This window comes from Capricornis sumatraensis, chromosome 1, assembly GCF_032405125.1.
Source record: "Capricornis sumatraensis isolate serow.1 chromosome 1, serow.2, whole genome shotgun sequence".
Taxonomy (NCBI): domain Eukaryota; kingdom Metazoa; phylum Chordata; class Mammalia; order Artiodactyla; family Bovidae; genus Capricornis; species Capricornis sumatraensis.
Window position 1 is genome coordinate 138,533,665 of NC_091069.1, and position 144,179 is coordinate 138,677,843.

Consider the following 144,179-nt stretch of genomic DNA (forward strand, 5'->3'; position numbering starts at 1 on the left):
GACTGCAGCCATGAAATTAAAAGACATTTACTCCTTGAAAGAAAATTTATGACCAAGCTAGACAGCATATTCAAAAGCAGAGATATTACTTTGCCAACAAATATCCGTCTAGTCAGGGCTATAGTTTTTCCTGTGGTCATGTATGGATGTGAGAGTTGGACTGTGAAGAAAGTTTAACACCGAAAAATTGATGCCTTTGAACTGTGTTGTTGGAGAAGACTCTTGAGAGTCCCTTGGACTGCAAGGAGATCCAACCAGTCCATCCTAAAGGAGATCAGCCCTGGGATTTCTTTGGAAGGAATGATGCTAAAGCTGAAATTCCAGTACTTTGGCCACCTCATGGGAAGAGTTGACTCACTGGAAAAGACTCTGATGTTGGGAGGGATTGGGGGCAGGAGGAGAAGTGGACGACAGAGGATGAGATGGCTGGATGGCATCACTGACTCGATGGACATGAGTCTGAGTGAACTCCGGGAGTTGGTGATGGACAGGGAGGCCTGGCATGCTGCGACTCATGGGATCGCAAAGAGTTGGACAAAACTGAGCAACTGAACTGAACTGATGGCTAGTCCCCTGGTATTCTTGGGTCTTAGAATCCGTGCTCCCACTCCAAAGGCTTCGGGCTTCATCTCTGGTCAGGAACAAAGATCCCACAAGTGATTTGTTATGACATTAAGTGAGATTCCTACTAACACTCCTGTTTTCCTACTTAGTTCCTTCATCTTACTGAGTTTTGAGTGGTTCTATATATTCTTTTCCGCTGGGCAGGTATTCCTGTCTGCTCTCAGCTGGTTTTCTGCATGCACTTCTGTGTCTGAAGGTATATTCCTGATGTATCCATGGAGATGAACATACTCCATATTAACCTATTCTTGTGCCATCTGTTCTCTGCAAATGTACCTTTAATTATCAGTAATTACAGACTTTGGCAGCAAGTAGGATTTGATTACAGAACTTAGAACTGGGAAAAAAAAACTCTTTCAGGGCACAAAAAGAAAAACCTTGTGTGCACCAGAACAGAGAAAGGAGCAGTGACCCCAAAATAGACTGAAACAGAGTTGGCTGTGAGTGTCCAGGAGTTTCCAGCAGAGGCGTGGGTTGGCAGTGGCCTTCTTCAGGGTCTGGAGCAATAAGTGCAGCAGCACAGGAACTTATGAAGGAGGTTGCCATTATCTTCATTATCTCCACCATAATTTGTTCTCAGGTAAAACAACAGGGAGGGAACACAGCCCCACCCATCAACAAATAATTGGATTAAAGATTTACTGAGCATGGCCTGCCCATTAGAAAAAGACCCAATTTCCCCATAGTCAGTCTCTCCCATTAGGAAGCTTCCATAAGCCTCTCATCCTTATCCCTCAGAGGGCATAAACAATGAAAATCATAATCACAGAAAACTTATTAAACTGGTCACATGGACCACAGCCTTTCCTAATTCAATGAACTATTAGCCATGCCACGTAGGGCCACCCGAGACAGACAGGTCATGACAGAGAGTTCTGACACAATGTGGTCCACTGGAGAAAGGAATGGGATGCTACTTCAGTATTCTTACCTTCAGAACCCCATGAATGGTATGCAAAGGCAAAATATAGGACACTGAAAGATGAACACAGCAGAGTGGTAGGTGCCCAATATGTTTCTAGAGAAGAGTAGAGAAATAACTCCAGAAAGAATGAAGAGACAGAGACAAAGTGAAAACAATGCCCATTTGCAGATATGATTGGTGATGGAAGTACGATGCTATAAAGAACAATATTACATAGGAATCTGGATTTTAAGTCTAGGAATCAAGGTACATTAGAAGTGGTCAAGCAGCATGTGGTAGTGTGAACATCAACATTTTAGAAATCAGCAAACTAAAATGTACTGGATTCAGCAAATTTAATTCAGATGATCATTATATCTAATAGTATGGGCAAGAATCCATTAAAAGAAATGAAGTAGCCCTCATAGTCAACAAAAGAGTTGAAATGCAGTACTTGGGTAAATCTCAAAAATGACAGAGTAATCTCTGTTTCCAAGGCAAACCATTCCATATCACAGTAATCCAAGTCTATGCCCCAATCAGAAATGTTGAAGAAACTTAAGTTGCACAGTTCTACGAACACCCATAGAACGTTCTAGAACTAATACGCAAAAAACGATATCCTTTTCATCCTAGGAGACTGGAATGCAAATGTAGGAAGTCAAGAGATACCTGGAGTAACAGGCAAATTTGGTCTTGGGGTAAAAAATGAAGCAGAGTAAAGGCTAACAGAGTTTTTCCAAGAGAATTCACCGGTCAGACCAAACATCCTCTTCCAAAAACACAATAGACTCTACACATTGGCATCACCAGATGGCCAATGCTGAAATCAAATTGATTATATTCATTGCAGCCAAAGATGGAGAATTTTTATACAGTCAGCAAAAAAAAAAAAAAAAAAAAAGACTGGAAGCTGACTGCAGCTCAGATCATGAACTCCTTATTGTCAAATTCAGATTTAAACTGAAGAAAGTAGGGAAAACCACTAGACATTCAGGTATGACATAAATGAAATCCTTTACAATTACACAGTGGAAGTGACAAATAGATTCAAGGGATTAGATCTGATAGACAGAGTGCCTGAAGAACTATGAACAGAGGATCATGATATTGTACAAGAGACAGTAATCAAGACCATCTGCAAGATAAAGAAATGAGAAAGGCAAAATGGTTGTCTGAGGAGGCCTTACAAATAGTTCAGAAAAGAGGAGAAACTAAAGGCAAGGGAGAAAAGGAAAGATATACCTATTTGAATGCAGAGTTCTAAACAGTAGCAAGGAGAAATAAAAAAGCCTTCCTCAGTGATCATTGCAAAGAAATAGAGGAAAACAATAGGATGGGAAAGACTAGCGATCTCTTCAAGAAAATAAGAGATACCAAGGGAATATTTCATGCAAAGATGGGCACAATAAAGGACAGAAATAGTATGGACCTAAACAAAGCAGCAGATATTAAGAAGAGGTGGCAAGAATACACAAAAGAACTACACAAAAAAAGATTTTCATTACCCAGATAAAAACAATGGTGTGATCACTCACCTAGAGCCAAACATCCTGGAATGCAAAGTCAAACGAGTATTGGGAAACATCACTATGAAAACAAAGCTAGGGCAGGTGATGAAATTTCAGTTGAGTTATTTCAAATCATAAAAGATTATGCAGTGAAAGTGCTGCAATCAATATGCCAGCAAATCTGAAAAACTCAGCTGTGGCCACAGGACTGGAAAAGGTCAGTTTTCATTCCAATCCCAAAGAAAGGCAATGCCAAAGAATGTTTAAACTGCTGCACAATTGCCTTCATCTCACATGCTATCAAAGTAATGCTCCAAATTCTCCAAGTTAGGCTTCAGCAGTATGTGAACTGTGAATTTCCAGATGTTCAAGCTGGATTTAGAAACGGCAGAGGAACCAGAGATCAAATTGCCAGCATCCGTTGGATTATTGAAAAAGCAAGAGAATTCTAGAAAAACATCTATTTCTGCTTTATTGACTATGCCAAAGCCATTGACTGTATGGATCATGACAAACTGTGAAAAATTCTTAAAGAGATGGGAATACCAGATCACCTTACCTGCCTTCTGAGAAATCTGTGCAGCTCAAGAAGAAACAGAATCGGACATGGAAGAATGGACTGGTTCCAAATTAGGAAAGGAATATGTCAAGGCTGTATATTGTCTCCCTGCTTGTTTAAATTTTATGCAGAGTATCTTATGCAAAATGCCAGACTGGGTGAAGCACAAGCTGGAATGAAGACTGCTTGGAGATATATCAGTAAACTTAGATACACAGATGCTACCACCTTTATGACTTAAAGTGAAGAGGAACTAAAGAGTCTCTGATGAAAGTGAAAGAGGAGTCTTAAAATGCTGGCTTAAAACTCAACATTCAAAAAACTAAGATCATGGCATCCAATCCCATCACTTTATGGCAAATATATGGAGAAACAATGGAAATAGTGACACTTTATTTTCTTGGGCTCCAAATCACTGCAGACGGTATGAAATTTAAAGATGCTTGCTCCTTGGAAGAAAAGCTATGACCAGCAAGGGCAGCATAGTAAAAAGCTGACAAAGGCCCATCTAGTCAAAGCTATGCTTTCTCCATTAGTCATGTATGGATGTGAGAGCTGGACGGTAAAAAAGCTGAGCACCAGTAAATCCATGCTTTTGAACTGTGGTGTTATTGAAGACTCTCCAGAGTTGCTTGGACTGCAAGAATATCCTACCAGTCAATCCTAAAGGAAATCAGTCCTGAATATTTGATGATGCTGAATCTGAAGCTCCAATACTTTGGCCATCTATTGTGAAGAACTGACTCACTGGAAAAGACCCTGTTGCAGGGGAAATTGAAGGCAGGAGGATCTGTGGACTACAGAGGATGAGATGGTTGAATGACAACACTGTCTAGATGAATATGAGTTTAAGCAAACTCTGGAGTTAGTGATGGACAGGGAAGCCTGGCATGCTCTAGTCCATGGGGTTGCAAAGTGTGGAACACCACTGAGCAACTGAACTGAACTGAATCACAGAGTAGATATTTTGCATGTAGAATAGCATTGTACCTGACATTACTAACACCACTAAATCTTTTAAGTCATGATTTCTCCATCAGTTCAGTTCAGTGCAGATAAGTCGCTCAGTCGTGTCAGACTCTTTGTGACCCCATGAATCACAGCAAACCAGGCCTCCCTGTCCATCACCAACTCCTGGAGTTCACACAGACCCACGTCCATCGAGTCCGTGATGCCATCCAGCCATCTCATCCTCTGTCGTCCCCTTCTCCTCCTGCCCCCAATCCCTCCCAGCAACAGAGTCTTTTCCAATGAGTCAGTTCTTCGCATAAGGTGGCCAAAGTACTGGAATTTCACCTTTAGCATCATTCCCTTCAAAGAACACCCAGGGCTGATCTCCTTCAGAATGGATTGGTTGGATCTCCTTGCAGTCCAAGGGACTCTCAAGAGTTTTCTCCAACACCACAGTTCAAAAGCATCAATTCTTCGGTGCTCAGCTTTCTTCACAGTCCAAATCTCGCAACCATACATGGAAAAACCATAGCTTTAACTAGACGGACCTTTTTTGGCAAAGTAATATCTCTGCTTTTCAATATACTATCTAGGTTGGTCATAATTTTTCTTCCAAGGAGTAACTGTCTTTTAATTTCATGGCTGCAATCACATCTACAGTGAGTATGGAGCCCAAAAAAATAAAATCTGACACTGTTTCCACTGTTTCCCATCTGTTTCCCATGAAGTGCAGGGACCAGATGCCATGATCTTCATTTTCTGAATGTTGAGTTTTAAGCCATCTTTTTACTCTCCTCTTTCACTTTCATCAAGAGGCTTTTTAGTTCCTCTTCACTTTCTGTCATAAGGGCGGTGTCATCTGCATATGTGAGGTTATTGATATTTCTCCTGGCAATCTTGATACCACCTTGTGCTTCTTCCAGCCCAGCGTTTCTCATGATGTACTCTGCATATAAGTTAAATAAGTAGGGTGACAATATACAGCCTTGACATACTTCTTTTCCTATTTGGAACCAGTCTATTGTTCCATGTCTGGTTCTATATGTTGCTTCCTGACCTGCATATAGGTTTCTCAAGAGGCAGGTCAGGTGGTCTGGTATTCCCACCTCTGTCAGAATTTTCCACAATTTATTTTGATCCACACAGTCAAAGCCTTTGGCATAGTCAATAAAGCAGAAATTGATGTTTTTCTGGAACTCTTTTGCTTTTTCCATGACCCAGCAGATGCTGTCAATTTCAACACTGGTTCCTCTGCCTTTTCTAAAACCAGCTTGAACATCAGGAAGTTCACGGTTCACTTATTGCTGAAGCTTAACTTGGAGAATTTTGAGCATTACTTTACTAGCATGTGAGATGAGTGCAATTGTGCGGTAGTTTGAGCATTCTTTGGCATTGCCTTTCTTTGGGATTAGAATGAAAAGTGACCTTTTCCAGTCCTGTGACCACTGCTGAGTTTTCCAAATTTGCTGGCATATGGAGTGCAGCACTTAACAGCATCGTCTTTCATGATCTGAAATAGCTCAACTGGAATTCCATCACCTCCACTAGCTTTGTTCGTAGTGATGCTTTCTAAGGCCCACTTAACTTCACATTCCAGGATGTCTGGCTCTAGTGAGTGATCACACCATCGTGATTATGTTGGTTGTGAATAATTTTTGTATAATTCTTCTGTGTATTCTTACCACCTCTTCTTAATATTCTCTGCTTCTGTTAGGTCCATACCATTTCTGTCCTTTATCGAGCCCATCTTTGCATGAAATGTTCCCTTGGTGTCTCTAATTTTCTTAAAGAGATCTCTAGTTTTTGCCATTCTGTTGTTTTCCTCTATTTCTTTGCATTGATTACTGAGGAAGGCTTTCTTATCTCTTCTTGGTATTCGTTGGAACTCTGCATTCAGATGCTTATATCTTTCCTTTTCTCCCTTGCTTTTAGCTTCTCTTCATATCACAGCTATTTGTAAAGCCTCCTCAGACAGCCATTTTGCTTTTTTGCATTTCTTTTCCATGGGGATGGTCTTGATCCCTGTGTCCTGTACAATTTTACAAACCTCCGTCCATAGTTCATCAGGCATTCTATCTCAGATCTAGTCCCGTAAATCTATTTCTCACTTCCACTGTGTAATCATAAGGGATTTGATTTAGCCTATACCTGAGTGGTCTAGTGGTTTTCCCTACTGTCTTCAATTTATGTCTGAATTTGTCAATAAGGAGTTCATGATCTGAGCCACAGTCAGCTCCTGGTTTTGTTTTTGTTGACTGTATAGAGCTTCTCCATCATTGGGTGCAAAGAATATAATCAATCTCATTTCGGTGTTGACAATCTGGTGATGTACATGTGTAGAGTCTTCTCTTGTGTTGTTGGAAGATGATGTTTGCTGTGACCAGTGCATTTTCTTGGCAAAGCTCTGTTATTCTTCGCCCTGCTTCATTCCTTTTCCTGGTCTTTTCACAATTTTCTCCAAGTAAAATTGAAACTTTAATGTTTACTTGAATAGCTGTTTAAGAAACCTATATGTAGGTCAGGAAGCAACAGTTAGAACTGGACATGGAACAACAGACTGGTTCCAAATAGGAAAAGGAGTACATCAAGGCTGTACACTGTCACCCTGCTTATTTAACTTATATGTAGAGTACATCATGAGAAACGTTAGGCTGGAAAAAGCACAAGCTGGAATCAAGATTGCCAGGAGAAATATCAATAACCACAGATATTCAGATGACACCACCCTTATGGCAGAAAATGAAGAGGAACTAAAAAGTCTCTTGATGAAAGTGAAAGAGGAGAGTGAAAAAGTTGGCTTAAAGCTCAACATTCAGAAAACGAAGATCATGGCATCTGGTCCCATCACTTTATGGGAAATCGATGGGGAAACAGTGGAAACAGTGTCAGACTATTTTTTTGGCCTCCAAAATCACTGTAGATGTGACTGCAGCCATGAAATTAAAAGACATTTACTTCTTGGAAGAAAAATTATGACTAACCTAGATAGCATATTGAAAAGCAGAGACATTACTTTGCCAACAAAGTTCCATCTAGTCAAGGCTATGGTTTTTCCAGTAGTCATGTATGGATGCGAGAGTTGGACTGTGAAGAAAGCTGAGTGCCAAAGTATTGATGCTTTTGAACTGTGGTGTTGGAGAAGACTCTTGAGAGTCCCTGGATGTTCTTTGGAAGGAATGATGCTAAAGCTGAAACTCCAGTACTTTGGACACCTCATGCAAAGAATTGACTCATTGGAAAAGACTCTGATGCTGGGAGGGGTTGGGGGCAGGAGGAGAAGGGGACGACAGAGGATGAGATGGCTGGATGGCATCACTGACTCGATGGACGTGAATTTAAGTGAACTCCGGGAGATGGTGATGGACAGGGAGGTCTGGCATGCTGCGATTAATGGGGTCGCTAAGAGTCGGACACGACTGAGCAATTGAACTGAACTGAAATGAACTGAACCGATGAGCTGTTTTGCAGTTCTTTCTTGTTCTTCTCTCTCTTCATCTTCCCCTCCTCCCCACCTCTTCTTCTTCTTCTTCTTTTTTTTTTTAATTGAGATAAAGTTATTGTCTTTTCCAAATGGCTGTTAAGTATTTTTCTAATTATCACCTCATTTATCATGTGTATAACTAATGAAACTGGAAACGTTGACAGTTTCCTCAAAAGGAAATTATCCTACTCATTTTCTGACAACAATTCAAAACATATAATTATGACAAGATTAAAGATTCTAAATCTCAGATATAAAAAAATTCTGTTAATTTTTGAGTCAGAGAAGAATTTTTGGATGGAACAACTGAATGAGTGGTGGTTTCAATTAAGGATATGGGGAAAGATCAGGTAGTGGGTAATAAAAGAAAACTGGTTTCTGTTTTGAGCAGTTCAGATTTAAAATTTCTTACAGAAATCACATAGACTATTCTAAATATAGTTCTATATCCTAGTGTGAAATATAGGAGAGAGATTTGGCTGGAGGATAGTTTTGTAGTCATCTCTGTAAAGGCAGTATATAAAATATGCCCATGGATGAGAATATTAAGGGACTGAGCACAGAGAAAGTGTGAACTGATACTGAACCCTGGACAATTCAAAACTCAGTATTTTGTGAATGAGAAAAGCTAGCAAAAGAGGAGGAGAAAGAGAAGGAAGAAAACCAGGAGAGTATGATATGATTTCTAATTTAATGTTATACTTCTGGAGCTTTCCTTGATGGACATAATAAAATCAAGTATTTAATATCTTTCTTTCTCTTTCTCCGTATGTGTCTATGTACATGAGTGCGTCTATGTGTGCTGAAATAGTAATATAAATGTTAATATGTCACAGTAAAAACTGTTTTATAATTACTCTATAGTGCTTATTTCCTAAATCTTATGTCCCCCCCGCCCCCATCAACATGGAAACTTTTATGTCTCTAATGAACTAAACACATTATTTTTTAAAAAATTATTTTATGCTCAGTTTTCTGCTTCCTAGTTCAGTTCAGTCGCTCAGTCATGTCCGACTCTTTGCAACCCCATGAACCACAGCATGCCAGGTCTCCCTGCCCATCACCAACTCCTGGAGTCCATGCAAACCCATGTCCATTGAGTCAGTGATACCATCCAACCATCTCATTCTGTCGTCCCCTTCTCCTCCTGCCCTAGATCTTCAAGTAAATGAATACAGCTGGATAATTTTGATGCACCATGTCTCTTAATTTTCATTTAATAAATGGTCACAAACCTATAAAAAGATTCGTTTTTTGTTTGTGTCATTCTTCCTTTGTTTGTGCCAGAGGCCAATGTACTTCAAGATACACTTTTCTTTTTCCTTTTGTGTACCATGGAGTAAACATCAAATGATATGTATATATTCTTTCTACTTTGTGTCTAAATGGATAACATTTTCCAGAAAAGACAATTTAAGTGTAAAAGTAATTTTAATGTTTTTATACAAAATACATTCTAATATGTCTTTCAATGAAAGAAGCTACACACACACACACACACACACACACACACACACACACACACACACACACACACACATATATAAGGCTCTTCTGTCCATGAAATTTTCCAGGCTATAATACTGGAGTGGGCTGCCATTTCCTTCTTCAAGGAATCTTTCTGATCCAGTGATTGAACCCATGTCCCCTACGTCTCCTTCATTGGCAGGTGGATTCTGTACCATTGAGCCACTTGGAAACCCCTATATCAGATATATTTATAAAATATCACACACTTTTCCTCAAAATTGATTATTGAGACATAATTTATAATATAAAAATACTCAAAATCATTTAAAAGTAATATGAGAATTTTAGGAGATAATGCCACAGTCATAAACATGCTAACTAATATTCTTATATTATCAGTATTTCTCAAAGGACATCATAAAATTCATTGTAGGGAAAATCAATAGCAGAAAAGGTATGTCTCAAGGAAAGAAAGTATTTTAAAACAGTTTCTTTTCAGCAGTTTACAGGTATCAATATTACTCCAAGTAAAATATGACATATTATCTTACAAATTTTATATGAGTAATCTATGAGTATATTATTTATAATTAAGGTTGAAGTTAAATTTTATCTGAATATTTTCTATTTTGCACATAAATTTGTTTATCATAGTGATTTTTCTAACTATGGGTATCCCTTTTATACATTTAACATTAAAATATTTCATATAGATGACAGTTAAGTATCAAATTGAAATAAGATCAGAAATCATCAGTTCCTAATTTCTTTTGCATATATGTAGGCATAAAGTTAGAACTATCTATATTATTATACATATAATATATATAATACATATTCTACTATATATATTATACATATTCTTCTACAAAATTCCAGATAATGTTTTTTTATAGTGAGGCAGGAATATGAATTAGTGACATTGTAAACATATGGCTATTTTATTATTTTTAAAATAAAATTGTTATTCAATAGATTATTGCATATATGTTATGTGTAAGCCACAGTATATTTTGCTGGGAATCATGTATGAGTAAAATACGGTCCCTGATCCCAATGACAGCAACAAATGGGGAACAATAAATTTATGTAACTAACTATATTCATAATTGCTAGGGCTGTTCCAATGATTTGGACAAAATATTATGGGCATATGGAGGGCAAACACAATTAGTTCTTTCTTTGACATTGGAAATACCTTTCAAGAAAAAGCAGATCATGAAAAATGAGTATCATTTCACTAGTGTGAGAGAGACAGAAAAAAATTTGTGAAAGATTAAGAGTCAAACAGATAGGCAATAAATAGGGACTGTGCCTTACTAATTATATTTGCATCATCATAGGCTGGCATACATTGGGGCAAAACACAAATATTAAATAAAAACTCAGGATATTAAAGTTGTGGATTCACTGAAATAGACATAGAGTAAAGATGCTGGGTGCAGAAGTGGTAGACTGAGTGTTGAAGTGACTGACAGAAAGCCTAAGAAAGTAAATTAGGGTGAAGATTTTTTTGTCTATATTCCACTATTAAGGAATATAGACTTTTTCCTGTTGGCAATGTGAAGTTATAGAAAGTTCTTACACTGTCTCTAAAATGTTTAAATCTATGAAATATTTAGGAACAAAAGGTGGCAACATGGCTTATGTGCTACAAAAGAAAGAGCTTGAGGTATGAACAAATCTATTATCTTTATTTCCAGTATAAGAGTAAGACGTGGACAAGAGGAAGATGAGGAAAGTAAACATTTTGAAAGAAAAGCAATATCTTTTGGTTTAAAACATTGAATTCATTTATTTAACAAATATTTTGTCTTATAAATAATATGCTATAAATTATAGTATACAATGGACATACAAGATTCAAACACTATCCTCTGAGAACTAACAATCTGTTACAATTTATAAATCAGTAAGCTTAAATTATCTTAGAGAAGGGAATGGCAACTCACTCCAGTTTTCTTGCCTAAGAAGCCCATGGACAGAGGATCCTGGAGGGCTAGAGTCCACGCAGTCGCAAACAGTCAGAAATGACAGAGCAACTGACACACAACCACAAATTATATCCTAAATTGACTTCAATCAAAGTGCAAAGAACTGACTCATTTGAAGAAACCCTGATGCTGGGAAAGATTGAAGGTGGAAGAGAAGGGGACGACTGAGATTGATATGGTTGAATGGCATCACCAACTCAATGGACATGAGTTTGAGTAAGCTCCAAAGTTGATGATGAACAGGGAAGCTTGGCATGCTGTAGTCCATGGGATCAGAAAGAGTCAAACATGATCAAGCGACTGAACTGAACTGAACTGAATCAGTGAATTTAGCAAAGTATTGTGATACAAAATCAATACACAGAAATAATTTTCATTTCTATATACTAACAACAAAGATCAGAAACAGAAATTAAGGAATCAATCCCATTCACCACTGCAACAAAAATAATTAAATATCTAGGAAGAAATTGACCTAAGGTGACAAAAGAACTGTACACAAAAAAATTATAAGACACTGATGAAAGTAATCAAAGAAGACACAAATAGATGGAGAGATATTCCATGTTCCTGGGTAAGAAGAATCAATATTATGAAAATGACTCTACTACCAAACACGATCTACAGATTCAGTGGGATCCCTATCAAATTACCAATGACAATTTTCATAGAACTAGAGAAAAAAAAATAACAAATCATATGGAAACACAAAAGAAAGGGAACAGCCAAAGTAATCTTAAGAATGGAGCTGGAGAAATCAACATTCCTGACTTCAGATTATGCTACAAAGCTACAGTCATCTGTAGTATGGTTCTGGTACACACTATGGTACTGGCACAGAAACAGAAATATAGACCAATGGAACAAGATATAAAGTCAGAAAGAAACCCATTCACCTATGGATACTTTAGTTTTTACAAAGGAGGCAAGAATATACAATGGTGCAAAGACAGCCTCTTCAATAAATGGTGCTGGTAAAACTGAACAGCTACATGTAAAATAGTGAAATTAAAACACTTCCTAACACCATACACAAAAATAAACTCAAAATGGATTGAAGACCTAAACGGAAGAACAGAAGCTATAAAACTCTTTGAAGAAAACATAGGCAGAACACTCAATGACATAAATCAAAGCAAGATCCTCTGTGACCCACCTCCTAGAGCAATGGAAATAAAAACAAAGGTAAACTAGTCGGACCTGATTAAACTTAAAAGCTTTTGCATAGCAAAGGAGACTATAAGCAAGGTGAAAAGACAACCCTCAGAATGGAAGAAAATAATAGCAAATGAAACAACTGACAAAGGATTAACTTCCAAAATATAGAATACTCATAGTACTCAATGCTAGAAGCAAACAACCCAATCAAAAAGTGGGGAAAAGACCTATATAGATATTTCTCTAAAGAAGATATACAGATGGCTAACAAACACATGAAAAGATGCTCATCATCATTCATTATTAGAGAAATGTAAATCAAAACCACAATGAGATATCACCTCACACTGGTCAGAATGGCCATCATCAAAAAGTCTAAAAACAGTAAATGCTGGAGAGGGTGTGGAGAAAAGGGAATGCTCCTGTACTGTTGGTGGGAATGTAAATTGATACAGCCACTATGGAAGACAGTATTGAGATTCTTTAAAAAACTAGGAATAAAACCAACATATGACTCAGCAATCCCACTCTTAGGCATGAACCCTGATGAAGCCAAAATTGAAAAAGACACATGTATCCCATTGTTCTTTGAAGCACAGTTTATAATAGCGAGAATATAGAAGCAACCTAGATGTTCATTGACAGATGAATGGATAAAGAAGTTGTGGTGCATATACACAATGAAATATTATTCAGCCACAACAAGGAATGCCTTCGAGTCAGTTCTAATGAGGTGAATAAAACTAGAACCTATTATATTGAATGAAGTAAATCAGAAAGAGAGAGATAAATATTGTATTCTAATGCACATATATAGACTCTAGAAAAATGGTACTGAAGAATTTACTTACAGGGCAGCAATGGAGAAACAGACATAGAGAATAGACTTATGGACATGGGGAGAGGGATGGAGAGGGTGAGATGTATGGAAAGAGTAAAATGGAAACTTCTATTACCAAAGGCAAAATAGATAACCAACAGGAATTTGGTGTATGGCTCAGGAAACTCAAACAGGGCCTCTGTATCAATCCAGAGAGGTGGGAAGGGGAGGGATATGGGAGGGAGGTTCAAAAGAGAAGGGGTATATGTATACCTATGACTGACTCATGTTGAGATTTGACAAAAAACAACAAAATTCTGTAAATCAATTATCATTCAATTGACTTTTTAAATGTAATTTGAAATCACCAATGAGTTCAGTTCAGTTCAGTCACTCAGTTGTGTCCGACTCTTTGTGACCCCATGAATCACAGCAGGCCAGGCCTCCCTGTCCATCACCAACTCCCAGAGTTTACTCAAACTCACGTCCATGGAGTCAGTGATGCCATCCAGCCATCTCATCCTCTGTCATCCCCTTCTCCTCCTGCCCCCAATCCCTCCCAGCATCAGAGTCTTCCAGTGAGTCAGCTCTTCCCATAAGGTGGCCAAAGTACTGGAGTTTCAGCTTTAGCATCATTCCTTCCAAAGAACACCCAGGGCTGATCACCTTTAGAATGGACTGGTTGGACCTCCTTGCAGTCCAAGGGACTCTCAAGAGTATTCTCCAACGCCACAGTTCAAAAGCATCAATTCTTTGGTGCTCAGCTTTCTTCACAGTCCAACTCTCACATCCATACATGACAACTGGAAAAACAATAGCCTTGACCAAATGGACCTTTGTTGGCAAAGTAATGTCTCTTCTTTTGAATATGCTATCTAGATTAGTCATAACTCTTTTTTCAAGGAGTAATCATCTTTTAATCTCATGGCTGCAGTCACCATCTGCAGTGATTTTGGAGCTCCCCAAAAATAAAGTCTGACACTGTTTCCACTGTTTCCCCATCTATTTCCCATGAAGTAATGGGACCAGATGCCATGACTATATGTAATTTTAGTTTCCTGTTTGACATTAGAATCCTACTCTGTGTAAGATGCAAGTCACCATTCACATAATTTCAACACGAAATAGCATTTTACTTGTTTATTTTTTTCTATATATAAGACTGTTTCAGGCCCAGAAGACAGTGAAATAAAGATAGGCAATGTCAGATCCATCAAGGATCTTAGTTCTATTTGGAATATATAAGAAATAGAAAAATTCATAAAACAAAAATCATTTAAGTTTGTAAATATGTTGTACAGCAAATAGAAATACATAATAGTTGGTAATGAAGCATTAGATGAACTAATTTGGGAAAAACTTTTCTGTGGAAATTACATTTGAACAGAAAGTTTAAAATTGGAATGTGCTGGCCAATTGAAACATCTCAGTGATTGTTTTTCAGGTAAGGAACCAGCAGAGAGAAAGTAATGGGCAAAAGTGTTACTACAGTGGAGGAGTGGAGAAGGAAATGGCAACGCACCTCAATGTTCTTGCCCAGTAAATCCCATGGACACAGGAACCTGGTGGGCTAGAGTCCATGTGGATGCAAAGAGTTGGACACAACTGAGCACATACACACACACACACAGACTCACAGTGAGGAGTAGGAAGAAAGCCATTGTTGCTGTGGAATAGTTCTATAAAATGACACCATGTTTATAGGCAGCAACCCCATTCTGGCAGGCTACAGTTCATGGGATCACAAAGAGTTGGACAAGACAGTCATTAACATACACCCCATTATGTAAGACTTGGAAGGCGACATCACAGTTTACATTTTATTTGAAGTTCAATGAGAATATGTTGGAGGATTTGAATACAGAAAAGTGTTAGTTGCTTATTTGTGTTCGACTCCTTGTGACACCATGGATTCTAGCCCACTAGGCTCCTCTGTGCATGGAATTCTCCAGGAAAGAATACTGGAATGGGTAGACATTCCCTTCTCCAGGGGATCTCCCCAACACAGGGATTGAACCAGGATCTCCCACACTGAAGGTAGATTCTTAACCATCTGAGCCACCAGGAAAGCCCCCAAAACGGGAAAAACAAGACCAAATTTACCTTGTAAAAATTAACTCTGACATACTCTCTGAAGAATAATTCTATGAAGAAGTGACAAATGCAGTATTCCTGGCCAGATATAATGTTCACTTATGGTACATTTGTCCCATGGATAAAGGACTGGATAGATTTGAAATATATGTTGAAAGCAGAACCAGTTTTACTTAATAATGGATTTGATGGAGGATGACTTGATTGAAGGGAGAAAATATAAGGAATTTGGATTTTGTTTCAAGAAAATAAATAAATATAAAACATTTTGATGGAACATGAATTAGGAATAAATTAGTATGACTGTAAAGAGTGAAATCAAGAGCATTATTTTGTGTAATTTCATAATTTATTGTGAAGGTTAAGAGATTTAAGGTATGTAAACCTCAATGGCCATCTCCTGGCACAGCCAAGTAGTTATTCCATGTATTGTTACTATCCTTATTATAATGAAATCAATTTCATCTGTTAATCATACATTATTTACATTAAAAAAAATTTCCATGAAATTGGATATTTTCTAATTTTCTTATTGTTCTTGAGTTTCTGGTTAGTAACATTGTGGTCAGTAATGATTCTCTAAATACTTTTAGTGTTTTACCGGAGAAGTCTAAACTGCAGGTATGATATACAGATTTAATTAAATTTTAGATAAATGATTTAATGTAGATGGAAATTTAATATCTGAAAACAAAACTATACCAAAGTCCAAGGGTAAATGTAAAAGCTGTGAATCTGCATAAAAAAAATTGAAAGGTCGATAGAATTGCTGGGAATTCACATTGAAAGTGTAAAGTATTGTGCCCTAAGAAATGCATCCTACTAAATTCAGCACTTTCAATGAACATACTAAAAGCATATATTCTAGAGGACGGAATGTGGATTGGAAAATATAAGTGCTGAAAGGGAAAGGACTAATATTAGGTAAAGGGCTTCAACTATCCAAACCACAAGTTCCATAGTGAAAACTAGGTCTCAATAAGGTAGAGAGAAAAGCCATATTCTCTAGCTATCATGATTGAAGAAATTGGAAAGTAGCAGCATCAAGTTTGTTGAGTCTTGACAATATCATGCCCCCTCAAGAAAAATGATTGAACATAGTCAATTTGAAAATAGTGTCTTGCACTCACAGTGAAAGTGAAAGTTGCTCAGTCATATCTGACTCTTTGTGACCCATGGCCTATACAATCCATGGTATTCTCCAGGCCAGAATACTGAAGTGGAACCTTTCCCTTCTCCAGGGCATCGTCCCAACACAGGGATGAAACCCAGGCCTCCCACATTGCAGGCAGTTTCTTTACCAGCTGAACCACAAGGGAAGCCCAAGAATACTGGAGTGGGTAGCCTATCCCTTCTCCAGTGGATTTTCCCAACCCAGGAATCAATCCAGGAATCAAATCAGGGTCTCCTGCACTACAGGCAGATTCTTTACCAATTGAGCTATTAGGGAAGCCCTCACAGTGTAAACTGAGATTAATGCATCATGACTAACCCCATGTTCACCATGAACCCTGTCTGAATAAGAACCAATTTGGAATATGGCAGGGTTTAACCTATGTAATAAAATAATCTTTTTAGAAATTATTGGTAATACATATTAGGGTTGGCACATTCCTCCATACTTGGTAGACCTGGGCATAAACTTCCTGCTTCTCACATCAGTTCTAGATCAGGTCATGCTGGATCTCAGACTGTATGGAGGACCTTAGGTTGTTTGAGATATACTTTAGAGACAGAAGTGTGCTATTTTGAAATGCATTTGGTGGGAGTTAATGGTAATAGTTTCCTTTTAAGGAAGATTTCTGTGAAAGAGAGGAAATGAGACAAACAACAAATAGTATACAAATAATCATACCATGTGTGTTACAGATAATTGTATTTTTATAAATAATTTGGTATTGAAAGTGAGTGAAAGTGTTAATTTGATGTATAATAGATGAGTTCTGGCCTAAGATTTAAACAACTTAGTTTATTCTTCTTGTACAAATCATTTAATCATGTTGACTCACTAGTAATATGAAGAAAAGAAAATTCCCCTTGCCTTTGTCCCACAGTTATTATGGCGCCAAATTAAGATGGTGATTATAAAGGCTCCTGTAAAACAAAAGTTCTAATAAAAAATCACTAGTTGTAAATGTTAATGAGTTCTCATAAATGTCTAAAGTTAATATTTAATTTTAAATACTAGCATTTTTTTTCTTTTCAGTTCCCCTTTACTTTGTATTTTTAAAATATTTCTAAATGAACATATAGGATAATTTTCCTTTGTTGCATGTATAAATTTAACACATACATGAACACAACACAGTTTTCTCTAACATATGAGTGAATTTTCCCTAACTATAGCCTTTCCAACATAATTATTCATCTTTGAGGTTCTTGTTTTTTCTTCTTCATGGCCTCCTGAGTAACCAGGTATTATAGAGCTGGTAACTATAACATTGGAAAAGACTCTGATGCTGGGAGGGATTGAGGGCAGGAGGAGAAGGGAACAACAGAGGATGAGATAGCTGGATGGCATCACTGACTCGATGGAAGTGACTCTGAGTGAACTCTGGGAGTTGGTGATCAACAGGGAGGCCTGGCATGCTGCGATTCATGGGGTTGCAAAAAGTCAGACATGACTGAGCTACTGAACTGAACTGAACTGAACTGTAACACAAGCAGATTTAATAGACTGTACTTAAAATACAAGTAGAGCACAGACAGAAAGATATCAAAACTTTTAAAATTCAATAAATCTGCTTGGTGCATTAACTTTCATTGTGTTAAACAAGTCTTTCATTATGGTCATTAATCAAGGAGAATGATGTATTGTTACACTGTCACTACTCTGACATATGAAAAATTCCATATCCAATTAGCTGCAGAAGGTTATGTTAGATCAGGTCTAGGTTTCTGTCCATCTTCAGTTGCTAACAAACTCTGTGACTTTGGGATAGGCTTTAACACTTTGAAACTGTTTTCTTTCACATCAGTTCAGTTCAGTCACTCAGTCGTGTCTGACTCTTTGCGACTCCAATGAATCGCAGCACGCCAGGCCTCCCTGTCCATCACTAACTCCCGGAGTTCACTCAGACTCACATCCATCGAGTCAGTGATGCCATCCAGCCATCTCATCCTCTGTTGTCCCCTTCTCCTCCTGCCCCCAATCCCTCCCAGCATCAAGTCTTTTCCAATGAGTCAACTCTTCACATGATGTGGCCAAAGTACTGGAGCTTCAGCTTTAGCATCATTTCTTCCGAAGAAATCCCAGGGCTGATCTCCTTCAGAATGGACTGGTTGGATCTCCTTGCAGTCCAAGGGACTCTCAAGAGTCTTATCCAACACCACAGTTCAAAAGCATCAATTCTTCAGTGCTCAGCCTTCTTCACAGTCCAACTCTCACATCCATACATGACTACTGGAAAAATCATAGCCTTGACTAGACAGACCTTAGTCAGCAAAGTAATGTCTCTGCTTTTGCATATGCTATCTAGGTTGGTCATAACTTTTCTTCCAAGGAGTAAGCGTCTTTTAATTTCATGGCTGCAGTCACCATCTGCAGTATTTTTGGAGCCCCCAAAAATAAACTCTGACACTGGGAATAAGAATAGGATTATTTTTCATATACCTTCTAGCTTTAGTATTTTATGATGTTATGAAACATTAACAATTTTGAATTCGAATCTTCACCTTAGACCTGGAGTCTCTAAGGAACACAGGGACAGTCTGAAACACATCTTAAAGGATCATATAATTTTAGTTTCCTCAACACTTACACGGTGACAGAACTCATCACCATATCCTCAAGAGAGGAGAAATGCAAAGATAAAAACAAAACTTGAGAACTAGATCCTTTGGTTCTCTAACCAAGGGAGAAAAATACAGCTTAGGAAAGGGGCAATGACAGTTTAAGTAAAAAATGTGAAGGCATCCATCCATTTCATAAAACTCTGTGCCAACTACTATTGTCACACATTTCAAATTGATTGTCCACTAAAAAAGTTATAGAAATCAATGTTGAACCTAAGAAAATTACAGATAAGAAGATTGATTGCACCTAAAGACTTATAAGGGCTTCCCTGGTGGCTCAGACGGTAAAACGTCTGCCTGCAATGCGGGAGACCTGGGTTCGATTCCTGGGTCAGGAAGATCCCCTGGAGAAGGAAATGGCAATCCACTCCAGCACTCTTGCCTGGAAAATCCCATGGACGGAGGAGCCTGATAGGCTACAGTCTATGGGGTCGCAAAGAATCGGACATGACTGAGCGACTTCACTTCACTTCAAAGACTTATAAGGTGATTTCTGGTGGTATGTTAAAATTTAATATAGTGTGACTTTTATTCACTTACTAGAATTCTTTTCCTCAATCTAGAACCTATGAAAAGTTATTTTATCCATACAAGCATACAAAGGATGAAAAATGTGTGATTATATTTATAAAAGTGTATGATGCCTCTCCTACCTATGTAGGAGAGTGGTGGCAGTGGAGGTGTGCTGGTGGGTGTGAGCATGTATTGGTGATTTTTTGTGAGAAACAGTGGCATAATTATCTTAAAAATATCCAGTGGGCAATTAAGCAGCATCTTTTAGGTGTGCACATAGTATAGGGCTTCAGAGTAGTTTCCTGAATAGATGGTGTCATTAAAATGTCCTAAGCTATGATTTTTAATCTAAACCTAATCAGGTAAATAAAAAGGAGTCATCAAGATAGAAAGGTTAGAGAATCAGATAGACAGAAAAATATTTTTAATCAATATAGAAAGGTAGTACAAAAACTCTCTGACTGCAGAACAAGGAAGTGAGATGTTTTTCATCTTGGTCCTTTGGACGCTTGTAAGTGGTCTGAGAACTCAAGACTAGAACCTTGGAGAAACTAAGAATAATTTGATTTGGAAAAAAAATTAAAATAATATATTTGATTTGGGGAGGGTGATTTTTGTTAAACAATTAATGTAAAAATGTAATTTTGTCTTCAAAGGCTTCTTAAAAAGTTCATGCCATTGAAAAAATTTTTTAAATATCATTATAAAATAGCAAGGAAACTAAATACATATCTCCCCAAGGAAACTAAGGTATATGTTTTCAGATTTAGTACATGATTTGGCACAGAACAAGAAAACCAAAAGAAACAAAAAGCCAAAAAATGTATCATACCTCTTGCAAAGTGGTTATAAAATGTTGTAGTTTTACTATTCAAAATCATTGTTTCAAACCAGTTTCAAACATGAATTTGTATTAGTTTATTATTTTTATTTTGCAAACTCATTATAAACCAACATGAAAAAACTTGCATTTCAAAAAACAGGAATAATGTTAAATTAGATCTTATGAATTCTGCATGAGATCAAATTTAATGCAATTATTTTTAGAATTACTAGTTAGTAAATACATTTTTTAGATAGGATTTTCTAAGATTTTAATAAACAAAACTACAACTCTGCATGTTTCTTCTTAATCAAAGATTTTCATATGACTGCAGTATTTAAAAATGAATTTTATATTTTGTTTTACTAACAAACTTAAGCTATTATGGAGTCATCTCTCAAGAAATGCAATGATATAATTAACAATTTGCTTTTCCTTCAAGACTTGATTCAAATGATAAAGAACTATGAATACACATGAATATGAATGTACATATTCATATCACAAAACAGAATTAATTTGAGATACTTATCTATAATTTCAATATAGAATAGAAAAAAAAGATCTAAAAATCCATTTATCTTTGTTTTTATTCATGAAATCCTAATACTTAAGGAAAATATCCAATTATTTTTCCATTCTGTAAAAAGTGTGTGAAATTGTTATTAAAATCTTTTCTGCAATCTCTTTCTTTCTCTTTCTCTCACTGTATATATAAACAAGAAAATATGTGCCCTGAAAGGAATAATAAATTGCTATATTTTTTACTTTAAAATATCCTGCTATTTGTGGTCAGACAAGCTTTGATAATTTTTAATGCACAATGAGAAAATGTACAAAACTCATACTAGGGGACTCAGATTCTCAAAAAGCAAATGTCATATCCTTTACCTTTCTAAAATCAATTTTTAAAATTTGAGTTATTTTGTAAAAATGAATGATTTTAGGATATAAACTGCAAAGTATGTTCTAGAACTGAAGATATTAATAATCCATGGGAGAAAGAATATACATTTTAGTATGAAAATATAAGAATATATTATTCCTTTTTCTGGACCAAATATTTTCTTGTTGCTATATATTTTTTATATATTTCCTTTTAACAATTTTTAATTGAGATACAGTTGTTGTACAGTATTGGGTTATGGGTTAAAGTTTATACTCCATTTATATTTTTATAAAATACTGACTATATTCTCTGTGTTGTACAATATATCTTCATACCTATACATAATAATTTGTACCTCTTAATCTCCTACTATTATCTTGCCCCTCCTTCCCCTCATCATCCACCCCTCCCCATAACCACTAGTTTGTTTTCTATATCTGTGAGTCCATTTCCATTTTTGTTACATTCATTAATTGTACATTTTTATATTCCTCATGTAAGAATGATATTATACAGTATTTGTCTTTCTCTGTCTGACATTTCACTTAGCATAGATTTGTTTTTATATTTTTCTAACTTTATTGGAATATAGTTGATTTACAATAGTTTTAATTTCTGCTGTACAGAAATGTAAAACAGTTATACATATACATATATCCACTCTTTTTTTATATTCTTTTCCCATGTATGTCATTACCAATAGTGAGAAGAGTTCCCTGTCTTATATGGTAGGTCTTTATTAGTTATATATTTTATATATAATTGTGTGTACATAGACTTCCCATGTGGCACAATGCTAAAGAATCCACATGCCAGTGCAGGAGATACAGGAGACATGGGTTAGATCCCTGGGTCAGGAAGATCTCATGGAGGAGGAAATAGCAACCCACTTCAGTATGCTTGCCTGGAAAATTCCATGGACAAAGGAGCCTGACGGGCTACAGTCCATGAGGTCACAAAGAGTTGTACATGACTGAGCATGAGCACACCAATGTGTATATGTCAATTCTAGTCCTCCAATTTATCCCTCTCCTCACCCCTGTTTTCCTCACTGGTAACTATACATTTGTTTTCTACACCTGTGAGTCTATTTCTGTTTTGAGAATAAGTACATTGTTGATGGGCCTGTAAATTGATACAGTCACTATGGGGAACAGTATGGAGATCCCTTAAAAAAGTAAAAATAGAGATGTCAAATTAGCCAGCAGTTTCACTCCAGGATATACATCTGCAGAAAATCAGAATTCAAAAACATACATGCATCCCAATGTTCATTGTAACAATAGTCAGGACATGGAAACAACCTAAAGGTCAATCACTGAATGAATGGATGAAAATAATGTCGGACATATATACAATGGAATATTATTCAACCATAAAAAATAATGCAATAATGCCTTTTGCCGTAACATGGATGGATCTAGAGATTGTCATTCTGAGTGCAGTCTGATAAAAACAAATATATGCTTATATTGGAATATTGCTTATATGTGGAATCTAAACAAAGGGTAAAAATGAATTTATACACAAAGCAAAAATAGAATTACAATGTATAAAACAAACTTATGATTACCAGAACATAAAGGGAGGGAAGGGATAAATTGGGAGATTGGGACTGACCTATGCACACTACTATATATAGAACAGATAACTAATAAGGACTTACCGTATAGCACAGGGAAATCAACTCAATTTTCTAGATATATTTCTATATATTTTCTAATAATTATCTTATAGACTTGAATAATTTCAACTTCCTATTTCCCTGCAAATAATTCTGCTTCCTGGTTCAAGTGTGAATTCTTCCTTTGTCTCTCAGATACAGATGTTTCTCCTTTCTCTGAAATTCTGTAGCATTTTATCTATCGATGAGCTTTGTTTAAGATACTTTTATTTCCCCTTTTGTATTTAGGTTTATATTATTTAATATACTTATTTAGGTTTATATCCTATTTAACTCAGTTATAATCTCTATTCTAGACATGTATAGTTGATTGAGTTTTTTAATCCTAATAGTAGCCAAAAATTATGTTGTATATAATGTGTACAAAACATGTATTGATAAATAAATATATGAATATGTAAATATTTCATGTTCATTAATACCTTAATGCACAGAGGCAAAACAAAATCAGTTTCTAATACTCTTTCATAAATTTTTGTTAGAAAGGAAATAATTCAAACTTTTCAAAATTAAAGAATTAAAATATCATTCGTGCCTCAATTTCATGGTCATTTCCAATGAACTTTGTTTAAATTTAAATGTTATAGAACATTACTTCCTATCTTTGTCTTTCTTTTTTTTTTTCTTTTGTAACAAGAGGACAAATTTTAGCAACAAAAATAACAAGCTCATAGAAGTGACACATTATGTACTTACCAGTATTTACATCTGGTTTCTTTTCTTTTTAAAATTAATTTATCTATTTTAATTGGAGGCTAATTACTTTACAATATTGTAGTGGTTTTTGCCAAACATCAACATGAATTAGCCACAGGTGCACATGTGTTCCCCATCCAGAACCTCCCTTCCACCTCCCTCTGCATCCATCCCCAGGGTCTTCCCAGTGCACCAGCCCTGAGCACCCTGTCTCATGCATCGAACCTGGACTGGCAATCCACTTCACAGATACTAATATACACTTCAACGCTACCCTCTCAAATCATCCCACACTCTCCTTCTCCCACAGAGTCCAAAAGACTGTTCTTTCTTTCTCTGTCTCTTTTGCTGTCTTGCATATAGGGTCATCATTACCATCTTTCTAAATTCCATATATATGCATTAGTATACTGCATTGGTATTTTCTTTCTCACTTACTTCACTCTGTGTAATAGGCCCGAGTTTCATCCACCTCATTAAAACTGATTAAAATGCATTCTTTTAATGGCTGAGCAATATTCCATTGTGTATATGTACCACTGCTTTCTTATCCATTCATCTGCTGATGGACATCTAGGTTGCTTCCATGTCCTGGCTATTATAAACAGTACTGTGATGAACATTGGGGTACCTGTGTCTCTTTCAATTCTGGTTTCCTGGGTATGTATGCCCAGCAGTGGGATTGCTGGATCATATGTCAGTTCTATTTCATTTTTAAGGAATCTTCACACTGTTCTCCATAGTGGCTGTACTAGATTGCATTCCCACCAACAGTGTAAGAGGGTTCCTTTTTCTCCACACCCTCTCCAGCATTTATTGTTTGTAGACTTTTTGATAGCAGCCATTCTGACTGGCATGAGATGGTACCTCATTGTGGTTTTGACTTGCATTTCTCTGATAATGAGTGATGTTGAGTATCTTTTTATGTGTTTGTTAGCCATCTGTATGTTTTCTTTGGAGAAATGTCTGTTTACTTCCTTGGCCCATTTTTTTTTTTTAATTGGGTCATTTATTTTTCTGGAATTGAGCTGGAGGAGTTGCTTGTATATTTTTGAGATTGAATCTTTGTCAGTTGCTTAGTTTGCTTTTATTTTCTCCCATTCTGAAGGCTGTCTTTTCACCTTGCTTATAGTTTCCTTTGTTGTGCAAAAGCTCTTAAGTTTATTTAGGTCTCATTTGTTTATTTTTGCGTTTATTTTCATTAATCTTGGAGGTGGGTCATGGAAGATCCTGCCATGATTTATGTCAGAGAGTGTTTTGCCTATGTTTTCTTCTAGGAGTTTTATAGTTTCTGGTCTTATGTTTAGATCTTTAATCCATTTTGAATTTATTTTTGTGTATGGTGTTAGAAAGTGTTTTAGTTTCATTCTTTTACAAGTGGTTGACCAGTTTTCCCAGCACCACTCCTTAAAGAGATTGTCTTTAATCCATTGTATATTTTTGCCTCCTTTGTCAAAGATAAGGTGTACATAAGTGCGTGGATTTATCCCTGGGCTTTCTATTTTGTTCCATTGACTATATTTCTGCCTTTGTGCCAGTACCATACTGTCTTGATGACTGTGGCTTTGTAGTAGAGCCTGAAGTCAAGCAGGTTGATTCATCCAGTTCCATTTTTCTTTTGCTAGATTGCTTTGGCTATTCGAGGTTTATTGTATTTCCATAAAAATTGTGAAATAATTTCTTCTAGATCTCTGAAAATTACCATTGGTAACTTGATAGTGATTGTATTGAATCTATAGATTGCTTTGGGTTGTATACTCATTTTCACTATATTGAATCTTCCAATCCATGAACATGTATGTCTCCATCTATTTGTGTCCTCTTTGATTTTTTTCATCAGTGTGTTATACTTTTCTATATATAGGTCTTTTTTTTTTTTCTTTTGGTGGATTTATTCCTAAGTATTTTGTTATTTTTGTTGCAATGGTGAATGGAATTGTTTCCTTAATTTCTCTTTTTGTTTTCTCATTTTTAGTGTATAGGAATGTAAGGGATTTCTGTGTGTTAATTTTATATCCTGCAACTTTACTATATTCATTGATTAGCTCTAGTAATTTTCTGGTAGAGTCTTTAGGGTTTTCTATGTAGAGGATCATGTCATCTGCAAACAGTGAGAGTTTTATTTCTTGTTTTCCAATCTGGATTCCTTTATTTCTTTTTCTTCTCTAATTGGTATGTCTAAAACTTCCAAAACTATGTTGAACAGTATGGTGAGAGTGGCCACCCTTGTCTTGTTCCTAACTTGAGGGGAAATGCTTTCAATTATTCACCATTGAGGATAATGTTTGCTGTGGGTTTATCATATATGGCTTTAATTATGTTGAGGTATGTTCCTTCTACTCCTGCTTTCTGGAGTGTTTTTATCATAAATGGATGTTGAATTTTGCAAAGGCTTTCTCTGCATCTATTGAGATAATCATATGGTTTTTATCTTTCAATTTGTTAATGTGGTGTGTCACATTAACAGATTTGTGGATATTAAAGAATCCTTGCATCACTGGGATAAAGCCCACTTGGTCATGATGTGTGATCTTTTTAATATATTGTTGGATTCTGTTTGCTAGAATTTTGCTAAGGATTTTTCCGTCTATGTTCATCAGTGAAATTGCCTGTAGCTTCTTTTTTGGTGGCATCTTTGTCAGGTTTTTAAGGGCTTCCCTGGTGGCTCAGAGGATAAAGCATTTGCCCGCAATGCAGGAAACCCGGGTTCAATCCCTGGGTTGGGAAGACCTCCTGGAGAAGGAAATGGCAACCCATTCTAATATTCTTGCCTGGAGAATCCCATGGACAGAGGAGCCTGGCTGGCTATAGTGCACAGGGTCGCAAAGAGTCAGTCATGACTGACAGACTTCACTTTCACTTTTGTCAGGTTTTGGTGTTAGGGTGATGGTGGCCTCATAGAATGAGTTTGGAACTTTACCTTCCTCTGCAATTTTGTGAAAGAGTTTGAGTAGAATAGATGTTAGTTCTTCTTTAAATTTTTGGTAGAAATCAGCTGTGAAGCCATGTGGTCCTGGGCTTTTGTTTGTTGGAAGATTTCTGATTACAGTTTCGATTTCCATGCTTGTAATAGGTCTGTTAAGATTTTCTGTTTCTTCTGGTTCAATTTTGGAAAGTTATACTTTTCTAGAATTTGTCCATTTCTTCCAAGTTGTCCATTTTATTGGCATATAGTTGCTGATAGTAGTCTCTTATGATTTTTTTGTATTTCTGTGTTGTCTGTTGTGATTCATCCATTTTCATTTCTAATTTTGTTGAATTGATTCTTCTCCCTTTTTTTCTTGATGAGTGTGGCTAATGGTTTGTCAATTTTATTTATTTTCTCAAAGAACAAATTTTAGCTTTGTTGATTTTTGCTATGGTTTCCTTTGTTTCCTTTTCATTTATTTCTGCCCTAATTTTTATGATTTTGTTCCTTCTACTAACCCTGGGGTTCATCATTTCTTGTTTTTCCACTTGCTTTCAGTACAGTGTTGGGTTATTTATTTGACTTTTCTCTTGTTTCTTGAGGTATGCCTGTTTTGCTGTGAACCTTCCACTTAGCACTGGGCTTACTGAGTCCAATAGGTTTTGGGTTGTTTTGTTTTCATTTTCATTCATTTCTATGCATATTTTGATTTATTTTGTGGTTTGTTGGTTATTCAGAGGCGTGTTGTATAGACTCCATATTTTTGTATTTTTAATAGCTTTTTTTTCCTGTTCAGTTCAGTTCAATCTCTCAATCATGTCCGATTCTTTGCGACCACATGAACCACAGCACACCACAGCACCCTGTCCATCACCAACTCCCAGAGTCCATTGTGTCCATGATGCCATCCAATCATCTCATCCTCTGTCATCCCCTTCTCATGTCTTCAATCTTTTCCAGCATCAGGGTCTTTTCAAATGAGTCAGCTCTCTGCATCAGGTGGCCAAAGTATTGGAGTTTCAGCTTCAACATCAGTCCCTCCAATGAACGCCCAGGACTAATCTCCTTTAGGATGGACTTGTTGGATCTCCTTGCAGTTTAAGAGACTTGCAAGAGTCTTTTCCAACACCACAGTTCAAAAGCACCAATTCTTCAGTGCTCATCTTTCTTTATATTCCAACTCTCACATCCATACATGACTACTGGAAAAACCATAGCCTTGACTACATGGACTTTTGTTGACAAAGTAATGCCTCTGCTTTTTAATATGCTGTCTAGGTTGGTCATAACTTTCCTTCCAAGGAGCCAGTGTCTTTTAATTTCATGGCTGAAATCACCATCTGCAGTGATTTTGGAGCCCAGAAAAATAGTCAGCCACTGTTTCCACTGTTTCCCCATCTACTTGCCATGAAGTGATGGGACCAGATGCCATGTTCTTAGTTTTCTGTATGTTGAACTTTAAGCCAACTTTTTCACTCTCTTCTTTCATTTTCATCAAGAGGCTCTTAAGTTCTTCTAATCTGACCACATTGTGATCAGAGAAGATGCTTGGAATGATTTCAATTTTTTTTTTTTTTTTTTAATTTACCAAGGCTAGATTTATGCCCCGGGATGTGATCTATCCTAGAGAATGTTCCATGTGCCCTTGAGAAAAAGGTGAATTTCATTTTTGGGGGGTGAAATGTCCTAGAGATATCAATCAGTTCTAACTGGTCCATTGTATCTTTTAAAGTTTGTGTTTCCTATCTAATTTTCTGTTTGCTTGATCTATCCATAGGTTTGAGTGGGGTATTAAAGTCTCCCACTATTATCGTGTTACTCTTAATTTCCCCTTTCATGCTTGTTAGCATTGGCCTTATATATTGTGGTGATCCTATATTGGGTACATATGTATTTATAATTGTTATATCTTCTTCTTGGATTGACACTTTGATCATTATGTCATGTGCTTCTTTGTCTCTTTTCACAGCCTTTATTTCAAAGTCTATTTTATCTGATATGAGTATTGCTACTCCTGCTTTCTATTGGTCTCCATTTGCATGGAATTTCTTCTTCCAGCCCTTCACTTTCACTCTGTATGTATCCCTTGTTTTGAGGTGGTTCTTTTGTAGACAGCATGTATAGAGGTCTTGTTTTTGTATCCATTCAGCCAGTCTTTGTCTTGTGGTAGGGGCATTCAAAACATTTGCATTTAAGGTAGTTATTGATAAGTATGATACTGTGGCATGACCACTGGATGTGAGAGTTGGACTGTGAAGAAAGTTGAGCACCAAAGAATTGATGCTTTTGAGCTGTGGTGTTGAGAAGACTCTTGAGAGTCCCTCGGACTGCAAGGAGATCCAACCAGTACATCTTAAACGAGATCAGTCCTGGGTGTTAATTGGAAGGGCTGATGCTAAAGCTGAAACTCCAATACTTTGGCTACCTCATGCAAAGAGCTGACTCATTGAAAAAGACCCTGATGCTGGGATCGGGGGAAGGAGGAGAAGGGGATGACAGAAGATGAGATGGCTGGATGGCATCACCGACTTGATGGACATGAGTTTGAGTAAACTCCGGGAGTTGGTGATGGACAAGGAGGGCTGGTGTGCTGCGATTCATGGAGTCGCAAAGAGTTGGACACGATTGAGTGACTGAACTGAACTGAACTTATGGTCCCATTGCCATTTACTTTGTTGTTTGGGGTTTGAATTTATACACCTTTTCTGTGTTTCCTGTCTAGAGAAGATCCTTTAGCATTTGTTGAAGAGCTGGTTTGGTGGTGCTGAATTCTCTCAGCTTTTGCTTGTCTATAAAGCTTTTGATTTGTCCTTCATATTTGAATGAGATCCATGCTGGGTATAATAATCTGGGTTGCAGGTTTTTCTCTTTCATCACTTTAAGTATTCCCTGCCATTCCCTTCTGGCCTGAAGAGTTTCTATTGAAAGATCAGCTGTTATCCTTATGGGAATCCCCTTGTGTGTTGTTGTTTTTCCTTTGCTTCTTTTAATATTTGTTCTGTGTGTTTGATCTTTGTTAATTTGATTAATATGTGTCTTGGTGTGATTCATCCTGGTTTTATCCTGTGTGTAACTCTCTGGATTTCTTGGACTTGGATTGCTATTTCCTTCCCCATTTTAGGGAATTTTTCAACTACTCTTCTCAAGTATTTTCTCATGGCTTTTTTTTTTTTTTTTTGTCTTCTTCTTCTGGGACTCCTATGATATGAAGAATGTGGTGTTTGACAGTGTCCCGGAGGTCTCTGAGGTTGTCCTTGTTTCTTTACATTCTTTTTCCCTCTCTGCTTCATTTATTTCCACCATTCTATATTCCACCTCACTTATCCTACCTTCTGACTCAGTTTTTCTACTGTTGGTTCCCTCCAGAGTGTTTTTGGTCTCAGATATTGCATTATTCATTATTGACTGACTCTTTTTTATTGCTTCTAGGTCCTTGTTAAATATTTCTTGCATCTTCTCAATCTTTGTCTCCAGATTATTTATCTGTAACTCCATTTTGTTTCAGAATTTTGGATCATTTTTTTACTATCATTATTCTGAATTCTTTTCCAGGTAGACTCTCTATCACCTCCTCTTTTGTTTGGTTTGATGAGCATTTATCATGTTCCTTTACCTGCTGAATATTTCATAAGCCCATGCATCAGAACTAGAGAGTAGCCTCTGCTCTCTGTAACTAGGAAACTGCATGCAGGAGAAGTCAAAAATTAAAAATAGATTTCAAAAAGTGATTGCACAATGCAAACAGATATAAACATTAGTCTTCATAATCTTAAGCAAATTTTGTTTCCCAATGTGATTATCTGTATACTACTTTATACCTTTTTAATAAACAGGTTTTCTAGAAACTGCAACATGTAGGAACACATCTCATGGGCTGTCAATAAAATCAGAACCTCTTTTATTTACTGCCCAATTCTTGGAAAAGGTTATTGCATTTATCTGCATAAAATATGACCAGCAGTCGTCAAACATGTCAAAGATTCAATTTGGGTCTCTAAATTAAACATTGAGTAATTTACTACCAAGGTCATGCACCAAATTTCCTTTTACCAGTTTGGTTAAGGTATTTTGTTTAAGTTTACTCTCAGCGTAATTATCTACAAGCTCAATAAAAGATACATTTAACAGTGAAAATTAATGTTACAGTCATATTCATATATGTAGCTAACAGATATATAACTTTATCTCTAAGTACCTACCAATAAATATGTTAATAATATAATAAATCCCTAAGGCCATTGCTTAAAGAACTTGAGATTTCATACATGCAGCTCTTCAAATGTGAGAAAATTTTATAGTTATGAATTAAACTGCAAGGTATTAATAGCAAGCTTAGATTTTTAATAACTGATGATTTATGAATGTTAATGAAAAGAATGGGCCTCTACTACTGAAATAAGCCTCTGAGGTCTCATTTGGAGATACATCAAAAAAGAAGTTTTATTAAAATTTTTTGTAATTTCAGCTTTCTTTTAAAAATACTGTATTCAAATCTATTTTAATTGATTCACTTATTCAGTGAAGTTTCTATTTTGATATGACAAATCTGATAAGAATTAAACACCAATTTTCCTTAAGTTTATAACATAGACTTTGTTTTCATAAATTTAAAAATTTTCCTCAAATGAAATGTCTTCTAAAGAAGCAATATTTTATTTCATTATATTAAAGGAAACTGTAAATATCTCATATTCTTTAGATGATTCTAATTATATACTTCTTATTTATGTATGTTGCTGCTTCATTGAATGATGGATAGACCACATAGGAATTCCATGTGCCTTTTTGGATTTTTGGCCATTTTGTAGTTTTTTTCATTCAGTACATATTAAAAAAGAAGTTTGTTTTTTATGTGCCTAAGTTTGACTGAAGGGCAATAAAATAACAGATGAATGGCACTTTAAAATTCCTATTATTTTAGCTGACAAAGAGTAACAAAAAGAAAAAAAAAACTACACAGGTGAAGTGAAACATGAGGGAAAGAATTTCAAAGGGAGTTTATTCTGACACTAGATAGGAAGATTTCTTGAACTATAAGGAGATTTGTTAAAATGTAGTTCAGTTCAGTTCAGTTCAGTCGCTCAGTAGTGTCTGACTCTTTGTGACCCCATGAATCACAGCATGCCAGGCCTCCCTGTCCATCACCAACTCCTGGAGTTTACGCAAACTCATGTCCACCAAGTTGGTGATGCAATCCAGCCATCTCATCCTCTGTCATCCCCTTCTCTTGCCCCCAACCCCTCCCAGCATCAGAGTCTTTTCCAATGAGTCAACTCTTTGCATGAGTTGTTCAAAGAATTGGAGTTTCAGCTTTAACATCAGTCCTTCCAATGAACATCCAGGACTGATTTCCTTTAGGATGGACTGGTTGGATCTCCTTGTAGAGATCAGTCCAAATTCAGATAAGTTGAGAAAAATTTAGCAATTTTAATAATCTTGGACACAATGTGGTAAACTAGATATTTTTAATGGCAAGATAATAAGTAATTTGGGCCTAGAATACTTAAATTCTAAAGGTAAATTGCATAATGGCTATGTGGGATTGGACACTAGTAAGTCATGGATATTCTTTCCATGCTTGTTTTGTTATTAAATGTTATGCAGTTGGATAGCACAATGCTAAACTGACTTAGAAATAATTATGGTATAGGACTGAATTGGCAAAGTTAAACATTCTGTAAAATATATGTGTATTTAATATGATTTGAATAACTTTTCTGACACAATATTTTAATTCTAAGGTGTATCATTGGGTTCCACTATCAATTACTCAGACATACATTTGATAATTTCTAAATAAGACTCAATAATCTATGGAGCACCTTGTCCTTACACATAACTATTGATTACTTCATTAATTAATGTATTATTGTGGAAAAAAGTCTGCTTATTTTCTATTCTATATGTCAATGTAAGCAATTTTCAAAGGCAAATAATTTTTAATTCTAACTAATGTTTAGTATATCAACTAATGCATTATGTTAGAATTTAAAAATTCATTCTTATTTTCCTATTATATATACTAGTACAAGTGACTTTTAGCAGCACAAGTTATCAGTGTTACAAGCAATTACAATATGAAAAATGTTAGAAAACTTTAGATAACATGAAAAGTGTGGTATGTGGGCCCATGAGTATTCATACTGGGATGCTCTCACAGTATGTAGTGAAAGTGATCTTTAAAAAATTATTTTCATAATAAGACTACAGATGATTTAAATAAAAACCAAGCAGAGAAGAGAGAGAGAACACACATGATTTGTTTAAATGACCCTAAGTCAGTAGGATACTATTGTCAAGTCACTTTAAAAAAAAAAGGATCAAAAGAATAAAAACAAGTAACTTTTTGACAGACACCATAACTTTCTGGGAGGAAGAGGTAGAGCTACAAGAAAAATAAAATAATAAAATAAAGAAAACTGATCCTTCAATAATGTCATATTCTACAAAGATATAAAGGAATTGCAGCACAAAGGTGTTTGCTGAATAATAACTTTGATTATCCAAATATATTTATTTTATTTAAGTTTTATTTGTTTACTTTATAGAGAGTACCCTTATTTTCCTTATATTTATTTGATTTACTTCATCCTGAGCATGAAAAATCTGTTTTCCTACTTACCAGGATACAGAAAGTCATCCTTGATTTGTGGGTCAAAAAGGGGGAGGTTTATTATTATCACTTGCTCAAGCACCTTCACCTCCCTTGGCACTCGATTCATTAAATACTTGTATGGCCTTGTAAATTACTTTTGAACTTTTCAAAGTTAATTGAGCTTTGTCCAAAGCATCCGTACTTTTCTCCTTTACTGAAATAAAACATAAATCAGTGAACCAAACACTCTCCTATATTGGTGAAAGCTTTAAAATTTGCTATACAAGTGCCATGTTATATATTAAGATATATTTATACTTTTATTGATGGAAAAACCATTTTTCTTCAACCAGTGTGAAATGTCTTAAACTACTTTTTCTCTCCTCTATATTATAGCATTTATTTTTGAATTAGGTTTCATACCCTTACCAAGACAAGCAAACAACTAGCTATATTAAATACAAGAAACTTATGTAAATAGAAAGAGGAATTTAAGACAATTATGAAAGTGATGAAACTATTTTTAAAACCCACAAGCACAAATCAAAAATCTGGAAAAAATGTTATTTTTTCTTAGACGGACTCACTCTATTTGTCCCTCTGTAAAAATAAAACATTCAGATCTACTCTTCTAGTCATACACACACACACACACACACACACACACACACACACAGAGCAGGTTTCTCAGGTGGCACAGTGGTAAAGAATCCACCTGCCAATGCAGGAGATACCAGAGATGTGAGTTTGATGCCCGTGTTGAGAAGATCCCCTGGAGTATAAAATGGCAACAAATTCCAGTATTCATGCCTTGATAATGCCTGGTTAAGAGGAGCCTGGTAGGCTACCGTCCATGTGGCCACAAAGAGTTGGACATAACTGAGTGACTGAGCAGGTAACAGAAATATTCCATACCAGTATATTTGACTACTTCAATGAAACAACCACATTTGTTGGAAAGATACTGAAATTCCTTTGAGAATAACAAGAATGGCTCTGTATTTACTAAGACAATTAATTTTTGTTTAAACATTTTCCCACAAAACAGAAACTCTGGGCTCAGAAGTCTTTCCTGGTGAATTCAAACATAAGTTTAAGGCAGAATAGCATTGCAATTTTATGTGAAAATAAAGGAGGAGTAAAAATGTCTTCTTCCAAAGAAATAGATGAAAACAATAGAATGGGAAAGACTAGACATTTCTTCAAGAAAATTAGAGATACCAAGGGAACATTTCATGAAAAGATGAGCTCAATAAAGGGCAAAAAATGTATGGACCTAAAAGAAGCAGAAGATATTAAGAAGAATTGGCAAGAATACACAGAAGAACTATACAAAAAAGATCTTCATGATCAAGATGATCACGATGGTGTGACCACTCACCTAGAGCCAGACATCCTGGAATGTGAAGTCAGGTGGGCCTTAGGAAACATCACTACAAACAAAGCTAGTCGAGGTGATAGAATTCCAGTTAAGCCATTTCAAAACCTCAAAGATGTTGCAGTTAAAGTGCTGCACTCAATATGGCAGCAAATTTGGAAAATTCAGCAGTGGCCACAGGACTGGAAAAGGTCAGTTTTCATTCCAATCCCAAAGAAAGGCAAGGCCAAAGAGTGCTCAAACTACCACACAATTGCACTCATCTCACATGCTAGTAAAGTGATGCTCAAAATCCTCCAAGCCAGGCTTCAACAGTACATGAACTTTGAACTTCCAAATGTTCAAGCTGGTTTTAGGAAGGCAGAGGCAAAATTGGCAACATCCCCTAGATCACTGGAAAAGCAAGAGAATTTCAGAAAAACATCTATTTCTGGTTTATTGACTATGCCAAAGCCTTTGTCTGTGTGGATTACAATAAACTGTGGAAAATTCTGAAAGAGATGAGAATATCAGACCACCTGACCTGCCTTTTTAGAAACCTATATGCAGGTCAGGAAGCAACAGTTAGAGCTGGACATGGAACAACAGACTGGTTCCAAATAGGAAAAGGAGTACGTCAAGGCTGTATATTGTCACTCTGCTTATTAAACTTCTATGCAGAGTACATCATGAGAAACGCTGGGCTGGATGAGGCACAAGCTGGAATCAAGATTGTCAGGAGAAATATCAATAGCCTCAGATGTTCAGATGACACAACACTTATGGCAGAAAGCAAAGAAGAACTAAAGAGCCTCTTGATGAAAGTGAAAGAGGAGAGTGAAAATGTTGGCTTAAAGCTCAACATTCAGAAAACAAAGATCTTGGCATCTGGTCCCATCGCTTCATGGGAAATAGATGGGGAAATAGTGGAAACAGGGTCAAACTTTATTGTTTTGGGCTCCAAAATCACTGCAGATGGTGACTGTAGCCATGAAATTAAAAGATGCTTACTCCTTGGAAGGAAAACTATGACAAACCTAGACAGCATATTAAAAAGCAGAGACATTGTCAACAAAGGTCCATCTAGTCAAGGCTATGGTTTTTCCAGTTTTCTTGTATGATATGAGAATTGGACTATAAAGAAAGCTGAATATCGAAGAATTCATGCTTTTGAACTGTAGTGTTGGAGAAGATTCTTGAGAATCCCTTGGACAAAAAGGAGATTCAACCAGTCCATCCTAAAGGAGATCAGTCCTGAATATTCATTGGAAGTACTGATGTTGAAGCTGAAACAACAATACTTTGGCCACCTGATCTGAAATACTAACTCATTTGAAAAGACCCAGGTGCTGGGAGAGATTCAAAGTGGGAGGAGAAGGGGACGACAGAGGATTAGGTGGTTGGATGACATCACCAACTTAATTAACCTGAGTTTGAACAAACTATGGGAGTTGGTGATGGACAGGGAGGCCTGGCGTGCTGCAGTCCATGCCATTGCAAAGAGTCAGACATGACTGAGTGGCTGAACTGAACTGAAATGACTGAAAAGTTTCTCACTTCATACTGTGAGATTAACATTACTCTGACACCATGGTCAGACCTAGATATTACAAATAATGCTATACACATGTATTCTTTATGAATATACGATACATACATTTTCAACACAATTTTAATTAATAAATACAATAAAAATAAATAATACATTTAAAACTCAATATGTATTAAATGTTTAAATGTAAGACCAGAAACTATACAACTTCTAGAGGAGGATATAGGCAAAACACTCTCTGACATAAATCACAGAAGGTTGACCCACCTCCCAAAATATTGGAAACAAAAGCAAAAATACGCAAATAGGATCTAATTAAAATTAAAAGTTTCTGGCTAACAAGCACATGAAAAAATGCTTAACATCACTCATTATTAGAGAAATGCAAATCAAAACCACAATGAGGTACCACTTCACACCAGTCAGAATGTCTGCGATCCAAAAATCTGCAAGCAATAAATGCTGGAGAGGGTGTGGAGAAAAGGGAACCCTCCTACACTGTTGGTGGGAATGCAAAGTAGTACAGCCACTATGGAGAACAGTGTGGAGATTCCTTAAAAAATTGCAAAAAGAACTGCCTTATGACACAGCAATCCCACTGCTGGGCATACACACCGAGGAATCCAGAATAGAGACACGTGTACCCTAATGTTCATCGCAGCACTGTTTATAATAGCCAGGACATGGAAACAACCTAGATGTCCATCAGCAGATGAATGGATAAGAAAGCCTTGGTACATATACACAATGGAGTATTACTCAGCCGTTAAAAAGAATACATTTGAATCAGTTCTGATGAGATGGATGAAACTGGAGCCAATTATACAGAGTGAAGTAAGCCAGAAAGAAAAACACCAATACAGTATACTAACACATATATATGGAATTTAGAAAGATGGCAATGATGACCCTGTATGCAAGACAGCAAAAAAGACACAGATGTGTAGAGCGGAGTTTTGGACTCAGAGGGAGAGGGTGGGATGATTTGGGAGAATGGCATTGAAACATGTATACTATCATGTAAGAATCGAATCGCCAGTCTATGTCCAATGCAGGATACAGCATGCTTGGGGTTGGTGCATGGGGATGACCCAGAGAGATGTTATGGGGAGGGAGGAGGGAGGGGGGTTCATGTTTGGGTATGCATGTACACCCGTGGTGGATTCATGTTAATGTATGGCAAAACCAATACAGTATTGTAAAGTAACATAAAGTAAAAATAAAAATTAAAAAAAAAAAAAAACACAAAAAAGAGAGACGAGATTATAGCAAAAAAAAACAAAAGAAAAAAGTTCCTGCACAACAAAGGAAACTATAAGCAAGGTGAAAAGACAGCCTTCAGAATGGAAGAAAATAATAGCAAATGAAGCAACTGACAAATAACTAATCTCAAAAATATACAAGCAACTCCTCTAGCTCAATTCCAGAAAAATAAATGACCCAATCAAAAAATGGGCCAAAGAACTAAACAGACATTTCTCCAAAGAAGACATACAGATGGCTAACAAACACATAAAAAGATGATACTCAACATCACTCATTATCAGAGAAATGCAAATCAAAACCACAATGAGGTACCATTTCACGCCAGTCAGAATGGCTGCTATCAAAAAGTCTACAAGCAATAAATGCTGGAGAGGGTGTGGAGAAAAGCGAACCCTCTTACATTGTTGGTGGGAATGCAAACTAGTACAGCCACTATGGAGAACAGTGTGGAGATTCCTTAAAAAACTGGAAATAGAACTGCCATATGAACCAGCAATTCCACTGCTGGGCATACACACTGAAGACACCAGAATTGAAAGAGGCACAAGTACCCCAATGTTCATCACAGCACTGTTTATAATAGCCAGGACATGGAAACAACCTAGATGTCCATCAGCAGATGAATGGATAAGAAAGCTATGGTACATATACACAATGGAGTATTACTCAGCCATTAAAAATAATACATTTGAATCAGTTCTAATTAGGTAGATGAAACTGGAGCCAATTATACAGAGTGAAGTAAGACAGAAAGAAAACCACCAATGCAGTATAATAATGCATATATATGGAATTTAGAAAGATGGTAACAATAACCCTGTATGTGAGACAGCAAAAGAGACACAGATGTATATTATAGTCTTTTGGACTCTGTGGGAGAGGGCGAGGATGGGATGATTTTGGAGAATGGCATTGAAACATGTATAATATCATAGGTGAAATGAATCACCAGACCATGTTCAATCCATCACACAGGATGCTCGGGGTTGATGCACTGGGATGACCCAGAGGGATGGTATGGGGAGGGAGGTGGGAGGGAGGTTCAGGATGAGGAACACGTGTTACACCCGTGGTGGATTCATGTTGATGCATGGCAAAACCAATACAATATTGTAAAGTAATTAGCTTCCAGTTAAAATAAATAAATTTATATTAAAATAATAATAATACATTTAATGATGCATGACCAAATGTGTTTTATTCCAGAAATGCAATTTGATTCAATAATGGAAAATCTACTGATGTATTTGCTTAAAAACAATAAATATATATGGTTATATCAAAAGATGCAGAACTATTAGATACAATTCAATATATATTCATTTAAAAAGTGAACTTTAGTTAAACCAAGAAGGAATTAAATCACCATTTCAACTGAAAGAGGACATTAATGAAATTAATGGATTCAGCTAAGATATTTAATAGTAAGTACATGAATATTTTACCACTTGAGATTGGTGATCAGGCCTGGAGATATACACTCTTATCCCTTCCATTCAGCCTTGTATTGTACTCAAGATTCTAAATAGTGCAATAATTCAATAAATGATAATAAAAGGCACATATAGTAGAATGTCATCAATATATTTATAAAAAATAAAACAGAAGGACAAAATTCCATCTTTTTCTAAGAAAAGTTATGGATATTCATTCTACCAAGGTAGAATTCAGTAGTATGCTATTTCAACCACATTCTTATAATCCATAAGTTAAAGGGAAGTGATAAGTTTTAATGTTTCTGTAAAAATGTGATCAATATAAATATCATTGAAACACTGCTCTGTGTTCCCAAGGCTTCTCAGAAAATGTGCATACATTTATAGGTGATGATAAATAAGAATAATCTAGATAGTTACACTACAATAATTTATAGTTCATACTAGTTATTCAAAGCAAATCATTTCCTTCCTTAACACTATGAAAATAGTATTTCATCCATAAAATGTAAAAATGTTAAAGCATTTAAGCAAAAATTACAAGTGGACTACATCAAACTATAAAGCTTCTGCATAGCAAAGGAAATAACAAAAGGGGCACCTACCAAATGCAAGAAAATATTTTCAAATTATATATCTTATTAGTGATTAATATTCAAAATATATCAAAAACACTTGGGCAACTCAGTAGCAAAAAAAAAAAAAAAAAAAAAAACAATTTGATTAGAAAATGCAGGGGATCTGAATAAGTATTTTTCCATAGAAGATATAAAGAGGTATACGAGAAAGTGCTCAATGTTATTGATCATATCGGAAAGGTAAATCAAAACCACAATCACATACTACCTCACACCTGTGAGAATGATTATTATGAAAAAGGCAAGAAGTAACTGAGAAGGAGGACTTGGAGAAAAGGGAAACCTTCTACACTGTTATTGGGAATATAAATTGGTGCAACAACTAGGAAAAACCATATGGTGGTTTCTCAGTAAATTAAAAATAGAACTACCATATCTGGAGGTCATTATTCTAAGTGAAATAAGTCAAGCAGAGAGAGACAAATACTGTATGATCTCACTTATATGTTAAATTTTACAAAAAAATAAAACTGAGAAAATAAAATAAGTTCACAGATAGAGCAGACTTCTGGTTGCCAGAAGCTGGGGATACATGAAATGAGTGAAGGGAGTCAAAAGGTACAAACGTCCAGCTATAAAAATGAGTATGTTATGGTGATGTAATGTACAGTATGATGATGACAGTTAATAATGCTGCATCATACATTTGAAAGTTTCAAAAAGAATAATTCTTAGAAGTTTTCATCATAGGGACAAAAGTTTGTAGCTATGTATAGTGATGGATGTCAACTAGACTTATTTTGGTGAACATTTCACAATATATACAAATATTGAATTATTATGTTACATATCTGAAACTAATATAATGTATGTTAATTATATCTAAACAATTTTTAAAAATTTTTGATAAATCATTGAGTTGGAGTGGGTTTCACAAAATAGACACTCCTCAATATTGCTGGAGAAACTGGAAACTACATATTGCTATAGAATGGTTTGAAATGTTGATTCAGATTAAAAATGCTTCAAAAATAGCTCAGCAATTTCATTACTGGAAGTGTATCCTCCAGTTAAAAACACATATGTGACATTTGAATAGAAACATATTGGGAGCCAATCCTCCAAAAGTCTTTCACATTTCCACATGTCTTGTGAGCTGTCACTGATAGTCTAAACTATCTCTTTAAGGAAGTTAGTGTACTGAATAGGTTTGGAAAATACAGATAATGTTCTGTTCAGTGCAAACATCAGTTTTGTTTATTGCCCAGTATAATAAAGATGATGTCTCCCTCTGGGACAAAGTTTGGGTGAAGGGCTTACTTCCCTGGGTTTTCTAAATTCAGAGTTCCTCTTTTCACAGTATGTACTCAGTGTGCACGTGTCACCTGGATCTTGCCACAGCAGTCAGTGGAAACTGGGGCACCAGGAATCAGAGCAAATACTATACTTTGCCTTTGAATAATGTATTTTTCTTTATAAGGACAAAATATGAAGCGTCTCATATCTTTTGGGGGCATCCACAAAACTGTGGCATGATAAATTTCCAATTTGAAAGTAGAGTAAACTTTCAAACTGTTCTCAGTGTTGATGGAATAGTCAATGCATTGTTGTTTGCAATATCAAAATTACACTGAAACCTATATGTCCATCATAATGTACAAGTCAAATGAAATATATATATATTAAATGTATATATAATATATATCTATATATAACCAAACTTAATATTAAGTTACAGAAAATAAAGCTAGCCCTACTTATACTGATATGGAACAATTCACAAGATTGATATTTTAAGGAATAAGACAAAAACATTTTGTAACATTTGATACTCTATGTGTAAACAAAATAAGAAAGTGAAATACATAAACATGCATGCTTCCATTTTGCAAACTGTGTCTTAAAAGGAAATTTAAAAAGTTAGAAACAATATATTCTTTTAAGGGAAAAAAAAAACAATTAGCAGTTTGTTCCTTCTGAATTATATATCATGTTCACTTGCACCAATATAGAGGTACAAATAAAACATGTTAACAGCAAATCATCTTTGTATTCATGTATCAGAATAGTAAAAATCAGTTTCATTTCCTTCATTCTTGATCTAAATTTTCTTTAATTGCATAAAAACTACTTGTATGACAAGTTGACATTTATTTATGTAAAAAACTCAATTTTGCTTATTTTTCTTCCTTATTATATTTAGCAGAATGTGACAACAATATTTTAATCTTAAATAAATTATATATATATATATATATATATTACAAAATATAAGCTTAAGCTTGTTAATTAGGAGACCACTATTTTTTCAGTTTCCCAAACATGAATTAAACTGTGCTTGTGTTAGGTATGGCTCATCTATTCAGATGAAAATTTGGCATTTAGACAGGAGTTTTGGGAAAGCAATATTTTTATTATAATATCTAATGTTGTTGAGCTGTCATAATATATTTATATTTAAATATAATACTATATTATAAATATATATATATATGAAACTAGAAAATGCCTAGAAATAATTTGAGTAGAGTGTAAAGACAGGAAGAGTTGAATCATGTATGGGGATTTGAGACTAGTTCAGTTTCCATGCAAAAATATTTCATGTTTAGCTGTGGTGGTAAGATGATGAATGACTTATAAGAGAAAGAGAGTGGATATAAGAAGAACAGTGAGGAAGACACTATCCTAATATTTTATGAGCAAGGTAATGATGGCCTAACTTGTTCCAGTGAATAAACTTCAATGGGGAATTTTTAGAAGTAGCAACCAAAAGACAAAGAACATTATTCAGGCCTTGAATATTGAGAATTTGCATTAGGAAATATTAGAGGAAACACTAGCAGTTGGATGACTGTTGAATGAAATATCAAGCATTTGTTTTTGTCAAATTCTTGATACATTCATGAAACTATGTCTGACAACAGACTATAAATATAAGATTGAGCATCAGAAAAAAAAGGGTGTCCATAAATTATTACAGACTATGCTAAGAGTTAAAAATGGAGCAAAATATATAGTAAATCAGGAGATAAAATGTAGCATGATTTCAGGAAATAGACAAAACAATTATTTTTTGAGTACCTGTATTTAAATATTGAGCACAGGAAAACTAAGAATGTAAAAGATTATTTTGAAGAAAATATTTTTTAAAACAGTAGATTTCAGCACTACAGAAATAAGAAAAATGAATATTTCACATAGGACTATTCATTTTTATACAATGAACAATGCATTTAAAATATCTGACTTACAGAATTTAGAAAGATGGTAATGATGACCCTGTATGCAAGACAGCAAAAGAGACACAGATGTATAGAACAGACTCTTGGACTCTGAGGGAGAGGGAGAGGGTTGGATGATTTGGGAGAATGGCATTGAAACATGTATAGTATCATGTAAGAAAGGAAGTGCCAGTCTATGTTCGATACAGGATACAGGGTGCTTGGGGCTGGTGCACGGGGATGATCCAGAGAGATGATATGGGGTGGGAGGTGGGAGGGGGAATCAGGATTGGGAGCTTGTATACACCCGTGGTGGATTCATGTCAGTGTATGGCAAAGTAAAATAAAGTAAAAATAAATAAATAAAAAAAAATAAAATATCTGACTTAAAAGAAGCTGCTACTGCTAAGTCACTTCAGTTGTGTCCGACTCTGTGCGACCCCAGAGACGCCAGCCCACCAGGCTCCCCCGTCCCTGGGATTCTCCAGGCAAGATCACTGGAGTGGGTTGCCATTTCCTTCTCCAGTGCATGAAAGTGAAAAGTGAAAGTGAAGTCGCTCAGTCGTGTCCAACTCCTAGCGACCCCAAGGACTGCAGCCTACCAGGGTCCTCCGTCCATGGGATTTTCCAGGCAAGAGTATTGGAGTGGGTTGTCATTGCCTTCTCTGTTAAAAGAAGCTACTTAATATTAAAGAATCATGATGAGACCAAATCCATGATGTATATCCATTTTCCTAGCTCTCACATGCTAATCACATTTATAGATCCAGAAAATGGTATAAGAAACAATGAAAGGAAAGCTATAAAATGTTAAGGAGAAAGTAAACTGGTTGCAGATCCAAAGACAGCTAGATACAACATCTCGCCTCTCCTCATCCAAGAGAAGCCCACCCAAACTCAGTGTTTGCCAGTTTCTGTCCTAGCAAGAGAAGGTATCCTATGAAGACTTATTCTTTCCCTGGATTGAAATGTCTCTCTAGCAATATTGCATGAGGCCAGCACCACAAGCTAGATGGAATTGGATGCTACACCAAAAATAAATGCCCAGGTGAAATAATACCCTCCCCTACCAAACATGGAATGGTCATGTTCTGTCAAGAGATGCTGAGGTCTTCTGCGGCAGAATAATAAGACAAACAGAGGTATGGCAGGAGGCACACTCCAGGAAAATTCTAGACTCTATGAACCAAAACTCATTCATAGGCACCTTGGGTTAGGCAGGCAGAAAAGAAGAGATCAAATTTTAGTCAGTGACCCAGGACAGGAAGTCTATTTGTCCTTGTGGGTCCATGACTTTTCTCACTTACCCAGAAATTGGTGTCTGCAAGCTGCTACAAATAATACATGTGCCAAAGGCATTATTCAGGGTTTAATGAAATAAAGGATACCAGTTGTTTGCAAGTCTACAGGGCTTTCACCTCTCCAGTCCTTAACACTGACAACTATTAGAACTCTTAAATAAACAGTATATTTTTTTCTTGAGGCAAAGACAATACAATTAGCTATGAAAAAATTATCTTGCCATTTAGATGAGGGAAATAATATTCAAGACTCTCAAATTTCATTGCTTCTATTTTAATACCATGTGTGTTCATGCATGCCAAGTCTCTTCAGTCATGTCTGACCATTTTTGACTCCATGGACTATATAGTTCTCCAGGCTCCTCTATCCATGGGATTCTCCAGGCAAGAATACTGGAGTGGGTAATCATTCACCTCTCCAGGGGATCTTCCCAACCCAGGGATCAAATCTGCATCTCCTACTTCTCCTGCATTGATAGGCAGTTCTTTATCACTAGCACCACCTGAGAAGCCCCTTTTAATACCATAATAGAAACTAAAGCCATAGATTAAGAAATGAGGTGATTGAAATTGCTTGGCAGTCCAGTGGCTAGGATTCCAGGTTTCCACTGCAGGGGTACAGATTTGATTTCTGGTCTGGGAACTGAGACCCAGTCAGAGAAAAAAAAAAAAAAAAAGAAGAAAGAAAGAAAGAAAGAAATGAGGTATTTATGTTCAGCACTTCAAAAAGTATGGTTGATTGCCTAAATTTGGTCTATATAGAGAGAATATAATTACATGGAAAAATTAAATTTGGGAGGGAGATATGGTGGAATATAAGTGTATAAAAAGTCAGGAAATATGGGAATATTGTAACTGATTAATTCAAGTGTTTGAGAAACCAAGTATGACACAATTCTGGATGATAGCAGTGCTCACAAGGTATATATTTTGATGCAAAACTGAAATAATAAGGAAGTAAAATACATTGGTTTAAAGCTATTAACTGAACAGGGAAAAGATTTGTGAGTTTACAATATTAAAGAATTACAAATTCTTAGGATTCATTTCCCAGATACCAAGTCAGATAATCTCATGAAATATCCTTTATATATCTTTCATGATGCATGAGTTTAACACACTTTATAATAAAATGAACAAAGGGGTGGGGGGAAAGAATAGTCTGTTAATTATAGCTTGGAGGGGGAAAAAGTGGCAGTGGTTAATTCGTTTCTGGTAGTGTAGGCACAGCCTCAACTCTGAAGGAATTGAATAACTTACTCAGGTTCTGGCTGACTGCCCCTGGCTCTTGATTGCCACGCTCTCAGGCACTTGATAGCAAGATCTTTTCTTTACAGATTCTGCCGTGCCCATTATCTCCTTTTAGGAGATTCTCTCCAAAGACATGCCCATAACAGTTTCAAACTCTCTAGGGTCATTTGCGCACTATCTCTCTTTCACCTCTCTCTTATCATTTCCCAGGCTTCAGGAATTCAATTCCCTTTTCTGCAAGTTGTTAAAACTCTGAGAATGCAGTTCTCAGTACTTACCACACTAGGAAAGTTTATATAGCATGAAAGAATCTATCCATTACTTTGTAAATTTCCTCATACAATAAAGGCGTTCAACAGAATATTCATGATTTAAACAGGAAGGATAAAAGGTTTCTTATGCGACCCTTCTGAGGAGGCATTTAGCCCAAGACTAATCACAGCTGCATAGTTATTTTACCTATTAAAATTTATAACATCCTAAGAATTGTACTTTTTTTTCTTTCATATAAGATCCAAGCTAAAAATTCAGATAATTTTACTTTTCATACAGAATGTTTTAGTTATTTCCTCCTCCTGTTATCATGGATGCCTACTTTTTTTCAACTATAATTTTCATAAAGTACATTTTGTCCAGGCAGAGAAATCTGCATAATAACATAGCAGTTTCCTTTTTTCCCATAAGAGTAAAGTGTAACCTATGTGTAAAACTTATTCTAATGAAAACAGAACCTAATCTGTTGTTAATATTGTCATTTCTCAATAATTACTATCAGGTGTTAATATTATTTTATATAAACTATTTTCATTGCTATAAATATTAAAAAATGTCAAAGATTAAATTTTATAAGGTAAAAAGGGTAGTGCTCTGGTGAGTAGTTATTTAGAGCATTGTATTATACATTAAATAACTAGAAAGAAATCAATGATAAAACTGTTAGGTAGTTAGAACAGAGAAAAGGAGTCCAAAAGGGCAGTGGCTAAAAGACAAGGAAGGGAAAAGCCTGTGAAAATAAAACAAAGGAATGTCAAAGAAAGGTCTGAGGACCAGAGTGAGGACTTCAGGTAGAAAAGCACTCCTAGCTGAGCCCAATTTGCATAGGACAGGCCCAGGGGGTAGAGAAAACACACACACATACACACACACACACACACACACACACACACACACATAAAAAGAGGAGCCAAAGGGCTCTCTCTCTCTAGCTCGTTCTTCTGTCTCTCTCCCTCTCTCTCCCTCTCTCTCCTGCACACTGGTGCGCTCTTCTCTTTGCATCTTTGGATCCATGTGCTTTCACACCTCTAAGATGGATTTTCCTGCTATCTTCTAAGTAAAATAGAGCTGTAACATTGATTTGTCTAAGAGCTATAACATGGCCCATTCCAGACCTGAAAGCTATATATAACACGGTCTGTCCAAGACCCAAGAGCTGTGACACGCCAAGGGGGCTTTAATGTCCATCACTCCAAATCTTTGTTGTGATGAGACAAAGAACCAAGGAGCATACACTCGCCTGACAAAACTAAGTTAAATCTAGTATAATTGTTTTTGAGTTATATTTCCATGTCATTCCAACACAGACTCTTTAACTGTATCAGTTAGATTCTTGTCAACAAATAAAAATGGCTTTCCCAAACTGTAATTTGTAATATTAATAAACTGACTACCATACGAATGTAGTCAGGGTTTAAGGAAACCAGCAAGAAACATTATGTACCCTGAAGCTAGCTAGCAATATGAAGGGGGCAATTTCCAACTCAAGGCCTGAAGATACAAAAGCTCAATTTGCAAAACAAAAAGATGGTAAAGTGTGAGGATTCTATGAATGGAACTATGACTTTTATAGAGGAAGAGAGTCAACCCATTGCAAAGCAGCAAGCAGAAAGCTTAGAAAATAAATATCCTGATCTCACTTTCTTACTTTGATCTTTTACTGCTAAAATAATGGATACTTTGTCAAATATTTTGCAATTTCATTTACATATTTTGAAAGCACTGATATTTTGGTAGGTCTATTCTGCTGCTGCTGCTAAAGTCACTTCAGTCGTGTCTGACTCTGTGTGACCCCATGGACAGCAGCCCACCAGGCTCCCCTGTTCACAGGGTTCTCCAGGCAAGAATACTGGAGTGGGTTGCCGTTTCTTTCTCCTTGGTAGATCTATGAAATGGACTATAAAAAAAGCTGAGCACTGAAGAATGGATGCTTTTGAGTCCCTTGGACTGCAAGGAGATCCACCCATTCCATCGAGATCAGTCCTGGGTGCTCATTGGAGGGACTGATGTTGAAGCTGAAACTGCAATACTTTGGCCACCTGATGTGGAGAGCTGACTCATTTGAAAAGACCCTGATGCTGGGAAAGATTGAGGGCAGGAGGAGAAGGGGACGACAGAGGATGAAATGGTTGGATGGCATCACCGACAAAATGGACATGGGTTTGGGTGGACTCCGGGAGCTGATGATGTACAGGGAGGCCTGGCATGCAGTGATTTCATGGGGTCACAGAGACTCAGACACGACTGAGTGACTGAACTGAACTGAACTGATCCGAAATAAAAAAACAGAATCATGTTATATTTTTAAGTTATCATTTTTAATGTTTTTAATGCTACTTGTTTTGGATTCATTTTGTTGACATAGGTGTTTTATTTTTTAACTAATGTTAATAACAAAGTGAAAGTGTTAGTCTCTCAGTTGTGTCCAATTCTTTGAGACACATGGAATTCTCCAGTCAAGAATACTGGAGTGGATAGCCATCCCTTATCCAGGGGATCTTCCTGAACCAGGGATATAATACAGTTTATCTGCATTGTATGTAGATTTTATACTGTCTGTGCAACAAAGGAAGCCCAATATTGATATATCTCATATTAAAACTATATTACATGCTGTTAATTAACTTTTAATATCAACTCATATTCTATCAATATTCTGTTAGAAATCTGTATCTATCTATATGCAGAGAGAGAAAGACATAAAAGTTGACAAGTAAGAAAAATAAAAGTTAGAAGATTCTATCCTGCCAGGCTTACTTGCAATTTACTTTTTAAGTTTCTTTATATATTGGAGTGATCTTCCTTTTACATGTCTTCTTTTTCACCTGGAGTTGACTTTCCTAAGTATTCTGCTCCATCTTTCTTAGTGTCTTTGTTGAGCTCCTTTTCTGTTGAATTGGTCCTTTTATCATTACAGACAGGGCTTTTATAATATTTATGTCCTAAATTCTGTCTGGTACTAATACTGTAATACAAGCTCTCTTTGTTTAGTATTTGTTCTATTTTTTTTATATATCCCTATTTTTACCTTTCATTTATATGTGTTGTTTCATTGTTTCACTGTTTGTGATTTCCTTGAAGAAATAATGTGTTTTTGATATTTTTTTCAAGTCACTGAAATGATCAATAGAAAATACGAACATTTTGGAAATCATCAATTGGTGGAAGTCCATGGTTTAATTTTCTCTTATCAAAAGTCAGCATTGATCTCTGCCTTTTACAGTTTTTCCTAGCAATGCTGAACAGTTCTCACATTTACAAAGTGATTTTTAACTTGGTCCAAAATGTCATCACTTATCTTTCTTGAGAGGTGAAAACAAGTGTCATGTTTCTTCTCACTTACTCATATTTTATAAATTATTGCCATATCAGAGGTTTTCATCTTTAATATCTGGTTTTACAAGAGTTTTGTCCAGGAATTAAGATGGAAATATTGCAGATTCGGAGCACAGCATATAAAAATACATAGTGATTGAGAAGAAAAGACAGATCCACTTCATGAGTATGTGACATTCATGGAAGTGAAATAAGCAGAGCTATTATACTTAATCTGTGCTTGGTGTAACTCAACAATACATAAGTAATATAACCATAGACATTAAAAAAAATCCATTTGAAGTTCCAATTTTCTAGTCTATGCAATGGAAATAATGATATAATGGGAATGATGATACATTTGTCTGGTAAAGGTGTTATGTACACACTTACATTGGTACTTCAAGATTTAAGATTTAGAGTTTAACTTCTATGCATTCAAATTTTTGAGCTCTCATTCATTAAATGTACAGAAGTTAATGAAAAACTAAAACACTATTATTCTGTACAATAGTATATTTTACCACTTTGATTACAGAAATAATGATAATCAATTTAAAATCCAATACATTGAAATTTAAAAAATTAAAATTGATACTGAAATTTAAAACTCATTTAAACTTCTTTTTAACAATTTTTAATTACAAAATTTCTTCATAGCATTAATTATATCCAAACAAGTTTTTCAGTATACAGCTTTTCTTTTTCACATTTCAATTCTTGCTTGCTTAGTCCAAAGAAAAGCATTCAAAATTATGTCACAAATTACAAAGATTAATTTTTGCATGACAAAATCAAAAACCTATTGTGTTTAAGGTAGATTGAATTCATGCAGATTTCACTTTCCTTTTGAAGTTATAAAATGTGGTAAATGTAATACTGAAGTGATATTTAAGTGCAAATATTATAATGCAATATATGCATTATAAATATGTAAAACAGGAAAAGAAAGAGCACATTTAAATTGAAAAGCTAATTAAAAAGTAAGACATCATTTTGCTGACGAAGGTCCATATAATGAAAGCTATGATTTTTCCAGTAGTCATGTACAGATATGAGAGATGGACCATAAAGAGAGCTGAGTGCTGAAGAATTGATGCTTTTGAACTGTGGTATTGGAGGAGACTCTTGGGAGTCCCTTGGACTGCAAAGAGATCCAACCAGTCAGTCCTGAAAGAAATTGATCCTGAATAGTCATTTGAAAGACTGATGCTGAGCTGAAGCTCCAATACTTTGGCCACCTGAGGTGAAGAGCTGACTCATTTGAAAAGACCCTGATGCTGGGAAAGATTGAAGGCAAGAGGAAAGGGGTTGACAAAGGATGAGTTGTTTGGATTGCCTCACGGACTCAATGGTCATGAGTTTGAACAAGGTCCAGGATATGGTGAAGGACAGGGAAGCCTGGCATGCTACAGTCCATTTAGTCACAGAGAGTTTGACAGGACTGAATGACTGAACAACAGCAATATACACATATAGACATCTGATTTACCATGTGTTTGTATGTGTGACATTTGTTCAAAAATGCAGATACATTTGGGGAAAATATTTATAGACGAAGTTACCCTAAACACTTCAGCATGCATATCATAAAGGGCTTCCAAGATGGTGCTAGTGGTAAAAAAAAAAATCATCTGCTAATGCAGGAGACCAAGGAGACACAGATTCCATCCCTGGTTCAAGAAGATTTGCTGGGAGTAGGAAATGTCAATTCTCCATTAATCTCACCTGGAAGCTTACATGGACAGATAAGCATGGTGAGTTAGAGACCATAGGGCTGCAAGGAGATCAAACCAGTCAATCCTAAAGGCAATCAACCCTGAATATTAATTGGAAGGACTGATGCTGAGGCTGAAACTCGAATAATTTGGCCACGAGATGAGAAGAGCCAACTCACTGGAAAAGACGCCTATGCTGAGAAAGACTGAAGTCAGGAGTAGAAGAGAGTGAGCTAGGATGAGATAATGGCATGGTGTTACTTACTCAATAGACATGAGTTTGGGCAAATTCCAGGAAATGTGAAGGACTGGGAAACCTGGCATGCTGCAGTCCATGAGATTGCAAAAAGTTGTACATGACTGAGCAACTGAACAGCAGCAACAACAATTTAATGTTGACATTGAAAAAAAAACTGAATATAATATAGATCAATTAATAGAAATGTGCTTAATATTAAATTGTTGTAATAATAAATAACTTATAAATATACTGTATTTAGGTTGACCTATGGCTTAGCTGGTTAAAGTGCCTGTCTAGCAAGTATACTATATTTAAGAATTCTATAGAATTTAAAATTATTTGGGGAATCTTTGAAAAAGAGAGAAACTCATTTTCCAAAAGAGTTCATAAGTTCAGTACTAATATCATCTACATTTTACAGATGAGGAAATTGAGGCATAAAAATCATAATGAATTTTCTAGGGTCATCAGTTCAGTTCAGTTGCTCAGTCATGTCCGAATCTTTGTGACCCCATGGACTGCAGCACACCAGGCTTCCCTGTCCATCACCAACTCCTGGAGCTTACTCAAACTCTTGTCTATTGAGACGGTGATACCATCCAACCACCTCATCCTGGGTCATCCCCTTCACCTCCCACTTTCAATATTTCCCAGCATCAGGGTGTTTTCAAATAGGTCAGCTTTTCCCAATAGGTGGAAAGTATTGGAGTTTCAGCTTCAACATCAGTCCCTCCAATGAACACTCAGGACTGATCTCTTTAGGACTGTCAAAGGTCTTCTCCAACACCACAGTTCAAAAGCATCAATTCTTCTGCACTCAGCTTTCTTTATAGTTCAACTCTCACATCCATACATGATCACTGGAAAAACCATAGCCTTGACAAGATGGACCTTTGTTGGCAAAGTAACATCTTTGCTTTTCAATATGCTGTCTAGGTTGGCCATAACTTTCCTTCCAAGGAGCAAATGTCTTTAATTTCATGGCTCCAATCACCATTTGCAGTGATTTTGGAGCCCCCCAAAATAAAGTCTAACACTGTTTCCATTGTTTCCCCATCTATTTCCCATGAAGTGATGGGACCAGATGCCATATTCTTAGTTTTCTGAATGTTGAGCTTTAAGCCAACTTTTCCACTCTCCTCTCTCACTTTCATCAAGAGGCTCTTTAATTCTTCCTCACTTTCTGCCATAAGGGTGGTGTCACGGGCATATCTGAGGTTATTGATATTTCTCCTGGCAATCTTGATTCCAGCTTGTGCTTCATTCAGCCCAGTGTTTCTCATGATGTATTATGCTTATAAGTTAAATAAGCATGGTGACAATATACAGCCTTGACATACTCCTTTTTCTGATTGGAACCAGTCTGTTGTTACATATCCAGTTCTAACTGTTGCTTCCTAACCTGCATATAGGTTTTTCAAGAGGCAGGCTCAAGAGGTGGTCTGTTATTCTCATCTCTTTCAGAATTTTCCAGAGTTTATTGTGATCCACACAGTTAAAGGCATTGGTGTAGTCAATAAGACAGAAATAGATCTTTTTTTGAAGCTCTTTTGCTTTTTCAATAATACAGTGGAAGTTGGCAATTTGATCTCTGGTTCCTGTGCCTTTTCTAAAACCAGCTTGGAAATCTGGAAGTTCACATTTCACGTATTGTTGAAGCCCTTCTTGGAGAATGTTGCTCATTACTTTATTAGTGTGTGAGATGAGCACAATTGTGTGGCAGTTTGAGCCTTCTTTGGCATTGCCTTTCTTTGGGATTGGAATGAAAACTGACCTTTTCCAGTCCTGTGGCCACTGCTGAGTTTTCCAAACTTGTTGCCATATTGAGTGCAATACTTTCTCAGCATCATCTTTTAAGGTTTGAAATAGTTCAACTGGAATTTTATCACCTCCACTAGCTTTGTTCATAGTAATGTTTCCTAAGGCCCAGTTGACTTCACATTCCAGGATGTCTGGCTCTAGGTGAGTGATCACACCATCATAATTATCTGGTCATGAAGATCTTTTTTGTACAGTTCTTCTGTGTATTCTTGCCACCTCTTCTTAATATCTTCTGCTTCTGTTAGGTCCATACCACTTCTGTACTTTATTGAGCCCATCTTTGCATATGCAGTGACCATGCAGCCTAATTGTTTTTATTCTGTTTACATTTAGAATTTTAATTTTTAAAGTCATATTTTTTATTTTCTTAATTTGAAAGTTTATATTTTGTCATAGTTATTCAGTTTTATATTTCAGAAAAAGACTTTTTAATATCCTCAATTTGGTTTAGTATCTGGAAAATAACATTGGAGCGAGTGACTTTTAATTGTACTTTGGAATAAAAATGCATGGATTTATATTATTTTCAAAATAAATTAAAGCAATTTAAGTGCAAATGATGTAGTAGTCTTTTCTTTAGAGAAAAATAAAGATTTATTAATATATTCAGTTACAATGCACTTCTAAATAAAAGTCATCATTTATAATATTGGGGTTCATTCTTTCCTTTTGAAGAAAGCTACACAATTGTTATAATCCATGAATATATCATGTCCTAGTTTTTTACACGTGCTTCTCACTCTATAGGTTCTTGAATAAAAAGGATAATTTTTGAAAATGTAGGACAGAAAGAATCATCAATATAAAGAGTAGAGTTATTAGATGATTCCATCAACCAAAGGTTATTAATTATGTGACTTAAAATGGCTTAATTTCCTTAAAAAAATTGACTTTGTTAAAATAAAAAGATTCATGTTGATGTATGGAAAAACCAATACAATATTGTAATTAACCTTCAATTAAAATAAATAAATGTATATTAAAAAATATAATAAATTTTCTCTCATGCATAGTTTGGTATAGAAAGAATGTGAAAATAAAACAATATTGTAAAGTGAAAAAAATAATAAATATATGATAAATGGTTAAAAAATAAAATAAAATCCTTTAAGCATTTGATTAAAAAAATTATAAAAAATTAAACCTCAAAAAAAAAAAAATGAAACAAATGGAAACCTTTGCACTACAGAACCTCCAATATTATCTAAAGTAACCCCTCACTTTTATATGTTTTCTGTTTAGAATATAGATATGTTCCATCATTCTGTCATTTAGAATCCAGCAATATCTCCCATCTCTCCCTTCTCTTTTACCTGATCCTTCCTTTTCATTCTTATCTACTCCCTTCATAGCCACGTTTTTTACTAAACCTCAATGTAAATTCTCCTTCCATGACTCCAGTGGAAATGCTTTGCCAAAACCACCAAAACTTTTCAACTTGTCTAATACTATGATCTACTTTTTGTCTTAATCTTTTTCAATATTTTATGAGAATTTGACCCACGTCTTGCTTCTGGAAACTCTCCTTGCCGCTTTCATTTCTAAGGTATAATGCTACTTGTTCTCTTCTTTTCCTGACCATCAACCAAAAGAATGACTGGTGAGCTGTCTTCTGACTTTGACCTATGCGTGCTTTTGAATAACTTCATTTTCCCCCAAGACTCTAGCAAATAAACACAATAAATCTCCAGCCCTGAAATTTTCTTGCCATTCACTATTGTGTACTAATTATTGCCCTATGGGTATTTAAAACTGATGAGTGCTGATTGAGAACTCCCTATCTTTTCCCTCAAACTTTCTTTTTATCCATTTCATCTCCCTAGTTTTTTTCATCTCCTTAAGTTTTCCAGCTTGTGTTTCTTCCAGTCCAGTGTTACTCATGATGGTCTCTGCATATAAGTTAAATAAGCAGGGTGACAACATACAGCCTTGACGTACTCCTTTTCCTATTTGGAACCAGTCTGTTGTTCCATGTCCAGTTCTAACTGTTGCTTCCTGGCCTGCATACAGATTTCTCAAGATGCAGCTCAGGTGGTTTGATATTCCCATCTCTTTCAGAATTGTCCACAGTTTATTGTGATCCACACAGTCAAAGGCTTTGGCATAGTCAATAAAGCAGAAATAGATGTTTTTCTGGAACTCTCTTGCTTTTTCCATGATCCAGCAGATGTTGGTAATTTGATCTCTGGTTCCTCTGCCTTTTCTAAAACCAGCTTGAACATCAGGAAGTTCACGGCTCACATATTGCTGAAGCCTAACTTGGAGAATTTTGAGCATTACTTTACTAGTGTGTGAGATGAGTGCAATTGTGCGGTAGTTGGAGCATTCTTTGGCATTGCCTTTCTTTGGGATTGCAATGAGAACTGACCTTTTCCAGTCCTGTGGACACTGCTGAGTTTTCCGAATTTGTTGGCATATTGAGTGCAGCACTTTCACAGCATCATCTGTCCCTTGGACTGCAAGGAGATCCAATCAGTCCATTCTGAAGGAGATCAACCCTGGGATTTCTTTGGAAGGAATGATGCTAAAGCTGAAACTCTAGTACTTTGGCCACCTCATGTGAAGAGTCGACTCATTGGAAAAGACTCTGATGCTGGGAGGGATTGGGAGCAGGAGGAGAAGGGGACGACCGAGGATGAGATGGCTGGATGGCATCACTGACTCAATGGACGCGAGTCTGAGTGAACTCTGGGAGTTGGTGATGGACAGGGAGGCCTGGTGTGCTGCGATTCATGGGGTCGCAAAGAGTCAGACATGACTGCGTGACTGAACTGAACTGAACTGAACTAAGTTTTCCAAGATTAAAACCTGAGAGACAGCCTATCTGCTCCTCTTTTTGCCTCACATTCAGATGAAATTCTGGTTTATACTATCTATAGTAACTTGAGCTGTAATATTAAAAGTCTCGTTTCCATCACTGTTTTTCTTCCATCAATTCTTTTAATTTTCATTATCATCATAAAATATCATATGATCATATCACTCGACTTCCAAAAATTATTTTATTTTTATTTTCTTATATATTTTCCTCTTGTGCTTTACTCTTCTCAAATGACACATCCAAACTAAAGCTACTACTTTTTACTCCTTACTTTTTCTTTGCCAAATATTGAATATTTATTTACTAGCACCACTTCATGCAGTTGCCCCAAACCCGGTTACAGTTTAATATTATCTCTCTCTTTAAACAACTGAGCAAATAGGAGTATCCACAATTTTTTGGTAAATTTATAACCTAATCCCTTTTACCTTAATCAAGACTCCCATCCTTCTTTTCTGGATTACTACAATAGTCCTCAGTTCCTATTCTTATTAAGAGCATCTACTCACATTACCGGAAAGTGTTTTTTCTGGTGCCCAGATAAGAGGACAATTATCTTTCTAGTTCATGCCTTCTCATTTCCCTGGAAATGAAGCCCAGATTCATAATGTAAAAAGATATTCCAAGATCTGGTTTCACAGTGCTTCACTTCAACTGGCCTGTTTCACATTTTCTCTCTCTCTCTTTTTTTTTTTCTAGCCATACTAAATAACCTTGTAGTTTTTTGAAAGTTCCACACTTTCCTTGCTTTTGTTACTTTACCCTTTTTTTACTTTTGACTTTTGGGATGTCTCTTTTCTTTAGCCCACCTATGTCTTTGCTGACTAACCTGATTTGCAAGATTAAATAGGATTTCACAGGTGGCGCTAGTGGTAAAGAACTCCCCTGCCAATGCAGGAGATAGAAGAGATGTGGATTCGATCCCTGGGTCGGAAAGATCCCCTGGAAGAGGGCATGGCAACCCACTCTAGTATTTTTGCCTGGAGAATTCCATGGACAGAGGAGCCTGGCGGGCTATAGTCCCTAGGGTTGCAAAGAGACAGAAATGACTGAAGTGATTGAGCATGCACACATGATTAAATAAAACATTTTATTTGCATAAATGTTTTCCTCTTATCTAAAGTGAAAGTGAAGTCTCTCAGTCGTGTTGGACTCTTTGCGACCCCATGGACTGTAGCCCACCAGGCTTCTCCATCCAGGGGATTTTCCAGGCAAGAGTACTGGCATGGGTTGCCATTTCCTTCTCCACCTCATACCTAAAGACTCATTTAATTATTACTCTAATTGCATTCTCCTGAGTACCTGTCTTTCCAATATAAGGGAACAAAAAAACATATTGTTAATTGTGTATCCAACATTAACTGTAGAACCTAACACATAGTATAAGTAATCTGTAAATATTTTTATAAGCAGTGAATTTTCTCAAATAGTTGGACAATTCATGGTATCTTTCTTTCATCTAATTTCAGCTTCTCAAAGTTGCTATGCTATTACACATTGTATTTTCAAACAGATTTTTTTGTTGTTGTTGTTTCAGCACTTATCTTCACCACGTTTCTACACTTTGATTAATTTTAGATTCATTTATCGGCTTCCCTGGTGGCTCAACTGGTAAAGAATTCGCCTGCTACGTGGGAGACCTGGGTTCAGCCCCTGAGTTGGGAAGATCCCCTGGAGAAGGGAAAAGCTACCTACCTCAGTATTCTGCCCTGGAGAATTCCGTGGACTGTATAGTGTTGCAAAGAATAGGACACAACTGTGCAACTTTCAGATTAATTTATACATTGATGGTGCCCTCGCTTTTGGAAAACTGCATATTATAAACTCAAAGTGGTTAAATAACTTTTCTAAAACTCTTATGTGTCCATCTTTAATAGGACTTTAGAACTCTGTTGTCTTGGGTTGTCATAGATGATTGTGTGTGTGCATGTGTGTGCTAATTTGCTTCAGCTTTGTCCAACTCTTTGCGACACTACTGCAGCTCGCCAGGCTCCTCTGTTTATGTAATTCTCCAGGTAAGAATACTAGAGTGAGCTGCTATTTCCTACTCCAGGGGATCTTCCCAACCCAGGGATCGAACCGTATCTCATTATGTCTGCTGCATTGGCAGGCTTTTTTTTTTTTTTTTTTACTGCTTGCACCACCATATTCCCCAATTGATTTTGAGCTTTGAAAGAAAGGTATCTTAAATTTGTAATTCCTGTTTCCCATTTTCAGACAACTAATAGGTACTCAATAAATAATTTGTAAATGAATAAGTTATGAACTATCAGTACTGAATATATTTAATCCTGTTCCTTTTCTACAGAATATGAATTTCTACATCAATATCTGATGAATACTCACACATTCTCAAGAATTTAGCACAAATGTCCTTCCCCAGTTAAACACTACCTTAGACATCCTTTTCTCCCACAAACAAGGGCCTGTTGAGTTTTCCCATTGGTGGTGCATTCAGCATGCATGATTTATATTGTTGTATATTCCTGTATTATGGTTTGACTGTAATGTTCTTAGAATCTGGCTCTATTCATCTTCATATCCTCAGCACATAACAGATTGCCTTGCACATGGTTTGCCTATAATACTTTTTGCTAAATTGAAAGTAATCATTCTTTTTCTTACAAGGCATAATACAACAATTTTTAGGGAAATAGATCCTTCTTTAAGACATTAGGGAAATTTGGACATGAGATTAATGAAACCAGAGTAACAGACTATATTTGTTATGAGTAAGAGACAGAATATCTTTAGTTCTAGTTGCAAGTAGTTGTAATATGACTCTGGATCACATCATCACTGATATTAATAGAAGAAAAAAAAACATAATATGGATTACTTGATTCTAATTATCAGAATGAATATGTGCTATGAGAATTAGACTTTGTGATTTTAATGTTCTGGGTGGTCTTTTTTACTGGAAAGGGAGGTTGCTCTTTGTAAGCAACCATATTTGACTCTGAGATTAAGCAATCACTCATTAATTATAATACAATAAATCAAAGCTCTTAAATCTATTAAAATTTTTACAAAGACTAAATAAAAAGGTTTTAAATATTATTATGACCAGGAAGAACTGAAAAGTTTTGCAGAAACATAGATAAAATTTTGAATATTTCCTTGATTGCTAAAATTTCCACTTTTCTTTACAATAGTTCATCACTACGGTATTCACATACAAAATGAAAAAAAAAAAAAAAAGGAAATAATTCTTCAGCTCCTGAAATTCTCTCCTGTACTTATCGCAAAGAGCATCCCATTTAAAGGTGTTAGTACAAGCAGTCAGTAAGGTGAGGTGGCCTTTTACCCAACAGCATTTCAGTCCACGTAGCAGACCAAACGAAAATTTACCCTTAGAGAGTAATTTCAGAGTCAACTTTTGTACAGCTACTCCCTAGAGGTTAAGTTAAGAAATAAACTGAACATAAACACATCTGTGCAGAAAATTGCTTGGGTTGGCTCATTCTCCACTAAGACTGTATTTGCTTTACGTCTGTTTTTATGGGAAGATGTTTTAAAATGTGTTAGGCTTTAATGGATATATTTTAGAGATTAAGAAGAAAGTACAGAAAGTACAACTACTACTGGATATAATTGCTTCCAAATACAGGTTGTTTAAAGGAAATGTTTAACTATCAGGACAGTTGCTCTTCCTTATGTAATTTATTGCTTGCATTTTTTTCATTGTTGAGTCAGCTAGCAAGTATAAATCAGCATCTCTATTATAGATACTTAGTAACAGAATATAAAACACCTCATGCAGCAAGTAACTAATATTAGAAAACATATCTTGTTTAGTTTTATAAGCTTACAGTTTTCTATGTTCCTGGAATATGCTGTTGCATAAAAATTATCAACTTTATGTTTTTCTTGGATAAAACAAACTCATTCCAACATTTTGTGGTAACTGCTGTATGTATACATTATTAAATAAATAGTGTGACATGCAAAAAAAAATAGGTTTCTCTTGGATAATTGTGTTTTCAAAAAAAACTTTTCCCTGCAATTATCCCCACTACCCTGGATAATGATTCTTAGAAAATGTTACTTACTATGAATTTCTAAATATAACAAAAATCTGAGAATTCATAGTTTTAAGTACACATGGCATAGGCAGGATTATGCCTCTATAGGGAATACTCTGATTTTATATAATTAGGAATGAAGGTAGAGCAAAAAAGAACAAAAGGTGTGTAGAATGACAAAGACAGAAAATTTTGAAAAGGCAAAAGTCAATTGAATTTTTTACACCAAAATAATTGTATGAAATATCATACAATTTTAGGGATAGCAAAGAGTTAGACATGATTGTTCAACTGAACAACAACTGTATGAAATATCATACCTACAATGAAATGCTATGTTTTTATGTCAATTTGTTATCATTATGCATATGAATTATTATAATATTTACCATATATAATATTTGTTTTTACAGATATAAATATTGTGTTTTATTTTGTATTATTATATATTTATTATATACATAATGTGTATAATTACTTTCTTGTTAATTTTCAATCTTATACAATATTCCAGTGGTTTTCACAACAATTATATTTCTGCAACAGTTACTTATAGATGAATGAGTTGGCTCCTTTTTATAGTACCTTAAAATCATGAAATTATTTGAATAAATATAGCTTTGCTCATTTATCTTGACAGTGTTTCAATTTGTAACTGAATTTTAGCATTTGGGTGCAATAATATCTATCCTTAAGGGAAGAACTACCATTTATCATTTTGTTATGGGAAATATATATTTATATATATATTGTATATAATATTTATTTCATTAATATATATTTATTAAGTAAAATAAAACAAAATGAAAGTTCTTTGAAATTTTATAAAATTGAATTGAAATAAAAAATGCACCCTATGAAAGAAAGAAAACAAAGAGAAAGACAAAGAAGGCCAGAAAGAAGGAAAGAGGTAAGAAGTGTGGTACACATGAAAGAAGGGAGGGCAAAATGAAGGAAGAAAGAATGAGAGAGAGAAAGGGGGATAAACATGATCCCATATATGTGATCTTAGTAATAACGATCACTACCTCAAACATTGACAAACTTCCCAAATTCAGGTCTTATAATTTATTTGATAATCAAGTCTCTTTTTTACTTTATTTGCCTTATATATTTTATTCTTTCTTACAATTCTAACAATTGTTTCTATAGGATTTTCTTTTGCATGGATATATATGTAACAGATGAATTTCCATTAGAGGGGAATTGATTTATGAGTGTGATGTATTGATTTGTGAATAAGTAGTGGCAGAACTACAGCACAATTGCACTCATCTCACATAAATTTGATACCTTGTTTTAGGCTACTGACATTTTGGGCCCCAAGTACAGAATGATATAAAAATCTACTGCTATATATATGGTATATATATGGTGAGTTTGGGAAAACTTCGGGAGTTAGTGAGGGAGAGGGAGCCCTGGCGTGCTGCGATTCATGGGGTAACAAAGAGTTGGACACGACTGAGCGACTGAACTGAACTCAACTGATGCTGCTTTGCCTAAAATTATGATGTTTTTTTCAAGAGGAAAAAAGAAAATAGGTTCACTATTGTCTATCAAGCAGAAATCCAAGTAATTGGAGTTATATTAATTCAAAGACTACTCTATTTTCATATCAAATTTAGGTAACATAAATGAATTAGAAATGAAGAAAGATTTGGGATGAAAACTGAACTAATATTTACTTAAGAGAAAATGATTAGATATCTTCTATTTCTTGCCCTTTTTTTTTTTTTTTTTACACCTTCTTTTTCCTCCTTGCTCTGTGACTTTGAGGTTAAACATTATGGGCAGCATAAAATGACTCCTTCTCCTCTGGATTCTGGTTGGGTTTGTATCATTGCAACCTGGCAGAGATCAAGGGTTGGAAGTACAAGGAAAGGACGGTATTTATGCCCAGTGATGCTACCAAGCATATAGCCTCAGGCTGACTATGTACCACTCCTGTCAGCAGTGCTCTCCATTCAGGCACCCTCTATAATTCTGGTAGTGCCACATTTTTGTTTTTTTCTAGAGCAATCACCTTAGCTCCTATGGCATTGCACTATCCCTTAGACTCTGTCCAAATATTTTAAAATAGCCTTTACTAAATTGCTGACAGTTTGAATGTATTTGTTTTTCTTATTGGAGAGCTGACAAACACAGCACAACTATCAAGTTTGCTTCTTTTTTTTACTTTTTTTGCTATGTTTTACTCAAAATATGACTGTATCTACTCACAAACAGAAATGTCATGAAATAGTTCTTCAAAACTAACAACAAATAACAGCATTTATGTGAGTTTTTATGTATAAATCTGTGGGTTCCTGAATAGAATAGATTCTTGATTATTAGACAATGACATTCAAACACAAGGCATGGAATTCAGGAGAAATCTAATATTATTTGAACATATATATTGGAATTATAAACAATATAAGTTTAAAAGAACATATGAGTTAAAATTTAATATATTGAATTTTAATAAAAACACTAAAATTTTGATGTCCCAAACAGTTTAAAAAAAGCTAAAAACACACTATATTTTTTTCCTGAAGCAATTTATTTTTTATAGTTAAAACTATCCCATCATAATAGATGTTTTAAATACACAGGCCTGTTTAATATAAAGTAATAAGTTAAGTCAATTTTACAAGATTTTTATGCTTTAGTATTAAATTGATAAGAAATGAATTATGTTAAGCTTAAAATTTTATGATCGATCATGAAACTGTGAAAGATAATTGCAAAACTGATCTGAAAGTGATATTTAAATGTTTGTAGTTTGTGAAATATAATATTATTTCAAGTAAACTGAATCAACCAATGTGATTCGATGAATATAATTTACACTATCTGTCAAGGACATCTAGAGAAGGGAAAGGCAACCCACTCTAGGATTCTAACATGGAGAATCCAAAGAACAGAGGAGCCTGGTAGGCTGCAGTCCATGGCATTACAAAGAGTTGGACATGACTGAATGAAAGTTCCATTCAATATGCCAGCAAACTTGTAAAACTCAGCAGTGGCCACAGAACTGCAAAAGGTCAGTTTTCATTCCACTCCCAAAGAAAGGCAATGCCAGAGAATGCTCCAACTACCGCACAATTGCACTCATCTCACACGCTAGTAAAGTAATGTTCAAAATTCTCCAAGCCAAGCTTCAGCAATACGTGAACTGTGAACTTCCCGATGTTCAAGCTGGTTTTAGAAAAGGCAAAGGAACCAGAGAACAAGTTGCAAACATCCGCTGGATCATCAAAAAGTAAGAGAGTTCCAGAAAAATATCTATTGCTTTATCGACTATGCCAAAGCCTTTGACTGTGTGGATCACAATAAACTGGAAAATTCTGAAAGAGATGGGAACACCAGACAACCTGACTTGCCTGTTGAGAAACCTGTGTGCAGGTCAGGAAGCAACAGTTAGAAGTGGACATGGAACAACAGACTGGTTCCAAATAGGAAAAGAAGTATATCAAGTCTGAATATTGTCACTGTGCTTATTTAACTTATATGTAGAATACATCATGAGAAACACCGGGCTAGAAGAAGCACAAGCTGGAATAAAGATTGCCGGGAGAAATATCAATAACCTCAGATATGTAGATGACACCACCCTTGTGGCAGAAAGCGAAGAAGAACTAAAGAGCCTCTTGATGAAAGTGAAAAGGAGAGTGGAAAAGTTGGCTTAAAGCTCAACATTCAGAAAATGAAGATCATGGCATCTGGTCCTATCACTTCATGGGAAATCGATAGGGAAACAGTGGAAACAGTGTCAGACTTTATTTTGGGGGGCTCCAAAATCACTGCAGATGGTGACTGCAGCCATGAAATTAAAAGACGCTTACTCCTTGGACGAAAAATTATGACCAACCTAGATAGCATATTGAAAAGCAGAGACATTGCTTTGCCAACAAAGGTCCATCTAGTTAAGGCTACGGTTTTTCCAGTAGTCATGTATGGATGTGAGAGTTGAATCTAAAGAAAGCTGAGTGCAGAAGAATTGATGCTTTTGAACTGTGGTGTTGCAGAAGACTCTTGAGGGTCCCTTAGACTGGAACGAGATCCAAACAGTCCATCCTAAAGGAGATCAGTCCTGGGTGTTCATTGGAGGGACTGATGTTGAAGCTGAAACTGCAATACTTTGGCCACCTGATGCGGAGATCTGACTCACTTGGAAAGACCCTGATGCTGGGAAAGATTGAGGGCAGGAGGAGAAGGAGACAACAGAGGATAAGATGGTTGGATGGCATCACCAACTCAATGGACATGAGTTTGGGTGGACTCCAGGTGTTGTTGATGGACTGAGATGCCTGGCGTGCTGTGGTCATGGGGTCACAAAGAGTCAGACATGACTGAGCGGCTGAACTGAACTGAACTGAGTGACTAATACGTATGTGCATCAAGGGCAGACTTTGCTAAGTATGTCAATAATCAAATGAAATGAATAATAATCAAATGAAATGAGAAAGAAATAATGGGTATTCATTGAGGCATGCCTCTCAATCCTTATCTATATATTTATTTTTATAAATAAGAATCTCTTACTTTACCCTTTTGAAGAAGAGATATTTAGAAGACACATTAAATATAATCTCTTAATTATAAGAGGTATGAGGAACTTTAAGGCCTTATGAAATGGAATTTCTAAATGTAACAGTCACTTTTTCAGATGTTTTCGGACACTATTTTCTTTACTTAAAAAAGGTATCATTTCATAATTTAAATGAAATACATAGACCTTAGCTTTCATTGTGATGCCTTGACAAATGTATTTACCCACATAACCCATACCGAAGTCAAGATTATTAATAGAACAACTCCATCACATCAGAGAGTTTCCGTGTGCCCCTTTGAATGTTCCACACACAAATGCATCCACAGCTGTGATTTTGAGAAGTATACATTAGTTTTATTTCTGCCTCAACTTCAGGAAAAAAAGAATTATATAATATGTGTCCTTTAATATCAAACTCAAAATAGCATCTCTATTGGTAGATCAAAGTAACATTTGAAAAATTCATCCATTCTGTTTAGTATTTATCTTTTTTATTGTTAAGTAGTACTCTATTGTACGGATATACTACAATTCCTATATCTACTGTCAGGTGAATAGTTATTTGGGTTCTTTCTACTTTTTATTTTTATTAATAATGTTACCTAAAATATTTTACACAAGATATTTTATTAATACATATTTTTATTTATCTTCAGTAAGTTGTAGAGAGAAGGGCTGCACCAGAAGAGTACATTTAGCATTAGAAAATAATGCCAAACTATTTTTTTCTAAAGTTGGGTTTTACTTTTTTATTCCAAGTTTATATTTATATTCCAAACTATTAAAAAAAAATATTTGCCAACACTGGATACTTGATCATGAGAAGCCTGGAAAAAATATGAAATATCCTCTATTTGCAGACATTTAAAAAATGTCCTTTATAGATTTCATTTGATTATTTTTATTTAGGCAATATTTGTATAGCCTAAAATGAACCATTTGAGAGAACACAATTAAGTAGTCTTTTAGTACCTTCATAATATTTTGCTATCACCATCTCTGTCAAGTTTCATAACATTTTTACCACCCCACAACAAAATCTTGTGCTCATTAAGCAGACACTACCCATTACCAGGTTTTCCCAGGAGGCTCAGTGGTAAAGAATCTGCCTGCTAATGCAGGAGACACAGAAGACATGGATTTGATCCCTGTGTCAGGAAGATCTCCTGGAGTGGGAAATGGCAACCCACTTGAGTATTTTTGCCTGAGAAATTCCTTGGACAGAGGAGCCTGGGGTTACAGTCCGTAGTGTTACATAGAGTCAGACATGACTGAGGGCTGAGTTGCACACATGCACATATCCATTCCCAACTCACCTCAGTTACTGATAATCACCTGTTTTCTATTTCTATGGGTTTCTTACCTCTGGATATTTCATGTAGTAGAATCATACAAAATGTGACTTTCTGTGACTTTTACTTAGCACAAAACAGTTCCACAGAACCATGCTGTGGCATATATATACTTCACCATTTTTATGGTTGAATAGTATTCCATTGTGTAGATATCCCACTGGGCTTCCCTGGTTGCTCAATAGTAAAGAATCTGCCTACCAGTTCAGGAGACTTGGGTTTGATCCCTGAGTCAGGAAAATCAACTGGAGAAGGAAATGGCTGCCTGCTCCAGTACTCTTGCCTGAGAAATCTCATGGACAGAGGAGCCTGGAGAGCTACAGTTCATGGGATCAGAAAAGAGGTGGAGATGACTTAGCAACTAAACAAAAACAAGATATACAACCATTTGTTTATCTATTTATTTCTGGATATTTCCTTCTATCTTTTGGCTACTGTGCATGGTGGAACTATAAGTATTTCTGTATAATATTTGTTTGGGCACCAGTTTTTAATGCTTTATTAACTTAAAAATTGCTGGGTCACAGAGCAGGGAGGCACTTTACATTGCTCACCAGCATTTATCTATTTTTTTTATGTTTCTTTCCAACTGAATTTCATTTTTTGATTATTCAACCTTTGCTTATGAAATTTATGGAACTCAAAAGAAACTGACCATTTTTCCTTGTCCAACAGTGAGTCCTAATTAGCCTTGGCCAGCTAGGATAATCAGGCTTTTCCTGCAGGTTACTTGTTCAAAACACTCAGTTTAAATCAACAGTAAACCCATCAACAAATGAAATAACCCCTGGGGATTATTTTAACTAGTAAGTGGCCATGTGGTCTAAAGTTAACCAAGCCAGAGAAAGAATGAGCTTTAATCCAAACCTCGTTGAGAAGGCTCTCACTCTTGTTCTGGATGTGAAAGGAGATAGGTGTTATCATGAAGGAGGCCACAATGCCATCATAGAGGTGGGGGGGGGGAGGGGAAATGGAAAAAAAAATGAACAAAGCCTTGATAATACTATAAGGATAACACTACAAACACTACAGATGACCCTCAAGGTGAACTTCCAGTCATGTGAAACAAATTGCATTAGTTAGGTTATTTGAGTTAGGTTTTTACAACTTGCCTTTTCATACTGTTCATGGGGTTCTCAAGGCAAGAATACTGAAGTGGCTTGCCGTTCCCTTCTTCAGATTTTTTCCAGTAGTAATGTATTGATGTGAGAGTTTGACTATATAGGAACCCAAGTACCAAAGAACTGATGCTTTTGAACTGTGGTGTTGGAGACGACTCTTGAGAGTCCCTGGTTTGACTGCAAGGAGATAAAACCAGTCAATCCTAAAGGAAATCAGTTCTGAATATTTATTGGAAGAACTGATGCTGAAGCTGAAACTCCAATACTTGGGCTGCTTGATACAAAGAATTGACTCATTTGAAAAGACCCTGATGCTGGGAAAGATTGAAGGCAGGAGGAGAAGGGGATGACAGAGGATGAGATGATTGGATAGCATCACTGACTTGATGCACATGAGTTTGAGAAAACTCTGGGAGTTGGTGATGGACAGGGAAGCCTGGCGTGCTCCAGTCCATGGGGTTGCAAAGAGTCAGACATGACTGAATGACTGAACTGAACTGAAGTTTACAACTTGCAGTGGGAAGTATCTATTTAGCAGCTCCATTTAATTGGAGCATATAATCTCCCACTTAGAAGAGAGTCATTTGCATTGGTCATCCTGGATTCATTTATATTTACCCTTTTATATTTTCTGTGTGGCTTCTGAAGGAATTTGAATTAGCAAACCCTGATCCAGAGATTTTGAAAGACATTGTTTTTCAATTAATCCTCCCAAGTGAGATTGCATGTGCATGAGGGGGTAGACTGCTTTTGATTACATACCCTCTGATATACATACCTAGAAAGAAGACAAATGATGGTTTGAGTTAAGGAAATAAATACATTGCAATGATTTTGTAGTTTAGTGTGTGTACATCATTGATTAAAAATTATCCTCTTTCTTGGACTTCCCTTGTGGTCCAGTAGTTAAGAATCTGCATGCCAATGCAGGGGACACAAGTTCGATTCTGGAAGATTTCGCATGCCACAGGGCAACTAAGCCTGTGTGCAACAACTACAGAGCCCACAAGCCTAGAGCCTTTTCTTCACAATAAGAGAAACCACTGCAATGAGAAGCCCATGCAGCACAACTAGAGAAAGCCTATACACATCAATGAAGACCAGGCACAGTCAAAAATCAATCAATAAAAAAGTGTCCTTCTCCTTATACATCTTACAGCACCATGGATTTCTTCAAAAATATATTTGAAAACTATGTGAAATATGAACAAATTATTTCAGGCCAAGTATATATTTGGCCTATTATAATATTTAAATTATATTACAACATACTAAAATTTTGTTTTGAACTATCTGTTCAGTTCAGTTCAGTTGCTCAGTCGTGTCCGACTCTCTGCGACCCCATGAATCGCAGCACGCCAAGCATCCCTGTCCATCACCATCTCCCGGAGTTCACTCAGACTTCATCCATTGAGTCAATGATGCCATCCAGCCATCTCATCCTCGGTCGTCCCCTTCTCCTCCTGTCCCCAATCCCTCCCAACATCAAAGTCTTCTACAATGAGTCAACTCTTCAGATGAGGTGGCCAAAGTACTGGAGTTTCAGCTTTAGCATCATCCTTCCAAAGAAATCCAAGGGTTGATCTCCTTTAGAATGGACTGGTTGGATCTCCTTGTAATCCAAGGGACTCTCAAGAGTCTTCTCCAACACCACAGTTCAAAAGCATCAATTCTTTGGCGCTCAGCCTTCTTCACGGTCCAACTCTTGCATCCATACATGACTACTGGAAAAACCATAGCCTTGACTAGACGGACCTTAGTCAGCAAAGTAATCTCTCTGCTTTTGAATATGCTATCTAGATTGGTCATAATTTTTCTTCCAAGGAGTAAGCGTCTTTTAATTTCATGGCTGCAATCATCATCTGCAGTGATTTTGGAGCCCCAAAAAATAAAGTCTGACATTGTTTCCACTGTTTCCCCATCTATTTCCCACGGAGTGATGGGACCGGATGCCATGATCTTCATTTTCTGAATATTGAGCTTTAAGCCAACTTTTTCACTCTCCTCTTTTACTTTCATCAAGAGGCTTTTTAGTTCCTCTTCACTTTCTGCAGAAAGCTTACTTTTAAGTAATTAAGATAAAATGGCCAAGAAATTTCCTCTGCATAAGTGAAAAGAATGGCATTTATTGTAACACCATGAAGTCTAGGGCTTTGCTGGTGGCTCAGATGGGAAAAAGCCTGCCCACAATGTGAGAAACCTGGGTTCTATCCCTGAATTGGGAAGATCCCCTGTAGAAGGAAATGGCAACCCATTTCAGTATTCTTGCCTGGAAAATCCCATGGATAGAGGAGCCTGGTGAGCTATACCCTACAAGGTTGCAAAGAGTCAGATATAACTGAGTACATACACACACTGATGATAAACCTGAAACTTCACGGCAAATAGATGGGGAAAAATTGGAAACAGTGACAGATTTTATTTTCTTGGTCTTCAAAATCACTGAGAACTGTGACTGCAGCCATGAAATTCAAAGGCATTTGCACCTTGGAAGAAAAGCTCTGGCAAACCTAGACAGTGTACTAAAAGCAGAGATATCACTTTGCTGACAAAGGTCTGTCTAGTCAAAGCTATGGTTTTTCCAGTAGTCACGTACTGAGTGCCGAAGAATAGATGCTTTTGTATTGGTTTTGCCATACATCAACATGAACTGTGATGCTGGAAAAGACTCTTGAGAGGCCCTTGGGCTGCAAGGAGATCAAACAAGTCAATCCTCAAGAAAATCAACTCTGAAATTTCACTGAAAGGACTGATGCTTAAGCTCCAACATTTTGGCCACCTGATACAAAGAGCTAACTTATTGCAAAAGGCCCTGATGCTGGGAAAGATTGAAGTCAGGGAGGAGAAGGGGGTGGCAGAGGGTGAGATGGTTGGATTGGCATCACTGACTCAATGGACATGAGTTTAAGCAAACTCCAGGAGATGGTGAATTACAGGGAAGCATGGAGTACTGCAGTACATGGTGTTGCAAACTGCCAGGCATGACTTAGTGACTCAACAACAATTATAAACAGAAAGGAAGTGCCAGAAATGCTTTAGTTGGTTTGTCTTCTTATTTTCCATGCTACTTTGACATTTATATGTGTACCATTTCATTTGAGTCTGACCAACAAATCTCTGTGTCAATGCCAAGTGGAGTATAAAGACTGTTGTCTCTGAATTTATTCTTTTAGTGACTTAGGTCTGGTTTGAGTTCCTGTTTTCTTAGAAGCTTCATTGGAAACAACAGGCAAGCAGAAATATAAAAAGAGATAAAGAGACATGAAATAAGGAAAGATAGAATGTTACAGAGTCATCTCTATCACCCCTTTTTTTCTTCATTTTTATAAATGAAGCTTAAAAGTATATTTCATTTCTCAGAAAAATAAATTGAGTATAAATAAGAAAAAATGAGTTAACTATAATAGTGAGTTAGGAGCTATAAACACTAGGTTGATTTTGAGGAATAAGAAAATAAAAGGATTTAGGTATTTTGTTTTGGACATAAACAGAAAATATTTTGTTTAAGAAGTAAAAAAAAAAGTAAAATGTTTAGGGGAGAGGAAATGGGTAATAGCAAGTTAAAATACTTACAATGATTCTACTTTTATAGTATTCTTTTTTCCTTTTAGAATATGAATTTTTATGTAGATTTCAAAGTTTATTTGGATTGGTCTAGTTTCCTGGTGCACAAACTATGATCTATGAGTCAAAATTGACCCACACCTACTCATACAAACAGTTTCATTATAAAAACTGTTTCTTTGTCCATGTGTAGTTGTCCGTATGTGTGTGAGTAAAATCTCTGACTATGATCATGTTAAATGGCACACCTGGGTAGTTATTTCAGAATCTGAATGACCTAGAGATGCTAAAATATTATCATCTGGAACTTTACATAAAAAAAAGTTTGCCAACTCTTGTAGCTCTAAATTATTCACTTATGAATGCCACTATGCCAGTTCTTTTTAAACTATTTTACACCACAAAATGTTATACATGTCTATGGTTTGAGTTGATGAGACTAGTTGAAATAGTAATAGGTGATGCTGTATCATCTAAAAATAGTTAAAAATATTTTCAAATGATATTTGAAAGTTTATGAGTTATATTTGTTGCTGTTGAAAGAAAGTATAATTTGAATCCCAAAACCAATATCACATTTTTGAATGTGTTTTTTTATACAGACTGATTACAGATTCAAAATATTTTGCCTTAGAATAATGTTGATAGATGCTTTAAAAACAAGGACAAGAAAAATGCTATCAGGTGTTTTTTTAATAAATTCCAGCAGGATGTCAGCAAGATCTACATAAATTACAGTTACTAAAAATAGTATATAAGCAAAATTTATTAATATTAAATATCTGTAACTATTTAAATGAGAGACTTTTTCAGTTTCATTTTAAATTCATTTAAAATATTATAATATTTAATATCAATAATCTATTAAAATTTTGTATATATAGATTTATCAAAAATGTTTTTCACTTGTAAACAGCCTATTCAAATTATTTGAAAGTTTTCCTTTTCATATATAAGATGTTGCTTTAATTTCCCTAAATTAGTTCCATATGCAATATGTTTCTTTTTCAAAAGATGCTATAGGAAATCTGTCTTTTCTTTCCTGTTATTTGTATTTGGAAAAATTCTTTATATTCATATTATTTAAACTAAAATATAAATCACAATTTAACAAAGTCTAATGATATCATGTTTTTTACTACCATAAATGATTTAGAACTAACACATATTTAGGATCATCTTAAATTTACCTTAAATTAAGGAAAAAAAAAACAAAAAACTTTGCTTAATCATAATGGTGAACCATATAATATTAATATAAATGTCATAAATTTATATGTCATAAATAATATATGTCATATATATAGTAATGTTTTACTACTGTGCCACCAGAGAAGCTTCTACTTTCTTAGCAAATTTTAATTATACAATGCAGTATTATCAGCTATAGTCACCATATTATACATTAAATCCTCAGAATTTATCACATCATTTATATGTGAAATTTTTAAAAAAAGAAAAAAATTGAACCTGTAGAAACAGAGTAAAAATGTGACTGCTGGGACTAAGGGCTGGGAGAAATAGGGAGATGTTGATAAAGGGTACAGGCTCTGTTATTTGAGTTATTTTTTAAATATGATAATTATAATATGGTATCTGAAAAGCACATGAATTAAGGTAATTTTTTAATACTACCTTTTGGGCTGTCCTGGGAAAAATTATTATAACAGGAAAAGAATGTATTCAAATATGAATATAAAACAAACAGTTAAGTCTATTAGATGGCAATGGGAAATTAACAGTATGATAACAATGTACAGGAACTGATACTTTTTATTCTGAAAGATATTAAGAAGTAAATGTCATAACACACTTAAACCAACAGCTCTTAAGAGCAAGCAAAACTCAATTGTTTGAATTATCAAAAATGTAAGGTGAAAATAATAAAAATGAAAATAGTAAAAAGTCATAATGGCATATTTTGTACTTTAAGGATAAAATATTTTTCTTTTAAAAATATAATATCTTGGTTACTGCAAAATTTACTACTATAATAATAAAAATTATGCTTAAAAGAACAGTTTCATGCTTATGCTTTTCCAAGCAGTACTGGAGAGAGAGCTAATAAACACAGTTTTATTTTTGTTATGTTCAGAAATACAACTTCGGGTCTAAAGCCTGAAAGGTTTAGTACCTTTATCAGAAAAAAACAGGTAACTAAAAGGTAGGAATCTGGTTCCATCATTTCATGGAAAGTAGATGGGGAAACAAGGGAAACAGTGACAGACTTTCTTTTCTTGGACTCCGAAATCAGTACAGATGGTGATTGCAGCCATGAAATTAAAAGACGCTTGCTCCTTGAAAGAAAAGCTATGACCAACCTAGACACCATGTTAAAAGGCAGAAACATTCCTTTGCCGACAGAGGTCCATCTAGTCAAGCTATGGTTTTTCCAGTAGTCATGTACAGATGTGAGAATTGGACTATAAAGAAAGATGAGTGCTGAAGAATTGATACTTTTGAAGTGCAGTATTGGAGAAGACTCTTGAGAGTCCCTGGTTTGACTGCAGGGAGATCCAACCAGTCCATCCTAAAGGAAATCAGTGCTGAATATTCATTGGAAGGACAGATGCTGAAGCTGAAACTCCAATACTTTGGCCACCTGGTGCAAAGAGCCGACTCATTTGAAAAGACTGTGATGCTGGGAGAGACTGAGGGCAGGAGGAGAAGGGGGCAACAGAGGATGAGATGGTTGGATGGCATCGTTGACTCAATGGACATGGCTGTGGGTCGAATCCGGGAGTTGGTGATGGATAGGGAGGCCTGGAATGCTGTGTTTCATGGGGTCACAAAGAGTCAGACACGACTGAGAAACTGAACTGAACTGAACTATTCCATTGTATATTTTGTTATCATCTCAAAAATTTAGTTATAGTATCAGATAGTTTCCATTAAATGAGCACAATGATAAAATACTGCAATCTTCATGTCAAAGGTTCTAATCAGGACAACTCTTGCGTATGACATTCAATCACTAACATTTATATCATGCAAACTGATGCCAAATCCATTACCTCTTGCAGAGGAATAGCCAAATTTGTCCAATTATTTAGGACACTTTTTCTGAGGTTCTTTCCTATATTATACTGCCTAATATTCCTAAGAGATTGAAAATCCTTTGAGAATAAAATCGAATGATTCCCTATTTCTAAAATGTCAAAAAAACTCATAACAGAAATCTGAGAGCCTACCTTTTGCATCTTTTTCCTTTTAGTAATTCAAAGTGATGTAATGGGGGGAAATGTCTGTTATTTTTCAGTTAATTCAAATTTGAAAGAGCTAAATAAAATTTAGAGTAACAAAGCAACAAGAATATATTTATGGAAAATATAATAATTTTGAAATCAGTATTGAAATATAAAACAATGATGTAAAAATTGATTGTCATACAATATAACAGTACATGAAAGAAATCAACAGTTGGATATGAATTCCTCAAAATGTAATTGAATCAGAATATCATCTGCAGAATCAGTTATACAAAAGGGCCTCACAGAGCAGTTTAATGGCATTATCTCAGATTTATCTAAATTGTTTTTATAACTCTAGACTACAAACCGTAATTGATATAAAATTTAGAGAAGTATAGGACAGTCATGTGAAAAAAAGAACTGAGGGAAATATTTTCACAGAAAATTAACTTTAGCATCTTGATAAAATATTCATTTATAGGATATAATTTAATAGTTATGCATAGCACTATTTTCATCACCAACATTGATAAGGAATGAGAAAAAATGAATAGAGAAATGAAAATCATATTTAGAACAACTGCTCAGGCCCAAGTGAAAGAAGCAAAGACAGAAATTCAGAGTATAACTTAAAGAAAAGTATTGTATTTTAAGAATTAAACAATACAAATATATAGATCTGCAATTTTATTTAAAATGAAGTATTGCTGAATGTAATATTTACATATGTGTTTCAATAACTGGCCAACCATGTGCACACACACAAAATCATAAGGAGATATAAATTACTTTTCATTTTCTCTGTTTTGCTACATCAACATTATCATCTCTTTTGTTTTTTTTGGTATAACATTTTTTTTCATTCAATCAGATATTTATTCCCCATCCCTCAAAATTCACATATATATATATTTAATAAATTTCCTTAAATGTATTTCCTTGAAAAATATCTGTGCTATTATCATTTTAAATTCACATTCATCTTTTTATACTCTAACATTATTCAGTTTTTGCATTTTTTTTTAAAACGGCACCAAATTTAAGAATTTCTCTGGCTCCAAATTAGTATGATTATTTTAATCAGTACACTCTGAACTGTTTAAGAGCATTTAATTCTATTTCTACCGGAAAGATTAATATAACACGAGTAGAGAGTAAAAAGTAATGAATGATATGTGAAGTAAATATACTGTCTATGTCCAAATAACAAGCAAGCTTCTGATGATTCCCAACAAAGGTTTTGGTCCTCACCCAATTTCCATTCAGTGGAGTAGCACTTCAGAATCCTTATCTTAAAATGAACATGCAGTTTAGGATCACTAGTTTTTGTGAAAATATACTCCATTAACAAAAAATGTTCAAAACCCATATGGGAAAAACTGTGACATATTACCAAATAAATTAAAATAGTCTCTAAAAAGGGGAAAATATAGCATTTATGGAAAAGCAAATTTCAATATTAAATATGACAAGCCTCTCATAAGTTAACTTAAAAACCTAAGGTGATTTCAATGAATACACTGATTTTAACATATTTCTTAACACTATTGCTACTGCTACTGCTACTGCTAAGTTGCTTCAGTCTTGTTCGACTCTGTGCTACCCCATAGACAGCAGCCCACCAGGCTCCTCCGTCCCTGGGATTCTCCAGGCAAGAATACTGGAGTGGGTTGCCATTTCCGTCTCCAGTGCAGGAAAGTGAAAAGTGAAAGTGAAGTGAAGTGTAGTGAAAGTGAAGTCATGTCCGACTCTTCACGACCCCATGGACTGCAGCCTACCAATGGGATTTTCCAGGCAAGAGTACTGGAGTGGTGGGGTGCCATTGACTTCTCCATTCTTAACACTAGATAAGTTAATACTTTAAGTTACAGGGAAAATAATTTTAGAACCAGTATTAAGAAAAGCAAAGCAAAAGGAAAAAAATAAGGGGTGGTCAAATCAGATATTAAAATATATTAGAAATTTTCATTTATTAATGGAAAACCCTACTAAATGTGAAATAAACAGCTAATAAAACAAAAATAATAGATCATAGAAAGATATAAATACATATAGGAATTTTGCATATGATAAGATACGTTGACACTTCACCTCAGTGAGACAAAAGGAAATGCTTCTAGGTTTCCATTCAGTTCCTTCTTTTCTTTTCAATGTGAGAGTCCAAACAGTGTTAGACTCCTTGATGTTGTCCAACAGAATTCTGATATTTTGGGTTTTTAAAAAATTTATTTCACCATTTTTTCCCTCTCTCCTTACTTTAATTTGGATAATTTCTATTACTTGTCCTTATTTTCATGAATTCTTTTCTCAGGTCTTTGGTAAGTTAATCAAAAATAGTCATTACTAACATTAAAAAAAAATTCTATCATCTGCTTTATTCACTTTTTCATAGTTTTCTTACCTCCACTAACATTTCCATCTGTCCATAAACATTTCAGTAGCTCTCTGCTTGCATGACAGCAAGCTTTTTATTCATGCACTCTGAGGTAGGAAAACACTTTGTGAGTCTTTTCGTGGAGGGATATATCACCCTTTCTAATTAATTTCACCTGATTGCCTTGAGAACTCTGTATGAAAATGGGTCCATGAACTACATTTTATAGATTTTAAGAATTTATTTCATGGTTTGGATTTGATGTGATATTCTTTTTTCTTTTATTCTATTTAACTCCAAACTGAAAGAATAAGTATTGAAATTTAAAAAAAAGTGAATCACTTAAGTACTGCTACTGCTGCTGCTAAGTCGCTTCAGTTGTGTCTGACTCTGTGCAACTGCATAGACGGCAGCCCACCAGGCTCCCCCGTCCCTGGGATTCTCCAGGCAAGAACACTGGAGTGGGTTGCCATTTCCTTCTCCAATGCATGAAAGTGAAAAGTGAAAGTAAACCCGCTCAGTTGTGTCTGACTCTTAGCGACCCTATGGACTGCAGCCCACTAGGCTCCTCTGTCCATGGGGTTTTCCAGGCAAGAGTACTGGAGTGGGATGCCGTTGCCTTCTCCACACTAAAGCACTAGAAGAAAATATAAGCAAACTGTCTTATGATGTGATAAAGTCTGAAAATATTTGATATCTGTGCTGTGCTTAGTCACTCAGTTGTGTCCAACTGTTTGCAACCCCATGAACTGAAACCTGCCAAGCTCCTCTGTCCATGTGGATTTTCAAGGCAAGAATACTGGAGTGGGTTGCCATGCCCTACTCAAAGAGATCTTCCAAATGCAGGGATTGATTGAACCCAGATCTCCTACATTTAGGCATAGTCTTACTGTCTGTGTCACCAGGGAAGACCAATTGATATCTAGATGTCTAAAATGTAATACAAAAGTTATTATTTGTTGACCAATAGATAGCAAGCATACAGAACAATGGTACATAATCACATAAATAAATAAAAAAAGGACACTTCAAGACAATATACACATCTTTATTGCCTAAAAAGGAACAAAATTCAAAGCTGTTAGCAGAATCTGTGGGTCTGTTGAGCTCTGAGGGAGTGTGTTAGTTGCTCAATTGTATCTGACTCTTTGTGACCCCATGGATTGGGGCCCACTAGGCTCCTCCTCCATAGGATTTCCCAGGAATTTTGGAGTGGGTTGCCATGCTCTAGGTGCTAATAAAAACAGTAGCACAATGGCACAAAATACTCAAAAAATACTCAGATCATCACCCTGAAGTGCTTAATGTGAGAGGAGAGCCTGAAGTCAGTTTCAGACTTTAAAATCACCTGGTCAGGTGAGGTTTCTCTATCTTAAAATCCTGCTAAAAAGTAAAAGCTTTTCACTCTAAGCCTGATGTGATAGCTTTAGAGTAAGATGCAAGCCTCTGAATGGTAGAGGATGAGAAACTTTGCAAGCAGAAGCTGATCCAGTTCACCCACTGGACACCTGGATGAATTTCTAGCCCAAATGCCACTACAAAGCAGTAGCAACAGCCTGTGTATACCACATCTGGCTCAGGACAGAGGCTTAGGACCAGGCAGAGGCAACACAAAGCTGCGAAAATGTGAAATATATGTATACATAGAAAAACAAAATAGCAAAAACAAAAACAAAAAGTTTCTTCCAACCTTCTTAAAAAGTGGCACAAAGCCAAATTCCCAACATATAAAAAACTAATATCTATAATGTTAAAAAAGACACGCTTCCTCACAAAAGATCAGAACATGACTTTAGCCAAAATTAAATATTTTCAATGTTTAAATTGAAAATATTAACATTCAATGTAAAAGGTAAGGCCAGCTACATTCTAATCACCTAGATGACATATATTCCATAATTATCAATATTTGCCATCCTAGTTTATGTTGTATATATATGCATATATAATATGCACATATACATATGTATAATACATATGTGCCTGTGTTAAGTCGCTTCAGTCGTGTCCAACTCTTTGCAACTCCATGGACCATAGGCCGTCAGGTTCCTTTGTCCATGAGATTTTCCAGACAAGAATACTGGAGTGTGTTGTCATGACCTTCTCCAAGGGATCTTCCCAACCCAGGGATCAAACCTCCTTCTCCTAGGTCTCCTGCATTGTCAGGTGAGTTCTTAACCACTAGAACCAAGTGAGAAGCTCTTCATACACACACACACACACACACACACACACACACACACACACACATACACACACATTAAAGATACCAAGAGAACATTTCACACAAAGACGGGGACAATAAAGGACAGAAACGGTATGGACCTAATGGAAGCAGATGATATTAAGAAGAAGTAGAAAGGATACACAGAAGAACTATATAAAAAGAATATTAAAGAGCCAGATAACCATGATGGTGTGATCACTACCTAGTGCCAAATATACTGCAGTGTAAAGTCAAGTGGGCCTTAGGAAACATGATTATGAAGAAAGCAGGTGGAGGTAATGGAATTCTAGCCAAGCTATTTCAAATCTTAAAAAAATGATGCTGTGAAAATGTTGTGCTCAATATGCCAGCTAATATGGAAAACTCTGCAGTGGCCACAAGATTGGAAAAGGTCAGTTTTCATTCCAGTCTCAAAGATGAAAATGCCAAAGAAGGCTTAAACTACCACACAGTTGCACTCATTTCACATGGTAGCAACTTAATGCTTAAAATTCTCCAAGCTAGGCTTCAACATGTACCGAGAACTTCCAGATGTTCAAGATGGATTTAGAAAAGGCAGAGGAACCAGAGATCAAATTGCCAATAGCCATTGGAACATAGAAAAAGCAAGAGAATTCCAGAAAAAACATCTACTTCTGCTTCCTTGACTATGCTTAAGCCTTTTACTGTGTGGATCATGACAAACTATGGAAAATTCTGAAAGAGATGGGAATACCAGACCAATTACCTGCCTCTTTAGAAACCAGTACGCAGGTCAAGAAGCAACAGTTAGAACTGAACATGGAACTACAGAGTGATTCAAAATTGGGAAAAGAGTATGTCAAGGCTGTATATTTCCATTCTGTTTATTTAACTTATATGCAGAATACTTCATGTAAAATGCTGGGCTGGATGAAGCACAAGCTAGGATTAAGATTGCTGGTAGTAATATCAATAACTTCAGATATACAGATGACACCACCCTTATGACAGAAAGCAAAGAGGAACTAAAGAGCCTCTTGATGAAGTTGAAAGTGGAGAGTGAAAAAGCTGGCTTAAAACTCAACATTCAGAAAATAAAGATCATGGCATCCAGTCCCTTCACTTCATGGCAAATAGATAGGGAAACAATGGAAGCAGTGACAGATTTTATTTTCTTGGGCTCCAAAATCACTGCAGATGATGACTACAGCCATGAAATTAAAAGACACTTGCTCCTTGGAAGAAAAGCTATGGCAAAGCTGACTGCATATTAAAAAGCAGAGACATTAGTTTGATGACAACAGTTCATCTAGTCAAAGGTATGATTTTTCCCATAGTTTTGCATGGGTGTGAGAGTTTGACCATGAAGAAGACTGAGCACTGAAGAATTAATGCTTTGGGACTGAGCTTAGGAGAAGAGTCTAGAGAGTCACTTGGACTACAAAGAGATCAAACCAGTCAATCTTAAAGGAAATCTATTCTGAATATTCATTGAAGGATTGATGCTGAAACTGATGCTCCAATATTTGGCCACCTGAATGGAAGAGCTGATTCATTAAAAAAGATCCTGATGCTGGGAAAGATTGAAGGCAAGAGGAGAGGGGACGACAGAGGATGAGCTGTTTGGATGGCATCACAGACTCAATGGTAATGAGTTTGAGCAAGGTCCAGAATGTGGTGAAGGGCAGGGAAGCCTGGATGCTACAGCCCACGTCGTTGCACAGAGTCTGACAGGACTGAATGAGTGAACAATAGCAATATACACATATAGACAAGTGTGATTTAACATGTATTTGTATGTGTGGCACTTGTGCAAAAATGCAGATATATTTGGGGAAAATATTTATAGGCAAAATGACCCGAAATACTTTAACATGCATATCATAAAGTGCTTCCAATGTAGTGCTAGTGGTAAAAAATTCACCTGCTAATGCAGGAGACCAAGGAGACACAGGTTCAGTTCCTGGGTAGAGAAGATTCCCTGGATTAGAAAATGGCAATTCTCCATTATTCTCACCTGGAAACTCGTATGGACAGAGGAGCCTGGTGGGCTACAGTCAATGGGGCTGCAGAGAGTTGGCCATGACTCAGTGACAGCACTGTAATACAGCATGCATATCATAACCTCAACAAATTTCTCATATAAAATCAATAGCTTTATGAAATCTAAATGCCCACTATTCAATCATATTAAAATTCCTCAAATTGATGTTTTAAATAAAAAATACAATCAAGCTTCCCACTTTGCTATAGATATTTGTCAATCTAATTCCTTTTAATGAAAGCATGGGTCCCTCCCCACATTTTCAATATGACATTAACTTTTTGAGAAAACCAGACAAATTTCTTGCAAAAAGTCCCATCTTCTAAATGTTATATAGACTGAAATTCATGTTTAAATACTTAACTGTTGTTATTCAGTGGCTAAGTCAAGTCCAAATCTTTGAGGCCTCATTGACTGCAGCATGCCAGGCTTCTGTGTCCTTCACTATCTCTCAGAGTTTACTCAAACTCATGTCCATTGAGTCAGTGATGCCAATCCTATTATCTTAACCTCTGTTGTCCCCTTCTCCTCCTGCTCTCACTCTTTCCCAGCATCAGGATCTTTTCTAATGAATAGACTTTTAGCCATCTGATGGCCAAAATATTGGAGCTTAAGCTTCAGCATCAGTCCTTCCAATTAATATTCAGGGTTTATTTCTTTTAGGATTGGCTGGTTTGATCTCTTTGTTTTCCAAGGGACTCTCACGAGTCTTCTCCAACACTACAGTTTACAAGCATCAATTCTTCAGAGTTTAGAGTTCTTTATGGTTCAAATTTCACATCTGTACAAGACTACTGGAAAAACCACAGTTTTGCCTATGTGAACATTTGCCAGCAAACTGGTGTCTCTGCTTTTAAATAGGCTGCCTTGAATTGTCACAATTTTTCTACCATGAAGCAAGCAACTTTTAATTTCATGGCTTCAGTCATTGTCCATAGTGATTTTAAAACCCGAGAAGGTAAAATCTGTCGCCATTTCCATTTTTTTCCCATCTGTTTGCTGTGAAGTGATGGGGCCAGATGTCATGATCTTAGTTTTTTGTATGTTGAGCTTTAAACTGGCATTTTCACCATTCTCTTTCACCATCATCGAAAGGCTCTTCAGTTCCTCTTCACCTTCTATTATTACAGTGGTCATTAGATTATCTGCACATCTGAAGTTATTGATATTTCTCCTGGCAATCTTGATTCTAGCTTGTGATTCATCCAGCCCAACATTTTCATGATGTACCCTGCATAGCAGTTAAATAAGGAATGTGAGAATATACAACCTTGATGTACTCCTTTCCCAATTTGGACCCGGTCCATTGTTCCATGTCAGATTCTAACGGTTGCCTCTTGACCTGCGTATAGGTTAATTAAATTAATTAAATTTTAATTAAACTTAGGTAAAATGTATTATGTTTTTCAGTAATACTAAGTGATGCTATGTATTTTATGTTGAATCACATTAGAAGGCATATAAGTATGATTTTCTCATAATTATTGACACTGTTTGATCTTGTATGCAATTTACATCTCATCTATAAGATGATGAAGTGACATTATGGGAATAGCCTATTTCCCATCATATTATACATAATTTTTAGCACTCATTGGTTCTCCTTGTACACATATACCACTAGAGAATATTATAAATATACTATCTGTTAATTTTATATCCCCTTCTACATTCAATATTTGGGATTCCTCTATAAAATAGAGGTTTCCTCATCAATTGTGGTGATAATTATTTTTTCATAAAATGGAAACACTGTATGTTAAATACTTTTTCTCTTATAATTGTCTTTATTTTTTTCAATGGAAGGCCATGGATTGCCTTAATTTTCTGGTCCTCTAATAACTGTACATTTACTTTTTTGAAAGCATTACCTACCTTCTAGTACCAAAAATTATTATTTTTCTGTAATATAGGAAACTATACAACTTTAATGATGAAAAAGAGCACCATATTTGCTATGGGTAGTCCTGCATTTCCCATGTTTCTTTTTTTTTTTATTTTTTTTTTTAAATTTTAAAATCTTTAATTCTTACATGTGTTCCCAAACATGAAACCCCCTCCCACCTCCCTCCCCATAACATCTCTGTGGGTCATCCCCATGCACCAGCCCCAAGCATGCTGTATCCTGCGTCAGACATGGACTGGCGATTCAATTCTTACATGATAGTATACATGATAGAATGCCATTCTCCCAAATCATCCCACCCTCTCCCTCTCTCTCTGAGTCCAAAAGTCCGTTATACACCGCTGTGTCTTTTTTCCTGTCTTGCATACAGGGTCGTCATTGCCATCTTTCTAAATTCCATATATATGTGTTAGTATACTGTATTGGTGTTTTTCTTTCTGGCTTACTTCACTCTGTATAATCGGCTCCAGTTTCTTAAGTAACTGTCTTGTTTGATAGCACACAAAGAGCAAGTATGAAAAATATACATTTACATAATTCTAAAGACTTATTGAGAATTTTCTGTTGGATTTGGATAACAAATTGTAGACACAGCTGCAGTAGCAGGATATGCATATGCCTGTTGTTTCATAACATTGTGCATATTTGGAATGTTGCTTCTATATTATTGAGTAGGATTATAATCATTCTGGAAAGTGCCCATTGGACCAGAAAATTGGACCTATTTTCAGAGGAAAAATTTGTTATATAGTCATCTAAAATGGAAACATATAAAATTGTAAACTCTTACTTGATTAGCACAATGGATGCATAAACTTTTATTTATTCAATCTTTAAAATCAATTAAAATCTTTGTTTGTACACATATACCACTGAGAATATTATAAATATACTATCAGCTAATTTTATATCCCCTTCTACATTCAATATTTGGGATTCCTCTATAAAATAGAGGTTTCCTCATCAATTGTGGTGATATTTTTTTTTTTTTTTCATAAAATGGAAACACTGTATGTTAAATGCTTTTTCATGTTCAAATTTTCTGGGATTTTATGACTGGGAGCCTATGTCCATTTGTTTCACTTTTATTTATCTTTGAACACTTCTTTGCTTTTTGGCACAAGATGCTAAAAACTGGCTTATACATCCATTGCCTCAGACTTAGATTAGACATTTCTTTAAGAAGCCTTGGCTTTTTTCTTCTTCTTTCTTTTTTCTTTTTTTTTTTTAGTTGGAGAATGATATTTTAAAAATCAAGATATGGGCAGTAGGAGTGTCCATTTTAACTAGAGTATCACTGCTCATATCAGTGAATAGAGTTAGTTGATATATTTTACAAAAGCAAAAATTAATATTAACCTTTTGTGTTTACAGCTAAAATAATTGTTTTCTGAAGTTATATGGCTATGTTTGCATTTCTTTTAAATTAAATAGAAAATTTTCATTTTCTATTTACCCCACCCCCAGGGTAAAGCAATTGGAGATGCATTCCCTATTGACCAAAACTTCAAGATGAGGACAGCAGGACATTAAGAAGGTAGCCTGGGCCCTGCTCAGACCACATATTTCTCATTTCCAAAGTCAGAAGATCTACCCAAACACACAAAAACAGAAAAGGCTCCTTGGAGGCCAAATGGGGAGCAATGACAAGGGATGCTCTACCCAGATGCTTCTTTAGTAGAATCCATCTTGTCCAAGAGATGCATGTGCACATATGAGAAGATACTTAGATATATCAAATATGCATTGGGAACTAGGCAAATCAAAATGACTGGCCAAAAGAAAACCAGGAGAAATGCCCCATAATAATGATTTAAAAAAAAAAAAAAAAACTGCCATGAGTGCATGACTCAGCAACTTAGGCACTCTCCTTCTGAGTCTGCCTATGTGCCTACACACATGTACAATACTCTTTCTCCTCTTCATAAATACTTTACTTGCTTTACTACTTTCCATCTTTGTCCATTTGTCCAGGCTTGTGTCCCTGACCACTGGTCTAGTAGCTTAGTAGATAGAATCTGGTACTCTCACTGCTGTGACCCAGTCCAGTCTCTGGCTGGGAACCCATGCCCTGCTCCAAGCTGCTGCAGGCCACTCAGGAGGCCACCTGAAATGAAAATCATGGTTATAGATGGGAATTTCCCCATATTAATCTATATCAATATCTATCTACTTTTGGGAATGGAAATGCATGTATATATATATATACAAAGTTTGTATCTCCATTGTATGCAATATCATAAAAATCAAAGTGAAGTGAAGTGAAGTGAAGTTGCTGTCATGTCCGACTCTTTGTGACCCCATGGACTGTAGCCTGCCAGGCTCCTCCATCCCTGGGCTTCTCCAGGCAGGAATACTGGAGTGGGCTGCCATTTCCTTCTCCAGGAGATCTTCCCAACCCAGGGATCGAACCTGAGTCTCCCATATTGCAGGCAGACACTTTACCATCTGAGCCACCAGGGAAGTCCCTTTAAAAACTCAGGGACTGAAAGCATGGAGGGCTACAATCCATGTGGTTGCAAAGAGTCGGACACAACTGAGTGACTAAACCTACCTACCTCTGTACCAAATCACATTGTATACCATAAATGGTGTATCTGTTTTCCTTCTCTTAGACATTTGAATTACCGTTTTGATTTTTATCAAAACATTTATGGGAGCTTTTGGTGGGAGCTCAACTATACTATTTCAGCTCATCAGCAGATCAGCACTGCAACTACAAAATGGTGCAGCCTCTAGCGACGGATGGTGCTCTAGAAGACTCTTGAGAGTCCCTTGGACTGCAAGGAGAGCCGACCAGTCCATCCTTAAAGAAATCAGTCCTGAATATTCATTGGAAGGACTGATGTTGAAACTGAAACTCAATACTTTGGCCACATGATGGGAAGAGCTGACTCATTTGAAAAGACACTGATGCTGGGAAAGATTGAAGGTGGGAGGAGAAGGGGATGACAGAGGATGAGATGGTTGGATGGCATTACTGACTCAATGGGCATGAGTTTGAGTAAACTCCAGGAATGAGTGATGTACAGGGAGGCCAGGCATGCTGAAGTTCATGAGGTCACAGAGGCGGACACAACTGAGTGACTGAACTTAACTGAACTGAACTAGCAAAGGAATGTGTGAAAAGATTGCTATCTTGATATCAGTAGTGGATGCAGTGAATTACAAACAGTATAGGTTTCTGTGTCAAAGAGTAAGAGAAAGTTAAACTATAGCTATTTTTTGGCAGTTATATACATGAATTAAGATACCCATTGAAAACATTAACAAAAGTTACCAATAGTGAGGAATGAAAAAAGGGAATTCGAAAAAAAAAAAAAAATGGGAATCAATAAATGGATAAGCAAATACATCAGAGAAAAGGAAAAGGACAGAAGGATTTATGAGACTGATGATAATACTAAACTGTAAGCAGTGAGTCAGACATGACTTACTGACTGAACAACAATAGCAAATGAGCAGTGTGGTAGAACTAACTCATATCCCTGAATCTGAGGGCCAAGGGAAAGAGAGAGAGTCAGAAGGAGACAGGGAAGAGAAGCAAGAAGAGGAAGGAAAAGGCAGAAGAAAGGGATTGGGGAGATAACTGGTAGGAGAAGGAGAATATTCAGTTCAGTCACTAAGTCACTTTTTGCCACCCCATGAATCACAGCACGCCAGACCTCCCTGTCCATCATAAACTCCCGAGTTCACTCAGACTCACGTCCATCGAGTCAGTGATGTCATCCAGCCATTTCCTCTGTTGTCCCATTCTCCACCTGACCCAAATCCCTCCCAGCATCAGAGTCTTTTCCAATGAGTCGACTCTTCCCATAAGGTGGCCAAAGTACTGGAGTTTCAGCTTTAGCATCATTCCTTCCGAAGAAATCCCAGGGCTGATCTCCTTCAGAATGGACTTGTTGGATCTCCTTGCAGTCCAAGGGACTCACAAGAGTCTTCTCCCAACACCACAGTTCAAAAGCATCAATTCTTTGGCACTCAGCCTTCTTCACAGTCCAACTCTCACATCCATACATGACCACGGGAAAAACCATAGCCTTGACTAGACGGACCTTAGTCAGCAAAGTAATCTCTCTGCTTTTGAATATGCTATCTAGGTTGGTCATAACTTTCCTTCTAAGGAGTAAGCATCTTTTAATTTCATGGCTGCAATCATCATCTGCAGTGATTCTGGAGTCCAAAAAAATAAAGTCTGACACTGTTTCCACTGTTTCCCTATCGATTTCCCATGAAGTGATGGGACCAGATGCCATGATCATTTTCTGAATGTTGAGCTTTAAGCCAACTTTTTCACTCTCCTCTTTCACTTTCATCAAGAGGCTTTTTAGTTCCTCTTCACTTTCTACCATAAGGGTGGTGTCATCTGCATATCTGAGGTTATTGATATTTCTCCCAGCAACCGTGATTCCAGCTTGTGTTTCTTCCAGTCCAGCGTTTCTCATGATGTACTCTGCATATAAGTTAAATAAGCAGGGTGACAATATACAGCCTTGAGGTACTCCTTTTCCTATTTGAAACTAGTCTGTTTTTCCATGTCCAGTTCTAACTGTTGCTTCTTGACCTGCATACAGACTTCTCAAGAGGCAGGTTGGGTGGTCTGGTATTCCCATTTCTTTCAGAATTTTCCACAGTTGATTGCGATCCACACAGTCAAAGGCTTTGGCATAGTCAATCAAGAAGAAATAGATGTTTTTCTGGAACTCTCTTGCTTTATCCATGATCCAGTGGATGTTGGCAATTTGATCTCTGGTTCCTCTGCCTTTTCTAAAGCCAGCTTGAACATCAGGAAGTTCACGGTTCATGTATTGCTGAAGCCTGGCTTGGAAAAGTTTGAGCATTAATTTACTAGCATGTGAGATGAGTGCAATTGTGCGGTAGTCTGAGAATTCTTTGGCATTGCCTTTCTTTGGGAGTGGAATGATAACTGACCTTTTCCAGTGCTGTGGCCACTGCTTAGTTTTCCAAATTTGCTTGCACATTGATTGCAGCACTTTCACAGCATCATCCTTCAGGATTTGAAATAGCTTTACTGGAATTCCATCGCCTCCACTAGCCTTGTTCGTAGTGATGCTTTCTAAGGCCCACTTGACTTCACATTCCAGGATGTCTGGCTCTAGATGACTGATCACACAATCGTGATTATCCGGGTCATGAAGTTTTTTTTTGTACAGTTCTTCTGTGTATTCTTGCCACCTCTTCTTAATATCTTCTTCTTTTGTTAGGTCCATAAATTTTCTGTCCTTTATCTAGCCCATCTTTTCATGAAATGTTCCCTTGGTATCTCTAATTTTCTTGAAGAGATCTCTACTACTACTACTACTACTAAGTTGCTTCAGTCATGTCCGACTCTGTGTGACCCCATAGATGGGAGCCCACCAGGTACCACCATCCCTGGGATTCACCAGGCAAGAACACTGGAGTGGGTTGCCATTTCCTTCTCCAATGCATGAAAGTGAAAAGTGAAAGTGAAGTCGATCAGCCATGTCTGACTCTTTGCGACCCCATGGACTGCAGCCTACCAGGCTCCTCTATCCATGGAATTTTCCAGGCAAGAGTCCTGGAGTGTGCTGCCATTGCCTTCTCCGGAAGAGATCTCTAGTCTTTCCCATTCTGTTCTTTTCCTCTATTTCTATGCATTTATTGCTAAAGAAGGCTTTCTTATCTCTTCTTGCTATTTTGGAACTCTGCATTCAGATGCTTATATCTTTCCTTTCCTCTTTTGCTTTTCACTTCTCTTCTTTTCACAGCTATTTGTAAGGCCTCCCCAGACAGCCATTTTGCTTTTTTGCATTTCTTTTCCATGGGGATGGTCTTGATCCCTGTCTCCTGTACAGTGTCACGAACCTCATTCCATAGTTCATCAGGTACTCTATCTATCAGATCTAGGCCCTTAAATCTATTTCTCACTTCCACTGTATAATCCTAAGGGATTTGATTTAGGTCATAGCTGAATGGTCTAGCAGTTTTCCCTACTTTCTTCAATTTAAGTCTGAGTTTGGTAATAAGGAGTTCATGACCTGAGCCACAGTCAGCTCCTGGTCTTTTTTTGTAGACCGTATAGAGCTTCTCCATCTTTGGCTGCAAAAAATATAATCAATCTGATTTCAGTGTTGACCATCTGGTGATGCCCATGTGTAGTCTTCTCTTGTGTTGTTGGAAGAGGGTGTTTGCTATGACCAGTGCATTTTCTTGGCAAAACTCTATTAGTCTTTGCCCTGCTTCATTCCGCATTCCAAGGCCAAATGTGCCTGTTACTCCAGGTGTTTCTTGACTTCCTTCTTTTGCATTCCAGTCCCCTATAATGAAAAAGACATCTTTTTTGGTTGTTATTTCTAAAAGGTCTTGGAGGTCTTCATAGAACCGTTCAACTTCAGCTTCTTCAGCATTACTAGTTAGGGCATAGACTTGCATTACTGTGCTATTGAATGGTTTGCCTTGGAAACAAACAGAGATCATTCTGTCATTTTTGAGATTGCATCCAAGTACTGCATTTCGGACTCTTTTGTTGACCATGATGGCTGCTCCATTTCTTCTGAGGGATTCCTGCCCGCAGTAGTAGATATAATGGTCATCTGAGTTAAATACACCCATTCCAGTCCATTTTAGTTAGCTGATTCCTAGAATGTCAAAGTTCACCATTGCCATCTCTTGTTTGACCACTTCCAATTTGCCTTGATTCATGGACCTGACATTCCAGGTTCCTATGCAATATTGCTCTTTACAGCATCAGAGCTTGCTTCTATTACCAGTCACATCCACACCTGGGTATTGTTTTTCCTTTGGCTCCATCCCTTCATTCTTTCTGGAGTTATTTCTCCACTAATCTCCAGTAGCATGTTGGGCACCTACCGACCTGGGGAGTTCCTCTTTCAGTATCCTATCATTTTGCCTTTTCATACTGTTCATGGGGTTCTCAAGGCAAGAATACTGAAGTGGTTTGCCATTCCCTTCTCCAGTGGACCACATTCTGTCAGACCTCTCCACCATGACCTGCCCATCTTGGGTTGCCCCGCGGGCATGGCTTAGTTTCATTGAGTTAGACAAGGTTGTGGTCCTAGTGTGATTAGTTTGACTAGTTTTCTGTGAGTATGGTTTCAGTGTGTCTGCCCTCTGATGCCCTCTTGCAACACCTACCATCTTACCTGGGTTTCTCTTACTTTGGGCATGGGGTATCTCTTTACGGCTGCTCCAGCAAAGTGCAGCCACTGCTTTTTACCTTGGACAAAGGGTATCTCCTCATCACCACCCTTCCTGACCTTCAATGTGGGATAGCTCCTCTAGAGGAGGAGATAAAGAAGGACATGGGGAAGAAGTGAGAATTGTATTATAAGTAGGGAAAAGAAATAAAAATAATGAAATATTGAATACATATCCTATGCATTATGTCTGCACGGCAATGAGAGGAAAATTCAGAAGACACATGTAAATTTTTTAAGAAGGCAAAACTGGTTAGTTAGACAGTTAAAAAACCTGAAAATAATGTTAAAAATCTGAAATAATCCAGAGATAAACTATAAATATAAATTAAAATGATTTATAAATTAAGAAAATTAATACTATCAAGTTGCATTGTAAAATCAAGCATTTCACATAAAAAAAGATATATAGATTGATTTGTCCTTATATATAAGTACATACCTATATGTGATGGGTATGTATATATATAAATAGATTTGTTCTTATATGTAAGTACAGACATATATGTGGTATGTATGTGTGTGTGTATATATATATATATATATATATATATATATATATAAAATGAAATTTCTTAATCTCTGGAATCTCCTATAGTTCTCCAAACATTTTGGCATCTTATTTAAATCTTTTAAACTAGGTTGTTTTAAAATATTTAAATTGATAAGAAAATTATCATCATATATCAATTTGATATGACAGATAAGATATATGGGATTAATATATTTTGTTATTGATCAAACTCTAATTAAAATGCCTATCCACATTGACTTTAATAATTAATTAGTAATTTAAATAGGTAGATAGACATATGTAAAAAATCTTCACTATTGGTATTTTTGTCTCCTAAGTTTAATTAAAACACAGCCCTGTCTGTATTAGGTTTTACTCCATTCAGAAGATTAAAAAGAGAGATTTTTGAAGTCAGCAGAAAAGCTTAAGGAAACTAATTGTACCTTTGGCTTAAAAAAATCATGCTACAAAGAATTTTGGATTTGTACTGAAATGTTGACACCTAATATGATGCCCAGCTGTATGATAGTATTGTACTGTCAGTGAGTCTTCAGTATCAACTGTCAGAGATGAGAAACTTCTTACACATTCCATCCAGTGACCCTTCAATTGCAAGGGAAAGACTGACACACAACAGTTTTTCTATAATACCTTACAATATGTTCTTACTTTCGTTATATATTTATCAAAACTATATGGTATCCTTCCTAGTTCAAGTCTCGTGTTGCAGGTTATCTAAAATACTATGTTTACAGCTAGGAAAATAATAAATAATTCAATAAGGATTCTTTCATATTTAGTTGATAAAAGTATATGAAGGGAAGCTATTTTAAAATGAGGCACATAAAAATACATATCAAAAGACATTTTTAAAAATTGACTTTATTTTTAGAGCATTTTAATATGCACAGCAGAAATGAGAAGGTGCAGAGATTTCCCTTATACTCTCTACCCTCACACATGCATAGCTTCTCCCACTATTATCTCTCCGCCAGAATCGTTTGTTACAACTAACTCATACTGACATATCATAATCATCCAAAGTCTATAGTTTACATTATGGTTCAGGGCTGGTATTTTATGTTATTTGTTACTGTGTTAGTTGATCAGGCATGTCTGACTCTTTGCAGTCCCATGGATTGTAGCCTGCCAAGTTCCTCTGTCCATGGTATTTTCCAGGCAAGAATACTGGAGTGGGTTGCCATTTCCTTCTCCAGGGGATTGTCCCCACTCAGGGATAGAACCTGGGTCTCTTGATTTGCAGGCAGATTCTTTACCATCTGAGCCATCAAGGAAGCTCCTGTATGTTATTTGAGTTTGTATAAATGTATGTTGACTTGTAGTCATCATTATGATATCATGCAGATTACTTTTACTGCCCTAAAAAATCTCCTGTGCTCCAACTATTATTCATCCCTCATCCTGGAAGCTTTGGATACCACTGATCTGTTTATTGTCTCTGTAGTTTAGCATTTTCCATACAGTTGGAGTTATACAGCATGTCGCCTTTTGAGACTGACTTCTTTCACTCAGTAAGATAGATTTCAGTTTCCTCCATGTCTTTTTGTGGCTTGATAGCTCATTTCTTTTTTAGCACTGAATTCTATTCCATTGTCTGCATCTACTAAAGTTTATTTATACACTCACTTACTGAAGAATATATTTGTTCTTCAAATAAGTAGAGAATTTCATATGGAAATATGGTCAAGAAGGTTTTCTTTCATTTAACTTATGTGGAACCCAAACATCAATGTGATTAACATAACCAAACCAGTGCAAATGATTTTCAGCACTTGATTTGGATATTTTAAGTATGTTGGCTATTTCCAGCATGGTATAATGTGGATTATTCTCAATTGATGCCTCAATCTGATCGCTCTCAACTTCAACTGGTCTACCCAACTGTGAAGCATAGTCAGTGAGAAATTTCTAGTGTGAAACTTTGCAAACCACCTTTAACAAATTTGATCAGTCACATACCTTCTCCCTATTCTGCACACATCTTTTGTACTGTGTTTCAGTTGCATTTTTACCTTTCTTGAAATAATAAATCATAATATGCCAAAATGTTGCTTTTTTCCTTCCATCTTCAACATTAAAGAAGACACACAAAAATTCACTAATTTTGATTTTTTTTTTAAATTCATGCTGATATGACATTGGTCACAATACAATCTAACAACATTGTTTCAAATATAGTTTAGAACAATTAAACGCTACTAGAGTCATCTAACAGGGAAAAAAAAAAAAAAAAAAAAACAACGAACTTTTTGGCCAGCCAATATATCTAAACCCCTTATATCATGCCCTGTAAGTAGTGATGTGAAAGTGAAGTGATAGTCACTTAGTCATTACTAAGTCTTTGTGACCCCATGTACTGTAGCCTTCCAAGTTCCTCTGTCCATGGAATTCTCTAGGCAAGAATACTAGAGTAGGTTGCCATTCCCTTCTCTGGGTGATCTTCCTGATGGAGGGATCGAACCTGTGTCTCTTTCATTGCAGGCAGATTTTTACCCATCTGAGCCACCAGGGAAGATGGCCTGGAAGTAGAAATTTGTGTTTTTACCTATCAGTTTTCATCTCAAGATTCCTCTTCCTCTCTCTCTTTTAAGGTGAGCAAGAGAAGAATGCTATTTATTGGTGAGCTGGCTTGACATTTCAACAACAACAACAAAAAATTAAGTGTAGAATGAGGTAACCAAAACAACTGAGGTTTGTGGTATGGCTAAACCATATGGTTTTCATCCTTGGCCTTGGTAAGCATTGGTTACAAAGACCTAACAAAGCCAGTCATGGGAAATTTATAATATAGGCTGTGGACATAACAGGGCATTACATTTCACAGTAGACTAAAGAAATGGTGAAACCTGAGAGGAAAGAATAATTTAGTTCCAGTGGAGCCTCACCTAGAAATTACAACAGTGCTTTTTGCTTTTACTGTATGTCTCCATCAAGTCTACAGACTGAAGCTTTGAACTCCTAAGTGTATAAGATCTATATGAATCATAGGGCTTGGATTTCAATCAGAGCCAAGAAACATAATTTATATAGGGGCTTTATCTTATATTCATGATGTTCAGCCTCAAATAAAAGTCACTACCATACAGTCACCCTGCTTATTTAACTTATATGCAGAGTACATCATGAGAAACGCTGGGCTGGAAGAAGCACAAGCTGGAATCAAGATTGCCGGGAGAAATATCAATAACCTCAGATATGCGGATGACACCACCGTTATGGCAGAAAGTGAAGAAGAACTAAAGAGCCTCTTGATGAAAGTGAAAGAGGAGAGTGAGAAAGTCGGCTTCCATTCGGTCCCATCACTTCATGGCAAATAGATGGGAATACAATGGAAACAGTGGCTGACTTTATTTTGGAGGACTCCGAAATCACTGCAGATGGTGATTGCAGCCATAAAATTAAAAGACACTTGCTCCTTGGAAGGAAAGTTATAACCAACCTAGACAGCATATTAAAAAGCAGAGACATTACTTTATCAACAACGGTCTGTCTAGTCAAGGCTATGTTTTTTTCAGTAGTCATGTATGGATGTGAGAGTTGGACTATAAAGAAAGCTGAGCACTGAAGAATTGCTGCTTTTGAACTGTGGTGTTGGAGAAGACTCTTGTGACTTCCTTAGACTGCAAGGAGATCCAACCAGTCCATCCTAAAGGAGATCAGTCTTGGGTGTTCATTGGAATGAATGATGTTGAAGCTGAAGCTACAACACCTGATTCGATGAGCTGACTCTTTGGAAAAGACCCTGATGCTGGGAAAGATTGAGGGCAAGAGGAGAAGGGGACGACCGAGGATGAGATGGTTGGATGTTATCACTGACTCAGTGGGCATAAGTTTGGGTGAACTCCAGGAGTTGGTGATGGACAGGGAGGCCTGGCATGCTATGGTTCATGGGATTGCAAAGAGTCAGACATGACTGAGTGACTGAGCTGAACTGACCTGAACCATACAGTCACAAGTTATCTTTGAATTTCATTAGAGAAGCACTAATGAATTCTTCCAATCCAGGAAGCAACAACAACTAGGCTTCACCTGCAAATAGGTATATATTTTATTAATGAACAACTAAAAGTAATGTGGACCCTTATTATAACGCCATCTTCTTGGATTAATGGAGTAAAATGAAACAATTAAACTATGGCAAGTCCAAAGACCAAGGAAACAAGCTTAAATGTCTGTGTCTGGAATGCTCTAAGTAAATTGGCCTTTAGTAAAAATGGAAGAAAGACACCTTCTATTGGATTATTTTTATTTTCAAATAACTCAGTTAAATGTCCCTTTTTAAAGTGGCTACTCCACCCTAAAAAAGAAGGAAATTAGTACACTATAATAGAATTCTTCCATAACAAACAACTGCAGAAGTGGCTTAGTAAAACCAGTAATAGTGGCTGTAGGGTGGATATAGCAGATATACATATGGTGGAAAGTTGAAGATCCTTGCAGTGCTACTGAAAAATTAACTGTCTTTTTATTTGGAAGGAAGATCACAAGCTTGCCAAACTCGCAGATCTAGTCAAAACTGTTGAAACAAGAGTAAAAATATTAGCAAGCATTAGTTGTTGGTTGCTCCTTGTCACTTACAGTAAAATATTATAGTAATGTAAGTATTGTTAAGTATTACAACAACATGGATAAGAACTGGCTGGTTAACAAGGAGAAATACAGATGATACAAAGATTAAGGCCTTCACAAATAAGCTCACTAGATAAAATACAGAACTCTCAGATAAATTTGAATTTCAGATAACCAAAAAAAATATTTAAGTATGATAATGCTCCAATTATTACATTGGATATGACAAATATATTAAATGTTTATCTAAAATTAACTAAACTGAGCATCTTGAATTTGTATTTGCTAAATTTTTGCATCCCTTTTCATAGACTAGAGAAGCCAAACTGCCTCTGAACTGTGAAGTGATGAGATAAAGCTGAACATCACTTTAAGCAATGAGATCTATTAAGAATTTTCACATAAAAATAGCCCTTTAGCAAATATTAGAACATAGGCTATATTTGCTATCATGACATACCCTTCAGCAAAAATAGAAATATGAGTGTTGTCATCCCATCAAATCTTACTATTTCAAGTAGTCTCAAGATAATAACATAAATGAAGGCAAGGAAGTAAAGAAATAAATCTGGCACCATAAGCATGACCAGAAAAGGATTTGGTTATTGTGTAGCTACTGACACATACAGACAACTAGAAGCAAAAGGATCAGAAGCCCTCTAAGTTTTCAAAGAATTTATACTGCAAAGTGACCACAAACTTGCACTGAAAGGGTCTGGGACTGAGCCAACCATAAAGTGAGCCCCAGTTGGGCAAAGTTGTACCAGGAGGAAGGAGACATTTTAAAGCTCTAACTGTCTGCTTAGAACATCAACTGAAACACCCACTTCAGAGTGGCCATCTGAGTATATTGAACAAGAAAGAACTCACAGAGGGCAAATCTGGAGCCATGAAAAATAATGGTGAAGAAAGTTCCTTCCAGAGAGTAGGACTTTGATCTATTCAAGGAACTTTCTTAACTTTCAGATCAAGGTGTCTTGACTATACATGCCCACCAGGCTTTCATCAATAACTGCTGCTATGGAAGAGTAACTGCTGTGATTTTCTAGTCTTCTCTTTTTAATGGCAATTTTTATTGTGTTTAATCTCTCCCTGCTCCACCTCTGTCTATTATGTGCTTGGCAGGAGGGAGCAGCATTATAACTTTCCTTTTATTTCATAAAATCACTGGGCTACAAGGACCTGGTGGACAGAAATGTACATCATCCGGAGGTCCTGGACTTTGAGTTGAATGTAGCAACCAAGCGGACTTTGAATTTACAACATTAAGGAAACATATAAGGTGCTTGTTTTGTAAGACAAAGGCTGCTCTTTATTTCCTGGTCAAAGGAGAAACCATTAAGGCTGCTGTCTGTCCAAATCTATTCTCTTCTTGAACTCATGGCTGCACCACATGTATTAGTCTCTCTCTCACATTGAAGCATGGCCATTTCTCCAGCAGGCAGTGAGCGTAGGAGGTATGTATACTTTCTGACTCAGGAAGCTCTGGGCTTTAGAGTCTTTAAGAAATTTTTCTTGGAAGCCAGTAGCTGAAGCTGGATCAGCCATTTCAGTACAACCCCTTAGCCTAACCATAACAAACATAGTAGTAATTTAGTCACTAAGTCCTGTTGACTCTTGCGACCCCACAGACTTAACCTGCCAGGCTCCTCTATTCAAGGGATTCTCCAGGCAAGAATATTGGAGTGGATTGCCATTTCCTTCTCCAGGGGATCTTCCCAACTCAGGAATAGAACCCACATTCCCTACATTGCAGGCAGATTTTTTACTGACAGAGATACATGGGAAGCCCAAGGAACCTAGAACATCACTACGTAATTTTCATGAATGGTAAGTAATCATCTTTACTCTTTAAGTCACTGAGTTACTGTTGAGTCTACTCTTAATAATATAGGGTACAAGTGTGAAATTTTAGTTGCTCAGTTGTGACCTACTCTTTGTAACACCATGGACTGCAGCTTGCCAGCCTCCTCTGTCCATGGAATCTTCCAGGCAAGAATACTCGAGTAGGTAAGCCATTCCCTTCTCTAGGTGTGGGGAAATTAATAAGATGTCACAAATCAGGTCTCTCGCCCCATGTTCTGTAAACAATGACTTTGCACGGTTGTGTAACAGCAGAGATTGCATATGGCACTGCACATGTGCTTCAGGAGGTACTTGCTTGGCCACACAATACTTTTGTTCTTAAGTATATGTAAGTTTCACCTGGAAAAGTCCTAAGGGGTTTTATGTGTTTATGAGATGTTATATGTGCTGTTACTGCTGCCTTGCCAACCAGGAGAGAATAAGTGTGTCTGCAGTTCCCATGGCTCCTAGCATTTTCTTCCAGCTTACCTGCTCAAGCCTTGACTACCAGGGGTTCAGAGAACAGTGCACACAATGAGACATAGGGAGACCACTAGTACTGTGAACAGGATAGGTGATACACCAGGGGATCTTCCTGACCCAGGAATTGAACCCAGGTGTTCCACATTGCGGACAGATTCTTTATTGTCTAAGCCACCAGGGAAACCTACTTTTCATGTTTCCCTGTGGGGGAAAAAAAAAAAAAAAGATAAAAACCCTGCAAAAGTATACAACTTTTGACCTCTCCTTATTCTTCCCCTTCCCACTACGTCCCAAGCAAGGGATAGTGATTTATCTTAATGGTGAGTTTGGGAAAGAAAACCAGACCTGTTCACCTCAATTCTTCCTCTCATCTTTCTCTTTGTCAACCTGGGTGGGAGATGGGAGGGGACACTCTCACCTTAGCAGGACAGACTATGCTCCATATTGAATTTCTACAAAGATGGGGTAGTATTAACTCAGGTAATGTTAGCAAGTTCTTGTGGCTGTGTATCCAAATCATGATTTTAAAAAAAATAATTTGTTTTGATAACAAAAAATGCATTTTTATCTCCATTTATGTGAGCCTTTTGGCTATATTTCAAATGACACTAAACTTGAGTAAATAGATGTGGTGGTATTTCTTGACACCTCTAAAAACAGTTTGAGGGTAATCAGAACAAAAATTAAAAAAAAAAATCTGTGAATATTTCCTGAAGTAACAAAATAGCTCTCCCAAATAAATTTTCTTTCCTCCTCCCCCAACTTAATCTGTCATTTTTACCACCCATGATCTTTAAGTTGAACTTAACTGACCAGGGATAAAAGCATGGTAGAATCTGCAGACCAGTTCTATTTCTGAAGTGCACTGTGATAAGAACACAGTGCACTTATTTGTCTTCTAAATAAAAATGAAACTGCAACTAGATTACCCCCAGGTGTTTCAGATTCTCATTTCCCTGTCAATGTGAAAAGATATTTGATAAGATGATTCTATTTAACTTTGCAATAACATGGATAGATTGACACAGTAGCTTGTGACATAAATACCATTAAGAAAACGTTAAAAATACAGTGGAATTCATGACAGTCTGAGAGAGGAAGGAAAAGTATTTTTAAGCAATGTAAGATTTCCATTGCTCTTCATACAATGCAGTTATCTCTATGAATTGCATATTAAGACTCATGCAGGTTTTACAGACCTGGGGAATTTTACCTAAATAGATTAAACACAGAAAGGAAAAAGTCAAGGATAATCAATATAAAGTTTTGAATAGACTAATGACTGTCCAAAGCTTCCCTGAAAAACTTCTATGAGACAAATTTTCATAGATAAAATAGAAATTATATTTAAAATCCAAGTGTTTTAGTTATGACCTCTAATTTAACACACAGGAAATTGATATATTTACCTATAAGGGGAAAAAAACAAAAACAAAAACATGAAACCAAATCTCACTCTTGGGAGATCTGATTCTAAGGTCCATAATTGTAATTCTTATGATATACTTAACTTCAGGCTTAAAATATCTAAGATCTTTGTTACTATTTATAAGTAAAGCACATGGTGTTTGGCACAGGTGTGGAATCAAGCAAGTGTCTGGATTTGGACACATAGTCTTCACTTTCTTGCCTTGTTATTCTGTACAAGATAAGCTAGCTAAGACTCCCTGATGTAAAATGGTGACAAGAACAGATCATGCATTAAAGAAAGATTATGCAAATTATATTAGTTTAGTGGTTCTAAGGGCTTCCCTGATGGCTCAGATGGTAAAGAATCCGCCTGTAATGTGGGAGACCTGAGTTCAGTCCTTGGATTGGGAAGATTCCCTGGAGAAGGTAATGACTACCCACTCCAGTGTTCTTGCCTGGAGAATTACATGGACAGGGGAGCCTGGAAGGCTACAATCCATGGTGTCACTTTAGCTTGTGTCAGAATCACTCTGCTTGTCTAGTGAGATTTTGCATTTCTGAAAAGTTTTCAGTCAGATGCTGCTGATCAAGAAACCATATGTTAAGAATTACTATATAAACTAACACATGTAAAGCACTAGCAAATTGTATAAGTGTTTGTTATGTTTTAGCTATTCATTTTCTTGGTGGTTTATTTTTTCATTTTTATAGTTGCAAAAAGAGACAAACATATAATTTGGAAATATTTTTATTTAGGATAAATCTTGCTTGGTTAGGATATACCCTCCAGGGGGGGAAAAATGTATTATATATATAATTTATAAATTAAAAGGTATTTGGTGATGCTACTAACAAAATCATTTAATAAAAGCAAAAGCCTTTATGAAGGGAATTATTCTGTGTTATAATTTTGGAATTTTATATTTGCATTTTATTAAGAAAAATATTCCTTTAATATATTGATATCTTAAAAAGTGATTAAATAAGGAGATTTAATTTTGAATGATAACATGCTCTTAGTGCATGTCCCTATAATGACAATGTTTCCATTGTGATTGCCCTCAATAATACTTTATTTACATTACATATAGGTCTAAGATTTTCCTATATAAAATTATCACAAAAACTGAAGATGCCTGTCTTCACTGTTATGTCCATATCAGATGTAAACAACTATTAAATATGTGATATATGGTTAACATATATGCAGATCAGGAAGCAACAGAACTGGACATGGAACAACAGACTGGTCCAAATAGGAAAAGGAGTATGTCAAGGCTGTATATTGTCACCCTGCTCATTTAACTTATATGTAGAGTACATCATGAGAAACGCTGGGCTGGAAGAAGCACAAGCTGGAATCAAGATTGCCAGAAAAAAAAATCAATAACCTCAAATATGCAGATGATACAACCTTTATGGAAGAAAGTGAAGAAGAACTAAAAAGCCTCTTGTTGCAAGTGAAAGAGGAGAGTGAAAAAGTTGGCTTAAAGCTCAACATTCAGAAAACGAAGATCATGGCATCCGGTCCCATCACTTCATGGCAAATGGGAAACAGTGGAAACAGTAGCTGACTTTATTTTTTTTCAGCTCCAAAATCACTGCAGATGGTGATTGCAGCCATGAAATTAAAAGATGCTTACTCCTTGGAAGGAAAGTTATGACCAACCTAGATAGCATATTCTAAAGCAGAGACATTACTTTGCCAACAAAGATCCGTCTAGTCAAGGCTATGGTTTTTCCTGTGGTCATGTATGGGTGTGAGAGTTAGACTGTGAAGAAGGCTGAGCACCGAAGAATTGGTGCTTTTGAACTGTGGTGTTGGAGAAGGCTCTTGAGAGTCCCTTGGACTGCAAGGAGATCCAACCAGTCCATTCTAAATATCAGTCCTGGGTTTTCACTGGAAGGACTTATATTGAAGCTGAAACTGCAATACTTTGGGCACCTCATGCGAAGAGTTGACTTATTGGAAAAGACTCTAATGCTGGGAGGGATTAGGGGACAGGAGGAGAAGGGGATGACAGAGGATGAGATGGCTGGATGGCATCACCGACTTGATGAACATGAGTTTGAGTAAACTCCGGGAGTTGGTGGTGGACAGGGAGGCCTGGCGTGCTGAGATTCATGGGGTCACAAAGGGTCAGACAAGACGGAGCGACTGAACTGAACTGAACTGATATGGTTAACACATCATATTACTTTGTTGCAAATTATCTTTTGACTTAACAATATGCTTCAATAATGTGTACATAAGAGAAGAAGAGAATTGATTATGTGTGCAAAGAGGAAGAAACTAAAACCATAACCAAGTTATCCAAAATCCAAATAAAAACATAAAGAGTTAAGACAAAGAACTTTTTTTTGATGATGATATGAAATGAATAATTGGTGAAGTGAAAGAAGAGTAACAAAAAATATATTAAAAAACAAAAAGGTCTATTTAGTTTTGTTCCTTTGTTTTGCTCAAAGAGGCTACTGATAAGATAATGATGGCTAAAGGAATGTCAGCAAACATTAGAATTTGAAATGAAGAACAAAACTTAGTCATTACCACTAACGAATTTGCATTATTTATTAAAGTCTATATGTTGAAAATATTTATTTAAGTCATATATTTTTCTCTTTGTGTTTCCTATCCTTAATGGATTCTGTCTCAAAATCTTTTAGCTACTCCTGGCTTCCCCAGTGTCTCAGTGGTAAAGAATCCACCTGCAATGCTGGAGATGTGGAAAATGCAGGTTTGATCACTGGGTCAGGAAGATTCCCTGGAGGAGGAAATGGCAACTCACTTCAATATTCTTGCCTGGAAAATCCCATAGACAGAGGAACCTGGTGGGATGCAGTTCATGGGATCACAAAGAATCCTACATGACTGAGCAACTGAGCACAGCACTCTCCACCCTCCGCCAAAAAAAAAAAAAAAAATTGTCTACTACCAAAAGAAAGGAGCAAAGAAAAGTGTTTAGCATGCAGATTAAGCAATCAATAGTAATAAACTATTGGTGACATCTGCAGTTTTTCACAAGCCAGAACAAAATATTTCAACTTATTTTCATCATTTTTTTCTGCAACAGTATCAAATAAAATGGTGACAGCGTTTGCATTAAGAACCTTTTGAAAATTGAACAAAGACTGATCTGGTAAATACATTGTCTTCTTCAGTGAGATTATTTACTTCCTTGACAGTTTCACTGTTGATGAGGACATGAGAAATTACTTTTACTGCAGGCTGTATGGTATGAGGAATTTTTATCAGATGGTTGTTATTAAACATTGTTAAAATGAAAAGTGACACAGTCTCCTTTAATGGTCTGAATGTTCAAAAGATTAGCAATCACAAAAGCTTCGAGCATGAACTGAATTTTTATGATTTTCTTCTTGGCATACTGCCATATTATGAAAGTTTTAGATGATTTTAAGAGCTACCTGGGGAGGTCCTAATTCCCAACTCCCCTAGGAAGCTCCAAATACTAAGTACTGTCTTTGGCTTCTTCTTGGGAGACTCTCTTTCATTCTTTGCTCTTTATTGATTGATCTTAACCATTTCAGAAAACACAATTAAGACAATAAATACTTTCAAACAATAAAAAATAAATAAATAAATGATAAGAGTAAAAGCAATAACTCTATCCTGATGAAAAATCTAGACTGAAGGAAATGCAGTTTTTCAAGTAAACAATAATATGTATACTTTATTTACTCAGAATATATTTCATTAAGACTTTGAGAAACATTCTATTAAGAAAACAAGAAGTATTCATGGATCATTGTTTAAATTGAAAGAGACTATATAAAGAGTGCATATAGCAAAATATTATTACATATACTTTGCAGTCATGTGCAGATATTCAATAATCAATATCTATTTTAGATGGAGATCAATACTTAAATAAGTATATTTGCAACAAAAACAGATTAGGTATAGGATTTTGTGATAGCAATACAAATATATTTGAAAGAGTGCTGTTCCAAGTAGCTTACAATAAGCCTTTTCAATATCTGGAGCAAAATTTTATGAGAACTAATATTGTTAAGAATCTGTCTAATTCAGATAACTTTCAATTGAACTGATGAAGTGAACATGGTTTTAATTTTTTAGATTTAGAGATATGACAGCTATAGTATTTACTGGTTTATTCTTATTCTCAAGTTAAGTAATAGTAGTCATATTATTAATTGATGATAGTGCTCATTCTGTTGTTCATACAAGTCTACATTTCTTGCACCTAGACACTTCATTAGTAACAAGCAAGTGTCATAAATCCAAATTTTACTTGGCAGCAATTCTTCCTGTTAATTTGACTAGATTTGAAATACCATTTTTTTGTCTTTACTAATATCTCTTTACATTTGCATGGCAAAGCAGATGACACCACCCTTACGGCAGAAAGTAAAGAGGAAATAAAAAGCCTCCTGATGAAAGTGAAAGAGGAGAGTGAAAAAACTGGCTTAAAGCTCAACATTCAGAAAACAAAAATCATGGCATCTGGTCCCATCGCTTCATGGCAATTAGATGGGGAAACAGTGGAAACAGTGTCAGATTTTAGTTTTGGGGGCTCCAAAATCACTGCAGATGATGATTGCAGCCATGAAATTAAAAGACGCTTACTACTTGGAAGGAAAGTTATGACAAACCTAGATAGCATATTCAAAAGCAGAGACACTACTTTGCCAACAAAGGTCCACCTAGTCAAGGCTATGGCTTTTCCAGTGGTCATGTATGGATGTGAGAATTAGATTGTGAAGAAGGCTAAGCACTGAAGAATTGATGCTTTAGTTTGTTTATTTTTTTTTTTTTTAATTTTACTTTACAATACTGTATTGGTTTTGCCATACATTGACATGAATCCACCACAGGTGTACATGCATTCCCAAACATGAACCCCCCTCCCACCTCCCTCCCTATATCATCTCTCTGGGTCATCCCAGTGCAACAGCCCCAAGCATCCTGTATCCTGCATCACACCTAGACTGGCAATTCATTTCTTACATGATAGTATACATGTTTCAATGCCATTCTCCCAAATCATCCGACCCTCTCCCTCTCCCACAGAGTCCAAAAGTCTGTTCTATACATCTGTGTCTCTTTTGCTGTCTCACATACAGGGTTATCATTACCATCTTTCTAAATTCCATATATATGTGTTAGTATACTGCATTCATGTTTTTCTTTCTGGCTTACTTCACTCTGTATAATCAGCTCCAGTTTCATCCACCTAATTAGAACTGATTCAAATGTATTCTTTTTAATGGCTGAGTAATACTCCATTGTGTATATATACCACTGCTTTCTTATCCATTCTTCTGCTGATGGACATCTAGGTTCCTTCTATGTCCTGACTATTATAAACAGTGTTGTGATGAACATTGGGGTACATGTGTCTCTTTCAATTCTGGTTTCCTCGGTGTGTATGCACAGCAGTGGGATTGCTGGGTCATAAGGCAGTTCTATTTCCAGTTTTTTAAAGAGTCTTCACACTGTTCTCCATAGTGGCTTTACTAGTTTGCCTTCCCACCAACAGTGTAAGAGGGTTTCTTTTTCTCCACACCCTCTCCATCATTTATTGCTTGTAGACTTTTGGATCACAACCATTCTGACTGGTGTGAAATGGTACCTCATTGTGGTTTTGATTTGCATTTCTCTGATAATGAGTGATGTTGAGCATCTTTTCATGTGTTTGTTAGCCATCTGTATGTCTTCTTTGGAGAAATGTCTATTTAGTTCTTTGGCCCATTTTTTGATTGGGTCATTTATTTTTCTGGACTTGAGCTGCATAAGTTGCTTGTATATTTTTTGAGATTAGTTGTTTGTCTGTTGCTTCATTTGCTATTATTTTCTCCCATTCTGAAAGCTGTCTTTTCACCTTTCTTATAGTTTCCTTTGTTGTGCAGAAGCTTTTAATTTTAATTAGGTCCCATTTGTTTATTTTTGCTTCTATTTCCAGGATTCTGGGAGGTGGATCATAGATGATCCTGCTGTGATTTATGTCAGAGAGTGTTTCGCCTATGTTCTCCTTTAGGACTTTTATAGTTTCTTACATTTAGATCTTTATCCATTTTGAGTTTATTTTTGTGTATGGTGTTAGAAAGTGATCTAGTTTCATTCTTTTACAAGTTAGTGACCAGTTTTTCCAGCACCACTCCTTAAAGAGATTGTCTTTACTCCATTGCATATTCTTGCCTCCTTTGTCAAAGATAAGGTTTCCATAGATGTGTGGATTTATCTCTGGGCTTTCTATTTTGTTCCATTGATCTATATTTCTGTCTTTGTGCCGGTACCATACTGTCTTGATGACTGTGGCTTTGTAGTAGAGCCTGAAGTCAGGCAGGTTGATTCCTCCAATTCCATTCTTCTTTCTCAAGATTGCTTTGGCTATTCTAGGTTTTTTGTATTTCCATACAAATTGTGAAATTATTTTTTCTAGCTCTGAAAAATACCACTGGTAGCTTGATAGGGATTGCATTGAATCTGTAGATTGCTTTGGGGAGTATACTCATATTCACTACATTGATTCTTCCAATCCATGAACATGGTATATTTCTCCATCTATTAGTGTCCTCTTTGATTTCTTTCACCAGTGTTTCATAGTTTTCTATATATAGGTCTTTAGTTTCTTTAGGTAGATATATTCCTAAGTATTTTATTCTTTTCATTGCAATTGTGAATGGAATTTTTTCCTTGATTTCTTTTTCTACTTTCTCATTATTAGTGTATAGGAATGCAAGGGATTTCTGTGTGTTGATTTTATATCCTGCAACTTTACTATATTCATTGATTAGCTCTAGTAATTCATTTCTAATTTTATTGATTTGATTTTTCTCCCTTGATTTCTTGATGGGTCTGGCTAATGGTCTGTAAATTTTATGTATTCTTTCAAAGAACCAGCTTTTGGCTTTGTTGATTTTTGCTATGGTCTCTTTTGTTTCTTTTGCATTTATTTCTGACCTAATTTTTAAGATTTCTTTCCTTCTACTAATCCTGGGGTTCTCCATTTCTTCCTTTTCTAGTTGCTTTAGGTGTAGAGTTAGGTTATTTATTTGACTTTTTTCTTGTTTCTTGAGGTATGCCTGTATTGCTATGAACTTTCCCGTTAGCACTGCTTTTATAGTGTCCCACAGGTTTTGGGTTGTTGTTTTCATTTTTGTTTGTTTCTATGCATATTTTGATTTCTTTTTTGATTTCTTTGGTGATGCTTTTGAACTGTATTGTTGGAGAAGACTCTTGAGAGTCCCTTGGACTGCAAGGAGATCCAACCAGTCCATTCTGAAGGAGATCAGTTCTGAGTGTTCTTTGGAAGGAATGATGCTAAAGCTGAAACTCCAGTACTTTGGCCACCTCATGCGAAAAGTTGACTCATTGGAAAAGACTCTGATGCTGGAAGGGATTGGGGCAGGCGGAGAAGAGGACGAAAGAGGATAAGATGGCTGGATGGCATCACCGACTTGATGGACATAAGTTTGGGTGATCTCTGGGAGTTGGTGATGGACAGGGAGGCCTGGCATGCTGCAATTCATGTGGTCACAAAGAGTCAGACAAGACTGAGTGACTGAACTGAACTGATAACTACCTATGTATTCATGTATGCTATTTTTTCCTTTTCAGTTTATTTCTAATTGTATTGCCTAAATTATCTTACACAATTCATTGAAGGTTTTCTCATTATTTTTCTACTTATTTCATCCACTACACCGAGGATCAATAACATTTATTGTCCTGACCTAGGAATCAAACCAGGGTCTCCTGCATTGCAGGTAGGCTCTTTACCAACTGAGCTATCAGGGAAGCCCCCCAAATTATATAATTGTTAGTTATTATTACCCAAGTAAATTTGTACAAGAAATATACACATAGCACAAAGTCTTTTGGTAGGGGAATTCTTCACACATTTTTTTAAAAAAGAAAAAGATCATATTTTAAAACTCTTCACTTTTTTTTTATAAACATTGAGCATACTTATTCCTGTCAGCTATTTATCATGGAAGAGCATTTTAAGTATCTGAATCAGCCTGCCTATTAATCTATCAACATGTATTTTGCATATATTTCACACTTAAAGTGGAAAGAATGCATCCTGAATGGAGAATTGGTTGATAGCCCCACCTTTAATTATTTTATTTATCCATTTCTGTTTTCATTCAGCAAGTCTGTATTGAGTATTCTTTGTATGCTAATCACTAAAGTAGGTGTTATGGATAAAGAATAAATGAGAATCAATTATCTTTCTTAAGATTCCTAGGTGGCACAGTGGCAAAGAATCTGCCTGCCAGTGCAGGAGACAGAGGAGATGTGGGTTCCATCCCTGGGTCAGGAAGATCTCCTTGAGGAGGAAATGGCAACCCATTCCAATATTCTTGCCTGGAAAATCCCATGGACATAGGAGCCTGGTGGGCTACAGTTTGTGGGGTTGCAAAGAGTCTGACACCACTGAGCACATACACAAACATGCACACACCTCCCTTAAACAGGCCACTGTCTAGAAAAGCTCTTCAGACAACCCCTGCACTCTCACACATGCCAAAGAATAGCCTTTGTCCATTGAGGTGTCTCAAGTCCAAAGTTAGAGGAAAGTGCCTTATAAAACAGCAACCTCAACACTGGACAGCTGAGGTTCAGTGAAGCAAAAGGAAATTTTGAGTTATTTCTGTATAAACTGTTATTAAATCTTGGCTTGGATTCTAAGATTCCAGGTAATAACCACTTATATGAGATTAAAGATTCCCATGCTTTGGACTTGGGCTGGTCAGTTGCTTAGAACAATTTATTTTGTTTGATTGCTGTGTTTCTTACACTGACCAGGGACAGGGATTATGTTTAGATCCCCATTGAATGGCCACAGAAAAGAAGGGAATACATATATAATAGGAAGATGTTGATCTATTATACTTATGGGGCCAAAAGCAAGAGGACTGATTATATTTAAGGGTTAGAGATACATATAAGACATTGTTTAAAATACTCTTCCCTCTCTGTCATAATAACATTATCAACATTTAGAAAAAATTGTGAAAAGCTATGATATATATATATGATTGAAAATCTGCAAAATATCAGAGACTGCTTTATTCTTCCAGTTTCATTGAGATGTAACTGACATGAAGGATTATATAATGTTAAGGTGTAGAATACAACAATTTGACATCACTGAATGTTTAATGAGCATGTATCTCATACAGATGGCTCAGAGACCATTTAATTAACTATATATGCCCCATATTTGATTGTTTATTTGTTGGGGAAGCAATACTTAGATGAATATTAATTAAATATAATAAAAGTGTTATTATATAATTATCTTATAATATTTATCCTTTCAGTTTTCATAGCAGCAAAATCTCCTTTTTTGGTATGATAATTATTTTCACAAAATTTAAGAATTAAAAATGTACTCAAAAGTACAACTTGTATTTTTTAAAAATTAAAATTAAAGTAAGTGTATAATTCAAACATTGCATTTTAAAAAATAATTATTTTCAAAAAGAAACAGTTATTTACTAAAATTAAAAGAAAAGAATGCTTAAAATTCCAAAGGATAAAAATATTGTTATTAATTTAAATTTTTGAAAAATAAAGTATCATTAAATTTCCATGTAAAATAAAACTCCTCAAAATGCTCACAGTCAATTTTCATTTTGTTACTGATGTAATGAATTGATATGCTATACATGTATTTCATCTAGGCCTATATACACATTTACAGTAATGAGAGATAGTCTAATATTTCAATACGTTCTTCAACTGTTCTGAATAGCATGTAATTCTGGAATGTCTCTTGAACCACAAGTTGAAACAAACGTGAAGAAAGTATAAAAGGTCTCTCAGTGCTACTGGGAAATGATACTTGATTTATGCAGGGATCTATTTCATTCATGCTGAGAGGAAGAATTTGACAAGCTAATTAATTTGTCTTTTCTCTTACCTAAATGCTTCTGCTGCTCAAATCATCTCCACACTCTGTCACATCACATTTTGTAGTGTCGGCAGCAGCACGATCCACAAATATTCTCAATACTCAGACATCCATTATCTAAAGGACACATAAAACTGATGCAAAAGACACTGCTCATGGAACAAACATTTAGGGCTGTGATCACCCTGTGTAAAACCTGTGGATTTGATCCAAAATGACAGAGGTGCCTGGATGTACTTTATATATTAATTAATAATAATAAAATTTATTTTATATGTGTTTATGAACTGTAAGTTTTCTAATGAACTGGCTAAGATCAGAGGCCTCTTTTGCCTCAGTTTAAGAGAGATACAGATTGAAGTATATATGTATGTATGCCTTAAAAGCACATAACAAATTGAATACAGATGTGTTTTAGATGTAGAAAATTTCAGGATTGTTTCTTGGAAGAGGTAAAACTTGAGTTGAATTTTAAAGGGTGAGTAATTAAGTATCTGGGCTTCCCTGGTGGCTCAGATGGTAAAGAATCTGCCTGCAATGCTGGAGACCTGGGTTTGATCCCTGGGTTGGGAAGAGCCCCTGGAGGAGAGCATGGCAACCCACTCCAGTATTCTTGCTTGGAGAATCCCCATGGACAGAGGTGAGCTAGAGTCCATGGGGTCACAAAAAGATGGACATGACTGAGTGACTAAACAGCACACACAGTTAAGTGTCTATAGAACCATACAAGAACCTAGGCATCAGAGCATAGGTGAAATTCTGACTATACAGTTAAATAGGACTTTAAAAAATATACTAATAAACTCAGACTTTGACTTTTAGGGTCAGTAGAAGTTCTTTTATTATTTTTAGTGGTAAAAGAGCAGTTATTTTCGGAAGGATGATTATCAGCATAGCGGATTGGAGCAAAGAAAATCTAGACTCATGAGAAAAGTTAGCTGCCTTTGAAAAAGTTGTGAGGAGAAAGGGAGATGTGAACTAAAGCAATATTAGAAGTGTTGGAGTAGAGGGCAGTGCTTAAAACAATACACATATAGGAAGCAATAAACATTAAGCTTTGACTATCTCTTCCATTGATTATGTTTTCAGAGATGCATCAAACTGTTTACTTAGATATCAATATTATAGTCAACTAAACTTTAAATTTATATAGGAGATTTATAGATGCTTTGAGTTGCATTATATACAACTATATAATTACCAATGTAACTTTCAGAGAATATTATGCCTTAGAATATAGATACTCAAAATCAATTATTTAAAGATAGGAAAACAAAACTTCAGTTCACCTTATGCATTTTAAAAACAATCAATCTGAATTATCAGACAAATGAATAGATTAACCCAAGTTTCTTCAGACAGTTAACACTGGAGTGGTGGCTAAATTCTGTTTACCAGAGCTCTATTCAATTTAAAGTTACATTTTTTTTCTAAATAGCATCAGTGTTAGAACTATTTTTGTAATCATAAAGTATTTAATACATTGCATGTATTAGACATGTAAAATATATACAATATTTACTCATTTTCTACTATATTAACATGCAATATGTAATATGCAATTTATTCTAAAGTACATTAATCTTGGTAAAATATTACAAGGAAAAATAACATGAGCTAAAAGAATCCATCATAAGCTGAAGTAGCTAAAACCAACCAGATAAGCAGTTCCTATCAGGTAACTGAGACAGGCAGTGAATGAAAACCAGAGCAAAAAAATTTGAAGAAACAGAAATATCCTAATACCCAGAGAAAATGCTGTTATAAGGCTGGCAGAGATATGGTTCTTTAAAATGTATGTTTGTGAAAACAAATGCTGCCTTGTAAAGCGGAATATCTATATTTCTCAAGAAAATACAGTCATAATTTTAAAACACTCACAGTTTTCTTTCACAATTTTCCAGGTCAAAAATATAAAAAAAATAATGTAAAACAAAAATAACATCAACTTCTGCTGTTTTTTCACCACAGTTAAACTAAAGCTAAGAAGTTTATCCACACCATGCAAATTTATATAACAGTCATAGAATGTGGATATTTTTCAAAACAGATATTGTATCCACAGTCATTTAAATTGAACCAAACATTAATGAGCAAATCTTTACTGATGAGCAAGGAATATACAACCTTGGTTTTTGTGATTTTGATAATGAGGATAATAACAACTGTTAGTAAAGCTATTCTACAGTGTCCAAGGTTTTATCACTTACTTCAAATACTCTATAGGAGAAGTTAAAATGAATATATCTATATGAGTCAAAAACTGAATAGATAAAACAAAGCCCTGAAAATCAAAGATATGTTTGAAAACTTTGTACTATCAACTATATTTAATATATAATTTCTGGGATTTTTATGAATGGTAGTATTATAACTACTCTACCAGTATACTTTACAAGCACATAATGTTTTAAGAACTACAAGAGTTAGATGATAAGTGATAATCCCTGCCTTGCCTTAAAAACTAGGAAACACTACTGAGCTTTATCATGTTAAAAAGAGATCTTTGTTTTCAAAATTTTAATATAAAATTAATATATAGATATAACAATATAGTTATTTGTTATTTTATGAATGTATACAATATAAAATTAATATTCTGCCTATAAAGGCAGAATAGAGACTCAAAAGGAGATTGTGTGTGCTAAGTCACCTCAGTTGTGCCTGATTCTGTGTAAACCTGTGGACTGTAGCCTACCAGGCTCATCTGTCCATAGGATTCTCCAGGCAAGAATACTGGATTAGGTAGCTATGCCTTTCTCCAGATCTTTCCAATTCAGGGATTGAACCGGTGTCTCTCTTACGTCTCCTGCATTGGCAGGTGGGTTCTTTACCTTGGCAGATGGGTTCTTTACACTACATTGACAGTGTTCTTTACCACTATGTTGGCAGCACCACTAGGGAAGTCCCCTCAAGGGGATTACTAACAAACTAGTTCTTCAGTAGATTTACACTCCTCACTAGTATTGACTTTTTGAATTTACACATGAAAAACTTGTGTCTGTTTATGGCACAAAGACTAATAATAGAAATCATCTTGAAAAAGACAAAAATGCCCACCGAGTTAGCAAGTCTTTTTTTTTTTTTTAATTATGTATGGAATATACTGTGAAAGTTTGTATAATATTACACCATCAGAACAAGAAGGACCTTAGATACCAACTCGCCAATTCTCTCATTAATTTAGGCATCTGTGGGCTTCAGAGAGGGCCAGTGTCTTGCTTGAGGTAACAGTACTGATAATAGTGGCCAGGCTAGAATGGGGGTCTTGTATTCCCAGTGTCAACAGTCCCTTTGCAAATGTTTCTTAATGAATTTTCCTGCCTCCAATCATGCTCACAACCAATCCATTCTCCACACTGCTGCCAGAATGATCCTTCATAAACACAAATCTGACCAGCTTATTCCCCTGCTTAAAAGCTTTTAATTGGCCCTATCACTCACTGGACAAAGTTCAAATTTCTTAGCATCTACTACAAGATTTTGACATCTGCTTGATTTTCTGGGTTCTTCTATCACCATTTCTTAAAATCTAAAGTCTTAGTTATCTGCAAGTAATTCTGCAAAATAAATAATGCTTTCTCAAATTCTGTATCCAGAAATTCTGGAATTTCAAATGGCTGTATCTTTATTGTCTCTTTTTATTATCTCATAACCATCTACATTAGCAGGTTTTTATTTTTTATTTTGTAAAAGAGAAGATGTTTATCTAATCTAGAAGTACACCTGGTCATTGACTTATATAAAATGACAGCTTTAATCATTTATTCCTTAAGGTTTTCACCTAGATAACCATGATCAAAAACAAAAACAAATCCAAGACATAATGACTTATTATTTTAGGAGACAAATTTGACAACATCAGCCTCAGCAATTTAATGAATTTCTGCAGTAGAAATGTAATATTGGAGATTACCAATAATCACATTTTTATCTGATTTTTTTAGGCAATGAAAGTGTATATTATAATTTTTTAAAAGAGCAAGAATAAAATACTAAGATAAAGAACTTCAAGTTTCTTTTAAGGAACTATGCACAAATTTAGGTTCTGTACAAAATTTGATCTCTAAATGAAATCACTGTGTAATCTTTTATTTTTCAATTTTTAAAAATCTAAACAAAATTTTGAAAAGCTTTCCTCAGGATGCTTGAGGCTGGTGCACTGGGACGACCCAGAGGGATGGTATGGGGAGGGAGGAGACAGGGGGGTTCAGGATGGGGAACACCTGTATACCTGTGGCGGATTCATGTTGATGTATGGCAAAACCAATTCAATATTGTAAAGTAATTAACTTCCAATTAAAATAAATAAATTTATATTAAAATAATTAAATTAATATATTAAATAAATGTAATATATATGAAATCTCTTCAGCACACTATCCCTTATTAGTAATATAGTTTCTTTTTTTGCAAGCATTTAGTTATCATAGGAAAAGAAAAGTCATATGTCACCTCAGGGAGGTTATTTTTTTTTAACATAATTTAAAAGATAAGGATAAATTATCATAAGAAGACAATTAATCTGAATGTGTTATGACCAGAGACAGAGTAAGAACACTATGTTTTAAACAGGAATTTTTAGAAAACCAAGTCAATGATATTAATATGAGATGATTTGCATCATTATAAAAATAGACAAAAAAAAATAAAGTAGACAAAATATGCATTAAATATACAAACAGTTATATAAGCCTGATAATCATCTTATATGTTTGTGTGGAAATTTCTTTGTAAACAGTTGTATTTAAGGTTTAGTGATAAAACCTGTGAAAAGTGAAATGAAAAGCACTGATTTTTCCAAAACTTTATAAAGTAAAAAAGTAATATATATGTGATTTTATTAAGAAACATACTAACTGATATATTTGAAATTAAAGTTATGCTACATATTTTTAAATGGATCTGTAAAGAATCAAATAGGTTATTTTGCTGACAAAAATAAATGTTTAAAATGATTTTAGACTTGTAAATAAACCAAGTATTATCACTTACAATATATGAGAAGCCATGTTAAAATCTATTTGATAAATATGTTAGCTGCATAGAACATGAAATATGGTGAATCCATGAAGGACTCACAAAACATAATGTCTGTTTTAGTGTACAATTTTAATTTATTTGTATTTTATTTACTAATAATTGCATAGTACAAATAAATACAAACAAAGTAAAACTGTGGAGATCCAACCAGTCCATTCTGAAGGAGATCAACCCTGGGATTTCTTTGGAAGGAATGATGCTAAGGCTGAAACTCCACCTCATGCAAAGAGTTGACTCATTGGAAAAGACTTTGATGCTGGGAGGGATTGGGGGAAGGGGACGACAGAGGATGAGATGGCTGGATGGCATCACTGACTCAATGGACGTGAGTCTGAGTGAACTCCGGGAGTTGGTGATGGACAGGGAGGCCTGGTGTGCTGCGATTCATGGGGTTGCAAAGAGTCGGACACGACTGAGCGACTGAACTGAACTGAACTGAACTTAATGCAATTATTATAGCAATTAGTATGGTAAGATTCAGTAGATAAAGAATAAATTTATTAAATTCCTAAATAATCAGGATGAGGTAAATGTGTAAGTAAAGATCATATAAACCATTTAATATTGTCATCAAATCAGGGAAATTGTTAATAAAATTACTTCTTCAGTCCCATGATGGAGATTTAACTATTATATAAAAAAGAGTGAAATGAAAAGATGTTTAACATCATAAAGTATTACAGAAATATAAATCAAAACTACAATGAGGTATCACCTCACACTAGTCAGAATGGCCATCATGAAAAATATCTACAAAAATTAAATGCTGGAGAGGGTGTGGAGAAAGAGAAACCCTTCTGCATTGTTGGTAGGAATGTAAACTGGGGCAGCCATTGTGGAGAATAGTATGGAGATTTCCTTAAAAGACTGAATAAATAAAATATTAAATAAATAAAATAAAATAACAACAGCACAAATCTTATTTATAAAGATTAAAAAAAAAAAAAAAGACTGAAAACAGAGCTACCATATGATCTAGTAATCTTGCTCCTGAGCATAAACCCAGAGTAAACCATAATTTAAAAAGATACATGCACCCCAATGTTCATAGCAACATAAGTAAAATAGCCAGGACACAGAAGCAATCTAAATGTCCATCAACAGAGGATAAAGATGTGGTACATGCATACAATGTAATATTACTCAGCCATAAAAGGATTGAAGTAATGTCATTTTTACTAAAATGGATGGACCTAGAGATTGTCCTACTGAGTGAAAGTGAAAAGAAAGTGAAAGTTGCTCAGTCAGGTCCAACTCTTAGCAACCCCAAGAACAACACTGTCCACGGTATTCTCTATGCCAGAATGCTGGAGTGGGTAGCTGTTCTTTTCTCCAAGGGATTTTCTCAACCCAGGGAATGAACCCAGGTCTCCCACACTGCAGATGGACTCTACCAGCTGAGCCATCAGGGAAGCCCAAAGAAGACACAAAGAAAAAGACAAATATCATATGATATTGCTTACATGTGTAATCTAAAAAAAGAGTACAAATGCCCTTACCTACAAACAGAAATAGTTACAGATGTAGAAAACTAACTTATGATGACCAGGGGATAAGTAGAGGAGGGATAAAGTGGAAGAGTGTGGTCGACATATACACACTGCTACATGTAAAACAGATAACCAATAAAGACCTACTGTATAGCACAGGGAACTGGACTCAGTACTCTATAACGGACTATTATGGACAAGGAATCTGAAATAGAATGGATATATATTAATATATATGCATAATATATTTGCTAACAAATGTTGTAAATCAACTGTACTGTAAAAATATTTTTAAAAGAATGATGATTTTTAAAAATATATATATGAAAAATAAACAATATGAACTGAGTCGTTTTAGTAATTTAAATGAAAATAAAAATTTCATCTTTAAAAATCAGTATATATGTCAATATTTTATCAAGAATTTAAAAATAGTTAAAATGGTGTCTTACGATACAACTTTTGCCACATAAGGAAATTTACTGAATAAAATGAACATTTCTCAGTAAAATATTTGGCTTTAAATCATGAAAATTAGATTCACAAATATGGGAGTTTGATATCTGCTTAGTATATAAGCCAACACAAATTGATCTCATATGTTAAGTATAGAAAATATAGTAAGTAGTAAAGTTTTATTTCATCAAGTTTGCTTTATACTATGAACATCTCCTATTCAAAAATTCTGCCTTTCAATATTATATTTCATATTACTTGGATTCTTCATTGTACATTATTTATATTAATAGGAGTAGGCAATGAAATGTAGTTGAAAAAACAGAGTCAGAAATCAAAACATGAGACCCTAATTCTGGTATTTTTAATTTGGAAAATGCTTTGCTTCTTATTCTGTCATTATTACTTTATTGTAATATGAAACACTTAGGGCAAATTGCTACTAAGACCTGTTAGCAATTTCCGTTATTGCTTTAGTCTACAATTATTTATTTACAAAATGATTTTTTCTACAATTCCTTCTGATACAGCAGTTATAAACTGTTGATTTAGAGTTGCTTAACTGCTACCAAAATGATTATGAAGACCCTTGCCTTCAAATGTTTTCAGCAGTCACTTATGATGGCATATTAATATAAATGCAAAGGGAAATATAATTGTTATTAAAAGTTATTAACAGAAAAGCCTTTCAAATTGTAAAAATCAACTTATAATCATATTAACACTTTCAGTATATAAAGCAAAATGTTATTTTTAAAATGCCCATTATTCCTTTAATGAGAAGACAAGCTTTTTCTAATAAAAGTTTAATGTCTTAAATGTTTTAGTATATTTCTATAATGTCACAATTTTATATCATTGAAATGAAATAAAATACACATACATTTGAATAAAATATATATACAATTTGGACATTTATAAATATATTATCTAAACAACTTTTTTAATACCTTACTATAGTAAAAAAATGTGACTTTTAAGGTGATTCAGTCAAGTTTTTACTTGCCAGCTGGTGTACTGATGAACCATATTTACTACAGCATGCTTGCATTACTCTCAGTGCCTCTGTGTTCTTTTCTATAAAAATGAGACAATAAACTCACTTCTGATTTTTTTGTTTACTAAAAATTGCAAGGAAGGAATTATTTGGCCCATTCCCATTCTCATGTCTGTTATTTTGGTGAAAACCCCAGTCATTTGTGTACTATACAGTACCTACTATCTCCAATTCTAATCTCTCTTTCTTTTCTTCTAATTAATTTTGTAGATTAGTACCAAATTATTATCTCACAAAATAAGATGTTTTGATGAAACATTAATGCCTCTCCACCATCAGAAAAAAAATAATAATAGAAATTTTACCCTGTGAGTTTATATCTTCTATAATCTAAATTTATTTCACTGTTAGTTAACTTAGGTCACTATAAGATACAGTAAAAATGAACTGTTTACTGTACCAAAACTCTTCTTCAGTTTATGTTTGCATCTTTTTCTCTTATTCAAACAACTTCTGTCAGCTTTTATGGCATATTCATAAAGACTTGTCTCAAAAAAGGTCCAATTTTGATATAAAGCCTTTCCATTTCAAATAACAAATGAGTAATCCATTACTCATGTATGGATGTGAGAGTTGTACCATAAAGAAGGCTGAACATGAAGAAATGGTGCTTCTGAACTGTGGAGAGTCCCTTGGACTGCAAGGAGATCAAAACAGTCAATCCTAAAGGAAATCAATCCTGAATATTCATTAGAAGGACTTGATACTGAAACTCGAGCTCCAATACTTTGGCTACCTGATTTGAAGCGCTGACTCATTAGTAAAGACCCTGATGCTGGGAAAGATTGAAGGCAGGAGGAGAAGGGGACAACAGAGGATGAGATGGTTGGATGGCATCACTAACTCAATGGACATGAGTTTGAGCAAGCTCTAGGAGATGGTGAAGGACAGGAAAACCTGGCATGCTGCAGTCCATCGATTCACAAAGACTAGGACATGACTGAGTGACTGAAAAACAACAATCCATTACTCTATAATATTTTCTGCACATAAATTGCAAAATAGCACCTTCTCCAATTCTAATCATTTATTAAGAGAACTTAACACTTGTTCTAAATTAGAAGACAAGAGAAAAGTTTAATTTCATATTTTTTTCATGCATGCTCAGTTGCTCGGTCATGTCTGACTCTTTGCAACCCCATGGACTATAGTCCATCAGGCTCCTGTACCTATAAGATTATCCTACCAAGAATACTGGAGTGGGTTGCCATTTTCTCCTCCAAGGGATCTTCCTGACCCAGGGATTGAACCTGTGTCTCCTGCAGCTTCTTCACTGGCAGCTGGATACTTTACCACAGATGCACATGGTATATTGGGTCTTAATCTGAATGGCATTTATTAATATCAAGTGGCTAGAAAATGCATACCATATATGTAACCAAAAAAAAAAAAAAAGGCTTTCCCATGGTAGGAATTTTTTATAGATGCTATTTTAGTTATTTAAATATGAGTCATTTTGCAATATTTATAAACTCCTTTGAACAAATATTGACAGAATGTAATCATATATGTCAAATAATTTCTATTATTCATAATCTTTCTAGCAGATGACACCACCCTTACGGCAGAAAGTGAAGAGGAACGAAAAAGCCTCTTGATGAAAGTGAAAGAGGAGAGTGAATAAGTTGGCTTAAAGCTCAACATTCAGAAAACAAAGATCACGGCATCTCGTCCCATCACTTCATGGAAAATAGATGAGGAAACAGTGGAAAGAGTGGCTGACTTTATTTTGGGGGGCTCCAAAATCACTGCAGATAGTGACTGCAGCCATGAAATTAAAAGACGCTTACTCCTTGGAAGAAAAGTTATGACCACCCTAGATAGCATATTCAAAAGCAGAGACATTACTTTGCCAACAAAGGTCCATCTAGTCAAGGCTATGGTTTTTCCAGTGGTCATTTATGGATGTGAGAGTTGGACTGTGAAGAAAGCTGAGCACCAAACAATTGATGCTTTTGAACTGTGGTGTTGGAGAAGACACTTGAGAGTCCCTTGGACTGCAAGGAGATCCAACCAGTCCATTCTGAAGGAGATCAGCCCTGGGATTTCTTTGGAAGGAATGATGCTAAAGCTGAAACTCCAGTACTTTGGCCACCTCATGCGAAGAGTTGACTCACTGGAAAAGACTCTGATGTTGGGAGGGATTGGGGGCAGGAGGAGAAAGGGACGACAGAGGATGAGATGACTGGATGGCATCACTGACTCGATGGATGTGAGTCTGAGTGAACTCCGGGAGCTGGTGATGGACAGGGAGGCCTGGCGTGCTGTGATTCATGGGGTCACAAAGAGTCGGACACAGCTGAGTGACTGAACTGAACTGAACTGAGTAGAAATCTCAAATATTTAGTTTACATTCTTTTTCAGTTCCCGAGAAAGTTTATAATAAAATTATCAAAAACCTCTAGACAAGACTGTAAAATATGCATAAATAAGATCTGATTCTTCACTCTGTAAACTGTTAACACTGAGTACATTTTCCAAAGTCATTGTTGACTTGATATTCATCAAATTCTTAGTTCTTGGGTACAAAGATAATTGTATATGATGTAGTGTCCTGAAGAATTGTCTGCTCCACTTGCACCCCCTCCCCCAAGTTTCTGTGTCTTAATTTCTTAACTTTGAGTTTTGGAAATACTAGTTCTAACACTCTAAAAAATGATTGTAATTCCTAAGCAGGAATAAGTCTCATTAAATTTAAACACTAAGAATTATAACCTTAATTGATAATGGCCCATTTTATTTATTTATTTATTTATTTTTGCCACAAAGCTTTGTTTTTTTTTATTCCCTCAGTGTCTCCTGTCCACAAAATAATTTATCAGATAAAAATATAGAGATTTACATATCAAAATGGTGAACTAAATCCATGGTAAAACCTATATCTTCTATCATAAATACCTAAAAAAAGTTACGGGAAAAATATATGTAGATAACATTAGAAAACCACGACAGAAAAACCCAATATATTAATTAATAAAAGAAATAAGAGTAAAAAGGAATCTATAATAATAAGAAAAATGAATCTCTAAAGAATGAGGTAGAATTAAAATGGAACTAAAAATGTAGTTGTGTAGGTGAGAGGTTGGAATCTTACCCCTAAACAGAACCAAAGTTCAAAGCAATGTCAACTAAATGAATAAATATTCGGAAAACAGTGCAGTTCAGTTCAGTCGCTCAGCCGTGTCTGACTCTGGACCCATGAATCGCAGCATGCCAGGCCTCCCTGTCCATCATGAACCCCTGGAGTTCAAGCAGACTCACATCCATCGAGTCAGTGATGCCATCCAGCCGTCTCATCCTCTGTCGTCCCCTTCTCCTCCTGCCCCAAATCCCTCCCAGCATCAGAGTCTTTTCCAATGAGTCAACTCTTCACATGAGCTGGCCAAAGTATTGGAGATTCAGCTTTAGCATCAGTCCTTCCAATGTACACCCAGGACTGATCTCCTTTAGAATGGACTGGTTGGATACATCTCCAAAAATGAATGAAACCTCAAATGGCTTTATTATTCAACTCAAGTTTACAGTCAGAGCTGCCTAAGTAATAGGGCTAAGAATTTGAGAAATACCACTCATGATAAAGTGGCTTTTGGTTCTTTGGCAAAAGATATGTGCTAGAAAACAAAGCAACTATGGTTCAATGTGGTAGTCTTATTTTTTTTCTTTTTTTTAATTTATGGGAAGTCATCTCCATTGGTCTTTATGTATTTCTTTTCTTTTCAATGTGATTTCTTCTTCTCTGACTTATATATATAAGTCACAATATAAGAGTGGTGTTGGTGCACTGGGATGACCCAGAGGGATGATAGGGAAGTGGGAGGGGGGTTCAGGATTAGGAACATGTGTACACCCATGGCAGATTCATGTTGATGTATGGCACAACCAATATAATATTGTAAAGTAAATAATAATAAAAATAAAATAAAATAAATCCATGAAGACATTTGAAGTAAAAACAATCACTATATGTGGATGCAAGTCTTAGTCTTTATAAAATAACTAGAACAAAAGAGACAAAGGTAGATATTGAGATATAAATAAAAAGAGAGAGAGGAGAAAATATTCCATTATAACTCAGAATTTGAAAGTGAGATATTATCAACACAGTAAGGTTTGGCGAGGAGGGAAACCAAGGACTGCAAAAGTAAACTTAAGTTTTTCTCCTATTATAGGAGTTAATGGGATTCTGGACAGGCTACCTTAAAATATGACACCTTGACATATTAAGTATTTTAAATGGTAAGAGTTTGTATAAAATTGTAAAAAGAAAAGAAAATTAGTATACAGAAAAAAACAATAAATACATAAGGTAATTTTTTCTGCAATTATCTCTTGATTATTGATAGTTGAATAGATTAAATATTAGCAGCAATGTAGTTGAAATAAAAAACACAAGGAACAAGTTTGCCCTTTATATATAAAAGGATTTTTTCATCCATAATTTAGATAGTATATTCATATGTATAGAGAAATAATATAAAGTTTTCATAAATTATGCCAAAAATAAATTTGAAAATATTTCTGTCAGTGTAATAAATATCATGTTTGAGAATAATAAAGTCAGAAATTAATAACAAGTTAAAAAGCTCTACTTCCTTGAAATGAAGGTACACATATGCTCAAAGACTGATATTGATATATATTTCATGTTTTAGGAGAAATTATAATGAAAAAATTTAAATGACAAACTAAATCATTATAAAAATACAAAGGGAAATATCATGGAAGAAATAGAAATTACAAAAAAACTAATGAATATAAAGAACTGAATTTTATATATCTTACATAAGATATTTTATATTTCACATAAAATACTATATTTTATATTTTAATATTTGGATTTTACTCACTTCCATCTTATGCAAACATATATGAAAGAGCTACATCTTTTGGCAAATAAAAACTTTTAATATTTTACTAATGAACATGCTATAACCTAAAAATTGTAATAAGCCTCACTGAACAGACTCAATAGTAGAGAAGCAATGACAGTATATTAAATCTTTGAACCTGAGGATAGATCAATAGCATTTTCCCAAACTGAAGAGCTAAATGATCACAGACAAACATCTAAGCCTACAGTTTTAAGAAGTTCAGCAACCTCCAAACAGGACAGAACTAAAGAATTCTACCCCAAGACACAGTGTTATTAAATTTCTGAAAGCTAAAAATAAATAAAGCATTTAAAAGACTCACAGAGAAATGAAATATTACTTACAGGGAAAGAACAATTTTAAAGAAAGTGAATTTCTCATCTGAAACTATGGAGGCCAAAAATCAGCGTGGCATTTTCCAGTGCTGAAAGAAAAAATTGCCAATCATGAATTCAGTATCTATATACATACTCTTCATGAATTAAAGCCAAATATAGACATTCTCAGATGAAAGAAAACTAAGGGAATTTGGTGTTACCAAAGTTATTCTTAAAGAATAGCTAAAGGAGTTTCTCTAAAAAGAAAGAAAATGAAAACAGAAGAGGATCAGTAATTTATAAAAGAGAACACTAGAAAAAGTAAAAAGTGGGGGAATGTGATAAACTATGTCACTTCTCATGAGTGTGTGCTGTACTTAGTCACTCAGTCTTGTCCTGGCCTAGGAGAGTCTCCAGGCAAGAATACTGGAGTGGGTTTGCTATGCCCTCCTCCAGGGAATCTTCCCAATCCAGAGGTCCAATCCAAGTCTCCCACATTGTAGGCAGATTCTTTACTGTCTGAGCCACCAGTGGTGAGAACTATAATTGATAGTTGAAACAAATATAATACTACCATGTGAAGTGAAGTACATATAGAGAAAATATATTTAAAAATACATTTTTAAGTGTAAAATGGTATACGATGATATAAATTTGCATCATATAGTCAGTAGTTCCAGCAAATTTATTTAAAAATACATTTTCCCCCCACTACATTGAACTACTGCTTTCCATATATTAGCTTATATACATGAAAATCCAATCAGGTTTCTCTATTGCTTGACTCTGAGCTACACTAAAATTATACTTATGGGATTTGAGTGTGCACTGATATGTGGCAGTATTTCATTATCGCTGCTTTTGTAATTATTTTCTTTGGTATTTGCCCTTTGTTTGAAGTTTAAATTTTACTTTGATAGTGAAGTCACTCAGTCATGTCCGACCCTTCGTGACCCAGTGGATTGTAGCCTGCCAGGCTCCTCTGTCCATAGGATTTTCCAGGCAAGAATACTGGAGTGGATTGCCATTTCCTTCTCCAGGGGATCTTCCCAAACCAGGGAATGAACCAGGGTTTGCCACATTGAGGCAGATGTTTTTTACCATCTAGGCCATCAAGGAAGTCCAAAATTTTACTTCCCCTAGTTAAAAAACAAACAAACAAAAAAATCAGGTTGTGATAGAATTGGCATTAAATGCTCATGTTAGTATAGGGGGAATCAAATATATATTATATTACCTCTTTTCATCTAGAGCATTTTACACATTTCAGTTTACTCTTCAAATGATTTAAAGTAAATGTATCCTGGTTATTGGAGAAGGCAATGGCAACCCACTCCAGTACTCTTGCCTGGAAAATCCCATTGATGGAGGAGGCTGGTAGGCTGCACTCCATGGGGTCGCTAAGAGACTGAGCGACTTCACTTTCACTTTTCACCTTCATGCATTGGAGAAGGAAATGGCAACCCACTTCAGTATTCTTGCCTGGAGAATCCCAGGGACAGAGGTCTAGTGGGCTACCGTGTATGGGGTTGCACAGAGTTGGACACGACTAAAGCGACTTAGCAGCAGCAGCAGCATCCTGGTTATAGGCTCTCTAACCATATTTTGGTAATACAATATTTTGTCAAAATAGAAAATTGTATGAATTGTGGTGTCATTTAATGAACTGAGCAATGTAGAAGAAATAGAAAATTTGTCCCATTATGAGAAATAAAGCAGGTCTGATATAATAGAAATGGTAGATGACATGAGTGGAAATGATGGCTCTGTTTCTAAATGTTTTAAATAATAAAATATCATTTTGGCAAGTTAAATGATTTAACATGAATTAATGTAATCTTTGCATATAAATCAAAGGTTTAATTAATTGGAATGGAGGATATTTTGTTTGACAGCTGTTTGTATAAAATATGAGGACTGCAATTGACCCCTAGCACCTTAAAGAGAGTTAGATTTTCTGTGCTGAAATATGCTTATGGTATATCAGAGCATATTAGTACAGAGTATCCCAATCAAGACAAGGAATGAGCCTATGAAGAGTTGATGCTATTTGAAAATTACTTCCAGTTATTAATCATATTACTTTCAGAAGAGGGTGAAAAGGTTATGGAAGTCTTAGTGTATAGTGTTCAGAAAATAAAGATGTTAATAGGAGAAAGGAATCTACATTGGAGAAGTAGAAGGACATGAAAGCTGATTTTAAGTATCTGAAAAACTATTATAAAAAGATAGACATCCACTTTTCCTGTAGATTTAAACTTTAAAGGGGATATTTAAAGTGAATTTAAAAAAATGCCATGTTTCCAGTCTTGGTGTAGGACTGAATTTGTTTTAAAAAGCTTGCATCAAATAAAATTTAAAGTGGTTCTCCATCATACTGAAAAACATTAAAAGTGATCAAATTCATAATTCTGAGTAACCATTAAAATTCCCTTTCCTATAATTTCTGTTTGTTTACAGCTACCAAGTGTCATGGAGATTACCAGTCTTTACTCTCTCAACACCTTGCTAGACAGTGCTAGCTGATTTTTCCCCTTTTTTCATCTCTTCATTACATAAATGGATTTATTTACTTTTCTCTTAGTTACTCCACAGGAAATAGGACAGCTCAAACGCTGATCAAGCAAACAATTATGTTTCTCCATGTTTGAGTTAGGAGTGGTTTTTAGGCAGGGATATGTTTGGTAATACTCATATATTAATATCATTGCTTATGGTACATGAAAGATACACGCAATGAAATTTCAGAAGAAATAAACCAGCTTTTTTCTATACTCATTTTGGTTCTCTAGCTGGGGTCTTAATAAATTAGACTCACAAAAGATAGATTAACAAGAGAAAAACACTTTTATTATCATGTGCATCATACGTACACATGGGAGTACTCAGAAATGAGTAATTATTCAAAGGTGTGGTTAGAACTTGGGCTTATATAACATCGTAACAATACAATACATTTTTAAAGAAACAAAAAGAACAAAAAAAAAAAAAAAAGAAGAAGAAGAAGAGACTTTGAGCGTCTAGTTGCCAGCAAATTGTTGAAAGGTAAATATAAAGCAAATATATTGGGCATACTTAATAAGCAAATACTAATGGTAGCTAGGGCTAATTTGTTATGTAGATTCCTCTGCTGTGGTCTCTGAGCTGATAAAAGTCCAGAGTTGTTTCTGGTAATTAACTTCTGTCCTTCCTGTTTGAAGGGCTTCCCTGATAGCTCAGGGTAAAGAATCCCCCTGCAAGAGCCCGGTTGGATTCCTGGATCAGGAAGATCCACTGGAGAAGGGATAAGCTACCCACTCCAGTATTCTTGGGCTTCCCTTATAGCTCAGCTGGAAAAGAATCTCCCTTCATTGCAGGAGACCTGGGTTTGATCCCTGTACTGAGAAGATCCCCTGGAGAAAGGAAAGGCTACCCACTCCAGTATTCTGGCCTGGGGAATTCCTGGAATGTATATCCCATGGGGTCACAAAGAATCTCACACGACTGAGCAGCTTTCACTTCTTTCAATCTTTCCTGTTTGAGGAGGGGAGGATAGGCACCATTACATATGTATGTCTTACTTTTAGGCAAATGGTGAAGGCAGAGACTTGTTCTTGTATCTATTTCTTCTCAATTGATTTTAGCTCAAAATAATCCAATGCCACAGTAGCATATTATATGGGGGTGGAATGTTCTACTATCCTTCAAAACTTATAGGCTGTTTATGACATATTGTACTCTATCATATTAAACTTTAGGAAAAACATTTAAAACATTTATTAGCAGCATTGAAGAAAAGGTTATTTCTGAGTACAAAAAATAATAAATATTCTCTAAATGTTTTCCCTAACAAGAAATGGCATTACTGAAAAAAAAAAAAAAATATATATATATATATACACACACACACACCCCTTAAAGATGGGGAATATTATTTCCTGTACACCTGAAAGCAGAGCTAGCAAATAAAGGCATTATGATTTATTTACTTTTTAAAAGAAAGTTAATAAAATCCATCCATATCTTTCTATTTTTTTGTTTATAAATGCCTAGGATTGGATTTTGCATTATTTTTATTCCAACACACCTTGTTTCTTCTAGTATTATACATTGCAAGATGAATATAAGATATAAACCATGGAGGTATTTATTTTATAATTATCATAATCACAGCAAACAAGTTTTTCTTTACTTTTTTAAATTAAAAAAAATTAATTTAATGACCTTAGTAAGGCTAAGTTTTGATACTAAATTTTTCTAATTTAATGGCTTAAAGCCATTTTGTGGAATGAAGGCATTCATCCTATAATTAAAACACTGGTTTGTAGCAACTAAAATGGAACAGTTCATTCAGCTCATTTCAGTTCAGATGCTCAGTCGTGTCTGACTCTTTGTGACCCCATGAACTGCAAACACTCCAGGCCTCCTTGTCCATCACCAACTCCTGGACTTCCCCCAAACTCATGTCCATTGAGTCGGTGATGCCATCCAACAATCTCGTCTTCTGTTGTCCCCTTCTCCTCCTGCCCTCAATCTTTCCCAGCATCAGGGTCTTTTCAAATGAGTCAGCTCTTTGCATCAGGTGGCCAAAGTATTGGTGTTTCAGCTTCAATATCAGTCCTTCTAATGAACACCCAGGACTGATCTCCTTTAGGATGGACTGGTTGGATCTCCTTGCAGTCCAAGGGACTCTCAAGAGTCTTCTCCAACACCACAGTTCAAAAGCATCAATTCTTCTGTGCTCAGCTTTTTTCACAGTTCAACTTTCACATCCCTACATGACTACTGGAAAAACCATAGCCTTGACTAGACGGACCTTTGTTGGCAAAGTAATGTCCCTGCTTTTTAATATGCTGTCTAGCTTGGTCATAACTTTCCTTCCAAGGATAAGTGTCTTTTAATTTCATGGCTGCAATCACCATCTGCAGTGATTTTGGAGCGCCAAAAATAAAGTCAGCTACTGTTTCCACTGTTTCCCCATTTATTTGCCTTGAAGTTATGGGTTCATTGCCAATCTAGTTATTTCCTACATCTTGTCAACTAATCCTGATAGTCGTAACCTTGATTAAATGATGTTGTTTATATATATATATATATATATATATATAGTTATAAGGTTATATGTCATATATATATATGCCATGTCATATATATATATGTCATATATATATATATATATAGAGAGAGAGAGAGAGAGAGTTAACAGTAACTGAAATACACAAGTGCCATGTTGACATTTTAAAATTTAAACATTAGAGACTGTGTTATATAAATGAAGTAAGGAAAATATTGCTAGCAATATATCTGATCCTTTTGCAATAGTCAAGATAATTTCAAATTTTAAAATGTTTTACCTTCATTGCAAAGATTTTTAAACTAAAAAAATAGAAATAGTTATTAACAGTAGCACTTCATTATATTTCAGCCAATGAAGTCACAAACTTAGATATATTTAAATATCACACTTGAAATCACTTTAAAGTAAGCATTTTGCTATGCTCATGCAATAGATTATTTGTTTTTCTTCTAAACTTGAAATTTTATTATTTTTTAAAATTTATACTGTATCTTGTTCCTCAAAGTAATTTAAACTACAAGATCAATTCTTAACACAGAATGTTGCAATAACCAAATATATAAAACCAAACAAATTTTTGAAGTTATGCTATAAATTCTATTTTTAGGTCCATCTTTTTAGCTTAACTTACACTTCTACAAAATGTTCTGGGGGAAGGAAAAAATCAAATAGAAGCTGACATGAGGGAAATATCTCAATATGTCATAAAAATAAAGCATATTTAACATTAGTGGGAGAAGATATACCATAAATAGGTATACCTACAGTTACTTAACAGGGAAAATAGATGATCAGCATTGGCTTATGAACTTTTCCAAAGAGAAAGTACTTTCTTTAGTAATTAAGGTTTTTCTGTCAAATTACTATACCAGTGTAACTCAATCTGCTTTAGAAATGCATTTCCCATTTCTTCTATATTTCTCTAATTTTAAGCAGGTGATTTTCCAACCTTATGGAATAGCAGATAATTTGAGGCATGGCTAACATGCACACACAAACATTTCATAAGAATTGAACATGTAAATAAAAGTGATTTCTTCACAAAGAATTTACAGTTTTAGAGAATAAGTACAGCTGGTGGTTGGGGAAGAGAGGAAATTTGTTTAACAAGAACAATCTAAATTCTAAAATATGCATCACTGCCTTTTCTTATTCAGTTCTCCATAAGGACACTGATATAGCCACAGGCAGGATTCAGCATCTGACTCAAAGGTCAAGAGATATTCAGTGGATATCTTTCCAAAGCTGTTGTTTAAATTAGCCTACCTCATGGGGAAGCAGAATGCTTTAAATGGCATCATCCTGAAATCTAAATTTTGGTACTATAGGCATAAGTTTAATAAAACCAGAGAGAAAACATATTTAAGGTATTGAGTTAATACTTTATGTCTTATAGAAGATACTATACTGTAGAATTAAAAAAAAAAAAAATTGAACACCCATCCCCTCCACTTTTAATGATCTTTTCATTAAAGATTTTAAAGTGTTTTCAAACCAAAGAGAGAAAAGTAGCATGTGTGAGGTTATCAGGATTTCATAGATCTGTAGCATTGTTAATTTATCTTTTGTTTTATATTGCTCATCAGGCAGAGAATTTTAAAATGCAATGTTAAGAAAATGAATTCATGTATACCAACATATACATTCATCTCAGGGGTTTTGTTTGTGTGTGTGTGTGTGTGTGAATATATTTTCTGGATGGTCCTACTGAGTTCAATAATTCATGAGTTTTGTTATAGCATCCCTAATTAATTCAAAGGGCCAGGACCTTATTCAGAATAGTTTAGTTAAATGCATATATGTGAGCTGGGTTAGTCCAAAAGCAATTCAGTAAGCCACAACACGGAGAAGGAAATGGCAACACACTCCAGTATTCTTGCCTAGAGAATTCCGTGAACAGAGGAGCCTGGTGGGCAGCTGTCCTTGGGGTCACACAGAGTCAGACATGACTGAAGCAACTTAGCATGCATGCATGCATTGGAGAAGGAAATCACAACCCACTCCAGTATTCTGCCTGGAGAATCCCAAGGACAGAGGAGCCTGGTGGGCTGCTGTCTGTGGGGTCTCACAGAGTCGGACACGACTGAAGCGACTTAGCAGCAACAGCAGCAGCAAGCCACAACAAGCAGAACTTGAAATCATCTTATAGTCTAGCTCAGAGACAAAAGCAGAAAACAACTTCTCACGAATCAGATGTTTGGGGATTATTATAATAGCATTTCTTCATTAATGAAATTTAACCATTTTTTGGTTCTTGCTTCTATTCATTTCTTCCCTTCTTGAAATCTTTTCCCTTTGCTTCTATTTCACATACCTTGTCTACTTCCATAACAATTTCTAAATAATTGATATATCAGTTTAACTTTTAGTTACTCAAATCCTATGATCTAATATATTTTCTTAATCTGTCTGCTCTGTATTTAGTAATTACATGTTTCTCTTATTATTTCATAATATAATGTTCTGCAAAGTGAGACTTAAACCAAACTGGAAATAAACATTTCACATTGTGCCTTTTAGTAATCTGCAAGCCTAGTGAATGGTATCCCTACCTCAGATATGTACTGTTGGTCGAGTTATTTACAAATGAAATATAGAAGTGGAAAATTTACATGCAAATTTGGCTTCTAAGGTTACCCATCGGTAGGAACTACAGACAGACACATTTTTATTATAAGGCATTGGATTATGACATGCTAGGTAATTATCCTGTATGTACTTTCTGAAATTAGGAGCTTAAAACTCTTGTTCTCCTACTGAACAAATTGAAAAAGACAAATACTGTCTGCATTGACTTTCTCTTACAAGGGGTTATAGATATTTGAAAATAAATTTGCCAACACTTAAGCCATTTGCTAAGATTTACCAAAGAAGAGCCTTGGCCTACTCTACTTTCTCTCAATGAGAAGGAGTTAAAAAGAGGTTGTTGTACAAAAGGTTAAGGATGGGCTTCTCTGACTTATGGAGAAGGGGTACACTGGGGATAGTGGTTCTTAGCCAGGAGTAAAACAAAAGAAATGCATCCACAACTACTAATGAAAAGTACCTGAAGACTCAAAATTCACCTTGTAAGATTTCAGTTATCATAAAGAGAGAAAAAAAAATTGAGAAAAAGGAACTTAGATCAGCATTAAAATATCATAAGATAAAATGTACATTCTTTATATTAAAAAAAAATAAACAGACTTTATAAATGTCATGTAGGAATTTAGGCACAAATGACAAGGGGGATGGGTGACCTGGCCAAAAAAGATTCAAGCCAGTCTCTAAACCCTACTCCAGACATACCCCAGTGTGGCCCAGGAGAGCTTATAGATATGCTACAAAGTAACTGTAGAGACTTTTTCAACTCCAGTATGTGCCCTAGGCACACAGTGGATAGAACTAATTACAGAAGCTTCTCCAGCTCTGTAACATGCCTCCTTGATCCACAGCTGTGTCCTCCAGTGAACTTAGACAGCTGGGGAGCCTATTAAGGGTTCATAAATATTCTATACATACATATACCTGATTATAACCAGTTGAATTATGGGAAAGACATGCAACAGAGCCTGCTGTTATGTAACTTGCAACTACCAATCAAAACTCTCAGTCCATGCCTGCCTAGATGTCTATGTAAAAGCTCTCTCTTGAAAACATTGTACCTCATCATTCTGGCACTAGTGCCTCTCTTGGCTTGGCCCATCTTTCCCTTGAGGTGTTCTTTAGTATCTTTCTTCAATAAACTTGGTTTTCCCATGGATAAGACCTCAGATTCTTCTTTGTGTCTTTACCAAGAACTGAGGCCCACGAGGAAGTGTCCTCTTTGACTCTCCCTATCCAATAACAATAAATGAATTTTGTTATGTAAGGATACTCAGCTGGATAGAACAAGCATAAAAGGAATACTTAGAATCCTGCAGTCCACACAACCAAATGATTGGAGAGAACCACCCAGTTTGGTGGCACAGAACTCCAATGAATGCAGGAGGGATGTGCATCACCAACAGGAGGGCTGTAGATTAAAGTCTGTATCATGGACAGTGGCACTTCCTGATCTTCTGTGGTTTCTAGAACTCAGGTTGCCTAGCATTTTCCTGCCGAGTAGAATACCTACAGGAGAATCCTTTGCAAAAGACAATTTTCTAAAAGAAAATCTGTTCTGATATCACCATTGTGGGGCAAGGTAAATCAAGTTAATTACTCCTGCAGGGAAGAACAAGAAAGGTAGTAACAGAAAGACCTGAAAGAGAAACAACATAAAAATTAAAGTTAGAAAATTACAGGTAAGCAAAGAGAACAATGCTGTTGGTATTAATAGCAAAGCCCAGTACTACACAGACAGAAAGCAAATCAGAAGCAAGTTTTCTAGTTTTTTGTAGACATTTAATTTGAAAAGATTTTTGTAGTAAAAGTCTAAGACCAACTCAAAAAATATTTGAAATTTTAAAATAATAGAAGATACTGTGAAGAGTCTGTGCAGAGATTAAGATATTCATTTCTATAACTGAAAATAATGATTAGTAAAAGTTTATTTAACATTCTATACTATATTAATATACTCTGTTTTACATTGGGCATTGATAAGCTGCTCTCTCACTCCATGTTTTCTATTCATTTGCCCTAATAAAGAAATAGCATATTTTCAGAGCCACTACCATGAATCTACTGCATTAAACATGAACATTTGCTTTTTTTTCTGTCTATAAAATGAAAAGTATGTTTAAATGTTGGGCACCATGACACGATGAGAAGGATGGGAAGAAAGGAAGATGAGAAAGAAATGTAAGTTGCAAATTTTTACTTTACTTGTAGGTGACAATATGTATTATTAATTATTGCTACATGTGAATACTCAATGATTTGATATACGTTTAAAGTACACATAAGCTGGACTGAAGATACTCCTTGGCCTGGATTCAGACTATCTGGTTTCAAAGCCTGATTCTTTTTTATGCTAGCTTGAGCTAGCCATTTGTTCATCTGTTCTCTTTATCTTTAAATGAAGATAATAATGAAAAACACCTTATAGTGTTTTTATGAGACTAAAAGGTTTTTGCCCCTAAAATTCATATATAGAAATCTAATCCACAACATCATGGTATTGAAAGTGCGATCTTAGCAAGATGATTAAGTCATAAAAGTAGACTCCCCTCCCTGAATAATGTTGTTGAGTGAGAGTTTGTGTGCTTAGTTGCTTAGTCATGTTCAACTCTTTGTGACCGCATTGATTCTAGCTTGCCAAGCTCCTCTCTCCAAGGTATTCTCCAGGCAAGAATACTGGAGTGGGTTGCCATTCCTTTCTCTAGGGAATCAACCCTGATATACTGCATTGCAGGCAGATTCTTTACTATCTAAGCCACCAGGGAAGCGCATTGAGTGGGATTAATGCTCTTATAAAAGAGATCTTCAGAGAGCTCTCTTGCCAGTCTGCATGAGAGGCTAGAGGTGGAAGGTCATCTATTAACAAGGAACAAGTCTTTCACCAGGATCACTGATGCCTTAATCTTGGCATACCCAGGCTCTCAAACTGTGGGGAAATTTTTTCTGTTGATCAGAGGCCCTTCAGTGTGCAGCATTTTGTCATAGTAGAACTAAGACATAAGAATTAAATTAATCATGTCTACAAAATTTTTTGCCCAATACATGACACCTAATATAACCCTGTTTGTTAAAGGAATATGCATTTTAAACTTAATGTTAGATGCAAACTTGAAAAACAAATATGTTCTAATTGAAATAATTATTTTCACATTGAGTATAAAGTAACTGTGTACATATGTAATTTTTCTACTATATATAAAATATACAAACATTTCTGTAAATATTAACAGATTAATAGCAGTTAAACAACTCAAAGAATTTTGCTGATCTTCATACTTGTAATTTTTTGACATCAAATACTGTGTACTAAAATGCATGCTGTATAAAGATAAGCTGATATTTATATCTTATTAATCTTTGTCTTTTATAGGGTATTTCATTTACCTTGAAGTATGTAGTAAATCTGTAACTTATAGGTCTTAAAAGACCCATTTTGTGCTTTTATTTACAGAACATATAATAATACATGATAAAGCTTGTATGCTTTAACTGTCATTTGTGATGTTTATAATCAAGTGGAATTTAATGTGGATCATTACTTTTTATAAATCTTGTACATTAGCTAAAATTCACAGTATTCTAATTACTTTTCATATTTATCTTGTCTGAATGTAAGCAATTTTTAAATTATATAATTTTATGTAACCAGAGTCTCAACATGGATTTTAATCATTCTAATCATGTGTAAAATTTTAAAAAATGTATAGACGTAATGATCTGTGAAATTCATATTTCAACACTTTATTTTCTATGTGTCTCATTATTACCTGTGGTAAACAATCATTTAAGAATAAAAATACCTTCTCACTGTATCCATAAGACAAACTCACATATAAGAAAACAATACAAAAAATTCATATCAGTGAAATTATCAAGTACCTGAATATTTTTTAGATATCCATAAAAAGGCATTATGTTATGCATTAATAATAATAAGCTATTGGTGTTAGTTAATACAAAGAGATTTTTAAATAAAGGTCAAGAAAGGCTATTTCATATTGCTTTCACTTCCACTTATAGGGAAGCCTCCTTTGAAATCTTAGTTCAGTTCAGTTCATTTCAGTCATTCAATCATGTCCCACTTTTTGTAATCCCATGGACAGCAGCCCACCAGGCTTCCCTTTCCAGGTGATGTCACCAACTCGTAGAGCTTACTCAAACTCACGTCCATCGAGTCAGTGATGTCATCTAACCATCTCATCCTCTGTCATCCCCTTTGACTCCCGCATTCAATCTTTCCCAGGTAGAAAAGGGAAAAGTGAAGTCGCTCAGCCGTGTCCGACTCTTTGCTACCTAATGGACTGTAGCCTACCAGTCTTCTCCTTCCATGGGATATTCCAGGCAAGAATACTGGAGTGGGTTGCCAATTCCTTCTGTAGGAGATCTTCCTGACTCAATCTTTCCCAGCATCAGGTCTTTCCAAATGAGTCAGTTCTTGGCATTAGGTGGCCAAATTATTGGAGTTTCAGCTTTAGCGTCAGTCCTTCCAATGAATGCTCAGGACTGATTTCCTTTAGGATTGACTGGTTGGATATCCTTGCAGAAAAAGGGACTCTCAAGAGTCTTTTGCAACATCACAGTTCAAAAGCATCAATTCTTTGGTGGTCAGCTTTAAGTCCAACTCACATCCACACATGACTACTGGAAAAACCATAGCCTTGACTAGACAGACATTTGTTGACAAAGTAACGTCTCTGCTTTTTAATATGCTGTCTAGGTTGATCATAGCTTTTCTTCAAAGGAACAAGTGTCTTTTAATTTCATGGCTGCAGTTACCATCCACAGTGATTTTGGAGCCCAAGAAAAGAGAGTCTGTCACTGTTCCCATTGTTTCCCCATCTATTTGCCATGAAGTGATGGGACAGGTGCCACAATTTTAGTTTTCTGAACGTTGATTTTTAAGCCAGCTTTTTCACTCTCATTTTTCACTTTCATGAAGAGGCTCTAGCATTCTTCTTCACTTTCTGCTATGAGGTTGGTGTCATCTGCATATCTCAGGTTATTAATATTTCTCCCAGCAATCTTGATTCCAGCTTGTGTTTCATCCAGCCATGATTCCCCATGATGTACTCTGCATATAAGTTAAATAAGCAGGGTGACAGTATACAGATTTTCTGTAATCCTTTTGCAGTTTTGAACCAGTCTGTTGTTCCATGTCCTGTTCTAACTGTTGCTTCCTGACCTGCATACAGATTTCTCAGAAGGCAGGTCAGATAGTCTGGTAGTCCCATCTCTTAAAGAATTTTCCACAGTTTGTTGTGATCCACACAGTCAAAGGCATTGGTGTAGTCAATAAAGCAGAAGTAGTTTTTCTGGAACTCTCTTGATTTTTCAGTGATTCATCAGAAGTTGGTAACTTGATCTCTGGTTCCTCTGCCTGTTCTAAATCCAGCTTAAACATCTAGAAGTTCACTGTTCACGTACTGTTGAAGCCTGGCTTGGAGAATTTTGAGAATTACTTTGCTAGCATGTGAGATGAGTGCAATCCTGCAGTAGTTTGAATGTTCTTTGGCATTGCCTTTCTTTGGGACTGGAATGAAAACTGACCTTTTCCAGTCCTGTGACCACTGCTGAGTTTTCCAAATTTGCTGCCATATTGAGTGCAGCACTTTCACAGCATTATCTTTTAGGATTTGAATTAGCTCAGTTGGAATTCTATCAGTTCCACAAGCTTTGCTCATAGTGATGCTTCCTAAGGCCCACTTGCCTTCACATTCCAGGATGTCTGGATCTAGATTAGTGATCATACCATCATGGTTATCTGAGTCATGAAAATCTTTTTTGTATAGATTATCTGTGTGTTGTTGCCATCTCTTCTTAATATCTTCTGCTTCTGTTAGGTCCATACCATTTCTGTCCTTTAACGTGCCAATCTTTCATGAAATGCTTTTGAAATCTTAAGGATAATACAAATTACAGTTAATTTATACATTTAATTCATAAAAATAAATGAAAATATTTTTCTATATATTTAAAATATATCTATTCATTTCATTAAACTCTTAGGAAAAATATTTGTATCTGAATAAAATAGTTTAGAGTATGTTCACACAGTTTTTAAAAATCAGAGGGATGATACAGGGAGGGAGGAGGGAGGGGGTTCAGGATGGGGAACACGTGTATACCTGTGGTGGATTCATGTTGATGTATGACAAAATGAACACAATATTGTAAAGTAATTAACCTCCAATTAAAATAAATAAATTTATATTAAAAATAAATTTTAAAAATACCTCAATTCTTTCTTTTCCTCTCTTTTCCTTTTTTTCTCTTCTTTCTTATTCAGTTATACATGCTAACAAGTGGTTACTGAACCTAATATGTATCTCACACTTAATTATACTACTTAGTGTCACATTAAGCTTCAAATAGCCAAATGTACCTTAGTCTTTCAAATCACATTATCTGTGACTATGCCAAGTTCAGCTGAGTCACTCAGTCGTGTCCAACTCTTTGCAACCCCATGAATCACAGCACACCAGGCCTCCCTGTCCATCACCATCTCCCAGAGTTCACTAAGACTCACGTCCATCAAGTCCGTGATGCCACCCAGTCATCTCATCTTCTGTCGTCCCCTTCTCCTCCTGCCCCCAATCCCTCCCAGCAACAGAGTCTTTTCCAATGAGTCAACTCTTCGCATGAGGTGGCCAAAGTACTGGAGTTTCAGCTTTAGCATCATTCCTTCCAAAGAAATCCCAGGGCTGATCTCCTTCAGAATGGACTGATTGGATCTCCTTGCAGTCCAAGGGACTCTCAAGAGTCTTCTCCAACACCACAGTTCAAAAGCATCAATTCTTCAGTGCTCAGCCTTCTTCACAGTCCAACTCTCACATCCATACATGACCACAGGAAAAACCATAGCCTTGACTAGACGGACGTTAGTCGGCAAAGTAATGTCTCTGCTTTTGAATATATTATCTAGGTCGGTCATAACTTTTCTTCCAAGGAGTAAGTGTCTTTTAGTTTCATGGCTGCAATCACCATCTACAGTGATTTTGAGGCCAAAAAAAATGAAGTCTGACACTGTTTCTACTGTTTCCCCATCTATTTTCCATGAAGTGATGGGACCGGATGCCATGATCTTCCTTTTCTGAAGGTTGAGCTTTAACCAACTTTTTTGCTCTCCTCTTTCATCTTCATCAAGAAGGTTTTTAGTTCCTCTTGACTTTCTGCCATAAGGGTGATGTCATCTGCATATCTGAGGTTATTGATATTTCTCCCGGCAATCTTGATTCCAGCTTGTGCTTCTTCCAGTCCTGCGTTTCTCATTATGTACTCTGCATATAAGTTAAATAAACAGGGTGACAATATACAGCCTTGACATACTCCTTTTCCTATTTGGAACCAGTCTGTTGTTCCATGTCCAGTTCTAACTGTTGCTTCCTGACCTACAAACAGATTTCTCAAGAGGCAGGTTAGGTGGTCTGGTATTCCCATCTCTTTCAGAATTTTCCACAGTTTATTATGATCCACACAGTCAAAGGCTTTGGCATAGTCAATAAAGCAGAAATAGATGTTTTCCTGGAACTCTCTTGCTTTATCCACGATCCAGCGGATGTTGACAATTTGATCTCTGGTTCCTCTGCCTTTTCGAAAATCAGCTTGAACATCAGGGATTTCACGGTTCACGTATTGCTGAAGCCTGGCTTGGAGAATTTTGAGCATTACTTTACTGGCCTGTGAGATGAGTGCAATTGTGCAGTAGTTTGAGCATTCTCTGGCATTGCCTTTCTTTGGGATTGGAATGAAAACTGACCTTTTCCAGTCCTGTGGCCACTGCTGAGTTTTCCAAATTTGCTGGCGTATTGAGTGCAGTACTTTCACAGCATCATCTTTCAGGATTTGAAACAGCTCAACTGGAATTCCATCACCTCCACTAGCTTTGTTCGTAGTGATGACTATCCCAAAGTTGTCTGGAATTACAAAGCACAACTCTTCTGTTTTGAAGTCCAGGTTTAAATCACTCACTTGTTGGTTTGCCTTACCCCTCCAGGCATTTAGCTTTTCTGTCTTTGGTTCTCCCAGAACATTTGATTCAAATCTCTATTATATGGCATTGTATATTTCTGCCAACAACTAGATTGTAAGCCCTTAATAGCAGATAGAAACATAAATTATTTTTCTTTATATTCCCAGCAGTTACCATAGCTCCTGTCACATAAACAACCACTTGACAATTTATATAAATAAGTATACTAAAGATGAAAATTTAATATAAATGCTCTGTTTGATACTGATATAAGTAATTGGCTGTGAGAAAACCTCCATATTTCAACAATATGTCTAAATTAATTTAAACAAAGATATATTAACTACAGTATAATAACAAATTAAAATCCTACATGGTCCCAAAACTTATAAAGTGAGTCTACATAGAACTGACTTAGAGATAAAGATACTTCTTTTCTAGAGAGAAGACAAAATATACTTTGACATATTCTGTTTTAGAAGATACAATGCAAAAACAAATATAAAGCCCCAACACTTATAATAATCTTAAAATATTTACTTACTTTCTTATCAATGAGTAAAAACCAACAAAAAGAAAATCCCTATAGTACGCTCTTGCCAATAACAACCACCAAAAAAATTATCATAAAAATGCAAACTATTGATGATAACATTTTTAATTTCCTGTATAAAGTGTCCACACATGCATTCTTTCATAAATTATTTTTCACCTCTAGGCTAAAATAATAATGGAATGTTCTAAGATGAAATATAAAATTATTGTGATTTATGAAAACATATTTGCTTCAGGAATGTAAACTGTAAATGAAGAGATAATTTCACTAGATGCATCAAACACATTTTGGGTCACTGTGGTCAAAGCAGAAAGTAAGCTGTACCATTAAGGAAGATTCTTGATTCCACCATTTACTAGGTGTGCAACCTCAGGCAATATGCTAAATCTCTTTGTCTCATTTAAATTGTCCTTATCTAAAAAATGGAAATAGCGACACTTATAGTTTCTTTGTAAAGAGAAAATGAAAGTAGCACAAACTCTCCCTGGGACATGAGTGAACTAAAGTGGATTTCAGTAAATAAATTCAAACTTAAAAGCTAGTGTTTAAATTACATTTAAAATATTCTAATCTCCATTATTGCATCATTTTTCACTTAAAAAGAATACATTTATATGGGTTTATTCTCGCTTGCTAAGAAATCCTTAATGAGTTGAGCAATGTTTTCATTGGGGGAGTCCCAAATTATTGTCATCTCCTTTACCATCATCAAGTGCACCCTTCAAGGTCCCTTACCAATTTTATAATCTGCATTTATTTATTTATTTATCTTATACAAGTATTTATCTAATTTCTCTAGCATCTCCTTTGACATACACTAGCTTGTGGAAGTTAGGACATTGTTATCAGAGTCAGTATCCTAGCATAAACTTCAACAGTTTGAGGTTACAACACTTCATATTCTTAAAATAGCTGTCTCTGCCATCTCCTCTTGTCTCTGTCAAAGTTTTGAAAGTTAGAAATCTTAGCCTTTATCTCCAGCCTTAAACGTTTTTCTTAGGAATTTTCTTGATTTCAGACCTTAAAAATGTTTGTTTATATACTTTAAACAAGGGACAAATAAAATTTACCTTTTATGGTCTAATAAAATGTTTTGTTGTGTAAATTGATTGTATGAGCATTATTGAAAATGCATAATAGAATACACTGTGGGATTTATTTTTATACTGAGAGCAAAATCAAAATTATAATTATTTACTGACTAATGAAGATCTGATGGATTCATCTATTTGTCATCTACTTTTCTAAACTCCCAACTATTTCTCATCCATTTGTTTTTTGCCAGTAGTTCAGTCTTTCATCCAATCCCACTCTTCCTAAATTGAGTGATTCCAAAGTCTGTGTTAATGGCCCACCCAACACCATGACTTCTTCATTTCCAATACTTCTTGTCATCTTCATTGCTAATAAATGACCCAGTTCATTTCTAGCACTAGTCACTACGTTTACACGCTCAGGTTTCATAACTGCTTCATCTCCAAAATGTCTAAGTCAAGTATCCTTTCTCTTACCACAATCTTGTCTAAAAGATTGTGTCTGCTGACTCTGGGAGAAGCAAGCCAACATTACTTCAGTTTCCCTTCAAGAGCCTGGTAACATGATCCATAATATGGAAGCTATGATTTGTTTCTTATGAAGTTTTAATTTTTCAAGTATAAAAATAGCCAAGTCTGACAGCACACATGAAAACCTACACTTAAATATCAGTTAAAATATTCTTAATTCAATCACAAATTTTTTGTTAAAAATAATAGCAAAGCATGTAAATAACACCAAAGCTGTAAAAATGGCCTCATGTCACTAATTGATGAATCTTATAATTACATCATTGAGTTATTGAGTTAGACAAGGCTGTGGTCCTAGTGTGATTAGATTGACTAGTTTTCTGTGCAAATGGTTTCAGTGTGTCTGCCCTCTTGCAATACCTACCATCTTACTTGGGTTTCTCTTACCTTGGGCATGGGGTATCTCTTCATGGCTGCTCCAGCAAAGCGCAGCCACTGCTCCTTACCTTGGATGAGGGGTATCTCCTCACTGCAGCCCTTCCTGACCTTCAATGTGGGATGGCTCCTCTAGGCGGCTCTCCTGCATCCGCTCAGCCACGGCTCCTTGGACGTGGGGTTGCTCCTCCTGGCCACCGCCCTAGCCTCGGGCACAGGGTGGCTCCTTCCGGGCGCCACCCCTGACCTCGGGCGCCAGGTAGCTCCTCTTGGCTGTGCTTAGTGCGCTGGTCGCCTAACTCAATGAAACTAAGCCATTCCTGTGGGGCAACCCAAGACGGGAGGGTCATGGTGGAGAGGTCTAACAGAATGTGGTCCACTGGAGAAGGGAATAGTAAACCCTTCAGCATTCTTGCCTTGAGAACCCCATGAAAAAAGTATGAAAAGGCAAAATGATAGGATACTGAAAGAGGAACTCCCCAGGTCAGTAAGTGCCCAATATGCTACTGGAGATCAGTGGGAAAATAACTCCAGAAAGAACGAAGGGAAGGAGCCAAAGCAAAAACAATACCCAGCTGTGAATGTGACTGGTGAGAGTAGCAATGTCCGATGCTATAAAGGGCAATATTGCATAGGAACCTGGAATGTCAGGTCCATGAATCAAGGCAAATTGGAAGTGGTCAAACAAGAGATGGCAAGAGTGAACGTCGACATTCTAGGAATCAGCAAACTAAAATGGACTGGAATGGGTGAATTTAACTCAGATGATTATATGTCTACTTCTGCGGGCAGGAATCCCTAAGGAGAAATGGAGTAGCCATCATGGTCAACAAAAGACTCTGAAATGCAGTACTTGGATGCAATCCCAAAAACGACAGAATGATCTGTTTGTCTCCAAGGAAAACCATCCAATATCACAGTTATCCAAGCCTATGCCCCAACCAGTAACGCTGAAGAAGCAAGTTGAATGGTTCTATGGAGACCTCCAAGACCTTTTAGAACTAACACCCAAAAAAGATGTCCTTTTCATTACAGGTGACTGGAATGCAAAAGCAGGAAGTCAGAAACACCTGGAGTAACAGGCACATTTGGCCTTGGAATGCAGAGTGAAACAGGGCAAAGACTAATAGAGTTTTGCCAAGAAAATGCACTGGTCATAGCAAACACCCCCTTCCAACAACATAAGAGAAGGTTATACACATGGACATCACCAGATAGTCAACACCAAAATCAGATTGATTATATTTTTTGCAGCCAAAGATGGAGAAGCTCTATACAGTCAACAAAAACAAGACCAGGAGCTGACTGTGGCTCAGATCATGAACTCCTTATTACCAAACTCAGACTTACATTGAAGAAAGTAGGGAAAACCGCTAGACCATTCAGGTATGACCTAAATCAAATCCCTTATGACTATATAGTGGAAGTGAGAAATAGATTTAAGGGTCTAGATCTGATAGAGTGCCTGATGAACTGTGGACTGAGGTTCGTGACATTGTAGAAGAGACATGGATCAAGACCATCCCCATGGAAAAGGAATGAAAAAAGTAAAATGGCTGTGTTGGGAGGCCTTACAAATAGCTTTGAAAAGAAAAGAAGGGAAAAGCAAGGAGAAAAAGAAAGATATAATCATCTGAATGCAGAGTTCCAAAGAACAGCAAGAAGAGATAAGAAAGTCTTCCTCAGCGATCGGTGTAAAGAAATAGAGGAAAAGAACAGAATGGGAAAGACTGTCAGACATGACTGAGCGACTTCCCTTTCAATTTTCACTTTCATGCATTGGAGAAGGAATTGGCAACCCACTCCAGTGTTCTTGGCTGGAGCATCCCAGGGATGGGGGAGCCTGATGGGGTGCCGTCTATGGGGTCGCACAGAGTCGGACACAACTGAAGTGACTTAGCAGCAGCAGCAGAGATCTCTTCAAGAAAATTAGAGATACCAAGGGAACATTTCATGCAAAGATGGGCTTGATAAAGGACATAAAAGTTATGGACCTAACAAAAGAAGATATTAAGAAGAGGTGGCAAGAATACACAGAAAAGCTGTATAAAAAAGATCTTCATGACCCAGATAATCACGATGGTGTGATCAGTCATCTAGAGCCAGACATCCTGAAATGTGAAGTCCAGTGGGCCTTATGAAGCATCACTAAGAACAAAGCTAGTGGAGGTGTTGGAATTCCAGTAGAGCTATTTCAAATCCTGAAAGATGATGCTGTGAAAGTGCCGCACTCAATATGCCAACAAATTTGGAAAACTCAGCAGTGGCCACAGGACTGGAAAAGGTCAGTTTTCATTCCAATCCCAAAGAAAGGCAATGCCAGAGAATGCTCAAACTACTGCACAACTGCACTCATCTCACAGGCCAGTAAAGTAATGCTCAAAATTCTCCAAGCCAGGCTTCAGCAATACGTGAACCGTGAACTTCCAGATGTTCAAGGTGGTTTTACAAAAGGCAGAGGAACCAGATCAAATTGCCAACATCCGCTGGATCATAGATAAAGCAAGAGGGTTCCAGAAAAACATTGACGATGCCAATCCTTTGAATGTGTGGATCACAATAAACTGTGAAAAATTCTGAAAGAGATGGGAATCCCATACCACCCGACCTGCCTCTTGAGAAATCTGTTTGCAGGTTAGGAAGCAACAGTTAGAACTGCACATGGAACAACAGACTGGTTCCAAATAGGAAAAGGAGTACGTCAAGGCTGTATACTGTCATCCTGCTTATTTAACTTACATGCAGAGTACATCATGAGAAACGCTGGACTGGAAGAAACAGAAGCTGGAATCAAGATTGCTGGGGGAAATATCAATAACCTCAGATATGCAGATGACATCACCCTTATGGCAGAAAGTGAAGAGGAACTAAAAAGCCTTTTGATCAAGGTAAAAGAGGAGAGTGAAAAAGTTGGCTTAAATCTCAACCTTCAGAAAAGGAAGATCATGGCATCCAGTCCCATCACTTCATGGGAAATAGATGGGGCAAGAGTGGAAACAGTGTCAGACTTTGTTTTTTTGGGGCTCCAAAATCACTGCAGATGGTGACTGTAGCCATGAAATTAAAAGACGCTTACTCCTTGGAAGAAAAGTTATGACCAACCTAGGTAGCATATTCAAAAGCAGAGACATTACTTTGCCGACTAACGTCCGTCTAGTCAAGGCTATGGTTTTTCCTGTGGTCATGTATGGATGTGCGAGTTGGACTGTGAAGAAGGCTGAGCACCGCAGAATTGATGCTTTTGAACTGTGGTGTTGAAGAAGACTCTTGTGAGTCCCTTGAACTGCAAGGAGATCCAACCAGTCCATTCTGAAGGAGATCAGCCTGGGATTTCTTTGGAAGAAATGATGCTGAAGCTGAAGCTCCAGTACTTTGGCCACCTCATGCGAAGAGTTGACTCATTGGAAAAGTGTTTGATATGCGAGGGATTGGGGGCAGGAGGAGAAGGGGACAACAGAGGATGAGATGGCTGGATGGCATCACTGACTTGATGGACGTGATTCTGAGTGAACTCCAGGGGTTGGTGGTGGACAAGGAGGCCTCGTGTGCTGCCATTCATGGGTTCACAAAGAGTCGGACACGACTGAGTGACTGAACTGAACTGAACCGAACTGATAGTTACGTCTCTTTGAATTTAAGAAGCATTTATGCTATAAGCTATGACACTTTTTAAATTATCCATCACAAAACTTTAAATAATAAAAAATGTATAACCATATGGCAAAATCTAATCTAATTTTATCATTTGAATATGTAATGTTTTCTCTCTGTTACATTTTCATATATAATAAATATACATTCTTTTTATGCCATGATGTATCTCATTCATGAGAATTTGCTTGACAAAAGTGAATCAATCTGCATTAGAAGGAATAAAATCTTCTTTTATAATGATTGAATGTATTAATATTCTTTTCTTTTTTAGTCCTGCATCACTTACCATAGGCATCATCTATGAAGACAGGTTAGATAAGAACGGTTCAAGTGATAATCCATGAGGCCCATTTTTTTAAAATTTGAGTTGTAAAACATTCTCTTATAAACTGACAGGATCATATCTATGTAAATAATTCCAATTAAAATAATTTATATAATTGAGTTTACCTGGTTGGATTTTATGTAAAATTTAAATCTCATATTTGGAATTTGAAAAGTGTCTTTAGCTTCTTCCTTTTTTATTTTTCCACATAAAGCAATTGATGCTAGCCTTACACAACTATCACACTGCTGCTGCTGCTAAGTCACTTCAGTCGTGTCCGACTCTGTGTGACTCCATAGACGGCAGCCCACCAGGCTCCCCCGTCCCTGGGATTCTCCAGGGAAGAACACTGGAGTGGGTTGCCTTTTCGTTCTCCAAACTTTCACACTAGAATCACGTGTGACATTGGTCACATCTTCTCATCTACCACAGCTATTCAGTTATTAAGTTCTTAATTGCTATCTCCTCACTTTATTTGCATCCTTCCTTCCTGATGCATTTCTACTACCACTCTCTACAAGTCCATATCTCACTTCATCTATTTTAATTTCTTGTTAATTGGCTTGACTGCATTCAATCCACTGACATAAGCATTGACAGTGATCTTTCTATAATTCAAGTCTGATCACTTGCACATCTATCTTAAAAGCATTTGTTGACTATACATCACCAGAAAAAACAGTCTGAATTTCTTATCTTGGCTTCAGTTCAGTCTCTCAGTTGTGACTGACTCTTTGTGACCCAATGAACCACAGCACTCCAGGCCTCCCTGTCCATCACCAACTCCTGGAGTCCACCCAAACCCATGTCCATAGAGTTGGTGAAGCCATCTAACCATCTCATTCTCTGTCGTCCTCTTCTCCTCCTGCCCTCAATCTTTCCCAACATCAGTGTCTTTTCAAATGAGTCAGCTCTACACATCAGGTGGCCAAAGTACTGGAGTTTCAGCTTCAACATCAGTCCTTCCAATGAACATCCAGGACTGACCTCT